General features: G+C 49.2%; 1 protein-coding gene and 2 long non-coding RNA genes across 7 annotated transcripts; all 3 read left to right on the top strand.

The window, feature by feature from the left end:
• The first annotated feature begins 43,306 nt into the window (after window positions 1-43,306).
• On the top strand, window positions 43,307-43,963 carry LOC134481339 (uncharacterized). Its single transcript, XR_010056832.1, has 2 exons — window positions 43,307-43,706; window positions 43,867-43,963. It is a non-coding gene; the product is annotated as an uncharacterized LOC134481339 (long non-coding RNA).
• A 4,685-nt stretch (window positions 43,964-48,648) lies between these two features.
• Galnt9 (polypeptide N-acetylgalactosaminyltransferase 9) lies at window positions 48,649-126,861 on the top strand. Of its 5 annotated transcripts, none has more exons than XM_008769333.4 (11): window positions 48,649-49,260; window positions 83,119-83,299; window positions 93,511-93,677; window positions 95,097-95,271; window positions 101,258-101,455; window positions 108,286-108,403; window positions 119,510-119,638; window positions 121,179-121,316; window positions 123,753-123,848; window positions 124,750-124,917; window positions 125,981-126,861. In XM_008769333.4, exons 1-11 carry the CDS (start codon window positions 49,020-49,022, stop codon window positions 126,125-126,127), a joined length of 1,758 nt encoding a protein of 585 aa, XP_008767555.1. In that variant the 5' UTR covers window positions 48,649-49,019; the 3' UTR covers window positions 126,128-126,861. The 5 variants fall into 5 exon arrangements, with proteins under 5 accessions (XP_008767555.1, NP_001116116.1, XP_063127463.1 ...); NM_001122644.1 differs by having other exon boundaries at window positions 48,707-49,260; window positions 119,510-119,695; window positions 125,981-126,857; XM_063271393.1 differs by lacking the exon at window positions 48,649-49,260 and adding an exon at window positions 66,537-66,972 and having other exon boundaries at window positions 119,510-119,695.
• Window positions 126,862-128,801: 1,940 nt separating this feature from the next.
• On the top strand, window positions 128,802-138,063 carry LOC134481216 (uncharacterized). The gene is made up of 2 exons (XR_010056625.1): window positions 128,802-134,128; window positions 136,070-138,063. It is a non-coding gene; the product is annotated as an uncharacterized LOC134481216 (long non-coding RNA).
• Window positions 138,064-143,107: the final 5,044 nt, after the last annotated feature.

Below are 143,107 nucleotides of genomic sequence, written 5' to 3'. Positions count from 1 at the left end.
TTATTTCTAACCTAGGAAAACTGTGGTAGGTAGGGCTGCTTTGGAGCTCAGATAAGCAGCAGTGTGGCTTGGAGGATCATGGTCTTGCACATATCTGTGTTACATTAACGTGAAGAACCTGTTTTGTGTGGTCTGAGGCCCTGTGAATGACCACTGGGCATGTGTTCCAGACACACTCTTCAGCCTTCCCAGTCAGCTCTTTCTTATTCCTTGTACAAGTGGAGTGAGTAGAGTTGAGAGAATAGCCAGGTACTGGTCCAGGCTCTACTATGTAGCTCTCAGGGTCCCATTATCCCTGTGGCTTGGCAGAAAGATGTGCTTAGGGTGGAAACCTGCATAGACTTCATAGTTCCAGAGCCAGCCTAGGGCTGTGGTCTCCAGTTCCCCAAAAACCTAGGCCTAACTAATGTGTATGAAGTCTTTCTGTTGTTCAGAGGTGAGGGCAAAAAATACAGTCTACACAGCTGGGGAAGACAGCCTACATCTTAGCACCTACTCCAGAACCCAGCTGATTCTATTGAGTTCACATTGACATAGAAGACCCCACCTAATACCCACTCTGACATCGCAGGCCCTTCCTAACAGCCCTGCACAGGAGGTCTACTCAGCAGAATTGGGAACCTCATCTCCTTGTAGCATCCTGTGTCACCAGCATCATAGGACCCGTGGCCCCATTTCTTCTCTAAGCTACTGCCAGTGGCTCAGGAGCAACACTCTAATTCTGTTTGCAATTAAAAGAAGGTGCCCTTTAAAAATTGCTCACCATTTCAGCATCTAGGCAGCAAATTATCTCAAAGTGGATTCTCTTTGTTCTGAGACTCTAATTGATGGGCTATGTGTATGCATAAGCACGTGCATGTGCGTGTATGTACATAGAATGTGCCTGGGGGTTTCAGTCCTAGTCACATGATGTAGACATTCAAGGGCTTTACAAAGACACAAAGTCCCGTGCCTGCCCCACAAATAGTAGTTCAGCTGGTTAGAGGAGCCTTGACTCCCAGGAAGCTGCAATGGGTATCTTAGGAAGACCTCAGTAGAAAGAATAAGGTCTCAGGTGTTTGGTGCATAAGGGCCAGGCCCTGATGCAGAGGTCTCTGCCCAACCTTGATGTTTGAGCTGCCTTGAAGTTCCCAGTAGGCTCATGATCGTTGCTTCCGAGGCTCCATTCTAACCCTGACCTGGGGAATGAAAATCATATTGTTTTCTCACTCAGACCCGGTGAAAAATTCCAACTCAGCCATCAGAGGTGTATGCCACCTCTGTCAGGGACTTATAGGACGTGTGAAGTCCCAGCCTCTATTTCAGAATGTGGCAGATGGACACGGGTCACTGCAGGTGGGATTTAGGGTGAAGTAGCATGTTCTAAGCCAGGACCTATGGAAATTTGCACCAACACAGACACAAAGAAGCCATTTAAGAAGGAGGCACATGGGGGCTGGAGAGATGGCTCAGTGGTTAAGAGCACCCAACTGTTCTTCCAGAGGTTATGAGTTCAATTCCCAGCAACCACATGGTGGCTCACAACCATCTGTAAAGAGATCTGATGTAAAGAGGCACCACCCTCTTCTGGTGTATCTGAAGACAGCTACAGGGTACTTATATATAATAAATAAATAAATCTTAAAAAAAAAAGAAGGAGGCACATTTGGGGGGAAGTGCTTCTACAAGTCAAGGAACTCCAAAGATTCCAGCCTCCCTCAGCAGTTCAGGACCTAGCCTGTGAGCTTAATCCTGTTGTGTAAACCATCCACAGAAGTGGATACTGTCTGGAGGAGGGGACAGGGTACAACTGTTAGAAAGGTCTTAAGCCTGAGTGAGGGAACCCAATCACAAAAAAACCCACACATGGTATGCACTCACTGATAAGTGGATATTAGCTTAAAAGCTCGGATTACCCAAGATACAATCCACAGACCACAGGAAGCTCAAGAAGAATGACCAAAGTGCAGATGCTTCAGTCCTTCTTAAAAGGGGGAACAAAAATATTCATAGGAGGAGATATGGGGACAAAGTTTGGAGCAGAGACTGAAGGAAAGGCCATCTAGAGCCTGACCCATCTGGGGATGCAGCCAATATACATACAGCCACAAAACCCAGACAATATTGCTGATGCCAAGAAGTGCATGCTGGCAGGAGCCTGATATAGCTGTCTCCTGAGAGGCTCTGCCAGAGCATGACAAATACAGAGGCGAGTGCTCACAGCCAACCATTGAACTGAGAATGGGGTCCCCATTGGAGTAGTTAGAGGAAGGATTGAAGGAACTGAAGGGGTTTTTGGCCCCATAAGAACAACGATACCAACCAACCAGAGCTCCCAGGGACTAACCACCATCCAAAGAGTACACATGGACAGAACCATGGCTCCACCTGCATATGTAGCAGAGGATGGCTTTTTGGGCACCAATGGGAGGAGAAGCCCTTGGTCCTGCCAAGGCTCAACTCCCCAGTGTAGGGGATTGTCAGGGTGGGGAGGCAGGAAGGGGTGGGTGGATGGGTTGGGGAGCACCTTTATAGAAGAAGGGGAGAGGGATGGGATGGGGGCTTACAGACGGGAAACTGGGAAAGGGGATAACATTTGAAATGTAAATAAAAAATATCCAATAAAAGGAAGGAAGGAAGGAAGGAAGGAAGGAAGGAAGGAAGAAAGGACGGAAGGCCTTAAGCAAGGGCAATGGGCCCAGTGGGTAGCAGTTGGCATTTCAACACTAAGGCTTGGCTACCTCTGTGTATTGTGGCAGAACGATAACTTCCTAAGGAAGGTGAACCTGCCCTCCAAACCCTGTCTGTTTTCTCAAGCTAGGTTGTCTTGTACTCTCTACAGAAGGAGGTTCTCTCCTTTGCTTTCCTCCTGCTCCTGGCAGTATGGTGAACTGTGAGGAAGTGGGTGTGGAAGGATGCTCTCTTCTTGAAGGACCAGTTTGTTCAACTCCGGCATTACTGTCCCTGCATCCCACCTGTTTATGTCCACTGTGTCACGCAGACATCCTCGGTGGTGGCTCAGCTCAGCCCAGGCCTCCTTCGGCCCACAAGAGGCTACCAAGACCTCAGGAATACAAGCAAAGCCTAGACATTGTATAGTTGAGGGTGTTTCTGCAGTCAGAGAAAGTAGTCCCTTGCCTTGGCATTCCTCCTACTCTGGAGTCATGGACATGTCCCCAGCATGCCCTCAGTCATAGTTTTATCTGAGGACAGGAAAGCTTCACAGGGATGTCTTTACCTAGGGTAGGTGCACTTTGACGTTGAGCTACTCAACTTTCAAATCTGCGTTGCTGGTCTTAGCCAGAACTGTCCGGGGCCTCTGACCCCTCATCCCAGCTGACCTATGCCCACCAGGGTCTGGAGAAGGAACTCCCAGGCACCCCACTTCCAACTTGGTTCCCTGCCTATGGTGAGAGTTTAGGGGCACAAGGTCCTAACGGTTTGGATCCTCCAAATCCAAGAGACACGCTAGTCCTGTGTCTAAGATTCATCATGTAGGGAGTGGAAAGAGTGGCCCTATGGTGGGTGCTGCCTCACATCCAGGAATCTTTTCAGGTGGGCATTATATGTGTCCATGTGTTCTAGGATGCTGATCACCCATCCCAGAGCAAGGATCTATAAAGCTAAGGGGGAGAGGGTGCTGTGGCTGGACTTCTCAGAAGCATTAGACATTGGCAGCCCTTGGATGGGGTCTGGATGGGGAGATCAGGGACCTTGGTGGCTTCGGTAACACAGAATGGGCCCTGACTTTCCTATCACAGGGTCAGACAGATAGTGGTTTACAGGAGCGAGGGGCATGGAACAACAGTTCAGGTCAGGGCACATCCTGAAGTTGTTAGAGTAGGCTGTAGATACGGAGCTATGAGCCAATGGATCACTCCTACAGTCTATCCCACTGAGCCCTGGCTTATCTCTGGTCCATTGGAAAGGCACTGGGGTGGAATGAAGGCCTTTTCTTAGCAAGCCTGGAGAATGAAGTTAATGGCTGAATCAGGGTTTAGACAAAGCCTGGGGCCTTGGCAGCTAAGATCTGGATATGAATGACTTCGTTGTTGGTGGCCTTCTCTTAACACTGGGAGTCTCTCCAGAAACTACCAGGCAGCACATGCCGACAGTGGGCAGGGAGGCTCCAGTGGTCTAGGTTTCAGCTGCGGTAGCTTTGAAAGCCATTGGCACTGCCTTGAGGGTCCCCCTGAAGCTCTTTAAATTCCAATCTGGGAACTGTTGTTCTCCTTGTCTTCCAGATTGCTCTGCACGTCCCCCCAAATAAAGCAGTGTACATGCTGCTCTGTCCTTGCGCTGCATTCTCGGATGGACGTCTGCCAGGCCTCCCATGGCTCTCAGCTTGTGGCATCCAGCCTGTGATATGTCCTAGTTTACAGACAGGCACTTGTACTGTCTCCAAAGTTGTACGGCAGATTCTTCTACTAACACCCTGGAGGCATCTGTCCCTGGGAGATTAAGTTCTCTACAGGCACCGGCCTTTGCTGTCATGCTTCCTCCCTCCCATCACCAGAGCTGCGTTGCCCACACCACTAGTTGGCATCAGCTGCCTTTTAATTAACCACTTTGCTCTTCCGAGGTGGCCTTGCCTGGTCTGCATTTCCCCTTCTTGTGAGTCTAGGATGACCCTTCCCTCCTCTCATCTCTGCTAACACGGGGACATTAATATCCAGCACTTCCCCCCAGATACCCAGCCAGGTTTTCTGCCTCGAGTCTGGTGGCTTCCTCTCCCTTCTGAGCCCCGCCCAGCTAGAACTAGATCCATCCATCACAGCTTGGCCTTTCTGCTCCAGTGCACTTCACCTCAGCAATGTGTCTTCATAAAGTCATGGTTCCTTTGCCATGATTCTTCCCTCTCCTCCTTAACACTAGTCCGTGGAGGTAGAGCCTTCATCATCCCCTTGACATTAGTGGCCCTGCAGAGGAAGGGGGAGATGGAATGTCCCCGACACCCGAGGACAAATGTGATTTCTACGACAGGGAGTGACTTTATTTCCCACAGGCATGGAACGCTGGAATGTGCAAGGCTGTGGTTGGGTCAGAGAGTGAGCAGTAGCCTGATGCTCGCAGACCCGTGCTGTGCTGGCCTCTGACCCGCAGATCTGCTCAGATGTGCTCCCCCACCCTCCAGCTTCCCTGAGCCCTGCTCCCAGGCCCTGAAGTATACAGTCCTGACTGTTATCCCTCCAGCGCCCCCGCTGGAATAGCACTGACATCTTTTGAGCTCAGACTGAGCAGGCTGGGACAGTCTTCCTTTTAGCAGATCCCATCTGGGTCCCCTTCCCGGTTCCATGCCCCGTACTCCCCTGGGTTCTGTACCCACCCACGGCTTGTCTTCCACCACCCGGGGTTCTGCCAGCTATTTCTTTGTTCCCCCTCCCTGGCTGTGAGTCCTTGAGGGCAAGGGGTATGCGAGGTCCCTCTTCAGGGAACAGCCCTCATTTGGTATTAGGTACAGATCATATGCTTTGAAGCCTCAAAACCATCCACATTTCTCATCTGTAGTGTCCACAGTCAGAGAGATGGAGCTTAATTGAATACTTTGCTAGGGAATCTACAGGCTGGATTAGGTCATGGCTGGGCTCTCGTCTTGACTTGAGGTCAGTTTCTAAGATCATGGAGTGGACAGAGCTCAGGGTCTTGCAGTTGCAGCACCAAGCTCTCTTCTCAGTCTGTCACCCAGACTCTTTCCAGTTCCCGAGTGTTGCCTCTGTAAGACCAGCAGGAGCATCTCCACGGAGTTTTAGGGAATGTGATATTTCGAATGGCTGTTCCACCATCCTGGTCATCATGAGTGAGCCTCATTGTCTTAGGGTTTCTATTCCTGCACAAACATCATGACCAAGAAACAAGTTGGGGAGGAAAGGGTTCATTCACCTTACACTTACATGTTACTATTCACTAAAGGAAGTCAGGACAGGAACTCAAGCAGGTCAGGAAGCAGGAGCTGATGCAGAGGCCATGGAGGGGTGTTACTTACTGGCTTGCTTACCCCGACTTGCTCAGCTTGCTTTCGTATAAAACCCAAGACCACCAACCCAGGGATGGCACTACCCAAATGGGCTGGGTCCTCCCCCACTTGATCACTAATTGAGAAAGTGCCTTGCAGCTGGGTCTCATGAAGGCATTTCCACAACTGAGGCTCCTTTTTCTGTGATAACTCCAGCTTGTGTCAAGTTGACACACAAAACCAGCCAGTACACTCATCAAAGGTACAAAGGCCCTACCATGTACCATGACAGACCCTACTCCCGGACTGTCACCTCAACCCCCACCACACTCCCGGGGAAGCCAGTGCCCTTGGTAAGAGGGGTGGTAGCTCTCCTCAGGGAGTTGGTTTAATGTTCTGTGGGATCAGAGGCTCAGATGGGATGTGGCAGGGCTACAGGGGAAGGGCGAGGGAAGCAGAACTTTCTACAGCTAATGGGGTGGACCACTTCACGATCAAAATCGAGGAAGTCCCCGAACTAGAATATTTTCTATGCTTCTTCATGTGTAAGCTATGCTTGTTGTGGAAAGTTTTGTCTTGTTCTGTTTAGAGTGAAGATAGGACTGTGGCTTAGAGCAGAGAGGGGGCAGTTTGGGTAGTATATCACCGGCCCTAAGGCTGGCCAAGAGGTTGTAGTTGCTTCATACTTCTATCCCAAACTCAGATTCCTTCTGACAGCACCCAGTCAGTCGGTCTTAGGAGGCTTCTGAGTGCAGGGGCACAACCCCATGGTCCTCAGTTACCTTCTTCTGGTATGGGTAAATCTCACAGTAATTCTCAGTGCACATCCATGTGGGTAGCCAGTGGCACAGCCTCTATCCTAAGAGTCTGAAGCCTGGGGCTTGAGCCCCACCCTGGTCGGCATCAAGTGTATCGCACACTACCGGTTTAAATGTTATCAAATATCCACCAATTTTAAATCTGATTTTTTTCCTCTGTTGTGTTTTGAAGCCAAGACGTTTAGTTTTCCTTCACTTTTAAGGCTCCCCATAGCTGGGAAGATCAGTGATTCTACTGATCGTAATAGTCTGCGGCTCAGCCCTAGGATGCCAACATGAGGCTTTCTAGCCACAGCTCTCTGAGGCTCAAGAACTCAGCAGAGTGCTGGTGACTTCCTTAGGAACTCTCTTGTCAGGATTCCTGCTTTCTGTCAGGCAGCTCTTCTCCAGAAGCTCCCTCGCTGCCACATCCCTCCCACATGGCTTGTTGCAAGCATTTGAACCCATTTGTGAGCCTGCCTGACTTTGAGTACATCAGAGATTAGATTTCAACACCCATCCACACACACCACAGTGTCCTTCTGCAGTTTTCCTGACCCACATCCTACCAGTGCTATGACTTCACAGGTATCCGTGACCTCTGTCCCTATCCTGGCTGGAGAGCTGCTACCCCAGTTGCAGAAAGGAGGCTCTGGCCTTGTTCTTGTGTAGGTAAAAGCAGGGCCTGCCGTGCACACATCTTGCTTCCAACAGGGTCAGAGCAAGCATTTCCTGCATTCGACAAGTGCATCCCAGTGTGCAGTACAGAGCTGTGAATCTTGTTTTAAAATTAATTACATTTTATCGACTGCTGGGCAAGAGATCAAACACAAACAAATCTCCCGTAATCCCCCTCAAATGCAGAGCAGGCCCCAGCGTGCTCAGCATGGGGGTCTCTGCAGCCGGTCACTGTTCTACCTGGCAGGGGGTGGTGCGGTTGTAGGACTCAGACCACACAGCACGGAATGGTGAGAAGGCACAGATAAGAAAATCTCTCGGTGGATTTCAGGTCCCACCTCAGCATCCGGGAGAGGAACTTTTTCTAGACTTTCTGTCTTCCCAGTGTGCCCTCTCCTGATGGGCAGAGTGCTCATTTATATTGTTTCTCTTCTGCTACTTACTTGCAAAAAGCAAGCTGGATGAGGTAACGCTAGTCTGCTTGGCAGAGCTCTGCAGTCAGGGGCTGGAGAACAGCAACACATGGCGTTCGTTGCCTGGAAAATGTCTGCCAGATGGACGGAGGGACAGAGGTGGATGGATGGACGGATGATTGACGGATGATTGACGGATGGAGGATAGATGATGGGTGGTAGATGGGAGAAGCCATATATGAGTGAAGGGATGGTGAATGGATGATGGATATAATGATACATAGTTAGCGGACAACCCAGCCTATCACGGGCTAGCTCTTCATCTTACCCCAGTGTGGGGAGGGATAGCTCTGCCCCTCACCCCAGTATGTTAAGAACCCTGTACCTCATGTCCACATATCATGGTTTATCTCTGCATCTCACCCCAGCAAGTCATGGACTAGCTCTTCATGCCACTCCAGTGTGGTATAGGCTAGCTCTTCACTTGCCAAGGTTGGGTAAGTGAACCCAACAGGGCTTGGTCCTTCTGTGACTTCTGAAGTCGCTCTCACTGTTCCTGAATATGGACCTGTTGCAATTATAACCTGGGCCATGTGGTAGTCTACTGCTCTGCCCCACAAGGTAATAAGGGGCCATCCCTACTTTGGGAAGGAATCACCCCAAGTGGGTGCATGAGTATATGTTGTCTGTTGATTTTGGAACTATTGCAGATGCCAGGAGCCTCTGCAGTCACACAATGCTGACCACAGTTGCTGGTCTGTTGGCTCTCAGGCCACTGCTGGTCCTGTTCAGAGTTTCCCAGAATGCACAGGGGTAATGTCATACTTTCCTCAACACTGAGTTGATCGCCCCATTTCCCATTTGTCCTTGGTAGTTGGCTTCCTTTTCTTTTCTTTTCTTTTTTTTTTTTTTTTGGTTCTTTTTTTCGGAGCTGGGGACTGAACCCAGGGCCTTGCGCTTCCTAGGCAAGCGCTCTACCACTGAGCTAAATCCCCAACCCCGGCTTCCTTTTCTAAAACCGAAAAAGGAACAAAAAACTGCAAAGACAAAACTCATCTCACAAGAACGGTTCACTTATCCAAGACAGAGAGACAGGTCCATAGCTTCTAGTCAGGGAAGGAGGTGGTAGGCCCTGAAGTAGGCTGTAGGCCCCAGTAGCAGTGAGGTATTGTCACTTGTGGGTAAAGTGTAAGCAGCCGGGCTGGAGAGACTGCTCTTCCAGAGGTCCTGAGTTCAAATCCCAGTAACCACATGGTGGCTCACAACCATCTGTAATGGGATCTGATGCCCTCTTCTGGTGTGTCTGAAGACAGTTACATTATACTCATCTTATAAATAAAATAAATTTTAAAAAAAGTGTAAAAGTGTAGTTTGAACAGACTAGTAAGAAGACTGGCTTATTTTATTTATTTATTGTCTCAGGTTTGCTGTGACAAAACACCATGACCAGAAAGCAGCTTGGGGAGAAAAGAGTTTATTGGTTTGCATTTCCATATTGTTGTTCATTATTGAAGGATTGGTACAGGAACTCAAACAGGGCAGGATGCTGGAGTCAGAAACCAATGCGGCAGCCGTGGGAGGTGCTGCTTATTGGTTTCTTCATCCTGGCTCGCTTAGCCTGGTTTCTTATTGAACCCAGGACCACCATCCCTGGGATGGCTCCACCCACAATGGGCTGCTCCCCTCCCCCACTGATTGTTAATCGAGAAAATGTCTTACAGCTGGATCTCGTGAAGCATTTCCTCAACTGAGGCTCCTTCCTCTCTGATGACTCTAGCTTCTGTCAAGTTGACACAAAACCAGCCAGTATACTTTTTTTCTGTGTGTGTGTGGTATGTATTCCTGTGCATGTGTGAGTGCATGTATGCAGGTATGTGTGTGTGTGCAGATATATGTGTGCAGGTGTGCATGTGTGTACAGGTGTGTATGTGCAGATGTGTGTATAGTATGTGTGCCCGTGCCTATGTGTATAGGTGTGTATGTGCAGGTAGGTGTGTGTGTGTGTGTGTGTGTGTGTGTGTGCAGGTGTGTGTATGTACAGGTGTGTATGTATAGGTGTGTATGTGCAGGTGTGTGTGTTTGCGTGTGTATGTGTGTGTGTGTGTGTGTGTGTGTGTGTGTGTATGCAGTTGTGTGTGTGTGCCAGAGGTCCACACTGGGCATCTTGATTGGTTGCTTTCCACCTTATTTATTTTTTAAAAAACTAATGCGTGTGAAAAATTTATTTCATGTGTGAGAGTGTTTTCGCTGCATGTGTACATATATATGTGCCTAGCTGCATGTGTACATACATGTACGTGCCTAGTGCCTGTGGAAATCTGAAGAAGCTATTGTATCCCTTGGAACTAGAGTTAAGAGTGGTTTTAAGCCCCCTGTGGGTGCTGAGAACCAAATCTGGGCCTTCTGCAAGAACAAATACTCTCAATCACTGAGTCATTTCTTCAGCCTCCTTATTTAAGAAGGATTATTGTTATTGTTGTTATTATTATTTTATTGTTTCGTGTGCATGGGTGTTTTTCCTCTATGTATGTCTGTATACTCTTTGCACAGGGGACACTCAGAGGCCGGAAGAGGACATCAGATCCTCTGGGACAGGAGTCACACAGACGGTTGTGAGCTGCCATGAGATTAAGAGCATCCAGTCACTAGTTTTTGAGACAGGATCTCTCACTGAACTGTGAGCTACTTGATTCTGCTAGAATGATTGGCCAAGAAGCTCCAGGCATCCTTCTGTCTCTGCCTCTCCAGTGTTAAAGATTCAGGCATGTATTGGGAATACATTTACCAGAATCTGAACTCAGGTCCTTGTGCTTTTGTGACAGGCAGGTTATAGACTTGATCATCTCCCCAGAATCAGGCTGATTTTTAGTTGGTTTATCATGTCCCCCTAGTTGTACGCACCTCAGGGAAGGCTACTTGTACTCTCACGGTGCTCTGAATAAAGGCTAATGCCATCATATAAGTCCTGGAGGTGACTGACTCCTCAGTTCTGAGTCTTTACCCTGACTCCCTTCCTGTGGTTAACGTATTGGTTTGTACCACCGCCACAGGACTGTAACACGGATACCGCCATCGTGAAGGTCACATTCTCCTGAAAGGATACTTAAGGCAGAAGGGGGCCAAGCAGGAAATATTTCCTTCTTCCAGGATAAATGTTTTCTCTAGAATTCTCTAGCCAAGTTTGCTTAGTGAAATAATAAATGCACACCAGCAGCAAAAGGAGCCTTCTTTGTTTTTTGTTTTTTTGTTTTTTTTTTTAAATTGGCTTAAACAAACCAATGTATTCCAAGCTAAGTGGAGAGTCCAGGTTCCATTTTCAAGGAAGGAAGCAGTAGTTACTGCTCCAGGAGACATGACTGGCTTGTCACTACAGAGGAAGAGAGTTGCCTGTCAGCAGTGCCTTCCTGGAAGTTGGTTCCCCTCTGCAGTTGTCTTCCTTCTCTTCCTAGTCACCCATATCCCTGTTGTGACCTGCAGCTCCAGAATTGCTGGAGGGCTGGATCCATTTCCTGTCTGTCTGTCTGTCGTCTGTCTGTCTGTCGTCTGTCTGTCTGTCTTCTGTGCTTGTCTCCAAGTTCTCTTTCCTTCGTTGCTCTGTTCTTGGGGACACGCAGGAAGCATTCCTCCCTAGCCTTCCCAGGGTCCCATTTCCAACACTGTTGTCTCATGGTTAACATTCCAACAGTCAGCCAGAGAGAACTATGTCCTGTGCCTGTAAAACCAGCACTTAGGTGACTGAGGAGGAAGATGATGGGTGCCAGGTAGGCCTGGGCTACTGGGTGAAACCCTGGCTTGGTAAAATGAAATCAAACCAAAGCAAAGCAAATCTGTAAACGTTGTTGTTGTTGTTGTTGTTGTTGTTGTTGGTGGTGGTGGTGGTGGTGGTGGTGGTGGTGGTGTATTTTTGAGACAGCGTTTCAAAATATGTATAATAACCCTGGCTATCCTGGAACTCACTTTGTAGACCAGGCTGGCCTTGGGCTCACAGAGATCCGCCTGCCTCTATCTCCTGCTGGGATTAAAGGCGTGTGCCACCATGCCCAGCCTATTCTTTTATTTTTTATTTTTTGTGAGTATTTGTTTTGCCTGGATGTATATGAATCATCTGTGTGCCTGGTGCACTGGCTCGTCTGGAACTGGAACTGCCTCTTCTTCCCTCTCCGAGGTTCTTTCCCCTTTCCAGGGTCTCCTGTTCCTGTCAGTTACCTGGGACAGGGACAGTCTGTGGTCTCCCTCTGTATCTCCTTGGATTTTCCTGCTGGAAGACTGTGGCTTCCTGCTGGATATCTCTGTCACCTACCTGGGCTTTGACTTTTGCCTGTTTGGTACCTCATGGACTCCTGTTCGGTCAGGCACATACTGATGCTGGGCTGTGAATAGATGTGAATAGATGTCACTCAAACCAGTGATCCTGAGTGATGGTCATGGCTTAGCTGTAGTGGATAGAAAGAGTGGATTCAAATAGAATCCAATGTTGAACTCAGACTCAGGGCTCCCAGCCTGGGAGAGCAGTCGAGTCTCAAAGCCAGCTCCTTACTTATAATTCAGCTTTAAAGAAGCTGTCAACAGCTGCAGATACTGAAGCCAGGATCAGATGATAGACATTTGGTCTCATAGGCCCTTCACACACTCACAGCAGGCCATTGGAGGTCGACAGACCCTGTGTTGTTTTTGACAGGATCTCGCCGTGTAGTCAGTCCTCTTGGCCTGGAACTCACTATGTAGATCAGGCTGGCCTTGAGATCTACTTGGATCCACCTTCCAAGTGCTGGGATTAAAGTTGAGCACTCGCACACCTAGCTGACCCTGTTCTTTGGGGATGAACTGTCTTCAGATGACCCACGGACAAGTGTTCAGCAATCTGTCCATCGTAGCTCTCCTTCATCCTGTCAGCCAACACAACATATAAATCTACCTGCTATGTCTGCAGGGAGCTCCTGGCCAGCTGGACTTGGGTTATACTTGAGGCCGTTCCGTTGACCTTCCAGTTTAGTTCGTCACAGGATATGCCTGAATGCTGGGGAGAGGGAGGCAGCCTGGTAGGGAGGATTGATGATGCACACAAAGCAAGACTGGAGCTTATCTGAGGGAGAAGGTAGGAGCCCTGCCTTGATCTGCGGGAAGCAGCTGAGCCCCCCTGGGATCCTCCCACACAGCATGGGAAGCTGGGTGTGTAGTGGCTTGGGAACAAGAACTGCCGTGGGTATGGAAGCCTCTGCTGTCTGCATCCAGCCCCTGGCCAGCTGCTTCTCTAACATCTGCCTATTTTTAGCACTCTGTACAGCTGCCTGGCTTCCTTGGCACCTCTGGCCCTGGACCCTACAAATTACAGACATGTTATCAGAGACTGAGCTGCAGGCAGAAGCTGCAGTCTATTAAGATTTGAAGAGATTTAATGTAACAAGACAAACAGGAGAAGGAATTTAATTTAGTGATAAAAAGAAGTAATCAAATCTCCACTGTGGACACAGGGCATTCGCCTGAATCGTTGATTGTTTCCATACATCAGCATGTAGTCCATTATGAAGCAATTAACATGGTGACTGGTTTTCCAGAATGACCAGCCTGGCAGGTCCCATCCCTCCAACACTCCGGAGCTGGGTGGACATTGTGAGGCCACGTGGGAGAGACGCCACCTTGAAAATAGTTTTGCGGGCAAGTCCCACCAGGAACAGGCTCTAGGTTTGGACTCTCTGTTGTCCTTTTTAGCAAAGGCAGACTTCCGGAAGGCTCATTTGCAGGCATTGTGTGGCATCAATGCCAGCACTGCCTGGTTTCTGCTGCTTCAGCAAACATATCCAAAGATTTCTTTCTCCTGTTTGGTCATCTGCTCTGAGGAGTGCCAGAAACTTCTGTCGCATTCGCGTCTTCTCAGGGGCGGCTGTGGTGGGATGTAAGAACTGGAGAAGTCCTGTAGCTGGCCTTTGCTACTTTGTGGGTTCTTCTTTTTCCCACCCTCTATCTCCCCCCAACTCCATTTCACCCCCTATCTCTAGAGAGGAGAGAAAGAAGGCTTGAGGGAACAGAGATAGAGATCCCTGAATCTAATTCTTTCCTTTTGTGTCTTCTTTGAGCACAACTACCATAACCAACTGCGATCAACCTCCCGGAAGGACCACCAACCTTCCTCTTGGGGCCCTCGCGTTTATCTACCCTCTGAGAAGTTCCCAGAATTTCTAACATCACACAGTCGCAGAGGCTATCTGCAGCTGGTAAAATCACACCCCTGGTAGAGGGGGGAGGCAAATCACAGTCAGCTGCTGCAGACGGCCGGAAGCAACCAGCCCTGCATCCCCACACCTGGGATTAAAAAACGAAAGCACATTCTTATAACATTTCTGTGTTGTTTTCTTTTAAAGAGACCAAAATTCCAGAATCCCCTCTACAGAGTCCCTTACTCATACCCCACCCACCAGAGCACCAAGGCTCTACGTTCTCTGCTGAAATTTCTCTAGCAGCTCCCTCAGCACGTGGAACTCAGCCCAGATCCTTGAGGACTTGGCCTGTTCTTCCTCCTCTATATCCAATTATCCCTAGGACTTCCTGCCTCATCACCCAAGCTGGTCTCTGCCCAAGACCTTTGTACACCTTGTTCTTCTGCCTAAAACTTATCTTAGGCCTCATATCGAGATGTTAAATGACCCAGCTCTTTGGTGTATTTGGCTAAGATCATAGAGCACGATTAAATACATCTGAAGCACTACTAATGTAAGGGAATTCTAGGCCTTCAATTGAAGTAGCCATTTCTAATGTTTATTTTTTTCCCTCTAAGTAAACAAAAATGTTGGAAACAGGGGCAGGTTGACTCCATAATTGTTAGTCCTGTCTCTGGTGTCCTGATGCCTCAGGACCAGTGTTTGGCTAGACGACCTTATGACCTTTATGAGACAAGCTGGCTAAGTCAGGCCTGGTGATGCTTATGCTCACACCTAAATCCCAGAACATTGCAAGTAGAGGCAGGTGGGTCTTTGTGAGTTCAAGGCCAGCCAGGACTATACAGTGACACTCTATCTCTCTCAGTTCACTCCCACCTCCTAAAAAGACAAGCAGACAGCCTTGAACATTACACACAAGCCTCAAGGAAGCTATACTTTGACCACAGGTGCTTGCTGCCAAAGTCCCATCCTAAAAGTCCCATCCAAGCCATGATTGCTCCAACAGCTTGTTTCAGGCATACCTGGTAAACATGAACAGTCACTTCCTCTCAGTGCAGAGCAAGGTACGAGAGCTGTAAAACTCGTCACCATGGACCCAAGGGTCCTGGAAACTGAGGCCTATGTATGAGGTGCAGTATCAGTAAATGCTGCCTGCTGCTGCGGTCTTCACTGCTGGAAGCTGAGGATTACAATAGCTGCCAAGATCCAGGGCTTCTGGTGGTTAAAGCTCAGAGCAATAGCCTCCAAGCTGAGAACAGAGAGCTTTTGGCTTCTGAAGCTGAAGCAATAGGTCCCTAGCTCCCAGGGCTTGGAGTTGTGAGCCACTAGGTCTGTCTGTCCAGCCCCTAGGCCATGGGCACCGAGGCCCAGAACTGTTAGCATTGGAGGAACATCTTGCTACCCATAATTCCTTTCTGGGTAGAGCAGAAGGACCCAGCCAGCTGCTGAGGAACAATGTGACAGTGGGGTTGGGGGACAGTTCCCTTACATTCACAAACAAGAACAAGGCATCAGGAATATGTCTTCTCTGCTGGAGGCCATTGGTCTCCTCTTGAGCCTCTTCATCTTGCAGGCCTTTCTCACCTCTTTGGTGCCAGGATTCAGCCTTCATTCTTGTTTTCACAGCTCCTGTGTATGTCTCTGAGCCTCAATTCTCTCTCTCTCTCTCTCTCTCTCTCTCTCTCTCTCTCTCTCTCTTTTCTCCTCCCCCCTCCCCCCTCTTCCTCCTCCTCCCCCTCCTCCTCCCCCCTCCTCCTCTTCCTCCTCCTCTTCCTCCTCCCCCCTCCTCCTCTTCCTCCTCCTCCTCCTCCTCCTCCTCCTCCTCCTCCTCCTCCTCCTCCTCCTCCTCCTCCTTCTTCTTCTTCTTCTTCTTCTTCTTCTTCTTCTTCTTCTTCTTTTGAGATATGGTTTCTTTCTATGTAGACCTGGCTGCCCTGGACCTCACAGAGATCCACCAGCCTCTACCTCTGGAGTGTATCAGTGTCATGCATAGCCACAAAACTCTCTTCCTTTCTTCATTCATATAAGGAGATGTTACTGGATCTGGGACCCCACCCTAAATTCAGGATGGCCTCACCTAGACACCCTTACTTAAATACAAAAATCTACCTCTCTCTCTCTCTTTCTCTCTCTCTCTCTCTCTCTCCCCCTCCCCCCTTTCCCTCTCCCTCCCCCTCCTCCCTCTCTTTCTCTCTGTTTCTTTGAGATGAGGTTTCTTGGTGTAGCCCTGGCTGTCCTGGAACTTGCTCTGTAGACCAGGGTGGCCTCGACCTTGGAGATCCACCTCCTTCTGCCTCCCAAGCACTGGGACTAAAGGTGTGAGTCACCACCTCTGGGTTCATATTTCCATATAAGGGCAGATCACAGGCCCTGAGGCTGAGGTCTTGGGCCTTCTGTTCAACCTTCATTTTTCTTGTACAGGGGGAAGCTTGCCTGACCTGGAGACTCACTGGTCACTCAGCTAAAGGAAAACCCTTTTCTGTGTCAGTCACCCTCATTACTTTGGTGGCAATATTTTGATATTCAGCAGTAGATAGCATTCGGGAGTCAAAGAATCAGAAAAAATATAATTCAGCAAACGCTAATTATGATTTTATGGCTTCAGCAAAGAATTACAAGCTTGTATCAAAACCTTGGTTGAAGGGCCGATGAGCGTATGGTGGAGGGGCTGTTGTTGGCTGTGAGCGTGGGTGATAGCTGGGATGGTAGAAGGTGGGTCATCACTTTCTAACAAGCATCATGGCTCTGCTCTACTGGTTGTCAGAAACCAGAGGCCATTTCTGAACTTGACACTAGGATTCCCAATCCAAGCCAAGTAGTATGAGTTTAAACTCTTCACTTGAAATCACCAAGTCCTTGATGAGTGTTCGGGTGTATGCCACAGAGTGTATACCCGCAGAGGCCAGACAAAGGCATCAAGTCCTCTGGAGCTGGAACTACAGACAGCTGTGAGTGGCCTGCCATTGATACCAGGACCCAAAGATGGATCCTCTGTAAGAACAGTACCCACTCTTAACTTCTGAGATGTTTCTCCAGACCCAATCATCAGATTCCCAAAAGGTGCCTGAGAGAGGGGAACAGACTGAACAGTACTCTAAAAATATAACCAGATAAGGCCAGGCACTGAGATTAATGTCCTAAGGAGTCATGCATACTGGCTGTGCAGAACCACAGTGTGATCCTCAGGGTCTCCCAGCAGACTGGAGCCCCAGGGAAGGGCCATTACTGCAGCTAGGATTCAAAGGACATTGGAAACTTCTCATGGGACACTGTGACCTCAGGGCTCTGGAGTGGAGCCTCAGAGAATGTGTGGCTGACAGGAACATGAGCTGCCTGGCTCTTCTGAGCTCTGTTCGTCAGGCAAGGAGGTCAGAGTATGTTCAAAATGTCTCACATTGGACACAATGAACTAGAAGACAAGGCTGTGCTACTGAGGCTTCTGGGCTACAGAGCTAGGGCTCACATCACCACGGCTACCCACGTTTGCTGTCACTGACATTGGAGGCCTCTTCTCCAGGGTGACACCTTCAGTGGGAGGTGGTTTTTCATCTTGGAGAGCAGCCTTCAGCAGGTTGCCTGGGAGCGTCTTCTGAACCAGTGGCTCCAGTTTTAATTGATTGTGGAAATGTATTCCACCGAAGAAGCACTGTTATTATTTGGTGTTTGAATTTTGAGTAAAATAAAAATTAAAATTCCCAGCACTGGCTTGACTGCAATCATGAATCTTACCCCTGTTCCCTACACAGCAAGTCGGGTATTCATGAACAGTCACACTAATGGATTCAGGGCTATGATTATATTGGTAATTGGACACATAGATTAGCTGTTTCTTTTGTAGGGCCGAGGGCTGGCTCAGCTGACAGAGTGTTTGCCTAGCACACATGAGGCTCTGGGTGGTTCATGTGATCTGGGCACTCTGAGTGTGGAGGAAGGAGGAACGGAAATTCAGGGTAGGGGCGGTGATTTGGCTCAGTGTGTAAAGGCACTTACTGTCAAGCCTGATGACTTGAGTTTGATTCCTGGGAAGAGAAGAGAACACCTAGTCATGCCCCGACTTCCACAGAAATACTGTGATGTGTATATTCCACTCCCTATCAAATAAATAAGTGTAGTAAATGTGAAAAAATGTTCATCATTATCAGCAAGTTCCGGGCCAGCCTATGCTACATGGGACCCTCTCTCAAAAAGAGAACAATAGGTGTCTTTAATTTCAGAAAAGCAGATGGCTATCCATGAGTCCAAGGTCAGTCTGGTATACACAGTGAGTTCCAGTACAGACAGGGCTCAATACTGTGACTCTGTCTCAGCAAACAAAAAAAACAAAGACAGACAAACAATCCCCCTCCAAAAAACAAGATCAAATTCACCTTCATCTGCATAGAGGCTTTGAGTTCAGCCTAGGTTTTATATATATATGTGCACCCCCCTCTCCCCTAAGGCTATATACCGCCCTGAGCGTGCCTGGTCTTATCTGATCTCAGAACCAAGCAGGGTAGTACTTGGATGGGAGATTCTATGGGAATACTCAGTGTTGTAGGCTTAAAGCAAACAAATGAACAAACAAACAAAACAACAGCACAAGGGCTTGAGAGATGGCTCAGGGATTGCTGCTCCTGATGAAGACCCCTGCTCAGTTCCCAATACCTACATTAGGTAGCTTACAACCACCTGTAACTTGAGCTCCAGGGGACCTGATGCCCTCTTCTGGTCTCCAGAGACACCCCATACACACGTGGCATTCACTCACGCCTGCATAAATAAAGGACACAGTAGGACATACCTTTGATATCAACACTTGAGGGACTGAGGCAGTTGGAGCTCTCAGAGTTCAAGACTAGCCAGGTCTACAAGTTGAGACTCTGTCTAAAATTGGATGAATGAATGAATGAATGAATGAATGAATGAATAAATAAATAAATAAAAATAAGGGTCAGAGAGATGGCTTTAGGACCTGGGTTTGATATTCAGCAAACACATGGCAGCTCACAAGAGATCCAATACTCCTTTTATGGCTTCCATCGGCACCAGGAACACATATGGTTCACATACATTTTGAAACAACTTTTATACACACACACACACACACACACACACACACACACACACCCTGACATAAAAGAAAGTAGGATAGTGTAAGAACTACATGTGCAAATGCATGCATAGGTGTGCAGATGTGTGTGGATAAATATGTATATGCACATACGTATAAAGCATTCTATGCATGTGTGTGTGAGCATGCATTTGTGCGTGCATATTCATGTGTGCACATGCGGTGCATGTTCACATATGTATCCATGTGTGCAGTCACTGACTGATGCTCCCTCTGCATCCCTGCTTGCTCAGGAGAGGGAGCACCCACAGCACTCTGCATGTTTATACGCTCTGGCTTGACTTCCTGTTACTGCAGAGGGTAGAATCTGGAGGTGGTTACAGTCACAGGTCAGGCATCCCAGTGGAGGGACTCAGTGATTCACATCCACTGGAAACCTGTTCAGCTTTGGACCTTTAGGGACAGCATGACCAGTCCAGTGTGGCTGGGTACACCAAGAGGCTTCCTGAGAGAATCATGGGTTACCATCCTCCTGGCTGGTGGCCTTCTGTGTCTTTCCCCCTTCCTCCTTCCCATCTATGGGCTGTGTCTGGCAGAACAGCTCAGGAGTTATGGAGATGGAGTGACTTGTTACTAAGGCAACCAGAGCTACTGGACTCCTTGACCTACCAAATAGCTCAACCAATCCTGGGGCTCCCTGGGTGGAACCTGCCAGGCATCCCCAGTGCAGGGATTCAGAAAGGGCAAGGCTACAGAAATGGTCCCAGAAATAGACACAGGTGGCCATAGGTGGTGATGTCAGTACTGGGGCATTAGATGCCGTCTCAAGAAGCATATTGCTGAACACATCCTGCCTCAGAAGTTGTGAGATCTCCCTGGAGAAGGGAGATAACCCACCCCTGTTGTTCTAGGATGGTCATTTTTTTTTTATCACAGCTGAGAGTGTACAGGGATATTTGGGATTTCATACCCAGTCTGAATCAAAGATTGTTATCCAATGAATAGAGTTTGTATCTGTCATCTGTCCAGCTGCTCTGTGGAGGTGATGCTGCCCCATGGCATGAGCTGGGGACATTTCCCTCTTCTTCTCTCTTCAGGAGTGACCAGTCTGAGCACTTTTAGTGCTTCTGGGCAATGCTTTGGGGATCCATGATGTCCCTGCCCAAAGCAGGGATTTCAAGTACTTGTGGCTTTTCCCACAGAGCCCCTCTGTCACTCTGTGGGCAGCAGCTCAGGATGTTCAGGCACCATTAAGGGCCAAGGCTCTGCTCATAGCCTCTGCTCACTAAGGAAGCTGTGTGGCTTGCCTGCTTTCATTGCCGGTCATTTTGGCAATGAGGGTTGCTCTACAGTGACTTTAAGAATGCCACAGAGGGCTGGAGAGATGGCTCAGCGATTAAGAGCACTGACTGCTCTTTCAAAGGTCCCAAGTTCAATTCCCAGCAACCACATGGTGGCTCACAACCATCTGTAATGAGATCTGATGCCCTCTTCTGGTGTGTCTGAAGACAGCCACAGTGTACTCACATACATAAAATAAATAACTAAATCTAAGAGAGAGAGAGAGAGAGAGAGAGAGAGAGAGAGAGAGAGAGAATGAGAGTGAGAATGAATATGATGAGAATGCCACAGACAGGGATGGAGAGATGGCTTAGTGGTTAAAAGCAGCCTTGGCCCAAGCTCTCTGAAATAGTGAGCCAACCCAGCAGTTAGCTCTTCCTCTTACATTGCTTCTCTCAGGCACTTACTTGGTCACAGTAAAAGAAAGTTAATCCATTGCACTCGTGAAGAGGAGAAGAGAATGTTCTCTGAGCCAAGTGCTTGGAGCTGTTAAGAAAGAATCTGGACAGCTGGCACCATCTTGTCACCAGAACAGGCAAGGAATCTGGAAAGAGCCATCTGTGAGGCATCAGCCAGGAGAGGGAGAGGCTTAATCTTGATTTTGATGTCCCTGAAGTTCACACTACCCCCTGAGCAGCAGTAGATCCTTTTCCTGATTTACGACATTCCTAGTTGGAGAGTCTATTGTCTGCAGCTACTGAATGAGCCCTGACTGGTGCTGGCACCATTATTTAAAAAAAATTTCCAAGTTATTTTTTCATGTTAAGTGCATACATGTTTTGCCTGTAGGCATCTATGTGCACTACGTGCATGCCCAGTACTCCTCAAGTTCAAAAAAGTGTGTCAGATCCTTCAGAACTGGTGTTATGAATGGTTGCAAGCCACTATACAGGTACTGGGACCTGAACCCATGGCCTCAGCTGAGCTATCTCTCAGCCCCTGCGAACACCATTCTAACAGAAGTAACTACATTCTGAGAGGAGGACGCAGAGGCTCAGGGTTTCGTGGTGAGTCAATGGTGGACTAGCAAGCAGAATCCTGGCTTTCTCACTGTGCCTTCTGTCCTATTGGCCTGGGGCGGGGGTGTTGAGGGTAGTACCATTCTGAGCTTTGGATGGCCTTTCCCCAAAGCTATGGCGTGGGTGAGGCCACCTGCCAGTAACCTTTTGAAGGAAATGGGAGGTTCTTCCTTCTCCAAGTAGCATCCTTACAGCCGGACAGTTTCCTGAGGTCACCTTTGCAGAACTGGCCTTCAACTGTTATGGTTAAGCACCCTTTGAGCTGCTCTAAAAAAAGGATTTGTTACCTGGAAGAAGCCAGAAAGTCTGAGCCAGAGACCCAGGGTATGTGCTGAGAGGCAAAATATCCTGGAAAACGTGAAATTCCTTTTTGTTTAAAGTAAGCAAATTAAGAGGAAGTCGGGCTGGCACCCATCTGCTGGTGCCGCTTGCACTAACTGGGTGCCTAGAGAGGAGATCAACCTACTGCATCCAGAGGAGAGCAGGTTTGGAGTCTAGGGACAGCCTTTCTCTGATTCTGCTTTTGATGATCAGAAACTTGGCATTTCCACACTGCTCAACTGAGGAACAGGCCTTAGACCAGGAGAGTAGGTGACTCTTTCCCTCATCATGAACTGACTGAGGTTCTCCTGAGACTCCCCATCCACAAACCTCCACCCTGTGCTCCATGGAGAGCTCCCACTGCCGGAAGCCAGGCTTTCTCTGTGGCTTTTGGATCATGTGGCTCTTCCAAGTGTTCTGGGTGCCTTGGCCGAGGCAAGACGTTAGAGCTATTTTCTATGAATCATGGTTGATGTATCTAAGGGGGGAGGTTGATCTCACTTGAAAGTAAATTGAGCCACACCAAACAGAAGCCTAAGTACAACAACTGAAGCAAATGTGGGGCAGACAGGCAACGCGAGGCTCAAAGAGTGGCTGGAGGATGTCAGGGAGAACTCAGACTTGCTTCCTGAGTTACTATCTTTTTTTTTTTTTTTTTTTTTTGGTTCTTTTTTTCGGAGCTGGGGACCGAACCCAGGGCCTTGCGCTTCCTAGGTAAGCGCTCTACCACTGAGCTAAATCCCCAGCCCCCTGAGTTACTATCTTTTGTGAGTACCCTTAGACTTCTTTGCTAAAAATTGGCCGACATTCCCTAACCATCACATCGACATTCAAAATGGAAAGAAAAAAAAGAAGACATTTCTTTATCACGGCAAAGCTTTCCCAGAAATCCTCCAGAGATGTTTCCTTTCATGCCTTTCAGACTCTGATGGGTAACCTCATTTCAGGGCACCAGAAAAATGTCGTTATTTGTGGTTGAATTCACAGAAGCACCAAACATCAGACTATGTTGGGTTGTGTGAGGAGACAGAGATGGATTAGGTCGACAGCTGATGGCTGCGGACTCTGACAGATCCAGGAGAAAGGTCTCTGTGGGCAGATCAGGGACCCTGCCACCTGTGGGAGGGAGCGGGTAGGCAGGAGACACAACCTGACAGGCTTGGGTGTGGAAACAGGCAACCTGTGTTGGCTTTAAAAAGCTCCACACTTTATAGAGAGGAAACAGAACAGAAAGAGGGTTGGCCCTGAGCATCATCCCCCACTATCAGCCAGCAGTGTGAGAGGGGGTGTTGCCCCTGGTGAACTCCTAGTGATGAGTTATGAGCCAGAGTCAACTTCTCACAGGGGTCACGGAAGGGTTGCTCTGCGTCACGAGGTGCGTGTGTTAGGAAGACGCGCGCGGGGCGCGGTGACGTGTATCTGCCATCGCGCACCCTCGGGCTAATTCTCAGCTCTAAGGTAAATGCTGCTTGCTTAGCCCTATGAAGCCTAAGATTTTCTGTGCCCATTTAATGCAACGAAGCCCTGAGGTGTTTTTACCCCAGTGCTACACAGCAATCAAGGAGCAAAGCCAGAGTGAAGTTCAGGTCTGATGATTCCCCAGCAGGATCTGAGGATCTGGATTCAGCAGCCTAGGTGTTTCCTGGAAGGGGTGATTGGAGAGGATTCTCTTTTGTAAGACTCCTGCCACCCCTGTAGGGCAGACTTACTGAGGAAGCATGAAGCCGTTGACGGCACCACGCGTGGTCCAGGTGTAATTACTCATGATCCGAGAAGGGAAGTAATCTTCCCTCTACCTCAGATGGATACTCTTAGACAGAAGCACTGTCTCTTGGTCACTGCAGACACTTCAAGCTCTTGGAGGATAGGTAGGCTCCCTTGTGTGAGGTATGCAGAGCTGGCAGCCAGTTGTCCCACCATCTGGGCTGCTCTCTAAAATTCCATTGAGGTGAGGAGTTCCAGATGGCAGTCCTGCTGGGCCCTGTCTCAAGGGCCACCTGACTGAACTTGCTACTGGTTCCTGATGCCATGTGATTGGTCCAAGAGGAGTGTCATGTTTTCAGAAGAAAAAAAAAAAAAAACAAGTTGCCCATCAGGTTACCAGTGAGCACCACCACTCCTGGTTTGTGCTATGCTGGGACCAAACTCAGTCTTTTATACATGTTAGGTGTGCTATCTAGACAGACACCTTGAAGCTGTCCACAGGCAGCTGGATGTCAGTCCAAGGGATCAAGTCTGTAATAGTTGATAAAGTCCAGACAGGTGACAGGAGCTGAAATCACAGCCTTATCGCTGCCAATCCAGGGATGTGAGCTGGCACTACTGGACAGTCCCAAGACAGTGTTTCACAATGTAGCTCAGGCAACAAACTCATGGTAATCCTCCTGCCTCAGCATGAGGCATGAGCTGCCATACTGGGCACTATCCTTTATTTATTAATTTTTTTTTCTATTTCGATTTTAATGGATAGGAATGCAATTTACACAGAACCTTCCAGAGAGGCCCTCTGTAACCGAAGACTCAAGAGCAGAAAGCTCTGGGCGTAACTGTACCAGGTGCCTTCCATCACACTTCAGGTCCCCCTTCTCCTTCCTTCACCTTTGTCCTGTTTCGCCTGTCTCATCTACACGCTAGACCTCTGTGAGCTGGCCTCCAGGGACCCCTCTTTCAATAGTTGGGTTAAAAACCTGGGACTTGAAAACCATGCTGCCTAGCTCCCTCCCGAGTCAGTGGAGCAGGATAGGCTGCTCGAGCTGGCCAGAAGGATGCCAGATGTTTGCTCGGGAAGCAGATAGATCAATTCACCAACAACTAGGCTCTGGAAGTTGCAGTGACTTCTAGAGGAGAGCTGGGGCCGCGGGGAGCACTGCATTCTGAGTACAAGCAAGTGTCTTAACAAAGCAACTAAATCCAGTGCCTGGCTAGCGGGCAAGAACCCAGTCTGCTCGAGGCTTCCATCCCTGTTTGCACCTCAGGGGAAGAAGAGCCTGCTCAGTCTCCTGCCTGTGCGGATCCTTCTGAGCCTGGGCCTCTGCTTCTGGAGCGCCAGCAGCACACAAGGGTGCCCTCCACACTTAGCTCCTTCCCCCTGATCTTTCCCATACCAACTACTGGATAAAAGGACAAGACATGGTTTCTCCTTCATGGCCAGCTGAGTCAAGCCCAGGAGCATGCTCAGTAGGAGCCAGGGCAGCATCCTCTGTCTTTGCAAAGGAAGGTTAACAGCACGAATAGTAGAGGGACAGGTGTCTGACATCCTTCCTTTTCTTCTGGGCCAGGCCACAGGGAGAGTCAGAAAGAGCTGTGATGAGGACAGAGAACGGTTTCAGAAGGACAGTGGCAGAGGTGGATGGGCTGAGCTGTGCAGGTTGAGTCCTCCCTCCCTCTCAGTATACCTGTGCTTCAGACAGGTCTGTCTGTCTGTCTGTCTCTCCCTCTCTTGGTTATTTTATTTACATTTCAAATGTTATCCCCCTTCCCGGTTTCCCCTCCACAATTCCCTTATTCCATTTCCCTCCCCTCTGCTTCTATGAGGGTGCCCCTCCACCCACTCACCCACTCCTGTCTCACTGCCCTGGCATTCCCCTACACTGGGGCATTGAGCCTCCACAGGACCGAGGGCCTCTCCTCCCATCGATGCCCGACAAGGCCATCCTCTGCTACACATGTGGCTGGAGCCATGGGTCCCTCCATGTGTACTCTTTGGTCGGTGGTTTAGTCCCTGGGAGCTCTGGGGGTCTGGTTGGTTGATGTTGTTGTTCTTCCTATGGGGTTGCAATCCCCTTTAGCTCCTTCAGTCTTCCACCTAAACTCCTCCATTGGGGTTCCTGTGCTCAGTCCAATGGTTGGCTGTGAGCATCCACCTCTGTATTGGTCAGAGCCTCTCAGGGGAAAAGGTGTCTCTTCACCAAGGCTTTTGACCACTGGGAAGATAGCAATCAAACAAGCACATCCATGTTGCTATGAATGTTGGTAAGCGCTACTTTGCGACTGTTAGAAGGACAAGAGTCCTGACGCCTTCTGGGAGTAAGAAAGGCTGACATGTAAAGGATGAGCAGCAGTTAGCCTGATGGAAGGGAACTTCACAGTGTGTGTGTGTGTGTGTGTGTGTGTGTGTGTGTGTGTGTGTGTGTGTGTTAGCACCATCTGCAAAGGCCCCAAACAAGAGAGGAGGCTAGAGGACAGGAATGGTGGTAAGAAGAGGACAGGAATGGTGGTAAGAAAAGAACAGAGGAATGAGTGAGGAAATGGAGGAAGCATCAGGCTGCATGGCTTTTGGAAACACCAGTCTGTTCTAAAAGCAGTCTGGGCTTCTAGATACTGACAGGTGTCCCATAGGACAGATCAACTTCTCCAAGCAAGGGTGGTGGGACTGGGTCAGTACACTGGGCCCGCTCCCATCCATGATATCTGGGTGAATAAACTGGGCCTGCTCCCATCCATGATATCTGGGTGAGTACACCGGGCCTGCTTCCATCCATAATAGCTAGGCCCATATCCATCCATGATATCTAGGACAGTATGCTGAGCCTGCTCCCATCCATGATAGCTGGTCTCATGGATAGTTTAGGAGATCCTGGACCCACAGAAGATCTGCTACCCAGCACTCACAGAGACAACTCCTGGGGGACGCATTAGCAAGATCCACTAATTGGAGAGATTTGAAGCTGATGAGAGACTGGCCAAGACCTGGAAGTGAACCATTCCCTGTGGCTGCACACCCGAGAGCCTCCTGCCCCATTGGTGCGCTCTGAAGACAGGGAAAAGTCCTGGTACCTTGACAAGAGACACGACCGCAGACAGCTTCAGTAGACTGTGGTGCTGAGAGTGAGAAGCTAGGACAGTGGCCCCACGGTGTGGAAAGAGGAGACCTATGTAGATCTGTGTGCTTTAAATAGGGCTCTGTGCAGGCCTGGGGGCTTAGTGTGACCTCTTTAATCAGAATAGTTTTCATCATTTGTGAGACAGGCTTGTTCTCCTGGCTCTGGCTGCTTGGAGGTGCCAAGTTCTCATGCAGCCCTGATTTCCTGACACCGGAAGAGATCTTTGATGGCCCTGACCCACAAGAGACCAGAACTTGATCTGAACTTGAGACCAGAGATCTGAAAGACAATATAGTCACACCCATAGCCACTGGTCTTAGTAGCCCCCATAGCCATTTAGTTGAGGGCATCAGCTGACTCATCATCCCTCTTCCATGTCCATTTCACTCATGGGTACCACATACTACATGTGCTCCTCCAGGGAGCTTATGCCCACTGCAAGAGAGCCTGACCAAGGTCCACATGGGGTCTACCACTCTCTGGGGTGGGTACAGAAAGTGAAAACATGGTTCAGAGTTCCTGCCTCATGGAGTATGGGTCTGGGAGCTTCCAGGAGCACATCAAGAAAGAGGCAGGTGAGGACAGGGCTGGTGGAAAGAGAGTAGCAAGATGGCTGATCTAGAGCAGAGCTTACAGGGCTCCCCTCCACCCCCGTTCTCAACTCCATTGCACCCCACCAACAGTGCAAATACTGGGGACAGAGGACCAACTAGTGCTCAGGCCTCCCACTGGCACATTCTTGAGGTTCCTGGGGCTCCTTACTGTACAACACAGGTGTCATGTCCCAGCACTCACCCAGCTCATCTGCAGATCCCAAAGAGCCAAGAGGCACAGAGAGTATCCTTAATGGGACAAGGCACCTGATGCTTTTTTTTTCCTTTACCTGATGATACCGTTCCATTACAACAGGCACCAGGTGACCCTCCTCCCTCCTTTCGGAGAGAGAGGGAGAGGGGGAGGGGGAGAGGGAGGAGGGGGAGAGGAAGAGGAAGGGGGGGAGGGAGGGAGGGAAAGAGAGAGAGAGAGAGAGAGAGAGAGAGAGAGAGAGAGAGAGAGAGAGGGGTGGGGGGTTCTTCACTATCTGGAGTCTCTAGGCTCCCTGCTTCGATGGGGAAAAGGGCTTGGCAAGCCCTTTACATTTTTCCTTTCTGGTTTGTTTTTAAAGTACGGAAAGCAAGCTGTTCTGTGCCACCAGAACATATGAAAGGAAGCGCAGTTTTCCACACACAGTCGCCTCCTGCCTCAGACCCCATGACTGCAGAGTTCCAGAAAGTAAACACTGCAGATTCAAGCAGAGTGCCAGATGGTGGGCTGAAATGTAGAACCGGCTCACAGAGGCTGGAACACACAGGGCTGGGAACTCCTCGCTCTCTTCTTCTGCCTCCAACCCTTCAGTGGTCCCTGGGGTTCGGGAATAGAAGGTGAGCAGTCTGGTCTTCGGGAACCTTTCCTGGAGCTCTGAGGGGAAGCTCAATAGAGTCCCCGCAGAGTCCTAACCATTAGCTCGCGAACAGGGTCCGGTGACTGCATACTGAGCAGCCATGTCCTGGAGCATGGCAGTCCCCCTCCGGGACCCAGATTGAAAAGTCAGTTCCTGCCAGCCTCATCTCATCTTCAAGCCCATCCTGTGGAGGAGGAGAGTATTCAAGAAGACCTGTCTTATTCATATATTCTGATTGCCTTCCTCCCCCGTGTTGGAAAGGCAGGGGAGGAAGCACTTGGACCAGCCTCCTGGAAAAGAGAAGCATGAAGTATTGGCAAGAAGAGAGGGGCTTTAAATCCATCCACTTGAGAAGCGAGTCTTTGAGAAGGAGCATATGGCTAGACCGGATTGAGGGCACCAACGCTTCCAGCATTTTCCAACTAGCAGCAGTGTCTTGAGCTGGGGTCTGGGGACAGCAGAGGGAGGGGAGCAAGGGCAGAAGGTCAAAGGTCCCACTATGATCTTGGTGTATTTGAAGCAGCAGTGGGCTCTGTGCTTGGGATGCTGACTCTTTTAGTTCTATTTCTAGCCATTCACAGGGTCTGTCCCTGGTGCCAGCAATTGCTCAGAAACTGCTATAATGCCTGCCCCACTCTGTTTGGGAGATCGTGGCACCATGGGAAGGCCGTGTGTGTTAAGTGCTCTTGAGGTGCACATGTGGTTCACAGGATTCTGTGTAGATTGAAAACATAGGAGGCAGATCCAGATAAAGACCGATGCATGATTGCAAAGACAATCTGATCCTCTGACCACAGCTGTGGGTTTGTAGGGAAAAGATGTCAGTGGCCAGCTGGGTGGGTGGGGGGGCTCAGAAGATGTTCATGTAGTGGCTAAGAGGCAGACTGTACTTGGAATTCCAAGGTGAGGAATGACACAGGCAGAACTGAACTGCAGATGAATCCTTCCATCAAAAGAAGCTCCAGCCCTTCTCCCTGGTGCTTAGAGATGCAGAAATTTAGAATGTTTCTCAGTTTGGGGCTACTATAGTGTCTGACATGTCCAGAAAGTATTCGTGAGAATAAGGAGCCGTGTGTGTGTGTGTGTGTGTGTGTGTGTGTGTGTGTGTGCTCGAGTGCATGCATTTGTGCGTGCATGTGTGCATGCATATGTGCATGTGTGCATGTGCATGCACATGTATGTACAAGCATGTGTATGCGTGTGTACATCACCTCTTCCCATACCCCACATACTTTCTTGTTCTAAGCTTTCATTGAAGAGACACCAGGCATCTAAGGATCACTTGACACAGTGGAACGCCAGGCTTCTCCCAGTGGGTTGCTAACAGATCAAGGGCAGAAACAGTAATGGGTAAGGGGATCCTGAAGTAGTGGGGTATATGACTAGCCTGGGTTGGACACCTCCTATTTCCTGAATACTTTTTCTATCAGATATTTTAACCACAAGCACCTTTAATTAGTTATGAAGCTATGCATCAAACCTGGGGGTTAGCCAAGTGCTCTACCACTGAGGCGCACCTGTAGATTCTCACCTTCAGATCATGTCTTCACAGACAAGAAAATTGAATGCTTGTTTGAGTCACTGGGCAGTGAGAAATGGATGTGCAGCTGTGAGGTAGCACACAGGGGGGGAAAGACTATCTTTTAACTATAACATAGTATCTGTATTTTCTGTTGCTGTAACAAAACACTGGAGACACAGCACTTAATGACAAAGCAGTTTACGTAGCTGAATGGTGCTGGCTCAATCACTCTCCATTAGATCTCCCTCTTAAAGTTCCTGCCACCTTAATACCTCCTTAGATTGGGGACTAAGCCTGCAGAACATGAAGTTTGGGGTGTCAGATCACGGTCCAAGAATGGAGTTGTCTGAGGAGATTCTGAGTGCTTGGGAGAAAACTCCAAGAAACCAAGACAAGAGACTTGTGGTTTCAGTTTCTTCAAAGCCACAAAATTGTTCTTGGATTATGCTTTCGTGCCCCACCCAAGTGTAGCAGATAGGAGTGAATTTACTTCAGATTATTCATTAAAACTGGCTATTGTTTATACACTCTATGGAAAAATCCACGTGCAACCTGCCTGCCATGCGTGACCTGTCCTTGTGATTGAATGCTTAACTCACGTGGCTCTGCTTAACCCTCAAAGTATAAATTGTCTAATTCTCTGAACAAAGTTTGAGGCTTTTACATGACACTTCAATCCACCTCGTTTATCAGACTCCATTCTCCCAGGTCTCACTGCATGTAGAGAGGCGACCACGATGGGGCTCACGGAAACCCTATCCGGACCCCACACTGTTGTAGGTTAGTGGGGTCCGGAGTCCGCTCGGCCACAGGGCTGGGGGAAGCAGGGCACGGGAAGTTGACTGTGCTTACCCCACTCCGCGCCACTGGATGGAGATCAGGTTGTGGGGAAGCACAGTCTGAGGTGTGGAACGCAGCTGGAACTGGCTCAGGGGTCCCTGGGCCTGCAAGGAGGCAGGGGCCATCTGGTTCTTAGGCTCTTGGGCTTCCAGGTACCTCTGGGATGCGAAGGAAGAGCTAAGAATGGAGTGGGGTCCACGGGGCTGGATCTAGCCCAGAGCCGAGGGGAAAGAGCTGGAGTTCCGGCTGGTCCCGCAGGAAGAATCCTTGGCTGGGTGGTGGGCTTGAGCTTAAAAGTCGCTGCTGGGAATGCAGGGAGGCAAAGGCCTTATCTGTGGCTCCCCATGGCAGATCTCGATGAAAAGAGACAGTCCGTGGATTCAAGGCGTTTATTGTCATGGCCTTTGGGTACCTCAGAGGGGATTGGAGCGTTGCCCTTACATGACTGATGGCCACAAATCTACGGAGGGCTTCGGGTAGTGACCAACCTGATTTCCTGAGAGTCAGGGGAAACACCTACCATCCCTTCAGGGTCTCTGGGGTTCAAGCCTCCTTAACCGGGAACCAGGGTGCCTTTCACTGTCCCACACCACACTTCTCATTATATGTTGAGGAAGAGTATCACGCAGGGCTCTTCGGCAGAGGGACAGGAGTTGAAACAAGACCACAAAAGATTTGTGAGCCCGGAGGACTTGCTTGCCCAGAGTAGACACAGGAGCCCAGAGCTTTCCAGAGGCATTCCTGAGCAGTAGCTCCAGGGGTGGAACAAGAAGTCTGAATAGGCCAGATGCTGTCAGGCCTGACCCTCAGGGACTAATGACTGTGCCCAGACCATCCTTAGGAGATGCTGCTGGATTATTTTTTAATCTCAAAGATTAAGTTTATTCGGGAGATCCCCGACAGGGAGAACATGGGTCATTCTATTTTCCAGTGTCCCCAACACAGGGCTAGGTTGATGAACAGGCAGAGCCCAGGCCTCTGAGTGTGCACATCCCGCTGATTCCAAAGAGGCTTATTTGGTCGACAAGGTCTGTGCCTTAGCCGATAGAGGTGGGGACGTTCATCCCACTTTAGGGAGCAAGAGACTGAAGCTGAGCAGATGTTCAAATGATGTTCAAGTGCTGCAGAAGTCAGCCTGGTGGGGACTTTCCCAGGAAAGTCCTTCACAGCAGATGAATGTGCCAAGGCTGTTTTGATTGTATGGGGTAGAACTCAGCCAAACACATCAGAGCAAGCGATTCCGGTTGTTGCAGCTGCCTCAGGCACAGCTGCCACAGGCTAGGAGGTCTCCTAAGAGCTCAGCTGTCTCCTGCTACCAGCTCCTCAGTCCAGCTTTCTGTTGCTAGGAAAGGTATACCCAGAAACTCCTTACCCATCTTCTACATGGCACACAAAACTGATGGGGAAAGGGTACATTTAGCATTTCTAAAAAAGGCCATGAAATAAGTCAGACTGGCCTAGTTTGGGCCATGGGCTTCCCTGAAGCCAATATGTGGGGAAGGGCTAATGGGGTGGGGGTGGGGGTGGGGGTGGGGGCTGTGATAGAAGCATGGATCATTCTTAGAGTTTGACGTTGGTTAGTGTTACCTCCACCAATGGGTTTAAAGGAAGTGGATCCTCAAAGAAATCTTACAGTTCAAGAAGAGGGAAGCTGGGAGATGGTGGCACACACCTTAAATCCCAGCACAAGGGAGACAGAGGCAGGTGGAGGATCTCTAAGAGTTCCAGGGTAGCCTGGTCTACCCAGAGAAACCCTGTCTCAAGAAGCAAAAAGCTAGACAAAACAAAACATACACAAGAAAATAGAAGAAGGGGAAATGGTTGCTGGTTAGCCAAACAATAGAGGTGACCAAATAATAAAATACAAGAAATGGAGTGGTCATCATCCTTTCTCAGCTAGAGGCACAGGCAAAGCTGGGCGCAGTGACTGACCCACGTTTTACCAACAGCTTCAGAGCTGTGCCAGCTGGACATTAAAACAATGGGTTCCAAACCTGCCTCCACTCCACCTGTTCGTGCCCCAGCTCTGACACAAATGTACTTATATGGACTGACAGCAGTAGGCCTAATATTGAGAGAACTCTCATGCAGCCAGAGGGACACAGATCAACCTGAAGAAGAGAGACTCCATTGTGCAGGTGTGATGATAATCATGACGGTGATGATGGTGACGATGTTGGTGATGATGATGATGGTGGTGATGTTGGTGATGATGATGGTGATATTGGTGATGATGATGATGGTGGTGACAATGTTGGTGATGATGGTGATGTTGGTGATGATGGTGATGATGGTGATGGTGGTGATGATGGTGATGGTGGTGACAATGTTGGTGATGATGGTGATGTTGGTGATGATGGTGATGTTGGTGATGATGGTGATGGTGGTGATGATGGTGACGATGTTGGTGACAACATTGGTGATGGTGATGATGCTTCTGTAGATTCTGATAATGGAGCCATCACATTGTTATCAGTCTAGGAGAGCTGAAGGTAAGAGACCTCTACAAACACTACCAAAAATTGGACCACATGGCAGGGAGGAAATACCAATGGCCAAAGTGGGCTGAACAGAGATTGTTGCAAACCGAATCTGCATAGAGCTCTTTTAGAAGCAGCATCTACAGTAGCTCAGACACACTTTGCTGCATCGCTGAACACCCACAGGGACACTGGAGGTATCACTAAGGGGTGGGGATCACTAAGGTATTGGGACTAGGGAGAAGCAAGCACAAAGGCACTAGGCAAGCACAAAGGCCTGAGGACCTGGGTTTCGATTCCCAGCAAGGCAGGGTAGCACAAATCTGTAACCTCAGTACAGGGGAAACATGTAGATTCCCAGGGCTTGCTGGTAAGCTGGTCTAGCCAGTTGGTAAGCACTGGGTACAATGAGAGACCCCATCTCAAAATATAAGGTAGAGGATAATAGGGCAAGCTACCTTATGTTGATTGAGGGCCTCTACCTGTATGCACACACATGCAAATGCACAAAATGCACACACAGCAAAAAGTTTATAGATATTGGCAATTTCTGACAACTCGAATATTTGAAGGAGTGTTGGCGAGCACAAGGTTTATCTACTGGGAACAACGGAAAGCTCTTTGGGTGACAAACGGGTAATGGACAGAAAGGACTGATAGCATGGGACCTTGCTACCCCTTCAGTGTGAATTCCTAGATGACTGGTCATGTCTTCAACCTCCAGCCCCTCTAAGCCCCCCAAATACATGTACCCATATTTCCTGGAGGAAACCAGGAAACCTTACGGAGACCCATACAGTCTGGAGAATTCTGGGTCTCGGGCACTTTCTTGGAGAAGGCAGGTGGGAGTTACTGAGATGGTAAGAAGGACCCCAGCGGAGGAGAAACCCAGAGGAGGTGGTGTAAACAGGACCAGGGTAGCTCTCCCTCTCAGGGCCTAGCTCTGTGGGGATCTCAGCAGCCCCACTGTGCAAAGTGTTTGATATTCAAATTCAAATCGTTCTTGTTTGGGAAAGCTGGGCTCCACGGAAGACTTTAATTGGCGCCCGTGGGAACATTTACACTTATGGAGAATTAATGAAAACTTTGTTGCTGCATTTAAGCAGAAATCTTGGGAATTTCACCGCCAGCGCACCAGGCACTCTGAGATCTCATTTCCATCTCTTCAAGGAGACAATGAAGGAGACAGAGCCACAGGTGGCTCTCCATTGCAAGGGGGTGGGGGCCTGTAGGGAGTCGATGCCCCTCTTTGGATCTTGGTCATGGAATTCTGATTCAGAAGGTGAATCCAAGGGAGGGCCTGGAGAGAGGAGGGTGGAGGAAGCACAGATAAACAGCTAAGCCTGTGGAGCTGGGCTTACACTCTGGTCAACAGTAGTTCCGTCCGTGTCTCCGGAAGCCACTGGTGGCAAGACACTGTTATTCTTCTTTGCCCAAGTTTATCCCAAAGCTCTCCTGTCAATCACTCATCATGTAAGAAAATGCCCATAGGCTAATCTGATGGGGGAAATTCTTCTACTGAGATTCCCTCCTCCCAAGTGACTCTGGTGTCAAGTTGACAAACACTAACCAACACAGATTATCTTCTGAAAAGAGCATTACTGAGCAATTTCACTGCTCTGTGAATCTATTAAGATGGTTGTGACATCATTTGGTGGTGTAATTATGTAATCATGGGTCCCCTGCTGTGTGTGTGATTTGCTGTTGACTGAAACATTTTTTTTGTACAGTGCATGACTGAACACCCACAGAGACATGTGCTTACTATATATGCATGACAAGTCACACACAGTCACATACACACATATATATGCAAAAGGACACCTCCCTGCACACACACAAGGAAATGTTCACATGTAGCATGCATGTATGAAGGAACACATAAACTGAGACACACACACGAAGATATATACACGCAGGAACACATAAGCAAATGAAGGTGCACACACATGCAAGCATACCTATGCAAACTCATCTATTCAGGCACACGATGTTGGAATGCACATGTAGACACACAGTAAATGCATGACCACAGATGCAAGCATGTATACACACGATGGCATGCTCATGCACATATACACACACTAAGTACACACATGAAAGAATATAACACAACCACTCAAGTGAAGGAATACATTCATGTATATATTCCTACTTCATATATATTACTAAATATTCACATATATAAATACATGTATTCATATACATACATACATATATACACACACATATATGCATATGTGCATACATACATTTATATACACATATATACATATATGCATATGTGCTACATACATTTATACACACATATATATACAGGGGCACACATACAGAGACACTCATGCAGGAACTTATATATGCAGGTATATATCTGTGTATACACACAAAACCACACATATAGGCATATACATGCAGACACATACATGTTGGCACAAAAATGCAGATACATACATATAAACACACATGCAAGCACATATGTATTCAGGCAAACATGGATGCACACACAGAGTCAGGGGTCAGGTTCACTTTTAGGACCTGCCCAGTTCCCATGGTGCCCTGGCTCACATGGGCTCTGCCTTTCTGCCTTCTCTTACCTGTTCTGATGCTGCTTCTGAGACGCCAGCCTTTGCATCTTTGACAGGGCCCTGCTTTGTGACCCCCCACTCCTGGCTCTTCTCCAGGGTTGCTTCACTCTCAGGGTAGGCTATCCTCCACACTTCTCTGACCCCAACCACTACACTAGTCAAGGCTCCAGTAGAGGCAGCAACAGAGCAGGAAGTAACATGCTGGCCCACAATCCCAGCTCCTGCTTATGATTGGTGGGACCAGATGCCTTAACTGTTAGTGGCTTAATCTTGCAGGGTCTAAGCCCCGGAGCCCTCCTCTGCTGGTCCTGCCTCCCAGAGTGGCTGCAATGCCACGAGAGGTCAAGATTCAGTAACAGAAGCCAGAGGTCATCCGCTCCTCCAAGGCTGCTCTTCTGGGTCTGTGGACGAGGTCCTCTCTGTACCTTCATGGTTTTCTTTGTGGGATTTTGTGCTCAGGTTTTCCTCCTTTATGAGGCTGCAGATTAGGGAACCCCACTCCAGCACAACATTGTCCCAACTGATGTAGCCAATGACTTTCACAACGAGGTTGCATTCCAAGGTAATGTGGAGGGCAGGACCTTACCATGCAAGTTTTGGGGGAACCTTTAACCTGTAACACCTGAGTAATGGGACCAGGGTGTTGACATCTTCCAGAGTCAGTGTGAGGGGGCAGGAACTGTCACACAGCAAGACAGGACAATGACATAAGAAAGCCCAGCACTGCAGAGCTGGGCAGGGAGGCCCAGTGCAGTCATGAAGCTGCCTTCTGTCCACTGTGGCTCTTGACTAGAGGAACAGTCGGCTGGGGCGATCTGCATAGGAGCTGAGCTGGCTATGGTGGGTGTTCCTCAGGGCTGCTGGTGCCACACGGCTGGACAGGAGGTGGCTGGTCCCTTTCTTGCCATCACATACTTTTTCTCTCAGAGCTCTCTGTTTCCTGCTCTGAGCGGACCTGGAGGAACCCTTTGGACGTAAGATGCCAAATAGAAGCTGACCGGACTGCAGGAACCTGCAGTGTAGCCAAGGCTCAGAAGGACCACACCCATTCCAGGCCTTTGACTTTCTGTCCCTGGGGCTGGCTTTTTCGGTTCACTTTCTGCATTTTCATGTTCGTTTCCTCTCAGACAATGCACTGTATCCATCCACCCATAAGCCGGTTGCTCAGGTCAGTTCCTGCTACCTGCAGCTGAAGACGTTGGGCTTGGTGAAGGCTCCTGTCCCCACTTCTCAACCCTCTGATCCGGATTTAACAGGTCCCTTCCTCTGGGTGCTGTGACTTCTTTTTTTTTTTTTTTTTTTTCCGGAGCTGGGGACCGAACCCAGGACCTTGCGCTTCCTAGGCAAGCGCTCTACCACTGAGCTAAATCCCCAATCCCGTGCTGTGACTTCTGTAGTGGCAGCGAGAATGTAAATAGATTTTAAGAGCACCTATGTTAAAATTTGGTCTTTAGCTTCTAGTACTATCAGGGAGAGAAAGAAACACTGGGACTCAGATCTCTGCTTTTTTCTCTTTCTTTTCCTCTCCTTTCCCTCCCTCTTTCCTTCCTTCCCTCCCTCCCTCCCTCCCTCCCTCCCTTTCTTCTTGGCTTCCTGCTTGCTATGAGGTGAACAATTTCTTCTGCCCCAGTCTTCCCAGTGATGTGCTGCCCCTTTACTGGTCCAAAGCAGCCATGAAATGAAATCTCTAAGATCCTGAACCAAACCAGCCTGTATCCCTTGAAAGCTATTTGTCTCAGGTGTTGCGTCACAGTGGCAGAAAGCTGATATTAGCACATGTGTTCTCTTGTCCGGGTACAGTGAGCCCAGCCAGCCTACGGAGGATACAGCATCTCCACTAAGGTTGGACATTCCCAGAGGGATCAACAGAGCCACTCACAGAACACAGAAGGACCCCAGGCAGTCACACAAGCAAAGGTAGATGTGTTCCCTGCATGCCTTTAATGTTTGAGTGTGGCAGCCTTTACCCAGGGCAAACCAAGAGCTGCAGTTTCTCATTTTTCACTGGACAAGAGAAATTTCACAATTTTCCTGTGGGGTCCCTTCTATCCTGGGATCCCGAGCTCCTAGACACCTAAGAAAGAGCGCTGGAGGCAACAATTTTCATGAGGCAGACGGCACAGCCTCACGAGCAATTTCCTTTGATAAAGTTGCTAAGAAAATTATATGTAGTACTGAAATTATATAACTGTTATTATGAGTTGTTTAAAAATTATTCGGATTTAATTGATCAATTAGATTAAATTATATAGTAGTGAAAGTTGGCAAAAGCCCAGGCCAGCACTGGTGGAATCTGAATGGCACACAGTCCTGGCGCTGAAACCTGATATCAAACACGATTTTTTTTTTTAGATTAAAAAAAATTTTTTTTAAAGCTCTGGTGGTGGTGACACTTGTCTTTAATCCCAGCACTCGGGGAAACAGAGGCAGGTGGATGTCTGTGAGTTCGGGGCCAGCCTGATCTACAGAGTGAGTTCCAGGACAGCTAAAACTACACAAAGAAAGTCTGTTTCGAAAAACAAACAAATTGTGTGTGTGTGTGTGTGTGTGTGTGTGTGTGTTGTGTATACACATGTGCATGTCTGTGTGTGCGTGTTTATGAATGCAGGTACCTATGGAGGCCAGAAGAGGGCACTGTAAGCCCTCCAGTTAAGGTTTGCAAAAGAGATACTGTGAACTACCCAGTCAGTTCTTGGAACTGAGCTCTGGATCTCTGCAAGAGCAGCAGGTACTCTTAACCACTGAGTAATCTCTTCATCCTTTGGGTTTTTTCTTTTTCTTTTTTCTTTTTAATGAAAGTGTGACAGGTTATTCTAATGGTTTGCAACAGTGAGCCAGGTGATGTGGCTGTGACATTGGCTCCATGAATACTGAAGGGGATATGTATCACTAGATCCATTCCGGTGTCAGCTCAAGATGCTGATTCTACATGCTGAGGTAAGGGTGTTCTCAACCTTGCCCACATTCTAACTCCATTCAGTCTCTATTTTCTACCTCATAGGTGACCAACCCATAAAATACCAGAAATCAGTGAAGGGTTAAGACCCAAAAGTCGGCTTCCTTGTGTTCTTATTTGTAAGAAAAACAGCTTTACATATGATGGCCCAGAAGGCTAGGGCACATCAGAAAATATCTGTAAGTCACCTCAACAGAGCTTCAGCATATGAAAACCTAGAATGGCTAGTTCTAATGACGAATGTGACAGGAGGGCTCATGTGTCTGCAAGGGTTTGTACTGTGTTCTTGTGTGTGGCTAAGTGTATATCAAGGCAAGGTGAGGTGAGACCCTGAATGAGTCTAGTCTTAACTCCAATGCACCAATTCGGACCCATCAAATCCTACTGGGTTGTTTTTTTGGAGCTGGAGAGATGGCTTGGGAGTTAAGAGCACTTGCTGCTCTTTTAGGAGATTTGAGTTCAGTTCCCAGCACCCATGACAGGCTGACTGTAACTCTACCTGTACAGGAGCCAATGCCCTTTCTGCCTTTTCTGGGTCCCATCCTGCCCCCCCATATATGCACTCATATACACACAAATAAGATGTATTTTTAAAAAATTTTTAGACAGGGTCTTACTATTATAGTTCTGGGTGGTCTAGAATTCAGTATGTAGACGAGACTAGCCTTGGACTCACAGAGATTTGTCTGTCTCTGCCTCTCCCATGTGCCAGGACTAAAGGCATGTGCTACCACACACAACATAGAAAATAAAGCTTAAAATATTTTTCTCTTGATACAAAAAACTAGAACTCCTCCTTTGAAAATTAATTCATAGAGTGAAGGTAGTTAGGAAGGTAGCATCCTCCATTGTATTTGTTTTATGGGTTGACATGACATAGTAAGCCTCCCCTCTCCTCCCTTCCTTCCCTGCCTCCCTCCCCTCTTTTCTTTATTCCTCCCCTCCTCCCTTCCTCCCTTTCCCTCCCTCCTCCTTTCTGTCCCTCCTTCCTTTCCCTCCCTCTCTCCTTCCTTCATTCCTTTCTCCCTCCCTCCCTTTCTCCTTCCTTCCTTCCTTCCTTCCTTCCTTCCTTCCTTCCTTCCTTCCAGACAGGGTCTCAAGTAACAAGCTCACTGTGTAGCCCATGTATGCACACAGCCTGGTGACCAAGCCAGGGAAGGCCCAGCATCCCTGGAACAATCCTCTGTTTCTACACGAATGCCAGAATCACTCTCAGGACACGGTTGGTCACCTGGTCCCCGGCCTGACCCTCTGTTCCTAACAAGGGGCGTGGTCCCTCTGGCCCCAGTGTGGAACACAGTCTCTTAAGTTCCTTCTCCCTCGGCTGTTCCTAGGAAGATATCCAGCCCTCTTTGAGAGCTACCAGAGACAATAAGTTCACCATGAAATTCAAAGACTTGCGCTTCAGTAGAAACAGGCATGGAACACACAGTGAGTGTGCCAGAGAACAGCCCTGGATGGCGAACAGTAGTATCTCGGATCCCTGAGTGCAGACAGAGATGCTGGCACACAGGGCTAGTCTCAATGAGCTTCAGGAAGCTACTGACTCCAGGACGCTGCCTCTCCGCCATGTGGACGCAGACAGTGAGAGAATCCTGGAACCCTTAGTGAAGATGTGAACCACAAATCCCTGTTCGCTGAAGCTCCTTTCCCCAGACACCCCCGATCACTGGTCCCCTGGTGTGCGGGCAAAGACAAGGTCTGAACTGCGCATGTTGTCCTGAGCACTCGCCACCCATTCAGAGAGCAGGCCAAGGACACCAAGCCAGGTGCGGCGGCTCCAAACCAGCTGATTTATGAAGAAAGCATAAATGTGATTCGGGACCAGCTTGCTCCCAGGTACTAAATAAAATGAAAAGACGGCACCGGGCTCAGGTCTGCGAGCGCCACGCGCACACGGCGCCGCCATGAATCTTCCTTACGACAGCCGTGCTTTGTGTCTTATCTTTGGGGAGTTCTTTGAAGAAACCTGGGTTGGAAAGATTGCCAGGAGGGGAAATGGAAGGAGACAATTGTGAATATCATTATGAAGAGAGAGAAAGATGGCCTTGGAGAGCCAGCTTGGCCTGTCGCTAGTCTGCTGTTCTCAGTCTACCCTGCGTGATCCGCTCTGTCCTGCATGCTGAGCCTGGCAACCTGACTGGGCAGTGGACGTGATAATCCTTTCCAAGTCCCTAAAAGTCCTTCTCTGTTGCCTGGGGAGATCTCAGGAGAAAGATCCTGCCTTCTACTCCCCACCCTTTGCTGCCTTAGACATTCTGGGTAAATTGGATTTGGAGTTAGTAAGGCAGATTTTATTGGTAAACAACAGAGAGACTGAGTCTAAACCAGTTTAATAAGAGGAGAAAAAATATATTGGGTTATACAACCAGTGGTTGTGCTATAAATGGCGAGCTCTAGGCATATGTGGGATCGGGTGATGTCACAGGTGTCCTTGGGTATGTGTCTGTATGCGGGGTTCCCAGTCTCCCCAGGAGACATCTTCACCATGTGAACCGATGGCTCTGGTGGAAACGGGCTCCTTCAAGCCTCTTAGTGTGACCTTTTCATCTGTCTGTTACCCTGGCTTATGTGTGTTTTTGTTGAAAGACATGATTTTGGTTCCTGTTAGCTATACTAACATGCTAATAATATACTAATGGGTATAGTATATTAGTATATTATTAGCTGACCTCAAGCCTGGTTAGCAGGAGGTGGCTGTAGGGCATAAGCTGTCTCAGCGTATGTGGCAGCCAACCTGATTAGAATCTGCAGCCACACACCACAGGTACAAAAACCTGACACGAGTGTCCCCAGCTGAGGTGGGCAAGGTCCCCTCTGCTTTTCTCTTTTCTTTTCTTTTCTTTTTTTTTTTTTTTTTGGTTCTTTTTTTCGGAGCTGGGGACCGAACCCAGGGCCTTGCGCTTCCTAGGTAAGTGCTCTACCACTGAGCTAAATCCCCAGCACCCCCCCCTTTTCAAACCTGCTCACAGACCCAGAACGCTGCTCCCCTGTGGCCACATAGGTGGGGCTGTAGGTGTGTTGATGTAATTCTCAGTGGAGTTAGTAGCTTTCTTTCCATCTCAGCCCCTCTTAGGAGAAAGGGCAGCATTTTGGGAGAAGATGGAGGGTGTCTCCGAATAGTGCTGAGCTATGACAGGGGATGTGGTGAATGGGGAGTCCAGTCTGGAGCTTCTGCCTCACCTGAGCTGCACACGCATTCTCCGTGACCCATGCGACATCTAGCCTGAGTCGTCGGGGGCCTCAATTCATGTTCCCACATCTGCTCCTGCCAAGCCTCAGTAAAAATACCACTGAGGTAAGCACAACTGCCATGGGAAGCTTGGTGGGAGTGGCTCCCCAGTATTGCTGACTTTCAAGCCTAGAGATATCCACATGGAATATAGGCTTTTAAACACCTGTGGAAGAGCCGACAGAAGTGGATTACATTCCCATGTTGACACAGCTTTCTGGAGATGAGGTATCTGGACGCATGCCTAACTTGCAGAAAATGTCATGTGAAGCCAGTGGCGTAGAAGAGAGATGCTTCTCCTGTGACTTCATTTCCCCTCATGGGCTCATGACTTCAGAACCCTGATATCTGGAATGGATGAATGAGGAGTTGTTTTTTTTGTTTTGTTTTGTTTTTTTTAATCCCTATTGACCACGGCTGCAATTGGGAGTTGGGTTTTATTTTAAAGGCTTCAAATGTTCTTTCAGGGGCTTGCAGTTAAAAAATAATTGATTTGGGCTGGGGATTTAGCTCAGTGGTAGAGCGCTTACCTAGGAAGCGCAAGGCCCTGGGTTCGGTCCCCAGCTCCGAAAAAAAAAAGAACCAAAAAAAAAAAAATAATTGATTTTGTTGTTCTCTCTGAGCGCAGAAGCCTGAAGGTGCAGGACCTAGGTTCCACAGCTTTCATGGCTGTGGGGTCTGCCGGGAGGCGAATGCCATTCTCAGTGTCTTGTGTCTCAGCTTGTCTCTAGGCCTCACTGCCACTGTAGAAATGAAAGGTTGTGTCTGCGCCCCTCCTGGCCTTCCGCTAGCCTCAGCTCTGCAAGGCTCCAAGTACTTAGGGACATTGGATTGGGTTTGTCACACGAGACTCTCTTGTCACCTGACAGGATCAGAGAGCAGCTTCTTACCAGAGCCCCAAGAAATAAAGTTATCAGGAGGCTCCAGTGTCCTTGGTGATCCAGGAGGGACCCAGTGTGTCTCAGTTCTCAGATTCATGCTGTGCTCAGTGTCCCATCCCAGAATGCATCACTGGAGTGGACAAGCAGCTGGCAGAGTTTCCGCACGGGTCCTGACCTGTGGATCCCACTAGAACCACCTCTGTTTGAGAAACAGGCCAATCAAGAGCGTCATGGCAAACATGGAGGGTCACAGAGGTCGGTGCAACCAAGGACTGGAAGGATGTTGGGGTAGCGTCCCCATAGGCTCCATCAATCTCTCTTACGTGGCCTGGGAAGAAGATGGGTGAACTCTGGGGGGGTGACAATGCAGTCCTGTACATTTAACCTCTGCTGACACCAATTACTCTTCCCAGCATACCCCACTCTGTGTAACCTCTGATTGGCAAGTAAGCCCTTCCTTCACCCTACCCATAAGACAGCCAGAAACAACCCATTTGGAGCCTCCTGGCCTTCCCTGTGGACAGATCTTCAACCCAGTCCTCCCTAGACATCCCAGGCACATGGTTTAACAGAATGGTGGAATGGCCCTTTAAAGATGTGCTTACTACACTAACTAGGTGACAATACCGTAGAGGGCAGGGGCAGGGTTCTTCAGAAGCCTGTATACCCTCTGAACTGTCCAGTATGTGTCACTGTTCTTCCTGCAGCCAGGACCTGAGAGTCCAGGGATCAGGAGAGGACATGGCAATTGTGTTCTCACAATCACCCCTCGTTGGGTCACAACAGCAACTCTTGTACTTCCTGTTCCCTAGCAGGGCCGCCTTGGTTCCCAGACAGGAAATGTTTCCCCAGGCCGTGTAATTCCACTGAACTGGAAAGGAAGGTGACGCCTGCCTGTGGCTCCCGTGCCTCTGTTTCAACAGGTGCAGACGCGGCATAATGATGGGTGGTTGATCCATCTCTGTGGAGGGAAACGATTGGCCCCAGATGACTGTGAAGAAAGAAGGTCTGGAGGGCAGGGAACCTGTCAAGATGTCTCATAGTGACCCATGATTAAGGTTAATGTGAACTACCACACTCGATCCAAGCAGGGTGACAGATGACCCAGAGCCTACAGGAGCATGCATGGGCCATCTCTCCAGGTGTACTGGCTGGTGTTGTGTGTGTCAATGTGACACAAGCTGGAGTTATCACAGAGAAAGGAGCCTCAGCTGTGGAAATGCCTCCATGAGACCCAGCTGTAAGGCATTTTCTCAACTAGTGACCAAGGGGGGAGGACCCAGCCCATTGTGGGTGGGGTCATCCCTGGGCTGGTGGTCCTGGGTTCTATAAGAAAGCAAGCTGAGCCACCCATGGGAAGCAAGCCAGTAAGAAACATCCCTCCATGGTCTCTGCATCAGCTCCTGCTTCCTGACCTACTTGAGTTCCAGTCCTGACTTCCTTTGGTGGTGAACAGCAAGGTGGAAGTGTGAGCTGAATAAACCCTCTCCTCCCCAACTTGCTTCTTGGTCATGACATTTGTGCAGGAATAGAAACCCTGACTGAGACACCAGGTTAAGAGCCCCCACCTTCTGAGACAGCTCTTGAGAGCAGAGGGACAGACTGCCTCATTCGAGGTGAGTGAGTCAGAGGCGGGACCAGGGAAGTCACGCTAGCGCTCAACAGCGCATTTGTGTAATTTTAACTTCATTTCATTGGTTTTCTGTGTGTGAGTGTTTTGACTGCAGTGCATGTCTGTGCACCACGTGTGTGCCTCATCCCTGCAGAGGCCAGAAGAGGGTGTCAGATCTCCTTTGCTAGGTGTGTGCTAGGGACTGAGCATGTGTTCTCCATGAGAACAGCGAATGCTCTTAACTGCTGAGCTATGTCTCCAGCTTGGCACTTGTGTTTTAAGGATCACTCCCCCTGAGCAGGCTAATCTACAACCACCCTGCACTGGATGGAGCCTGTCTACTGCTCTCAGCATTTCCCCACTCCCTGACCGCTGGCATTTCTATGAGGAAATTCTAGATTAGGCTAATTAAAGCAGGAAGACCCAGCTTGAGTGCAGGCAGCACCTTTTTACTCTGAAGAGTGAGGCAAGTAGATCTCTGTGAGTAGGCCAGCCTGGTCTACACAGCGAGTTCTGGGCTAGCCTGGTCTACACAGCAAGTGTTGGGCTAGCCTGGTCTAGTTCCAGGCTAGGTTAGTACCAGCATCCATCCCCATCTCTCTGCTTCCTGACTGTGGATGCGGTGTGAACAGCGGTCTTAACATCCCTGATGCCATGCCTCCCACTCTGATGGACTGCTTTGTGCCTTCAAACGGTGAATCAAAACAAACCGGTCCCTAAGTTTCTTTTGTAGGGTACTTTGGGGAAACGTAACCAATACAGCGAACCTGGAATAGAACCTGATGGAGTGTGCTCCACTGAGAGAGGGCATTCCCCTTATCCCTACATTTACAGCTTTCTGTTCCAACCTGGGCCAGATCCTTCTTCTTTTTCACGATACTGCAGCTCCAATGGCCTTTTTTTCTGGGCTGGGAATAACCAGTTTAGAGGTGATGCCCAGTGGCAGCACCATGGTCTCCCCTGCTCACCATGTCTCAGTATCTCCAGGCTGGCTACATTCTGAGTATTCAGTGCAAAGTTGTGGGAGAGGCCTGAGGCCAAGCACCCCATAGAGCCCCACCCCCTGAAGGATGACCCTAGTGTCCCTCCAGGTGCACCCTGATTTCCCACTGCCCTATCTTCCCGCAACCTGCACTCAAAGAGCGACTATGAGGCTCCCATGAGCTGTTGGGCCTCTCGAGGTGATATCTGTGTGCCATTGGCAGGGATACCAAGGACAGCATCATGGGAGCCAGTGGAAGGTGACTCTTAGGGACAAGGAGAGCATTCTCACGCTCTCTCACACTCTCTCACGCTCCAACAGAGCTGCCTTCTGTATGTCCTGGGACCCCACACTAAGCAGTCAGCATCTCTCCCAGGTCGGCTGGATGTTCCAGGGAGCCTCCTCTTGCTCACTCCTAGGTTCTGTCTGCTCACACCGCCCATGGAACTCAGCCAGATACTGACTCAGGACCTGCTGCTGGGTATTCACACGAACCACATTCACATCACTTTCCATAAACATATAATGAAAAGTTTCTGATTTTTTTTATTTGAGCATCAGTGGCTAATAAATTTGATTCTGGAGCCAAGTTGTCTGGGCTCAAATCCAGACCAAGACTTTGCTGCCAGCATGACCTTGGGTAGGGATACATTCTTCTTGGAGCCTCAGTTTTCTCTGGTGGAAAGTCAGGCTATACCCACTTCTGCTCCCCATCCAATTAGTGTTAGGAAAGTCATCCCAGCCCAAAAACAGTGCCTAACCCCAAAGCGGCATGAGCGAGTTCTGTTCTGTGATTTAAAGGCTGCCCTTGTATAAACATCTCGGACCCTGGTGTGTTACCCACAGAACAACACATTATATCAGGACACAGGGATGGCAGTTTTTGGAAACAGACCAGTGTCTGTGAGCCACACTGTTGTCCTAGACTCCTGAGGCGTGAGGTGTATCTATCAGGCTTCATCTTGGGAGGCATGATCTCTCTGGTGAGTGACTACAGAGCCCTGGCCTCAGTCCCAGTGGCTGGGGTCTTCCTGATAGTGTCCTCTAAGTCTCAGAGACATATTTTCTGGTGAAAACTATGCTTTGTCCTAGGGAGCAGTGTCTGAATGCTTCAAGGATGGCTCTCCTTGTAGGAAACGCCCAATGAACAACTCCCATAGCCCTGGCACAGACCAGAGTGACGGAATCTGCAACCTCGGCTGTTTTTCCTTGGACTGGATGAGGGGTGATCCCTTTCCCCTAGTATAACACTATATATACTCCTGGTAGCTTTTTCTACCATTCTGTCTGTACTCAGGTGAGGTAATTGCATAATAGAAATTCCTTAATGATTCTAAGGTGGATTTATTAAAAATAAACGATGGAATTGAAATAATGATTATTGAATCAACTAAAAACTTAGAGAAATATTTATGACAAATGGAATAGAAGTCGCGCAGCCTCCCTGGGGCACATAATTATTCTCGGAACACACTGACTGAGAAAGTAGCCCTCGCAAGAACGGATTAGGGAAGTTAATGAATACACATGAATATAAAGACATTAGTTCAGGAACTCATCTATGTAGATGCCAAAACCCAAAGTAGTTAGAAAATAAAAAAGGTTGGTCAAGATTCAGCCAGATTTAGTGCCAATGGAATAAATTTTCTTATTATGGCCATGGTTGTGCGGGACAGAAATAAAGATATTGCCCTTGTAGATCCAGATAAAAGCTTGTAGTAGCTGTTTAAGACATAGTGCCAACCACAATGATCACAGAGATGTGCTTAATTATGAGCCCATAAGGTTAAATATCTGCCTGGGGGGAAATAAAAGAATATGAGAAAGAAACATATAGAGAAAACTGCAGAGAATTTTGATCTGGTTTCTTGGAACCTGTTTGGGGAAATAAAATTGAAACTGTATGCTTTATGACTTTGAAATGAAATAAAGATAGAAGCTTGAGCTTTCTGGGGCTTTCTCCTGTACAACAAGCTTGTGGCCATCTTCATAGTGCTGACACCACATCTACATCCCAGGGGATTTGGAACCGGCAGGCGCTAGACTCCCGCAATTTCCTTTTCCTTTTCCCTTTTTAATTTGTAGAGACAGGGTTTCTCTGTGTAGCTCTGACTGTTCAGGAACTCACTCTGGAGACCTGGCTGGCTTTAAACTCATGAGATTCTCCTGCCCTGCCTTCTTCAGCAAATCCATACCGGCCACATTTTCTGTGACAGGAAGGAGAGGCTTAGTTAGAAAAGAAGCAGTGTGACTTTTACTCCTGCTGCTTCCAACCAGAAATCAAATGTCTCTAAGCCTCTACCCACTCCTCTGAATGTGATCAGATATGACATGGAACCATACACACAGAAACTGCACACACACATGTACATACAAACACACACATGCATCACATAAACATCACACACATGCATAATCACAAGGACACAGCACATGCATGCATATATATGCACACACATGCAGACACATCACACACTACTCATGTGCGTGTACATTATGAAGACATACCATATATAACCACAAACATATACAACATGTAGAGACATATACACCCTTTGTACATATGCATATTCACACACAGAGGAGACTTATGAACACAAAAACACATGTGTAACACAGACATAAGTACCTATCCATGAGTATAAACATATAATCATGCACAAATACAAATGTTAGCACATGTGCACATGCACACACAATGAACACATAGACATGCATGCTTACACATGATATATGCACACACAAGATACGTGCATGCACAAATATGCAGAACCAAGAGCTACAAAGTCCCACAGACCTTGTCCTTCTGCGAGACGGGCCCACCACAAAGTAAGCTTCTCATAAATGCTCCATCATTTATTCATTTCATCAATATTTGCTAAATACCAGCTACGTGTCAGAAACTGTTTTTCAGGCACTGAAGATTCACTGGTAACCAGGTAACAGGAGGAGCTCACAGCCCGTGACCCAGGCTCACAGACCAGGCTGTGTGACTTGTGCCATCTCTCCTCTGATCCCAGCAGTCTCATCTATAACTGTTTGGGGCTAAATTAGAGAGGGAGAGGCAAGTGTTTGTTGTTTGTCTTCTGGCTGAGCGTGCACCTGAGCGCTGAGAACTTGGGAAACCTGGTCAAGATTTGTTTTTCCTTTATTTGTTTGGCCGGATGCTACAATAGGATCGCTCAATCTCCAATCTACTCTACTCTCCTTTCTTATCCTTCGGACCCAGAGGAGGGCAACCAATCAGATTATGTTTGGCCAGGCGCGGTGGGCAGGCAAATCTAGGTGGCTCTGACTCATTACCACACAAAGGCACCCCACCACACCCCAGCGTGCACCCACAGCACAATCCTGACCGGCGTTCCCTAAGGCTTCGTGTCCACAGGGGTCAAGTGTGGATTTTGTCCCCTAAAATAAGCCCGGGCGTGGAGGGCGGTCCGAAGCGCTGAGTGGTGCCGCGCCCTGGGCCTCGCTCCACGCGGGCCTATCCTGGCCAGGGGTGGAGCGCGGGATCGGTTTGGGGCGGCGGGCGGGGCAGCGGGCGCCGCGTGCATGCTGATGAGCGCAGGCCGCGTCACTGCGCACCGGCGCCGTGGTTTCGGGGCGCGCAGGAGCGGGGCGCGCAGGAGCCGAGCGCACAGGAGCGGGGCGCGCAGGAACGGGACGCAGCAGCCAAGGCCTCGCGCTGCCTTCTGGCCCAGAAAGCTCCCGGCGGGCGGGCCCTGCTGACTATGCGGGCGGCGCCCTGTGCCCGCATCCCACGGCGGTTTCTGCGCGCTGGAGAAGAAGGGCGGGTCGCGGCGGCCTGGAGCGTGGAGCCCGCGCGGCGGTGCTGAAAGAACAGCTCCCGCCCTTGCCCGGCCCATGGTCCCCATCGCGGCCGGCCGCTCCCAGGCTCCTGCGGCCCCGGGGCCCCGGGGATGCCCGGCGGGTGAGGCGGCCCGGTCCGAGCCGCGCTCATGGCGGTGGCCAGGAAGATCAAAACTTTGCTGACGGTCAACATCCTGGTGTTCGTGGGCATCATTCTCTTCTCGGTGTACTGCCGCCTGCAGGACCGTTCTGAGGCGCTGGTGCAGGTCGTGCGAGGCGCTGATCGCCGGATGCGCAATCGGCTCTCCAAGGCGAGTGCTCTGACTGACCGTGAGGCCATCCTACAGCGCCTGGACCATTTGGAGGAGGTTGTCTACAACCAGCTGAATGGTGAGCCGCGGTATGGAGGGGAGGTAGGGTCCCATGCCAGGACATTACTGCCCAGGAGTGGCCGCCCACACCCAACCCACAATATCTTCCAGGGTCCCGGGTGGAAGCTACTCTGGGTCCTGCAGAGGGAGTGCTGGGAGGCCTTCACTGGCAGAGGACAGTGATGGGGTGACTGCACCATCCACTCATCCTGTGAACACTTGGGAACTGTCCCCTGCCTCTCCCACAATGCTTCCAAACTTACTACCCAAGAGAACTCGAACTTCTCAGGAAGAGCCTCTGAGGAGTTTCCAGGAGGATAGTGAGAGGCTCAGGCAATGCCTAGATCCACAGTGAGTCCAGACAGTGCCTAGGTTCACATCCAGGGACTAGAGATACTTTACAGAACTGTGAGGGTGGAGGTGACACCTAGGTCCACAGCAAGGACCCGGAGGGCCCTTCCAAGCTGTGGGTTTAGACTGGCCCCAGTCCCCTTCCTGGAGATACAGAAGGAGGGGTGACTGCTGCCCCTCTAAAATGATCCATCCCATCTTCCTCATTGCGTGGCACAGAGGGTGTTCTGTCCATTAAAGTCTGACCTCTGGCCTGGATAGCCACCTTTCAAGGATGCTCAGGGCTCCTGCAGAAAGTTCTGTTGTGGGAGAAATGTAAGACACAACACAAGGGCTGTGTGGGCAGATGGATTCAAATGTTTAGTAGAGCTGGGTAGGAGCCAAGTGCTCCCGTGGACTGAGGTCATGGTGCCTGGGAACCCCTGAGGCATGAAAGTTTCAGCTTCTGGTGGCCTCTTTGCTTTTCTGTGAGGAAAGGGGCACTCAGCATCTTTGTCACAGCAAGTCACGGTGGATGGTTGTAGCTGTTGGGAATAGACTATTTTACATTTTGGGTGTAGGATGAATGCACCATCTCTGTCCCCAAGGACAGCTTTGTTAGGCTTCAGGAGACAATTGGTGCATGCCTGCAGCTCCAGCAGAAACAGCCCCAGCAAACCACTTTCTGCAAGTGCTAGGAACTGGCTTCGCTAGGCAGTGACTAGGCTGGGTTGCCAGCTTCAGCAGGGTTCAGGTTCTAAGTTGCCTGCTTGCTGTGTAAGGGTCACTGGGGTCTCCTAAGCACTAAGCAAGTGCCATCTGAATTCCAAATGGCTCAGGTAGCCTCATACAACAAAACCCTCATCACCCACAGAGCTCTAGGAACCCACAGGAATCCTGACCAGCTTTGTGGCTTCTCCATCAGCCGTTCAGCTGAAGGCACAGAGGAAGAAAGTTGAGTTGGAGCGGTGGCTTGGCCTCGCTGCCAGTATGATTCATCTCCTGGAAGACGCTGGGTCCCGTAATAGCACGAAGCTTTATTGAAGTGTATTTGCCAGGGTGTTATGGTCTGTTTTATGGGGCGAACCAGAGGATTATATAAAAACATTGGCACCGTTTGCGCTTGTGTAACATCATGCTAGCCAGCCAGCCTCATGAGCTGTTTCCTTCCTTAGTTCCCCAAGGACGAGGGGGCCCAGTAGTTGGTGGAATAAAAAGCTGGGACCCTGGATCACCTTTCCTGACGTTGAGATGGACAGAATGAAGTTCTTCCCTCTGGCCCATCTCCTCCCTGCTCCTACGCTCCTGATGGCTTCCTGCTTTTCTTCTCCCATTCCTTCCCTATCTCCGCCTCTCCTTCAACTTTTCCTCCACCCCTCACTAAATCCCTTCCCTTTTCTGCTCCTTCTCTGTGCTGAAAGGGCTATGCCTTTCTCTCTGATTCATAAGCTTAGCAGAATCTAAGCTCAATTGTCATTCAGTATTTGTCCTAGGAAGGAAACAAGACACTGGTCTCAGGTGGGCTCCTCAGGGTAGAGTATAAAGTATCCAGGGGCTGTCTGTTTAAGTGAAGTTGTTTGAGATATCCTTACTCCACTCCAGGCTTGACTTAAGACCTCTGACTGAAGGCATGGAGGAAAGCCATGAGAGCTTCCTGGAGGAGGCTGGCTGCTCTCCCTGGCACGGCTTGTTCTACTTTAGATCCTAGAGATGCGGGCTTGGTCCCCAAGGGTTTCTACCTGATGCTTATCTCAGTCACATTAAAACAGTAAGAAGAAGCAATTGCTTACATCCCCTGGGCTGGGACCCTTCCTTTGAACTCTCTCCCAGCTGGGGAGAAGAGGAAGTCCTGGGGAGGCAGGAGACACTCAGGAGGGTGCTTTGGCGTGGGCGTTATGCCATTCTCTTTGGCCCTGTGATCTTGTGGCATGTCTTACCCTGGCAGAGACTCCCAATGTGGCACAGGTTCAGGCTCATAGGACGGGGGGGGGCACTGTGGGAAAGGGTGCGCGGTCCCTCTTATCTGCGCTTGAGAATTGCTTCTAAATTCAGTGCTCAAGGCAAGGAGAAAATGTTTATGGGAAGAACTCACCCTCTGAATACCTTAAATTGCACATAAAGCCTGGTGCCCATGGCTGTGTGAGCGGCTGGCCCAGGCTCTCAGGAGCAGTAAATTTGAAATCCTCCAAGCTGTTGGTGCTGTTTCCAGTCTGATGCTGGGAATTCAACCCTTTTCTCCTAATGACACAATGTGTGCAGGGACAATTGGGGCTTTTGTCCGTACCGGGTGCCCCATCTGTGTGACGGCTCAGCAGAACAGAGGCAGAGCCCTATGCTGAGGAAAACTTCGTATGGTGGAGGGGACCCCTTGGCCCAGGGTCTCACACCTGGTCACTCTTGAAGGGTCATTTCTAAAATCAGAGCATGTATGCATGCTGCCAGGGTTGTATAGGAAGCTGGTGGCGCAGCTGCTTGAAGGATACGCAGGACCTGCATTTCTGACATTATCACAAGCTCAAGTTAAAAACAAAAACAAAACAGAAGGTTTTAATGTGGGTCCCAGATGCCAGCCATAGAAGTCTTGGCACAGAGGGTGACTGTCTGCCTCATAAAGGCTTGCTCGCCCTCCTCTGGGATGCTGACCTGTTACTTCCACTGACCACAACACCTGTGCAGACTCCTGTCCTTTGGTCCTTTCCTATGTTTGCTGTTTCAGAGACAAGCTCTCTCTATTGTGTAGCCCTGGATGTCTTGTGTCTCTAGTGTAGACCAGGTTAGCCTCAAATTTACAGAGTTCTGCTTCCCCTGCCTCCTGAGTGCTGGGCTCAAAGGTGTGCTCTACCACGCCCAGTTCCTTTGGTCCCTTTTAAATACGTTTGTCTGTGGTTCCATCTCTAGCGCCCAACACTCAGGCAGAGTAGGACACCCATGAATATTTGAGTAAGTGGCTGTACATTGCTTTTGATAGATAAGTTCGTTCGTTTGTTTGTTTGTTTGTTTTAACAAAGTCTTTCTCTACACAGCACTGGCTGTCTTGGTCTCTGTATCCTAGGCCAAACTCAGAGAGATCCACTCACCTTTGCCTCACACACTGGGATCAAAGGCTCTCGGTGCCACATGGCTCGGGATAAGTTTATTTTGGGCCATCATATCCCACCGCCGTGCTTGTTGGCGGAAGTACCAAATGAAAGTGTTCTGGAAGACCGCACGCCGTTGCACTGCTGTCAAAAGATTCAAAAGAGCCAGCTCCAGTGAGGAGGATGTGGGATGTGGAGTGAGCCATGCTGCAGAGCCATGTTGCAGGAGCGCGATTGTCCTCATGCTGTGATCCTGGGTTACTCAGGCCTTTTCTGCTTCCTGCAGCTGAAGCTTGCCAGTGCACACAGCTTCAGAAGGCCCCCCCCCCCAGGGTTAAGATGGCGGGGCTGGAAGCCAGGTGGGAAAATTGAGGCAATTGTCATAGGGCATCGGGTTCTGAGTCACCTTCATTGCAACAACACCAGCAGTGACTGTTGGTAAGCACTGGTCCTCCCAGCCAGCTTGTGTTGGGCGAAATGAATTTCCATCTATCTAGAAAGGATTTTGAGAGCTGGAGCAGAGGCCGGAAGGAGGGAGGGGAAGGGTGGAGAAATGTCAGCAATGGTGTGACTTGGCTTTGTAATCATTGGCTTCAGAGTAGTGAGTACTGAGCCTAAGACAAGGTGTTGGAGGTGGGGGTGAATTGAGCCTATGGCTGGGGATGTGGCAGGTGCTGTGCCAGGTGTGACAAGACAAGACATGGCCTAGATCTCTCTCCTACCAAGAGCATTTGCTCAGAGTGCAGCTGTGTCCCTAGAACATAAGCTGAGCACAATGAGCCTCTCTTTTGGATGTCCTCACAAGGAGTGGCCCCCTTTTATCCACTTCTGTCAGGCAGGTGACCAGCCAGGTGGCAACACGCTTAGGAGCAAGAAGATAATGCAGTTGGAGGAATATGTGGGCCTGGGCCTGGGGACTGCTTCCTTCTCCATTGGTAGCTCCAGCATGCATCCCTCTTGAGACTCTGGATAGATCTGGGTATTAGCTTCTAGAAAGGCCCCTGTTTGGAGCATCTCTGCACACTTGAGAAGCAGAAAGGGCACCTCGATTGCAGGGAGCACAGTGGGCGGCAGGAGTGTTCTTGTTACCCTGCAAGTTTTACTTCGCAAGGTGATTCACTTTGGTTCCGGGCCTTCTCAGCTCAGGCCCATTGGTTTTCACCCTTCTCAGAGTATCTGTTACTGCACAGCCCATTTAAGTGGCAAGAGTCGTGGCAACTGGGAAAAGAGCTGCAATTTGTTGCGCTGGCTGACTTCCACCCACTCTTCCCAGAGGATCAGAGTTTAATTTTCAGCACCCATATGGTGGCTCCCAGCTGTCTGTAAGTCCAGTTCCAGGGCATCCATTGTTCCAGTGGCATCCACTGCTATAGGCACGTGGAGCACAGTGCAAACATACATGCAGGGAAAACACTCATACACATTAAAAAAATGGGGGTTGGGGATTTAGCTCAGTGGTAGAGCGCTTGCCTAGCAAGGCCCTGGGTTCGGTCCCCAGCTCCGAAAAAAAGAAAAAAAGAAAAGGAGAAAAAAATGGAGGAAGAGGAGGAGGGAAAAGAGAGGGGAAGGAAGAAGAAGGAGGAAGAGAGGAGGAGGAGAAGGAGGAGGGGGAAGAGGAAGAAGAGGAGGAGGGGAGGAGGAGGGGGAGGAGGAAGAGAGGAGGAAGAGAAGGAGGAGGAGGAAGAGGAAGAAGAGGAGGAGGAAGAGGAAGAAGAGGAAGAGAGGAGGAAGAGAGGAGGAGAAGGAGGAGGAGGAAGAGGAAGAAGAGGAGGAGGGGAGGAGGAGGGGGAGGAGGAAGAAGAGGAGGAAGAGGAAGAAGAAAGAGGAGGAGGGGAGGAGAAGAAGGAGGAGGAGAAAGAGAGGGAGGAGGAAGAGGAGGGGGAGGGGAGGAGGGGGAGGAGAAGAGGAGGAAGAAGAAGAAGAAGAAGAAGAAGAAGAAGAAGAAGAAGAAGAAGAAGAAGAAGAAGAAGAAGAAGAAGAAGTAGTAGTAGTAGTAGTCATCAAAGAAATGCAACTAGGCTCTGCGTGCGTCTCAAGACTAGCTCATCCTCCTCACCGTCTCAGAGAGGCAGAGATGCTTTGAGAGGGAAAACAGGTGTTGCTACCAACAGGAAGAAGCCGGAAGTGCTACCAGCCACTGAAGGACCACTGAGGCTGACAGACAGCAGCATCTTCCCACCTTCAAAAAGGTACTCCCCCACCCCCTGAAGAAGATGGCTTTGAAATCTAATACAGGACACAGTGGTTACCAGCACCTTCCCAGGCTCTCTGCTTCCTCCTCCTCTGTGGAGCATCCCAGGATTGCTCAGTGGCTCTTGTTCTACAGCCCTTGCTGACCAAGCAAACAGATCCCTGTTCCACGGGACGCTCACACTGGCGAAGGACGGGCAGCCTATATAGATGTGTGAGGGGAATATATGAGCACTTATTCTGGGATCCCTCCCCGGGTGGAGGCCTTGTAAACCCACCCCGTACTGCAGGGGCCTGGGGATGCTCAACTCTGCTGAACATAGGGACCTCCCTGAGGTGCCGGGTAGATACAGAGCCCAGGTAAAGCATTTTCAGCAGAGATGACATGGGAAAGGGGTAATTGACAGAGCAAGTAGGTAGATGAGGGACTTGAGAGTTATTTGACATGAATTGAACTGCGTCTTCCAAATTTTTCATCCCCCAAACCTTAGAATGTAGTCTTATATGGAGAAAAAGTCTGCACAGATATTGAAGATGAGCTTATGCCGTCTGGGGTGAGCCTAAATCTAATGACATCTGTCTCCGCGGGAAGAGGAGACAGGGGCTGGAGAGGTGGCTCAGCAGTTAAGAGCACTTGCTGTTCTTTCAGGGGACTGGGGTCTGGCTCCTACTGCCTACATCGGGTGCTTGACGGCTGTCTGTAATTCCAGCCCCAGGGGATCTGATTTCCGCACCAGGCCTCCGTGGGCACCTGCATGCACACGTGCACACACAGTGATAAAAATAGATCTTCTTTTTAAAAAATGGAGATACAGGAAGGGGCTTATAAGGTCAGAGGTAGAGACAGCCATGTGGCCACAGGCCAAGGGAGTCTGGGACCTTTCAGGAGCAGAGAAAGGCAGGGTGCCTTCCTTAGAACTTCCACAGGGACAGGTTTCTGTTCGCTATGCCTGAATCTTAGACTTCTGCACTCCCAACTGGAAAGACTCCAAGGAAACCATATGCCAGGCCCCCAGGTGCCGTGCTGCACAGCTGAGGACTCTCACAAAGGAACAGCCCGGGACTCTATCCAGTAAATGTTTGAACTGAGGTGTAAATGAAAGGCTTGTGTGACCTAGGAGCATCCTGGGAAACAGAGTGGGTGTCAGTGGAGGCAAAGGCTCCATCCACTCAGTGGATGGCAGTGGGTCTCAACCTTCCTAATGCCATGGCCCTTTAATACAGTTCCTCCTGTTGTGGTGACCCCCGGCTATAAAATTATTTTTGTTGCTACTTCATAACTATAATTTTGCTACCGATAGGAATCATGATGTAAGCATTTTTGGAGACAGAGGTTTGCCAAAGAGGTCACGACCACTGTCCTGTGTCATGAGGGTCCTAGTGAGTCGTGAGGGGAGGGGAGGCAGACAGAGCCTATCTTGGTCTCCTCAGTGGCTTGTTAGGTCAGCAGGCATCATCTGTGTTCCTTGGCCTCTGGGAGGGTCCTACAAAGAGAGCTCATAATGCAAGTGACCTGGAAGATGCGTGATTTTCTCTCTCTCTCTCTCTCTCTTGATTTATTTATTTATTTATTTATTTATTTATTTATTTATTTATTTATAGATAAGTACACTGTAGCTGTCTTCAGACACACCAGAAGAGGGCATCAGATCTCATTTCAGATGATCGTGAGCCACCATGTGATTGCTGAGATTAGAACTCAGGACCTCTGGAAGAGCATCAGTGCTCTTAACCACTGAGTCATCTCTTCAGCCCCGATTCTTTTTCTTAAACATTTTGTTTGATGTGTATGTGTGTGTGTGTGTGTGTGTGTGTGTGTGTGTGTGTGTGTGTGTGCGCGCGCATGCGTATGTGTGTGTGTTACTGACAGAGGCTAATGAGGACTTTGGATCCCCTAGACCTGGGGTCATAGGTGGCTTGTGAGTCGCCTGATATGGATGGTGGGAATTGAAGTTGGTTCGTCTGAAAGAGCAAAAAGTGCCCTTAACAATTGAGCCTTTCTTCAGGCCCGAGACCTGGACTTTAGCTAGGATGCTGCCTCTGCCTTGCTGGCTGGTTTTGAAAAGCATTGATGATTTCTCTTGGATGTTTCAGACCAGATGAGAGTGGCTGGGTTAATAATGCATTTGTCAATTATCAGAGTTGGGGAAAGGCAAGGTTCCCAGGCAACCCACGAGCCGGACCTTCCCTCTATCCATTCTTCAGGGTGTTGATCTGATCCACACTGCCTACGACCTGATCAAGTCCCAGTCAGGGCTTCTAAATTCAGTGCTTCAGTCACTGGGCTTTTTGTCCCAGGTGTCCTATGTGTCTAGTTTATTGATTTATGGATTATGAGATGTTGAATACTATCCCTGATCCCGCCATCTGCCAGAGGCAACCCCTTTATAGCTGCTACTCTAGCTATGTCCCCAGGGAAGCCCTGTCTGGCCAAGCTCCCCTGTTTTCATTAAGAGTGTGGCCATTGACCAGCTGGGTTCCTCTCTAACTTCACTCTTCCCCGTGGACATCATCTGCCTATCCGAGCTTTAATTTCTTCGCTTGTGAGGTGGGTATGGGAATCCGGTAGGGACTGAAGGAGTCATTATAGGCAGGAGCCTTACCACATGTTTTGTAGGGGAAGGGACTCTGTGACATATGCACCCCTCATCTATAAAGTGTGGGACCTGCCCCCTTGCCACTGTCTCCAGCTTCCCAGGCAGAGTCAACAACTGTATTGTCTAGCTGGTGGCCATTTCTGACCTAGTGACCTTCAAGAGGCCATCACACACACACACACACACACACACACACACACACACACACACACATGAAGCTACAACTGGCTGTCGATGCCATACATTTTCATCTTCTACTTACGCGCATTTTTGACAAATGGTGCAGGTGTCTTCTCTCATTGGTAGCAATACATTACTAACCTAAGAGGCATTGATCAAGGAGTGGGGGCCATAAATGGAGTTTGGCTGAGAATTTGATTGTTTACCGCTCTGGAGGATCTGGGAGAAGGGAGCTGATAAACGAGGTAGACTGAAGTCTCACGCAGTAGCCGACTTTCTTCAGGGCATCGGACAACTTAGACCCTGAGGGTTGAGAGGAGCCGTGTGAGTAGCGTGTACAGTCACAAGGGCAAACCGCATGTGAAGGGCAAGCCCCAGGAGGCAGACAAGCAGCCAGTGGCTCAAACATATTAAACACTGGCCAGGTGTTGAATAATATGAAGTAATTCCTAATAACTAATAACTAATAACTAATTCCTGTTTGCTACACCTGGGAGGGGCATGAGAACATCATCCAAGAAAAACGTTTTTTTGAAGAAACTGAGGTCATAAGACTCTGGTCTTAGTTTCTTGGAGTTTTCTCACAAGCACTCCACAATCTTACCGTGTGAGCTTGTCTACGTTTTCACGAAAAATCAGGTCATCGGAGCTGAAGCATGTGTGATTTTGCAAAGAAGTTGGTCATATTTCTAAAAAAGTATTTCACAAGAATGGGAGTAAACGAAACTCCTTGCCTGGCTACGCGTTTGAATTTTAAAGGAGAGAGAGACTAATTTACTTAATTCAAAAGATGAGTCAGTTTCAGGGAATCTGCGGAATGATATAAACTTGACCAGTTTGCAAAGACGGTGCAGAGGGAAGGGAGGAAGCTGGAGTATGGTGATCCTTGGGGCTCCAGCCTGACTGGCCTCCCTGAGGCCATCAGAGTGACCAGAGTTGGTAGCGGGAGACACCTAACTCCCCATCCCGGGTCCTGGCCAGAGCATCCTATGCTCTCGATCTGATGAGAACAGATGACAGGCTGGGTATGTGGATGCTTGTCGGGGAAGGCAGACCAGGTCAGGGTGTCACCTTGTCATGTTTAACAGTGTTGGTGTAGGGAGGATGATTGAGCAGCCTCCCTGCTTGCTGGGTGGTCTCAGAGTCTGCATTTCGGTAGGATCCCTGTGGCTCCCACACTAAGCACAACATGCTCTCCATCCTGCCATGTGCTGACTGGGTGTTATATTGTCAGCCCCATTGGTATGAATGCCTGGTGTTAGGGGCTGGACACTTGACCCAACCTGGTGTCCTTGGTCCAAGGTCCCCCTGGATCCTTGGTCCAAGGGGAAATCAGGTGGCTCTCATCTTTTTGCGAGACCGTGAAAGGAAGGCATAGCAAGTATGAGGCCCCACAGCACCTCACTTTCTGGGTCAGGTCTCCCTGGAGCCTACAGCGTGGATCCTGGAAGCTCTGACTGACTAAAGCAGGCCACAGCCCTGGGTCTAGGCCACACAACCCCTTGGATGCCTCAGCAGCTCAGTAGGCTGAAGTAGGAGTTTAAATACACATTCTAAGTACAAATGTTCTTCATGGTGTTTTCCCAGGCCTTGCTGTTGTGCCCAGGAAATAAAGGGACCTTTGTCCCAGGACCTCCCAGGTACCCTGCCAGACCCCCTGCTCCACAGTTCATGTAGCTCAGTTATAGCTCCTTCCTTCTGGGTTTTCCCGCCCTCCTTAGGAAGAGTCCTAGCTGCCTTGTGAAGGGTGGGGATAAGACAGAACCTAAGAGGACTAGATACCCTTCAGGGTCTGGCTGGCTATGGGCCTTGGGGCCATTTTGGTTTTTGGAAACAGGGTTTCTTTGTGTAGCTTTGGCTGTCCCGGAACTTGCTCTGTAGACCAGGCTGGCCTCAAGCTCAGAGATCTGCCTTCCTTCACCTCCCGAGCGCTGAGGTTAAAGGTTCGTGCCACTACCACCCAACTGAAAGGAAGAAACTTTAATTCAAGTTTAGCCAACCACCAGATTTGTGATACAGCATGGATCCTATGCACTTAGCTAATGCTTTTGGCAGATGCATGGGACATGGTTCACTCAGCTCTTTACCACATGGTAATGGAGCCCGTGATGTCACCATCGCCAGCTGTGGAAGGCCTGAGGGCATACATGAATGCAATGTTGTATGTTGAGACACCTGCTGTGTCCATTGGTGCCTCTTAGACTCTACTCACCACGAAGCTTATCTCCGAGGGCCTCCTGCTGTCCCTCTGTGAGCTCTTTTGGGGAGGGCCCCAGCATCAGTTCTGTAGCCCAGTGTTAGCCCTGAGGTAGCTCACCCCTGAGAGAGATGATTGGGAGGGCCACTCTGCCCATGTGCTGATGCTTATGTGCAGAGCTGAGAGAAGAAGGCAGGCTGGGCTCAGAGCAGAGACTGGCCCAGCTGTCTGCATGACTAGCTGAGTCCATTTTCTTTCTTTCATGTAAACCCAATAAATTTTCACTCGAATTTTTATTCAACCAACCAGATTAAATCCCAAGAAGATATATATATATATATATATGTATATATATATATGTATGTATTTTGTTCCAAATATGCAAACTCAGTTATAGTGTGGGCTCTGAGTGTCCTCTTGGGGATACACACGCAGCAGGTCAGCCATCGTCTCTTCTGCCACCTCCTTGCCTCCATCCTGCCTCTGGGTGGCCCTGCCCTGATGTGTTCCACATTGAAGTGGTATACCAAGTCTCGTTAAACTTTTTATAACATCCACTGTCCAATGTGCTCCTGGCCATGCTCTGGGTACAAGGTACTGCCCAGAGGAAGGTGTGCCGAGAGCTCTGTGGTCCCCATGTCTTGGTGAAGAACAGAGGAGCAGAGACAGAGAGTTAATTTCTAGAGTCCAGTGAAGGCTCAGACCCAGGCTGGTCACTGTCCTGGGCCCTAGAGGTGCCACCTGCAGCCCCCAATTGTCTTTGCACTGGCAGCCTGCTGTCTCCACATCCCCCAAGGTTTGGGGTGAAATGCCCAGATTTGAGGAGAGGCTGCTACGTTGCTGTCAGTAATCGACATATGCACACTTCTCAGCAGTGTTCAGTGTTCAGGAGAAAGCAGATGAAAGTAGGGGTTGACGGTCTTGGCATTTTCAAAGGTGCCCAGAGAGGGCCTTGTGTAGCAGTGACTTCTCAGTGTCATGGCTGTTCCTGTTTGTCAACTTGACTGTATCTGGGATGAACTACAATCCGGAATTGGAGGGCTCACCTGTGATCCAGATCTTGAGGCTGGAAGACACAGGTTTCTGACCCAGATCTTGGCATGGAGATCTTGACACATAGTAGCCATGAAAAGCTTAGGCCCAGGCAAGGTAATACGCGCCTTTGACACCAGGAGACTGAGGCAAGGAGATCTTTGAGTTCAAGGTCAACCTAGGACAAAGCAAGTCCCAGATCCAGGCTGGTGGTACACACCTTTACTCTGGGCCACATCTCCTACTAGAGGCTTACATAAGGACATTGGTAGAAGGAAGACCAACTCTTCTTCAACTGCTTCCGCTTACTTGCCAGCACACCTGTTGGAACCTGCTTCTACAGGAGACCAGCATAAACAATTAGCCTCATGGGACTGAGCAACGACTAGATTCTTGGACTTCCCATTCACATCTGCCCATTGTTGGGTTAGTTGGACTACAGATTAAGTCATCACAATAAGTCATCAATATAGAGAGACGTTCTACAAGTTCTGTGACTCTAGAGAACCCCGACTAACACATCAGGAAAGCCTGAAGTGAAAAGAAGGATGAATAATAGTGTCTAAGGCTCAACCAGTGCAAATGTCTTGGGGCAGCAGTGCCAAGGAGTGTCCAGAAAAGGCCATGGGGACTGGATCATGGGGACAATGAGTCTGTATTTTCTATCAAATGCTGTTAGAGTCAGGGAACACGTGGGCCAGAGCAGAATGTAGAATATAGTGCATGATGTTTGTGTGGTGGTGATTGTCTGGGTGGGCTGCATCCCTGGTCCCTACTCAGTAGGTTCATGTTATCTCTTGGTTGTAAAAACCAAAATGATCTTCCTGAGGACAGACACTCCTGAGAGCCAGTTCATTACAGGTTAAAGTATTCAGTGGCTAACGGGCGTATACCTTTAAAATGGAAGGAGGCACTATGCATTGAATATTGGCTCGGACTGCTAAGAAAGACTTGGCATTTGAAAAGACAAGAGGGCCAGGATTGATGGCCCCTGTCCTTGAGTGGGAACAGGGGCAAGGGGAAGGCTGGGCTCACTGACACCATGGACAGCTCCCCAGTGGCTCTTTGTCAGGCGAGAGGCACGGGCTGGCTTTTCTCCAGGGATTTTCCATTTTCCTAGGGAGGCAAGAAACAGGTCATGGGGCTGAAGTTTAACTGCAAATTATCTTCCTGTCCTCTCTCTTTCCTTCTCCTCCTCCTCCTCCTCCTCCTCCTCCTCCTCTTCTTCCTCCTCCATCTCCTCTCTCCTCTGCTCTCTCCTTCTCCCCGCTTCTCCTCCTCTCCTCTTTGTCTCTCTGAGTCCCCCTTTCTTCCTCCTTCTCCCTCTCTGTCTCTCTCACTTCTTTCTTTCTTTCTTTTTTTTTTTTTTTGGTTCTTTTTTTCGGAGCTGGGGACCGAACCCAGGGTCTTGCGCTTCCTAGGCAAGCGCTCTACCACTGAGCTAAATCCCCAACCCCTCTCCCTTCTTTCTTACCTCCTCACCCCCCTCTGGTACCTCTATGGCACTAGACAGTTTGCCTTTTAACTTTTTGTTTGCATGTATGTGTGTGTGTGTGTGTGTGTATGTATGTATGTATGTATGTATGTATGTATTTGGTTGAGACAGAGTCTCTCTGTGTAGCCTCAGTGTATCGGAACTCTGTAGACCAGGTTGGCCTTGAACTCAGAAATCTGCCTGCCTCTGTCTACTGAGTGCTAAGATTAACAATGCTTCCCACCATTCCCAACTAGACAGTGTTTTCAAGTACCTGTGAGAATGCATGTTTCCTCTTGTGTAGGGTTATAGAGTGTGCCTTACACTCAGGTGAGAACATTGGGTATAATTGTGCTGAGACCACCAGTCTACAAGGTGGAGAAGAAGTTTGGTCTCTCTCTTTTTTTAATTTAATTTTTATTTGTATGGGTGCTTTTCCTGTATGAATGTCCATGTATCTTCTTCATGCTTGGTGCCTGCGGGTGACAAAAGATAACATTAGCTTCCCAGGAAGTAGCGTTATAGATGGTTCTGAGCTGCCACGTTGCTGGGAACAGAACCAGGGTCCTTTGGTCTTCTGGAAGAGCAGTCTGTATCCTTAACCAATGAGTCATTTCTCCAGCCACACGGTGTGTGCTTTTATACCTGCAATCCCAAAGTGTTTTTGCATGGCCCACAGTGCTCAGCTCTGACACTTCTAGACATTTTTCTGAGATGCAGAGAGACGGGGAGACAATGGAACCAAGGACTCACTCAGCAGATCTCAAGGGTAAGGGTGGCTGGGGTAGGTGGCTGCCTGGACCTTCCTTGGCACTATTCCCATCGTCCTCACTGGTGAGTGCTGACCTCTCTGGAGAAAGCCTTAGGGTCAGACCAGCCTACTTCACATGTCCCAAGTCCTCTCAGTTCTGAGTGAGGCCTCAGGGTTAAGGTTAATAACAGAGGGGCACACACAAAATAAAACCAAACTACTGTAAACACAGAGACACGTGTCTTCACTCCTGGTCCCACAGACACCTGTGATGACACAGTTTCTTTAAATGGTTTTGCCCAAAGGAGGCCAGGACCCAAGAAACCTCACAGTTCAGTGATGGGATTCGAACCCAGGCATGACCTCCGTACCTCACTGAGTTTGGCCAAGGAGACATGACTTAGTTGGATCAGAGCTGGGTGTCTTATCTTCCACTTCTCATGGTAAGAAGTAAGTTTTACATTTTTATTATCTTATAAACTATATTTATTTTATATATGTGTATACAGGCACATGCACATGGTCACTCCTGTGCTCACATGGAGGTCAGAGGACAACCTGAGGGTATAAGTCTCTCCTTTCACCATCCGGGTTCTGGGGATCAAACTCAGGTTGGGCTTAGCAGCAAAGCCCTTTACCCACCGAGCTGTCTTGCCATTTTGGAACTGGTTTTGTTTAAGCATACGGTTCAGCCAGTTACTCTGTGTATGTCTCAGTCTAAAACTGAGCAGGGCTTGATTTTGTTCTTAAGTAGGAGGATCATAGGCAGGGCCCGGGTTATGTAAGGAGAATTATCACACTTTCTGAGAAGGCTGTGGGAACGCCTGTTAGCACACCAATGCTCAAGCACTTGACAGTTGCTGGGAACACAGAGATGAGCTTGATTGGCAGGAACGGAGTGCATAATTCAAGCAGGTTGAAATGCTAGGCTGGCCCCAACCCTGTGCTTATGCAGCCTCGGTCTCACGTGTGATGTCCTTGTTCCTCAGTGTCTTCCTCTGTAAATGAGAGTGTAGGTGTTCACTCTGGAGAATGTGAAACTTTAGGACCAATGGCTGGCATGAGTTGTCTCCCGTTGGGGAAAGGCATGTCTCATGGGTTCTGGTTACCATTTCCTCATTACAGCCATTTCTGCCCTTCACCGTCCACTTGACCCTCTCACCCAACTCCATAGGGATCAGCTGTTGTTGCTTAGATATTTTTTTAAAGATTCATTTATTTTTATCTTATGTGTATGTGTACCAAATGTGTGCAGTGCCAATAGAGGCCAGAAGAGGGCGCCAAATCCCTGTCAGAATTGGTGTTACAGAGAGCTGTGAGCTAGAAACCATATTGGTGCTAAAAACCAAATCCAGGTCCTCTGCAAGAGCAACCAGCGCACTTAGCCGCTGAGTCATCTCTCCAGCCCGGTGTAGTTCTTCTCTGATGCATGTAACTAAAAGTCATGGGTTTTGTGCTTCCTCAGGGAGTTGGGGAGAAGGTGGTGGGTGTAAGCCCTGTGTGTGCTCTAAGCCCAAGAGCAATGCTGAACTCTGCATCCTGGATTTCTCTGAGAGCCTCCAGTATGGGAAGCAGTAGGCAGTGTCACTACTCTTGGGGATGGTATGCTATCGGGGGTGTGAAAACCCACAGGGGCACAGGGAGGGGATGGTTTAATGACAAGTCAGATGCTTTCATGGAAGGGGAGGTGTTCAAGCTGATCACTTGGTGTTGGACGGGTCTGTCTGGGCACAAACTCTAACTGGATGACCTTGGGGAAGTCTCTTTGACCTTTGGTTTCCACATCTATGAGATGGGAGTTATCAGTCCCTGTTACCAGGATCACTGAGATTACATGTCTACAGAGGACTTGGTGAAGACAACTGATTCCCAGAAATGTTATTGAAGATGTAGAAGAAACAGTTAAAATGAGGGAGGATGTGGATAAATGGGTAGGATAATGCCAATCGTGCAGTAGAAAAATATTATTTGGTGAGATAGTTGGATGACTGCGTAGGTGATGATAGAATGGACGGGCAGATGGGCAGATGGACAGATGGGCAAGCAAGTAGGTAGGTGGGCAGACAGATGGATGGATGGACATGTGGATGGATGAATAGATGGGTGGATCTCAGGTGTGTCATTGTTGAGGTCACCCTAGACCATCCTGTCCTTGCAGTCAATGATCCTTAGATGCAACCTGGGTTTTGGGCACTGGTTGCTATGCATAGAAGCTGTTTAGCAACTGTGGGCTTACCGTGTAGGGAAGAGCTGTGAAGCCCCATGTTCTGGGAACTCCGATTCACCCCTTCTTCCCTGCTGTGTTCTCAGCTAAGTGTAGGAACTCCATGGGAGGACGTATTAGACCCAGCCTCCAAAGGCACCTCCCAGTTACTGCCACACCCTGCAAACTGTTAGTGACCTCATCGTTTAAGGATATTGGTCGGTGCTATTGTTAACCTGTTATTAGTTCGGGTCCCTGGGGAATCTTAAAAGACCTAACTGATCACAATAAAAGGAGCTGTTGTATTTGAGGGTGGATGGAATTGAAGCAGTGAGAGAGAAGTCATCCACAGAGGCAAACCAGGGCCTGTCATTATTATCCATATTTTGTGATCATCCAAAATGAATATCCAGGCACATTAAATCAGTTTGCATTTTTAGGGGGATGGTGGTGAGAGAGAGGAGCAAGGAGAGCCGGAGGGATGTTCTGTCTGTCCCCAGTCTTCTTGTTCCCGCCCACACACTCCACAAAATTGGCAGCCAACATCTCGGAATCAAGAGGGAAGCTTGGATAGACCCTGGCAGGTAACAGTGGTCATTTCCTCCTGCAGAGGGCGAGGCTCTGCTTGTAAGACAATGGTGGAGCCACTGGTTCTTTGGGGACCAAAGGGAACATGAGGACTGGTGTCTGAAGCCAGCCTCCACTGCTCTGTGACATGCACTCATGGTATTTTGTCTGTCTGGGTGGCTTTTTGTACGGGCTGTGGCCGTTGTGATGAAGTCTGATCTGCAAGCATATTTTGCAGTGTGAGAATGGAGAGATTCCCTTGGAGAGGACCAAGGGCTCCTGAGGACCTCCTGGAGGTCCTTTAATCTACCCTCAAGATCATTCAGGCCCAAACTGTGTCCACATGTGGCAGGACACACAGGTTTCACGCTCACCCTCTTTAGAGAGATAAAATGACCCTGCTGATTTCTTCCACTTGCGACGTCAGACTCATAGCATTCGGAGCCCCCAGGACAAAGTACAAGTGCTCCCCAGCTCTCCTGTTCCACACTCCTGCTCGGCTCCCTTCTCTCTGGGCCACATACTTCTTATGACTTTCATCAGGTGTTTATTATGTACTATGTGTGTGCCTGGGCCCACAGTGTCCAGAAGATGGTGTCAGATCCTTTAGTACTGGAGTTATAAGTGGTTTTGAGCTGCCGTGTAGGTTCAGGGAATCAAACATGGAAGAGTGGTTAATGCTTCTAACCATTGAGCAATCTCTCTAGCCTTGTTTATTGCATTTTAGACGTTGGTTCTGTTGGTTATTACGTTCTTAGTTGTTTTCAGTGAACACAGTTTATTCTGACCTACTGCCACTATGGCATCCTGGGTAACATGAGTCTGTTCTCTGGGCTATTGGGAACCCTAGGTGTCAGGCTAGGCTGAGACTCCAGCTAGGGGAAGCTGTTTTTAGGACCTGGTTGTTATATCCAGCACCTTCACCTTCAAGGCCAACCACCCTTCTTCCCAGAGGCCTTTTCCTCTGCGATGGACTTGTGGCTGGCAGCCTGGGTACTGAAGGCTGTTTCCTCTCTCAGAACGCTGGCTGATGCTGCGGTAACAGATGGAAACCAGTGACTCAAAGAGAAGCAGGGAGCTCCAGAGCCACACTGCTTTCCAAGTCGAAAAATCACAGCCACCCACGAGCCCAGGTACTCTGTGCGGAAGAGGTGGGCTGCCTGGGGGCAGAGAAGTTTGGTGGGAGCTGGCAGCACTTCCGTTCCTGCGGGGGCTCTTGCCTGGCCAGGAGACACTAGCTGAGTTCTTCTTGGCAGGGCCATCAATAAGTTGGCAGCGGGGATTTTCCTGTGCTGAGATCTTGTCTTTCTTGCATGGGAGAGAATTCCGTCTGACTATCAGAGACTTGAGTTCTTTGTCTCCGCATGCTTCAAAACCACGGCCGAGAAACAGCATCCCTACATTGTGGGCTCTCTGTGGCACACGGAATCCAGAAGGATGGTGGAGATCTTCCAGGACCGACCCCCTCCGAATCCCTGCCATGTAGCATTGCACTTGATGCTTACATCATGGCTACTCCTGCCCCCAAAACTGAGTCCTAGTTCCAAGCAGGAAAAGGACACAGGACTGAGGATAAAAAGCAAAGCTCGAGTGATATGGTGATGGGTATACCCTTCAGATATGTCTCTCAGAATGGCATTCATTGGGTCCCATGTGAATACTGATGACTCCCCATGATCAGACTCCTGCCTGCAGGCCCCTCGTGGAGGTAAGTGGCCCACCAGAGCCATTCAAACTGTCCTCTCTGAAGCCAACAGTGGCTCTGCAGGGAGCAGCGGCTGCCAGACCTCACCACTGGCCCTCTACTTGTTACTTCCTTCTGTAATTTCTTACTTCCTTGGGCTGGCATGACAGATAGCAGGTCTGCAGGCTCCGAGATAAGGTACCGGTAGCTTCCTTCCCTTGACCTCTCTCTCTTGATGGTTCTTAGTCTTAGTCTTGCCATCACTCTCTACCTACTGGCTGTGCCTGTCATGGGGACACTGTCTCCTGGATTTAGGGCTTCTCAATGCAGAACCCTTTCATCTCCACACTCACACTTAGCGATGCCAACAACAACCCCTTTTGCAGACAAGGCCACATTTGCTGTCTTTGAGGGATGCATCCACTGTCTAAGGTACAATTTAGGTCCTCAGGCAGCTGCTGGGAGCTGCTTACTGTGGGCTCAGGCAGCCCTCCTAAGAGCCCATCCCTGCCCTGCTGGAAACAGATCCATGCTTTCAGGTTTGTGTCCCCCTAAAGTGGCTGGATGTCCATACTTAAACTGAGAACCTACAGGCCTCGAATGTGGCAGCAGCCAGATTTCTTTTCTTTTTTTTCGGAGCTGGGGATCGAACCCAGGGCCTTGCGCTTGCTAGGCAAGCGCTCTACCACTGAGCTAAATCCCCAACCCCAGCAGCCAGATTTCTAAGCAGCCTCTGCAGCCAAAATATACATGGGTCTGGTGGTTAGGCCTGAAACACTACTTTCTGTCCTCATTACCCCCTCCAGAGTTGGGCGCTACTCTGGCACAGTGCTCTCATGCACAGACCGACTTGACAGGAACAAAGGCAACGTGTTGTAGCATATCCTTGGCTACCACACAGCCTGCAGCCACTATCCCTCTACAGGGAGCGCTCAGAGTCCAAGGGTCCCCTGGGAAGGACTGCAGACATTAGCATCTGGGGTCTAAACACTTCCTGAGCTTTTGCTTGACTCTGTCCTTGGGCCTATGGGAACAAGTCACCACAAAGGATGGCCTGGATTGTAGAAGTCTAAAGTGGGTTTCACCAAACCAAAACCTAGGTGTCTGGAAGCTATCTGTGTAGACACTAGGGCTGGTCTCTCCCTGCCACTTGCATTTTTGAGGAATCCACCACCATCCCAGTATCCATGCCTCATGGCCACGGTGCTGTAGAGACGGCCTGGTTAGAACACCGATTTTGTGCTACCTATGGCTGCATTCAGCCCCCATTCCATTCCTCATGAAACAGATGTCCCACCTCAACCTGCTGGACTTAGTCATACTCACAGACTGGGTACAGCCCCACTGTCTTCCCAGTGTCCAGTACTTAGCCAACCAAAACCCAGCCTGGCACACAGACTTCCATGTTTGCCTCTTAACCACTTCTTCCAAACCATGTCATAAGAGGAACCTATCTATCGATGGTTCTCTGGAAATCTTAGATCACCTGGAACTCTTGGTCCCAATTCTGGCTGACAGTGATTGGTTCGATCTCAGTGGTCCTGTGTAGCCATCAACCCCAGTCCTCACCACCACTTGTAGTTCCCAGCATGACAGTGAATGGCATATTTATCCTGGGACTTCTGCCATAATTTTTCTCAGAGTGCAGTTTCGAAGGGATGTGTGGAAACTGATCCAAATCACACCGCAGCGCCTGAGTCACCCGTGCCTGCCACCCTGCTTCCAAACTGAGTCAACTCCTTGTGTAAACAATCTCACACCCACCCTTTAGCAACGGCTCTACCCACCTCGATCCTGTAATCAGAGGTGTGCGGAGTTCCCTGCCCCAGGGCACAGGACAAGAACTTGGAGTGATTATTCTATAAAGGTGGGATTACTGCTAGCTTTGCACGTCACTGAGTCATTGCCTTCAGTGGCTCTGTTACCGTTGAATTGGATGGGGAAGTAGCTTGCCTGAGTCTTACACTAAGGCCACTCGCTTGCCCCTTGTAAGTCAGACCACTGCCTCTGAACCAGAGGAGGACCTGGACCCTGAGCTAGAGCAGTGGCATGGAGTAGCCTGCCCCTGCTGTCATGTGACCTGACTCCATGGGGATGAGTAGAGGTACAAATGGGTGGTTCCTCCAGCTCTTGGCCTATGCTCTGGACACGGGGTACCCACAGGCAGGACAGCTGATACCTAGTTGTACCCAGACACTGAGATGTTTCCCAGCCCCAGGAGTCCTGGTTCACTTCTGTGCCAAGCTGGTCCAGCTCTAATCCACCTGCTAGGAGGTGACACCTGAGATTCAATGATACCTGAAGGCCAGAACCAGAGCACCCATTCACTCATGAGAATGATCTGGGGGTTGTGTTTTTTTTTTTTTTTTTTTTTTTGTTTTTTTTGGTTCTTTTTTTTCCGGAGCTGGGGACCGAACCCAGGGCCTTGCGCTTCCTAGGCAAGCGCTCTACCACTGAGCTAAATCCCCAACCCCTGATCTGGGGGTTGTTAAGGATTCCAAAAACCACCTGGTATGGTGGTAGGCAACTGTAATCCCAACATCTGGAAGCTGAGGCAGGAGAATCAGGAAGTTGAGGATTCTGCCCCCCACCTCCTCCCATGCCCCACCAATTTCGTTCAGTGACACAGTCAAGTCCTGCTCTGGGGTGGGGCTGAGTGCTGGTTTTTAGATTTTTTTTTTAAAAGATTTATTTATGTTCTCTCTATGAGTACACGGTAGCTGTCTTCAGACACACCAGAAGAGGACATCAGATTACATTATAGGTGTCTGTGAGCCACCATGTGGTTGCTGGGATTTGAACTCAGGACCCCTGGTAGAGCAGTCAGTGCTCTTAACCGCTGAGCCATCTGTCCAACCCCTGGTTTTTAGGTTCTAACTCGTGCTTTCCAGACTCCTGGATGAGGTCAGTGGTTCAGGGACCTAGAGCAGCAATCTGCAGTCTCAGCTGTGTGTAAACCCTGCTTTTTGTTTTGCTGTGCTTTCTAGATTTTTTTCTCATGAGTGATGACTGTGTGTACATATGTGCACCATATGTATAACTTGTGCCCGCAGAGGCCAGAAGAAGGCAATGGATTCCCTGGAACTGGAATTATAGGCAATTATGAGTTGTTGTATGGGTGCTGTAAACAGAACCTGGGTCTTCTTTAAGAGCAGCATATTCTCTTAGCTGCTGAGCCGTGTCTCCCGACTCGATGTGCTGGGCTGGAGCACTTGGGCCTTCCTGTCACAACCCCAGGTGACTGTGGCTATCTCTACCCTCCTCCTTTTGTACCAGAACCTTCCTCATGGCTCTTTGTTACAATGGGAGGAACTTGTGGAGAAACGCCCTACCTCAAAGCCACACCTGTGATGCTTCCGTCTTCCCTTATAGCTCTTTGCTCGCCTCTCCCCGGGACCTGAGCCTCAGACAGACATCCTTTACCTGGAGCCCAGAGGCCAGCCAGGTGAGCCTGGTTTCTGCTCCCCTCATTGCTTCCCAACACTTATTTTAAAAACCTGTGCCTCCTGTCAACATTTGGCCAAAGCCACAGAGACGTCTTGATGCCCAACAAGGGAACTGGTTTCGTATACAGTGATCTGACAAGACTCCAGTCGGGCTCAAGATGAGCCCCTGCCTCAGTGGCAGGGTGATTCCAGATCATCCTGAAAAAGCAGCCTTCTGAGGAAGCACGTGACTCATATGCATGGGAATGGCCCCCACAGGACCTCAGCTGACTGGTTACTCAAAGAAGGGGAGGGCCAGCTCTGTCCTGGTGCTCCCTAGCCAGTGTGGACGTGCTCAGGACATTTCCCTCTGCATTGTGGGCCATCAGAATCCTCCCAGATCGAAAGACCCCCTCTGAGGATTATTTCATGTGGAAATTGACAAAATACATAGTGAGTGAGGAGCCAGCCACTGCTGAGAGCTGATGGGTGTGGCCAAGGGACACACACAGGACAGGATGATAGATGTAGATGTTTTAAGAGACCCTCAAATGTTCTCTATGAAGTGCTTAAAAGAGAAAATGGATAAAAATTACAAGGAGATTATATTTTGAAACAAGAAAGCATAAGTTAGAAAAATACATAGTAACACTGGTGTGGTGGTAAGTGGGTTGCCAATTTGAGGTCAGCACAGACTACAGAGTCTTGTCTCAACAATTAAAAAAAAAAAGGAAAAGGCAGATATATACAGACTTCCAAAATTGAAGTACATTGTTGCCATTAAAACAAAAGATTCAATGGGTAGAGTACAAAGTTACAAAGGAATCAGACACTGCTAAAGAAAAGATGTAGTACCTGGAAGATGGTCTTGAGAGCATAGCCTGGGCCACTTATATGGAGGAAGAGGAAAGGCACTGTATAGATTTGGAGGGCGGGCACCTGGAGAGGTAGCAGCTTCCTACTCTGTTCCGGGGGTAGAAAGAGGCAGACCCCTGAAGAAGAAAAGACTGGGAGATGGGGCTTGGAAAATAAACCAGCCAAGCTTGGAACAAATTACCCATCAAACTACAAACTGGCAGCTACCCCACCCCACCCCACCCCAGGAAGCTCCTGTTAAGCATGTAGAGCCGGTTCTACAGAATATGTGTCTGGAGGCACCTGGGCAGCTGTGCGGATTGATAAGGAAGTAACAGCCCCTGACTACTACTTCTACTTCCTCCTCTCCTTCTCCTTCTTCCCAATTAACTGCAAAAGTTCAGTCATTTAATAAGAAGAACTCCACACCCTTACTCTACAACATCATCCTGAGAATTGTGGGCTTAGCCATCTATGGGAGGCTGTGGAGAGCCAAGGAAAATGAGGACTTAAGTCAGACTCCTGGGACTATGAACTGGTTGCATAGACAATTGGCATGAACAGAATGGGAGGCTAGAGCAACCCTGACTTCTACACATGACCTCAGCCGAGAGGCCAAGACCTTATCAGACTCAATAGTTAAATCAGCAGATTGTAACCCAAGAGGCCTGTCTGTGACTTAAAGGTAGAGGGGGCAGGGAAAGAGAGGTGTCCTACACAGATGTCACTAATGGGTCACTGCACCTTGGGAAGAAAAAGTGTTGGATTTGGAGGCCAGGACTGAGAAGTCTCTGAACAGAAGTCTTGTTCAAGACTCTGCACCCCCTGGCTGTGTTCAAGCCACATTTAAGACAAGGGCCACTCAAGGAACACAAAGTCATCATTGCATAGGCCCTGAGGTACTGAGGAGAGCAGAGGTAGTGATCGTTGGCTGTAAGAGGCAAATGTGCCTGCAGAAAACTCAGAAGCTATCGTTAAAAGCAGCATGTCAGAGGAGTAGGACACAGGTGCTTCTAACAATAAAAACCAAGGTGGCAAACGACTCACCAGGGAAGTGCTTCAGTGTCCCCCGCCCACGTCCCCAGAAATGAAAACATCGAAAGAACTAAGACAAAATGGAGCATCTTGGGAAGCTGAGCAAGGGGAGGCCTCTCAACTCTGTCAGATCAAACATGAAGAACTCAGCAACAAGACCTGCCTTCTTAGGAGATACACAGAAAGTTCTCAAGACCTTCAGTCTGCAGGGCCAGTGAGATGATGGCTCAGGGGGCGAGATAATGGCCGTCAAGCCTAAAACTTGAGTTTGGTACCCAGAACCCACATGGTGGAAGGAGAGAAAGTTATCCTGAAAATTATCATGTCTTCCTCACATGTGCTGTGATATGTACATGTTGGCACGTGTGCAATAGTGTAAAAAAATTTTTTTAACCAGAGTGAGCCTAAGTCACACTCCTTTCCCCAACATTTGGGAGGCAGAGGCAGGTGGATTTCTGTGGATTCGAGGCTAACCTGGTCTACATAGTAAGTTCCAGGACAGCCAAGGGTATGCAGAGAGACATGATCTCAAAACAAAACAAAAAACTCGAGCCTGCACCAGACCACAGGCAAGCCCCAACTGCAGCCCTCCGTGCAGATCATGTTCTCTGCTGGGCACACAGATGGTAGACTCTGGAAGCGAGAAGCTGGTACTCTACATAGGCTCACATAAAGCTGTAACCTTGTGTTTCCTATGAGCTGGAAGGGGTATGTTATATTGAACATCATAAAAGGCTCAGAAACCAAATGATTTAAAAATTGTTAGGTTCAGCCTGATCTGTATTTAACTTTATGGTTTTACATTAATACATTGGAAAACAACTAAGGTCAAAACTGTATTAACCAAGGTCTTAGGGGAAGCACACAGTCGTTAAATAAATTGGAAAGAGGGAGACAATAAACAGAAATTAATGAAATAGAAATTAAAATGAGAAAACACAGAAGGGCCCATAAAAGCTGAGGCTTTTCTACCCTGGCAGCCTGGAGAGTTGGGTAGTTCCTGGGTATTGTCTCTGTGTCTCCCAACCCTCCAAATGGATCCTGTGTTTGCTGCAGTCAATTTTAAGGTGGCTCTGAATGTCCTGAGCAGAACTGCCCCTCCCTGCAGTCAGGTCTCTAGGTTAAGCTAAACTGTAACCTCATTTATCAAAGTCCCTTTGCCTTCCAGCTGCTGCCTCCCAGGGGTTTGGAAAAAAACCCTCTTTTCTTCATGTCTAGCTCTCCCCTGCTGCAACTCTCTCCCTACAACAAAAAGCCTACTTTCCTCACCTGCCCCCTGCACAGTCTGTGAGTCCCCACCATGCTCACCTCAGTGATTTCCCCATGCGTAAGACTGGACAGTCACCCATGCCAATGCCAGGCACAGACCCATTTGTAGCTTTGGATTAGACTGAGGATTAAGCTCCCCACCCCCACTGTCCTCCCATACCAACCTTTCAAGGTTTCAAGAACACCCTTCTCTAGCCCACCATGTCCCAACCTCTTCCCAGAATGCCTTGCCCCACCCTACTCTTCTTCTCCCTGTACTGACCCCAGGCATGGAGCAGCCAATCACAGCTGGACCCCACTGCTGGTGGTCACAGCTGCACCACACTTGCTTCCCTGCCCCTGCCAAGTTTCCTGATGATAGCATGTGCCTGCCGGTTGGTATGGGATGGCTCTTGTCAAAGGCTCTGCACATAATTCATATGTGAGTGCATGCATCAGATCTCCTGGAACTGCAGTTACAGGCGTTTGTGAGCCATCATAAGTATTGGGAACCAAACTCTGTTCCCCTAGAAAGCAAATGCTTTTGGTCACCAAGCCATATCTCTATCCCTTCTCTGGGGCCATTTTGACAAATGGACGAAGAAATAAAAGACACTTTCACACTGGCTTTTTATGCTTATGGCTATTCAAGTGATGTTTTTAAAAGAACCTTCAGTAGCAGGAAAGTGTTGAGGCAGAGAGAGGAGGGCAAATGTGCACTTGTTCTGTCCCCTATGTCCCCCCGTGGTCATAGTCTAATAGAAATAATGTGGGGCACTAGGCTGTGAATATTGAGTTTTGGCTCTGTGATGAGACCCTTGGATGATTCCGGGTGTGCGTTCATGGTCTCCCTGCCAATGTGAAGGAGATGGGTGATATTCTCCTGAGAGTGTTCACCGAAAAGCTGACCTTTTCCTGTTATCTCTCCTTGACTGGCCTGGTGGGATTAGACACTGCTTTTTAGTTGATAATTTGACTACTGACCGTCTGTCTTCTCTTGAGGGCATTTGTGCCCGAGTGGCTGGTTGGGCTTGTTATATGATGATCCTGGGCTCCACCTTTTCTGCAGGGCACCAGATCCTGGGAGGGTGACCCTGGAATGAGCTGTTAGACTGCCTCATATGGGTATATGAGCTGTCATATGCATAGGATGCTGGTTTCCGTTTTCTAGGAACAATGTGAGAAGATGTTTTAAACTGAGCTGAGGAATGTGCATTTCTCGTTCTTAGAGTCACATGACATTAAGGATACAGCACACACTACAGCATCATTCAGCTAGGGCCGATTTCTGGACCAGAAACTAGAAAACACTTCATCCTGGTTCTCCAGGAACTGCAGTGCTATCAGAAACCATGTCGCCACCTTCTCACAGCTCAGCTCCCTGGGATGGACACACACTGTGTCACCACTGGGTCACTCTATGTGAGGAACAGTTCACACATATCAGAATCTCCTGCCCCAGATACCAACAGAGCTTGGTCAGGTCCAAGTATGTGGTGCAGGCCGTGGCTGTGCGGCAAACACCACAGACCAGCTACAACAACAGGCTCTGAAGTCAAGGAGTCTGCAGTCATGGTTCTAGGGAAAGCCTTTCAACCCCGTCCAGCTGCTGGGAGTTCCAGGTGTCCCTAGGGGACACCTGCACCTTCTACACAGGTGGTCTGTGGGTAGACATCCAAATTCCCCAGTTCTGAGGACACCAGCCATGCTAGACTTGGGGCCCAGGCCCAGCCAGTGTGACTTCATTTTACTGTGATCACATCTGTTTCCAAACCGGGCTCCATTCATGAGACTTTAAGCACACTGACCTTAAAGATATTTGGAGGATGCGGTTCAGCCCACAGTAGTGTCTGTAGTCTGGTCTTGTGTGCTTACATTATACTCGTTGTTGCTCATTGGAGCTGGAGATCCTGAGAACCAGGAAGGCATGAAGCAGCAGAATTCCCTACCCCTTACCAGAACCCACATGGCCCCTTCTACCCAGTCTGTACTGTGTCTGGAGCTTGGCCTGCAGTGAAGAAGGAAACCCCACAGCTGCAGCCCAGAAGTCCTGAAGTCCAAGCAGAAGGGTCTGCCCAGCTCAGCATGGATTTTAGCAGAGCCTCAGAGTGTGAGCGACTCTATAGACAGTTAACTTTGTAAAACAGGCCTCATGACTTTTCTGTCACCGAGAGGCCATCTCGGTGTCCTTCCAGGTTTTCCCTCGTTTCCTGGTGAGGTCAAGCACTCCCATCTCCTTACAAGAAATCTTTGTCAAGTAGAATCTGAGCTGACGCAGGGGGAGCGAAGGAAGGTGAGAGGCCAGGATCCGATGGCAGAGTGATCCTTCCCTAAAGGCAAATCCAATTTCGAGTTTTCAGTCAGTGTCACTGGTACGGATTCCTACTCCAGAGAACTGGGATAGGAGCCGAGGCCCATGCGGGAGGCTCCGATTTCAGGCCCCACTCCCAGGCTGGTTTTGAAGTTTTGCTCTGCCCATGCTAACCCCTCTCCAGTGGCAGCCCCTGACCAGTGCTCTTCAGAAGCGAGTCTGTGTGGAACCCGCTTGTGAATCTCCCCAGAAACAGCATTCCTGTCCCACATCCTCTGTTGGGACTCCACAGAATGGCAAGAAACAGGTGTCCTTAAGGACTGATTGAACCTGTACCACCTTGAATTCTTCCTGAGGCCCTTGGAGCACACTTTGAAAACAAGGTGTGATAGTTAGGGCTGGTTGTGAACTCAGGCAGATCTAGAGTTATCTAGGAGACAAAAGCTCGGCGCTTAGAAGAGTTTCTAGGTTGGGTTATTTGAGATGGGAAGACTCACCCTGAATAGGTGACAACGTTTCATGGGTTGGGGTCCCACTGAACACAAAGGGAAGCCTAGCAGAGCACCACCATGCATTCATCTCCCCACTTCTTGACTATGCATACAGAATGTCCAGCTGCCACCATGATAGACTGTACCCCAATCTCTCCGTCCTTCCTTATGTTGCCTTGTTAGGTATTTTGTCCCAGCAATGATAAAGATATTGATATACAAGACTTCCCAGATGCATAGCATGTCCACTGGGGTCCTGTGTAGGAAGGATGGTGGGGGCCAGGCCTGGACCAGCAGAACCACCAGGATTCCACCTTGACTCTTCACAGTGGAGGTTCCTAGCCTGGACCCCCAGTCCGCCACCTTCTGGGAACAGCTTGAGGGAGACCTTGTCTGGGCTATTTTGTACCTCCATGTCTGTTTCCTCACCTGTTCCCCAAGGGTTGGGGAGGTCATGCCCTGGGGCTGTGTGTGTACAGACAGATCTCCAGGGGCAAGAGTTGGCTTGCAGGGTTGGGGATTTAGCTCAGTGGTAGAGCACTTGCCTAGCAAGCGCAAGGCCCTGGGTTCGGTCCCCAGCTCCGAAAAAAAGAAAAAAGAGAAAAAAGGAAAGAAAGAAAGAAAGAGTTGGCTTGCTCAGTGGTGTGTGTGTGTGTGTGTGTGTGTGTGTGTGTGTGTGTGTGTGTGTGTGTGTAGCCAGCATGCCAGCCATAGAAGGCAGAGAATAAGAACCAGTGTTTTGGGATTCAAAATACTGTAACAAAGAATACCACAGGTGGACTAGTTAGCCACCAAGATTTGCACATTTGCACAAGGGATCAAGCTGGGAGTCTGAAAGTGTCAGAGAATGAAAACAAAGAAGGGATGTTAGCAGGAGGAAGAGGTGTCAAGAGGAGAAGCCTCTATTTAAGGGGAGTCCCAGGGCTCAGGCTCAGCTGTAAAGAGTACTGCTGCTCAATCAGAAGACCCAAGCTCCATTCACCCAAGACCCATGTCCAGTGAGTGGCTCACAACCACCTCTAACTCCATCTGCAGAGGATCTGATGCCTGCCTCCGAGGGCACCTCTACACACATGGTCCACATTCACACAAGCACAACCTGCATATACAAATAAAATATAAAAGATAAAAAGAAATTAAAGGAAGTTGCAGAAGAACAATTTAGAAGGCAGACAGAAGTATATAATCTTACAGTTAACAGAACACATCTTCCAGGAGGAAATGTCTCTTGAAGGCCAAACATGACTTTTATGGTTTGTATATGCTTGGCCCAGGGAGTGGCACTATTAAAAGATGTGGCCCTGTTGGAGTAGGTGTGTCACTGTGGGAGGTGGGCTTTAAGACCCTCATCCTAGCTGCCTGGAAGCCAGTATTCTGCTAGCAGCCTTCAGATGAAAATGTAGAACTCTCAACTCCTTCTGCACCATGCCTGCCTGGATGTTGCCATGCTCCTGCCTTGATGATAATGGACTGAATCTCTGAACCTGTAAGCCAGCCCCAATTAAATGTCCTTATAAGAGTTGCCTTGGTCATGGTGTCTGTTCACAGCGGTAAAACCCTAACTAAGTCAATGACCATAATAACCCAGATGGGAGAAACAGAAATGGCACAGGGATAGAAACAGACAGAGACACAGAGACAGGGTTAGTATGAAGGACAATACCTATAGAAGGAAAAGGGGGGCTGGAGAGATGGCTCAGTGGTTAAGAGTACCAACTGCTCTTCCTGAGGTCCTGAGTTCAAATCCCAGCAACCACATGGCGGCTCACAACCATCTGTAATGAGATCTGATGCCCTCTTCTGGTGTGTCTGAAGACAGTTACAGTGTACTCATATATAATAAAATAAAATCTTAAAAAAAATAAATTTAGAAGGAAAAGGGTCTTCAGTCAATGTTGGAATTCAATCCTGGGACTGGGTGAGGAGAAAAGCTTAGTAGGAATTCTATACCCAACCAAATTATCTGCCACTCAGAAGGAGGAAAAAACAAATTTCCCAACTGTCTCATAGCTTAGAAAATTCTCTTTCCATAAAATCCTTCTGAAGTATAATTTGGTAATATTCTTCTGTCAAATGAAAGACAATTCCTAGACATAAGGAAATGTGGAATTCGCAAAATCGGAGAGCCTACCCAGGCTGAGCATAGGAAACCAAGGGTGGTGTCCAAGCAAGATTATACAAATGATTTAGGAGGTAAAAGGTCCCAGATGCGGGTGCTGAGCACTGCCCATGGTCCCCGCTCTCCAGTGACACAGGCTGGAATCTACCCCACAATCCCCTTGTTAAGAAGCCTGGGATACAGCATGGAGACCAGCTGTTTCTAGCCATGCTGCCTGAGTGTGGTCATGTGCTCCCTAACACCACAACCTCACTTGTTGTTTGACTCTGTGCCTCAGTTTCCTCTTCTGCAGATTGAAGTGCCCCAAATGACCTCCTAGAGGTGCTGTTGATAATGAGGGAGTGGACATGTCTGTAGAGCAGGTGCCTACAAACACTGTCACTACCACACACGCCCATGCCAGAGCAAGATGGCTGGTCATGACCTAACACAAAACAATCAGAGTGCATGTGGCTCTGGGAATTCAGAACATTAGCAATAGAAATCAATATTGCCGGCCAAGCAGTGGTGGCCCATGCCTTTAATCCCAGCACATGGAAAGCAAAGGCAGGTGGATCTCTGTGAATTTGAGGCTAGCCTGGTCTACAGGGCAGATTCCAGGACAGCCAACACTTCACAGTGAGACCCTGTCTCCAAGGGAAAACAAAAACGACATCAACGTTGCCTTGGTATTTGAAAATTCATTATGTGGCCTGAGATTGGTGAGTGGTGGAATTATTACATTTTGATCCAGGTAGATTCTGGAGCGAGTTCTGTTCAGGTAACTTTGCAGGAAAGATACTTATCCATTTCTTGTTTTAAAATCTCGTGGGATCTTGCCTGCTTTTGCACAGCATGTTCCAGACAACCTTGTGGGACACTGTGGCTGCTGTGGGCAAGAAACCCGTATGTCCTTCATCTTACATGCTAGGTATCGAGGGACATGGTAAGGTTGACGTTCCCGGAGACAGAGCATTCGGCATTCCTCTGGAAGTCACGAGGGTAACTGCCAGAATCACTAAAAATAAAACAGAGCTGAGAAAAATCGGGGGAAGGCGGCGCAGGGGAGGGGATGTGGGCGGAGGCTGAAACAGACTCCACTCATTTTTCACTTAGGAGCCCTGGGACTTGCCTCTGGCTCACAAAGTGGGAACCAGATCCATCCAGCTATCAGGGCTCCAGTCCTCAGACCCTGGCGTTGAAGGATGCAGCAGGCCACCAACGGCCAAGTACTTCCAAGGGTGGGGTTGCAGGCAAGGGAGCACAAGTGGTGTATTCTGGATTCACCAGACAGTTCAAGCAGATATTTTGTTTTTACAAGTAAAACCCCAAAGCTGGCTACTAGCACCACCTGAACAGCCCCCACTCCCCCAGCCACCCTGCAGCCAGGCAGCAGGGCCTGGGGACAAGTGCTCAGAGGCTATCAGGGCTGCTCTCCTGCCAGCTTGGAAGCTACTGTGTGTCTGCTCTGTGGGAACCCTGTCTTTAATGAAAGTCACAAAGTGTAATATGTTTAAAGATAGGATTTTGTCATATGTAGTGGTAAGGCGGGAAGGGCTATGCAGGGACTATGTAGTGAACTCCAGGCCAGCCTGGGCTACAGGAGGAGACCATGTCTACAGCATGGTTTTTAGATATGTTGCAGTACTAAGATTTAAAAGAAAAAAAAATAAGCAAGGGAATAAGAAAATAAAAGCAGGTGAAGTGATGTGTCATAATTTTTCGGTCTTTATATCTGACGCATGTCCTTCAATCCTATACAAACATCAATTCTGTGTTTGAACAATTAAAATGGGATGTTACAGAACACACAGAGGTCCAGGAACCTGGACTGAGAGGGGACCCCGCCTCCCCCACTGGCTATTTGGAGGTTGATGCCTCCCGTTACCCAGCTGGACCTCCACCAAGGAGAGCAAAGGGTCTCTCATGTGTTTGTAGCCCTGGCTTATAACTCCTCTAGGATAGATGCTCTGAGTTGTGTCCACTGTCACGACTGTCAAGAGCCTCCCTAGCTGGGGTTCCCAGGTCCTGTAGCCACTGCCTCATCTAAGACTTGGAGCAGAACAGGCTTCTGTCCTAGCTTTCTGCAGAGTCCCTGGCTTCTCCTCTCCAATGCCTTATTTCCCGAGTTATCATCCGTGTCCTTGGGTTGGAACTGTGTGTGGCAGTCATTTGCAATTGGTCTCAAACACAAACACTACCCATGCCCAGGGTACAGACGATTTTGTATTTAAAAGTTTAATATTTTAATTCTTTACAATGTGTGTACTTTTTACCTATTTTTACCTTTTTTAGTTTTTGAGACAGGGTTCTCTGTGTTGTATCCCTAGGTGTCCTGGAACTCACTCTGTAGACCAGGTTGGCCTTGAACTCAGATCTGCCTGCCTCCCAAGTGCTGGGATTAAGGGTGTGTGACACCACTGCCCAGCCACCAATTAAAATTTTATATATCAGTTAACTTTACTCTTCCTTCTTTTTTTTTTTTTCCCGGAGCTGGGGACCGAACCCAGGGCCTTGCGCTTGCTAGGCAAGTGCTCTACCACTGAGCTAAATCCCCAACGCCAACTTTACTCTTTATTGTAGATTTTATTACATTTATTTTTTACATTTATTGATTTACTTACTGTGTGTGTGTGTGTGTGTATGTGTGTGTGTGTGTGTGTGTGTGTGTGTTTTTTTACATGCTCAGGAGTCATTTCTCTCCTTGTCCCATGTGGTTTCTAGGGACTGAACTCCACACAGCAGCACCCTTACCCTCTGAGCCATTTCACTGGCTCTGACTTTTCCTTCCTTCCTTCCTTTCTTCCTTCCTTCCTTCCTTCCTTCCTTCCTTCCTTCCTTCCTTCCTATCTATCATCTATCTATCTATCTATCTATCTATCTATCTATCTATCTATCTATTTTTTACATACATTATATCCTGACTGTTTCCCCTACCTCCACTCCTCCCAGCCCAGTCCCCTCTCCCTACGTCTCCTCTCCCTTAGATCCAGATCCACTCCTCTTCTGTTGAGAGAGAGAGAGAGAGAGAGAGAGAGAGAGAGAGAGAGAGAGAGAGCGCTCTTAGGGATATCGACCAAACATGGCATAACAAATTATAGTAAGACTAGGCACAAACCCTCATATCAAGGATGGATGAGGCGTCCCAGTGGAAGGGTCCCAAGTGCATGCAAAAAGGGCCAGGGCTACCTCCCACTCTTGCTATTGGGGATTGCAAAGGGACGCCAAGCTATGCAACCACAGTGTATGTGCAGAGGACCTGGCTCGGACCCATAAAGGGCCATGAGTGTGGCTTCAGTCTCTGTGATCCCCTATGAGCCCTGCTTAGTTGATTCTGTGGGTCCTGTTCTCATGGTATCCTCAACCCCTCTGGCTCCTAGAATCCTTTCTCCCCCTCTGCTTTCCCTGGCTTTGTGCAGTGTTTGTTGGGGTTCTCTGCATCTGCTCCTCTCGGGTGCTGGACAATGCCTCTGTGATGACTATTGGGCTAGGCACCGGTCTATGGGTATAGCAGAGAATCATTAGAAAACATTCCATTGACCTTTTTGGTTCTATTCTGGGTCTCTGGGCTGACAAGCCTCTAGTTCTAGGTCATCCACACAGTGTCAGGTGTAGGCTCCTTCTTGTGGTGTGGGCCTCAACTTAAGTCAATCATTGGTTGGCCACTCCCACAAGTTCTACACTTCCATTACTCCAGCACATCTTGCAGACAGGACATATTCTAGGTCAAAGGTTTGTGGCTGGGTTGATGTCCTTGTGCCACTGCTAGGAGCCTTGCCTGGTTATAGAAGATGGACAATTCAGGCTCCATAACCCCCATTACTGGGAGTCTTTTGATAAGGTTACTTGTAGATTCCAGGAGCTTACCACTGCACTAGGTTTCTACATCGCTTCCCAAACGCCCCCCAGACTTTACTGCTTACTTTACAGACTTGCTCTTGACATCATGATGAAGTGTTGAGTAACACCACTACCTTGGCTCATGCTTCCTCTGTCCACCCTCCTACAACCTTGTCAGCCTGCATCTTCTGATCTCACAGACAGGCTCATTCCAGAACACACTGTGCAGGGAGTGGGTACACTGGAAGCAACTCCAAGGATCCCCTGACCTGTCTTTTCTTGTCTTCTACAGGCCTTGCAAAGCCCATTGGGCTGGTGGAGGGGCCAGGTGGCCTGGGCCAGGGAGGAGTGGCTGCCACTCTGCAAGATGACAGCCAAGAGACCGAGGGCAAGTTCGAGGACTTTGGGTACAATGCACAGCTCAGTGACCGCATCTCCCTGGATAGGACCATCCCTGACTACAGGCCCAAGAGGTGAGCAGCCTGGCCTTAGCCCCTGAGAACTGGAGGTGGGATTGTGCTACACAGGGGCATGGGGCTGCAGAATATCCCTCAGTCTCTTTGTGGCTCTGTCTCCCTTGATCCCTCTGTCTCTATATCTCTCTGTGTCTCTTTTCTGTCTCCCTCAATCTTCCTTTCTGTCTTTCTTTCTCTCTGTCTCTCTCTCTATCTCTGTCTCCCTGTCTCTATCTCTTGCTGTCTCTCTCTCCCTGTTTCTGTCTCCCTGTCACTCCCTCCCTGTCTCTGACTCTTTCTGTCTCTGTCTATCCATCTCTTTCTGTCTCTGTCTCTGTTTTTCTCTCTGACTCTGGTCTCTCTTCCTGTCTCTCTCTCCCTGTCTCTGTCTCTCTCTCCCTGTCTCTCTTCCTCTCTCTCTCTCTCTCTCCCTCTCTCTCTCTCTCTCTCCCTCCCTCCCTCCCTCCCTCCTTCCCTTCCTGTCTCTTTCTTTCTCTCTTTCTCTGTCTCACTTGCCCCTCTGCTGTCTGCTCTGTTCCTCTCTTTTGAGCCCCATCCACACGCAGGATCAGTCCCCTTTCCCTTTGGTCTCAGAGGCTGGAAGGCTGGAGGTGGCTGGGCTATCTCTGTGAGCCCATGTGTATATACACGTGCACATAGGTTTGCAGATGGACTTGAACACCTGAGCTTTGGTTCCTGCTGAGTATGTTCTTCTCGCTGGCTTTTGCAGCTATTGCTGGTGTGTGTATGCTGTGACTGCTCAGTGAGCCTTCAGTGTCCTGAAAAGGTTTCAGCAGTCCTTCAGAGGGTGTGGCCATCTTGTTCCTCACCACAAAGGTGCTCATTGCTATGGCCTTGCTTGTGTCTCAGGACTGAGTTCTTGCCCCTGATTATTATCTCAGTCCAAAAGCACACAAGGGGGCTGACCAGAGCTGAGCTTGAACAAATACCTTGATAGGAAGACTGGCTAGGTCCAGCACCTACAGTGCCAAGACTCAGAGTTGCCAGCAGCAAGATGGCTGCTCTTGTGCTCTATCATAGACCACCAGGACAGGAGGCCTAGACAGAGAAACTCTCAGCAGCTCTGGATAACTAAGCTCAGGGCTCAGCACCTGCCAGAGTGCTCTTGGGGCCTGGTAAAGGTCGATGAGTGGTAGTAGGTCTGTTTGCAGCTCTCCTACTGCCTGGTGGACCTAAGGACTAGAACTCCAGCAAGGAGCTTGCTGAGGAGGGTGGAGCGGGGAAGAAGGTGAAAAAAGAAGCTTGGAGAGGTGCCTCACCAGAGCAGTGGGTGCAGTGAGGGAGAAAAAAGGAGGGGTCACCCCACCACCATCCACCGAGTTCCTGAGTCTCAATCTTTGAGCTGCTTTTGAGGACTTTCGTTCCTCACCCCCAGTTTGCTCTGTGCATGAGCCGAGGTATTAAGATGGCCAAAACCCAGAGTCCCAGCTGGCTGTGAATGCCTAGAATCTGGAACAGTTCTCTGGGGCTGTGCTTGAACCGCTCCCAGGAGGTGCCTGGGCTGGGGTGATCCTCCCAGCAATGGAATGGAGACTGTACCTCTGGGATTATTTTGGTAGCTGTGCTATTTTTTAACTCCCAAAATAACCTGTATTTTTCATGCCTGATTCTTTTATTTTTGGGTATCTTCTGAAATTCAGAAGTTGAATTATTTACATCCTGAGACAGACCCAGGAAGCTAGCTGCTGCCTTCAAATTTGAGGTTACGCAAAGGTTTATGACCTGCTTTGGTAGAACCCTGTTAAGTTCTTTCTCCAAGCCTGCCGGCCTGGGTTGGGAAGGTGAGAAAGGACTATGGAGAGTGTGGAGGTAATTCCCTGACCTGGGCAGTCCACCTGTATCAGAATGTCACCCACTTGTCTTGTCAAGGAACAATGAGCTCTCCCAGCCTGATGTTCCCACAGTAGGCTCTCCCCGGTGAACCCTCCCACTATGGGCTCTCCCTGATGGACATTCCCCTTCCCAGAGAGTGAACCAAGGACAAGTGTACTCAGAACTTCATCACTCAGCTCTCGAACCTCCCTTTCCCATGTCCAGTTTCATGAAATATGTCAGAAGGCCTAATCCAGGTGAGTGAGATATGTGTACCAGGCCTGGCCAATCAGAGCAAAGGCATGATGGGAACCAGCCCGGAGAGACACTGGGGCAATCGCATTATGGAGCTGCTGAGAAATAAAACAGAAGCAAGTGGGATGTCTGAGCATGCAGGTGGACGGTCAAAGTGTGGTGGGCAGGCTCTGAGATGATGCTTGAAGAGGCACCCACCCCTCCCGGGGGCTCAACCCCTTCTTGTCCACTTTAACCCTCATGTGACTGTACCACGTGACAGTCCCCAACCTAGAATCTTTGAAGAGGTCTCCAAATCCCTGCTCTCCCCGTGACCCCAGAGCCATGACAAGAAATGGCTGTTGTATGAGTTATAACCTTAGGCTGTTGTGTGCAGCCTGTGATGGACATCCTGTGAAGAGCAAGGTGAATACAAGGTCAGCGTCTGTGAGCATTGCCCTCCTCAGCAAAGGTGTTAGGGACAGGCGTCTGAGGGTGGCTAAGTGGGAAAAGCAATCATTGCAAGCTCAGTCCAGGCTCCCCCTAAACTTTCTGTCTATGATCTCCTCAAGGGCTTCACCCTCCCAGCATGGCCAGAACATGCCTCCAGGACCAGCAGGCTTGGTCATCAGAAACTGGGCTGCAGGCATGCATGCGTGTGTATGCACACATGTGAGTGTGTTCCAGCACCCACGGGCGGACACCACCCACTCAGATGATTTCTCACACTTTCTAGTCGGTGTCATCCTTGGATGCCTTTTGTCTGGGGGTGGACAGTTTTTCTAATTAAGCAGCAGCTTTAATTATGGCACAAAACGCATCACATAGATGTTGATTACTAAGCCTGCCCCTGGGATGACGAAAGGAGGCCAGTAAATCCAAATTAAACAGTGTCATCAAAGCGAACAGCGTTCCCCCAGAAGCCTCCGCCGTGATGTCCCCTGCCTCGTGTTTGTGGTCTCCATGCATATTCATCGTCTGAGCCAGGAACAGCTTGGCTGTCAGCTCCAATAAGTGCAGATTGAGTGTGTGGCAAGCAGAAGGCTGAGCTAGCTCCTTGGGTTCAGGCTGTACAGTCTACTGGACGAACCCCACCCCCTCCCCAACACACAACCCTTGTGCTCTTGGTCCTTGAGAGAAAGGAAGGAACTTTGGACACTGCGCATCTCAGGGCCACTGAGGTTCCCTGAAGACATGACCCTTGACCTGCGTTTTTGTGGTGCAATAGTTTTTTTGTCGGTTTGGTTTCGTTTGGTGGTGGTTTTCTGGAGGGGTCTCCTCATGTAGTCCAGGCTAGGCTGAAATTCACAGTCCTCCTGCCTCAGCCTTCTGAGTACTGGAATGACAGTTCTGTGTCCCGATACCTGGTCCTGGTTTTTACTAGGCGTGGAGCTGTGGACAGCAAGTCCTTGTCCTGAATGCAAGCTAATTCTTACCAGTTTTCTCCGCCTAGGTCTACAGTCAGGTAGTGTTGTGAAGGACAGCTGGAAGGCCTTGAGTCCAGGAGGATCCAGCCCAGCAACTGTCTCTGGTGTTCCAAACCTGTCCCTGGCAACATAGATTGGAGTTATGAAACCTAATTTGACAATGAAAGCCACCATCCTTGCATCCTTCAATGGAGTTAGAGCACAGGGCCTCCTCTCAGGGGGCAGAGCTGGACACAGAGTTCATTGGCTGTGGTATGAACTTCAACCTTAGGCCTACAGGGCTGCCGTCCCCGTCTCCTGCTGTGTGAGTTCTGACCAGGGCCCACTGAGCATCCAGAGGGGCCTGTAGAGGGGCCTGGGCTAAGGCAGCAAGGAGCTTAACACAGCTCTGAAAGTCAACAGAGAACATCAAGGGCTGAACTGGCCCAGAACATAGTGTGTCACCCGGACCAAGGAGATCTGCCAGCACCAGTGACCCACAAACAGTTTGAGGGTTGTCACTACCTGAAGAACAGGGGACATACCCATACCCCTGTGGGGCCAAGGGAGGCTGTCTGTCTCCAAGTGGCTGGTTCACTCAGGTAGTGACCCTATAACCAGTTTGAGGTCCCTTTGAGAGAGGGTGGTATGAGAATGTTCTGCGTGTGTCTTGCTTCTGACACATGATTGAAGTATGTCTGTCTCCAAAGGGAGTTTGAACCTGTGAGGAGAGGGCTGGTGGGTGGAGCATGTGGGCTTGCTTTCAGCATTTTGGTTCCTGTGGCTTTCAGTCTTTGAACATGGACATGTGTCTGTGACCATGTGTCCATAACTGTAGGGGCAGGCACTGTGTAAATGTACATGCTCCACATGCCATCAACATGCCAACTAGAGAGGTCTTGGTGGGATGTGTCTGGGTCTTCAGACAAAATGCCAGGTGTACATGTGTGAATGTGGACATACATGTGTGGAAATGTGTGCTCATATGTGCAAATTGTGTGTGTGTGTGTGTGTGTGTGTGTGTGTGTGCATAGGTGTGGGTATATTGTAGGGCAGGCTTGTCTCTAGCAACATGGATGGATAGGGGGATGGATGGATGGATGGATGGATGGATGGATGGATGGATGGATGGATGGACGGATGGACGGACTCAGTCTGTGAAAGACAATTTGATACAGGAGGGACCCCTAGTTTCTGGGTCCTTACTCTCTTTTTTCCTCTGGCCATGGGAGGCATTCCTCCCCTGCTTCTTAGATGGCAGTGAGAAGGCAGTAGCACAGGTGGCTACCTAGTTCAGGGTTTTGAACTGCGTGAGCTCTACTTGGATGAACATGTTTCTCACACGTGTGCTCTGCTTGTGTGAGCATGTGTTTCCCAGCAAGGCAGGACTCTGCCGTGAAGCACGGCAGCACCACAGTCCCCAAGGACCTGCCTTCCAAGAATCTTCTCCCCATACAATATTCCCAGAAGTGAGGGCACAGTTTCCAAATGAGAAACTTTCTGTCTGCTGAGGCCCAGCCGGGCATGAGACACCGGTGGCGTTGCTTCGCAACCAGTGGCTCTCGGGGACATGCCGCCACTTTGCTTCTTGACATTCCCTCCGTCATTTTCCCAGGGCGCAAGGGGCAGCCTCGTGCATTTCCATTAGCACCGCTGATCTGGGCGTCTGGGGAGAGATGCTCAGGTGCTTGGCAAGTGCACGGCGCCTGCCATCTCTCAGGCAGGATTCTCCCATCTCCCTGTTGAGTCTCCTTGGCACAGGGTCCCTTTAGTCTACTTCCCAGCCTTGCCCTCGCCCTCCGCATGCCTAACCATGGGTTTGCAGAAGCCCTACTCTGTGCCAGCAATGAGAGGGGACAATGTCCACAGAAAAGCCATGGTGGGCAAACTAGTTGGTTGATTGCTCACGGTTGAGCACACTGCTTGATTTTGCTTGGGGACACTGAGCCCAGGAATGGGAACAAAACAGAGCCACCACATCCTGGTGCATGGCAAGCCAGAAAGACGTTGTGGCTGACCATGAGAAGACCTAAGCTCTGGTTTATTTCCCGTCTGACAGACAGGATGCTGAAGCTGGGAGGGGCCTCTGGCTCCTGTGCACCCTGGGGCTGTGGAGTCATGGTTCATTCTTTTCTTCTCTGAGTCCTGGAGTCTCGAATGGTCCTGAACGTTATCTCAGCACACACATTACTCCAGGGACCCCAAGGTTAGGAGGGGACACAGGGCGATTGAGGCATTACCTCCTGAACAATTTTCACACATGCAGCCCAGATTACCACACCGAGTCTGTATTGTAAGCCATGATTTGTCTGAAGAGGAACAAGGTACCTCCAGGGCACACAAGACATAGCTCTCTGTAATATGCAGTAGTGAGGACATTGTCAGACCCACATCAGTGCCCATAAGGAGAGGGCCAAACTGGGGTGGAATGGGTTCAGCTCTGTGTCATATCTGAGCTTTCAGAATGGGACATAGAAGCTGAGAGATGAGATGGACAGCGAGAGCTCGGGGGTGTGTGAGACAGTGTGAGGCATGAGCCAGCAACTACTCATTTCTGTATTTGTTCAAAGGACTGCATGACACTATCTGTTGTCCCTGTCTGTCTGTCCTTATCTCTGTATTTCCCTCTGTCTCTGTCTTTCTCTCCTTTTGACTCTCTGTTACCTTGTCTTTATCTCTGTGTCTGTGTCTTGTGCCCACATCCCAGCCCAGTGGGATGGTGAATGTAAGAAGAGTCCAGCCTTCCTCAGTGGAGGCAGTAAGCCAAGGCTGGCCCCCATAGACGGAGAGATAGGATCTCTCCCTCTCAACAACCCTTGACGGGCTGAGGGCCAGAGACAGGACATGCCCTCATGATCCAGTCCTTGCCAGTGGAAGGGTCTATGAGGCAAGTGCATGTATCTGTGGACAACTCCATGGGCTTCCAGACAACTAACCCAGAAACAGAAGGAGAATTGGTACAGTCCATCCCGGTCCAGCCAGCTACTGCCTCCTGATAGCACATGGCAGGATGATCAGATAGTATTTGTCCTGAATGTCCACCACCAACCTCTCGTGAAGGAGTAGGAAAGAAGACCCTGACAGAGGACATGGATGAGGAAAACAACCATGAGGTCTGTGTGCTGGGTGAGTGTTGTATATATTTGTCCTCAGAGCAAACCAACCACCATCCCATGTGCAGAAGATCATCTCAGCTGGGCTTCTTGACTGTTTACATCTGCTCATAGAGAGGTAGGAGTGATTACAAGATGGCCACCTGAGTATCTAGTGTCTCCCTACCACCTGTTGGTATGCAGAGATTCCATGTGGCCCCAGGAAGAGGCTAGAGTCTATAGGCCAGAGAAGACTGAGAGAGGCTTCTTCTGAGGCTGTGGGGAAATCAACATCCCTGCTGATGACTTTCCGGTGTGGCCTTTTGAGAGTAGGGATCACAGCCCTGTAGATAAGCTGTGCTCTGTAAGGAAACCCAGCTGGTTCCCCAGGGTGAACTTCCGTGGAATTGTGCCTGTTTGTTGTTGGGACCTGAGGAGGAGAAATAGACTTTATTTACATCCTGCATCTTCTCTTTGGGAAGGGGCTTCAGCAGCAATAAGAGTAAATGATGGGCAAGGACTCTAACGATGGACCCAGCGACAGCTACACAATTTCTTGGTGCAGGAAACATTTAAACTCCTCCCGCATGGGGTCCCTTCTGGGTGGCTGCAAGTCCGCTAATGTTTTCTCCATTTTACATGCTTTGCAAGTTCATGGAAATCATGCATTCAACTTTCTCCTTCCACGAATAAATGGACCCAGGTCGTCTTGTCAGGAAGCGTTTGTCTGAGTGATGAAATCTGCATAGCTAAGCGCACGCAGCCCATATCAATGTGGCGCTGCTGCAAGGTATTTGTCCCTTGAAAGTCACACAGGCGGCTGGGGATGTATGCAGCCTGGCCATGAGGGCGGTGACTACTCTGGGGAGGCTGGGTCCTTAACCATGCTGTGTACGGGGTGTCCCTTCCCTGCTCTGCTCCTGACCCAGATGGTTTGGGTTTGAATCCCCGCAGCTGAGAGAATGCGTCCTCGTCTCCAACAGGGGAAGACTGAGCCTGTAAAGAGTAACAGTGAGCAAATGCGGTCCCTGTTCTCAAATGACACAAGAGCCCCTTGACTCTAACTCTCGGTCTGAATGTGGAATGAACATTGCTGCTCTTGGTGTCACAGGCTGAGCTGCGTTCCCTGAATTCGCTTTGAAACATTAACCTACAGGACTTCATATGCTCACCTGGAGGCAGAGTTACTATGATCGTGATTAGTGAAGGACAGACCCCTGACCCCCCCAAAAAAAATCCCATTTAAAGAGAAGGAAGCAGGGGCTGGAGAGACGGCTCAGTCGTTAAGAGCACTGACTGCTCTTCCAGAGGTCCTGAGTTCAAAGCCCCAGCAACCACATGGTGGCTCACAACCATCGGTTATGGGATCTGGCGCCCTCTTCTGGTGTGTCTGAAGATAGCAACAGTGTACTCACACATAATAAATAAATTAATTCTTTTTTTAAAAAAGAGGAGGCAGAGGTCGGGTAGGAGACTGCCTGTTGTGCACCCCTGTGATTTTTCTCATATATAATAAACATTATTAATGTATTAATATATAAATATATTATTTATTTGTGGATTGACTCACATGCCACAGCACATGTCTGGGAGTCAGAGGACAACTTGTAAAAACCATTTCTTCCCTTTCGCTCTGTGGGTCTTAGGGACTGAAGTCAGGTGGTCAGATTTGGCGAGCACCTCTAGATGCTGAGCTTTGGAACACATGGGAACGTGCCCTGGAGGCACTAGGGAGATGTTGTGTGATTCCTGTCATCTCCTATCTCCCTAGCTAGGGAGAACCTAGGGGAACCCCTAGCTCCCCTCCAGTCTTCCCCCCACCCCTTGGTGACAGTTTTGTCTCCCACAGTATTATCTACCCTTATGTTCCGTATTGTCATGCCATGCCCCCCACACACACTCCTGCTTCCAAAGGGGTTGGGTGGTACCCACCCAGCACATCTCTCCTGTAGCATCCTGTATCACACAAAGGTAGGTGTGTTTAAGTTTAAACGGCTTTCCCGTTAGGAAGGAAACCTTGTTTACTTCTGTGAAGAGTCTTAACAGCTTTCCGTGGGTTCTGTCCCTTGCTTCACCTAATTTCCTGATTTTTCTTTCTTCTTTCATCCGTTGCTGTTTTGAGATAGGATCTCGGTCTAGCCCGGATTGGTTTGGCTAGCCTCAAACTCACAGCGATCCTCCTGCCTCATCCTCCTGAGAACTGGGATTACCAGTGTAAACCGCCTGACTTCCCTCGCTCCTTCACTTTCTTATTTGGATTTTATTTCATGTTTATGGGTGATCTACCTGTATAAATGCATTTATGTCTGTGTGCCACATGCATTTCTCATGTTGGCCAGAAGGGGGCATCAGATCCCCTGGAACTGGAGTTAGGGGAAGGTAGTGAGCCACCATGTGGGTGTTGGGAATCAAACCTGGGTCCTCCGGAAAAGCAGATAGTGCTCTTAACAACCCTCTCTGTAGCCCCTGAGTTGGGTTTTTGTTTGTTTGTTTGTTTGTTTGTTTTTTGTTTTTATTGTTGTTATTCTGAGGCAGAATATTAAGCATACCAGTATCTTAGGGTGTGATAAACCACCAAGACCAAAAGTAACTTGGGGAAAGGTTTATTTCATTTTAAGTTTCCAGGTAATGGCTCAGTGGAAGACTGAGGCAGGAACTCAAGCAGGACAGAGACCTGGAGGTACAAACTGATGCAGAGGCCACAGAGGGGTGCTGCTTACTGGCTTGCGCCTCATGGCTTCTCGACTTGCTTTGCTATACAGTCCAGGACCACCAGTCCAGGGACGGCCCCACCCATAGTGATCTGGGTCCTCTCACATCAATAATTAATCAGGTCAATATCCCATGGCCTTGCCTAGAGGCCAGGCTCATGGAGATCTGTTCACCATTATGGTTCTCTAGCTGGTGTCAAGTTAACATAAAACTAGCCTGCACGCTCAGGTTGGGTAGACCTTGAATTCCCGATCCTTCTGCCTCTGCCCTTGGGTCTTGTTTGTCACACCCTTGTGTATTTGTCAGCTGTGTTTGCTTCTGTTTGAAACATGACTTCCCCCGCTCAACCACAGAGTCAAGGTTCTCCCAGTTTTGCCCTTTCCTCTCACTCCCATAGGCTTCCTCCCTGTGTCTTTCATGCTGGACTCTTGCTACCCCAGCACATTTGTTCACAACAACCAGGTGGTTTCTGCATACTTCCCCCAGTTCAGGGGAACTTGATAGACAGTGCACCGAGCTCACTGTTCATGGCCTGAACAGTGATATTGTCTGCCTGGCTGGATCTCAGATAGTAGGTGCTCAGGATATCTAGAGACTACAACCTGTTCTTCCTGCTCTGAGACTATGAACAACCCTGGAACTGTACTGAGAGTGGGCAGCACAGCTCCCTCAAATAGACCTCATGAACCTCCATCCTCTAACCCTAACCCTAACCCTAACCCATTAAGCATCCTGTGATATAAAAGGCTTAAAGTGGGTGGGCACAGGCTGTGTGAGAAGCTACAGCTTCCAAAGGTTGGCTCCTTATAGCATTTCTTGGTTTCCAGTGACTGCCTTGTCTTTGCCCTTCTGCTGGCTTCAGGGTCTAGAACCTGCCAGGTTGACCTCCCACAATGACCACCGCAGTCCCAGCTTCCCACTGCACCCCTGGTGACCACCATGCCTCCCACAGGTGCCGACAGATAACGTATTCTGAAGACCTGCCCCAGATCTCTGTGGTCTTCATCTTTGTCAACGAGGCACTTTCAGTCATCCTGCGTTCTGTACACAGTGTGGTCAACCACACACCGTCCCAGCTCCTGAAGGAAATCATCCTGGTGGATGACAATAGCGACAATGGTGAGTGGCTGTCCATTGATATTGAGGGTATCCATGCTGGGCAAGCACGTGGCTTTGATGCCTTAAGAGTAGTGCTGTCAAGCTCTGCATCTGTGGGCCAGCTCTCGGTGGCTTGAAACCATAGAGTTGAGTCGCTAAGTTGACAGGCAACAGCTTGGAGGTGCAGCCCGGGAAAGCACCTTGCCCAGTGACATCCCATCTTCAGCTGCTGCACCAATACACTGGGCTCTGGGCCTGTGACCCTTTCCTCTCTTGTGTTATTGTCACACAGTCCTCTATGCTCCTTCCTCTCGAGGCTCCTACCAATGGTTACTTTACAGATTGCCAGGAGGAAGTGTCTAACAAAATCAACGTAAGGAAGAGCCTGTTTTGGTTCAGTTTGAGGGTGTGGTGCATCCTGATGGGGCTGGCATGGCAGAAGGCAGAGAGGGCAGCTAGCCACATCCACATTCAGAAGACAGAGAAGATTGATGCCAGCGCTCAGTTAATCTCTCCTGTTTTTAGTCTAGGACTCCATGGGTGGTGCCGTCCATGGTTAGAATGGGCCTCCCACCTCTATTAACCCAATCTAGAAACTTCCTTATTTACCATTTTAACCATTTTCAGGCTTGTGGTTCAATGATATCGAGGACATCCATGTTGGGCAACTGCCATCTCTACCTCAGAACTGTCGGTGTGGGGGGGTGTCTTTTGAGCCTCATTCTGTAACCCAGGCTAGCTTGGGGCTCATTACATAGCCTAGGACGATCCCAGACTTACAGAGATCCTCCTGCCTCACCTGCTTGAGTTCTGGGATCACAGGCATAGGCCACCATGCTGTGACCACAGAATTCTTTCGTCATCCCAAACTGGACATGCTCTCATGGAAACCAGTTGTTCAACTGCCCCAGTGGCCAGCACCTTCCTACTGCCCCTCCATGGATTCGACACCTAAAGACGTGTCAAAAAGACAACCAAACCACACTGTCTGTTAGTGTCTGGTATGTGTCACTTTATACTGTGTCACAGTCCCTCCATATTGCAAAGAGAGTGTCCTATCTCATCATCACCAAGTGACTCCCTTGTGTGGAGGGACCTTGCTGGCTGCTTCCTCATCTGCACAGGAGTTCATTCCTGTGTGTAAAGATCTGGCTGACCATACCCTCTTCTGCACAAGGTCTTCATTCTTGCTTGTAGCTCAACTGCGGGTCCTGCTGCCTATGCTGCGTTTATCACTTTGACCTGAGTTGTTCTTATTTTTGTCACCTTTGTTACTTTGTCCATATTCACAGGACGGGGGGGGCCCTGTGTAGTATTTTGGATATCACCCAACCCAGTACTTTTTGAAACTCCAGTTTGGGAGCAGGGCTCAAACATCCCAGACACAGCTCAGGCTCTTGCCAGCGCAGCATGCTAACAAACTGTATCTTTCCCATTCAGTGGAACTCAAGTTCAATCTGGACCAGTATGTTCACAAAAGGTACCCAGGCCTCGTGAAGGTTGTGCGTAACAGCCGTCGGGAAGGCCTGATCCGTGCCCGGCTGCAGGGGTGGAAGGTGGCCACGGCTCCCATCGTTGGCTTCTTTGATGCCCACGTGGAGTTCAACACTGGCTGGTAAGGGCTGGGGTGTGTGAGCATCCTGTGTGGATTCAGATCAGACGGCATATAAGGCTGGGTGGGGGCTGTGGCTCTGGAGGTTTCTAGAGATGGTCTAGGCTGTTAACTGTTTGGCATAAGAGGAAGTATTTTCTTGACCTTGTGGGAAATTCTAGATCTAGGAACTACTTTTTAATTCAGGGAAAGGATTGGTTTCAAATGAGAAACCAATGGGAGGGCCCTGTGGCCAGGAGGTGAAGAAGCATCCCCATCTCGTGGTCATAAGCCAGCAGGTATGCACAATATCCATTACAGGAGCAATCCATCTGTCCTTCTGGTGTGGATTGGGATCCTGTGGTCTGTGGAGGCAGGAACCTTAGACCAGAGCAGGCCTTTATAAGACCAAGACATCCACAAGGGCTGAGTGGTCCAGCATCTCTGTCCTGGGATTTCTCATATTCATTCAGCAAAGAATGCTTTAAGAACAGTGTCTTTTGTCCAGCAAGTGACATATCCCAAAGAAGCAATGTTGGAGGCTTTGGGCCAGAGTTGGTTCCTTGACCCATGCTGCTATGAAAGAGCTTGTTCCTCCTCCTGACCCTGGGCAGCTTTGCTTCAGTGATGCCTTCCTCTGGTGGCCAGGGTCCCTGGCTATTAATCTATGTGGGCTGTGCTGTACCTGTGGGTATGGCTGGCAGAGGTCTCCTATGGTCTTTGTTTCTCATATGGAGAAAGGGCATTCGAATCCCTACTTGTGGCTCTGCTCTGGGACTCAGTCTCTGTGCTCGTCAAGATCACAGAGTGGTATCTGCCATTGCATATATGCACGTCACATGAGCATCTGGGACCATAAGCCAAGTTGCCAAGACCACTTTAGGGCAAGGTGTTGTGAGAAGTGAGAGTGGGTACCAGAGGGTTCAGAGAATGAGGGGGGGGGGTTGCAGAGGGAAGGTGGCCTGGAATAGTACTGCCCTGGGGCCACCACCACCAAAGCTCCTCGCTAGCTGCTGAAGATAGTCCTCTGCCAACTCAGGCACTCTGATCAAGGTGCTTTGGGACTGGTCCCTCTGAGGGTCTAGAGAGGGTCTTGCCCTCTCTCAGCTCCTGGTGGCCAGATGTCCCTTGATGTGTGGCTGCATTACTCTGCTGGCTTCCACATGGCATTCTGTCCCTTGTTAGAACCCTCGTCAGTGGCTCTACCAGGAAGTCCCTGTGCCAAACCTGAGCCTTAGAGCTTCTCAGGGTCCACAGTTGTGATGGTTTGTATATGCTTGGCCCAGAGACTGGCACCATTAGGAGGTGTGGCCTTATTGGAGTAGATGTGTCATTGTGGGTGTGAGCTTCCCTTGTCCTAGCTGCCTGGAAGTCAGTATTCTGCTAGCAGCCTTTATTCAGATGAAGATGTAGAACTCTGTTCCTCCTGCACCATGCCTGCCTGGATGCTTCCCTGCTCCTGCCTTGATGATAATGGGCTGAAGCTCTGAACCTGTAAGCCAGCCCCAATTACATGTCATCCTTATAAGAGTTCCTTGGGGGGTTGGGGATTTAGCTCAGTAGTAGAGCGCTTGCCTAGGAAGCACAAGACCCTGGGTTCGGTCCCCAGCTCCGAAAAAAAAGAACCAAAAAAAAAAAAAAAGAGTTGCCTTGGTCATGGTGTCTGTTCACAGCAGTAAAACCCTAACTAAGACATAAGTTGGTACCAGGAGTTGGGTATTTCTGTGATATGCCTGACCATGCTTCTGTTTGGAAGAATGTAGATTTGGAGGCTTCAGATTTGGAAGGCAGTGGAAAGCTTTAATGTGGAAGACTTTGTTACTGAGAGTGATTCGAATTGTGTGGACCTGGCCCAAGAGGTTTTAGAGAATTTTAGTGTCTGAAGTGGTTGGTTTTTTTTTTTTTTTTTTTTTTTTTTTTTTGTGCTTCAGTGAAGAATGTGGCTGCTTTTTGCCATTATCTGAGGAGTTTGCCTAAGGCTAAGGTGAAGAGACTCAGATTAATTGCATTGACAAAGGAAGTCTCAGAAACACTCATCCTAGACTTAGTTCTCTGGTTAAGTTTCATGAAGAGAATTTTAAACAAGCACAGCAAGCTGAGAAAGGAAAAATATAAAATATATGGTTCAAGTATTAAAGGAGCACCAGGAAATGAAATGGAGCAGAATCCTGTGTTCAAGGACATTAAATTGAATTAAGGGAGTAGTGACCTTGGGCAAGTTCCAACCCAGCTAAGTGTAGTTCCAGGCATAGTAATATAGGCCTTTAATCCCAGGAGGCAAAGGCAAGCAGTTTTCTGAGTTCAAGGCCAGCCTAAGACAGAGCAGGTTCTAGGTGAAGAAAAGCTTAATTCCCAGTGTGGCGGTACACACCTTTAATCCCAGCATTCAGGAGATAGTCATGCAGCTCTCTGAGTCCAAGGTCAATCTACAGAGCAAGTTCTAGGTCAGTCAAGCTTAGGCAGTGAAGGAGTTGAAAAACAGAAAGTGATAATGTAACAGAAAAAGGGGGCCATGTACCAGCCCCAGCAAGCAGCAGAAATTGGCAGCTTCAGCCATTTGAGTCTGGTTTTAGAGTCAAGAATAGAAGGGACTACTGGAACAATTGACGCTGGTGAGATGGAGCTAAGAAATTAACAGTGATTAAGAAGAGGCCCACATCACTAAGGTGAAATCTTCTAGGAAGTGTTTTCTGAGAGCACAGAGAAGCTGTGTTTCAGAGATAGCAAGGTTGTACCTCATGTTGTGGCTGGACTTGGATAGTGTGTAAGAGTCACCCAGGTGGTACTGGTTTTGAAGGCATGAAGGGGTCATGAAGAGCAGCTGAGGCTGGGCACTGTGAGAGGCCATGGAAGGCCATTGGTGAAAGTACAGCCTCAGTTGTAGTTGGCAATCCAGAACTGAAGGGGTCATGCAAAGGATTTGAGGCTTGGCGCCATGAAGAGAGCCTATGAGAGACTATTGGTGAAGCCCAGTTGCAGCAGAAGACCCTGTTGTATTGGAGATGCCAGTACCATGGGATGATGACCAAGAACAGCAGCAGCAGTGGAGTGGATCAACCTGAGCTTAGAGTGCTACAGAGGACAGAGCTGGAGAAGTGAGGCCAGCCCTTGGAGGAGCCCAGAATATCATGTGTGTATCCCAGACATTGAAACAAGAAGCTGTAACACTGAAGTTGCCTTGGAGACCCCAAGATGTTCAAGATGCCAGAGGAAACTGCTAACAGGGAGTAGAACCAGCCCAGGAGAAAGACATTTGTTGCAGTCAACAGAGATGAAAAAGGAGTTGTAGATCTGAAGAACGCTTTGACATCAGACGTGGAGATGGCGGAGTTTGGAGTTTGCCCAGCTGGTTCCCTGTCTTTGCTTTGGGGATTACAGTTCAGTGATCTTTGAACTTTGGATTTTTAACATTGTTGAGACTGTTATAGACTACGGGGGCTTTGTAAATTGAACTAAATGTATTTTTCATTATGCTATGTTTAGGTATGGCCCCCATAGCATTAGGAGGTGTGGCCTTGTTGGAGTAGGCGTGTCACTGTGGGCGTGGGCCTTGAGACCCTCATCCTAGCTGCCTGGAAGACAGTCTTCTGCTAGAGCAGCCTTCCCATGAAGATGTAGAAGTCTCAGTTGCACCAGGCCTGCCTGGATGCTGCCCTGCTCACACCTTGATGATAATGGACTGAACCTCTAAACCTCTAAGCCAACCTCAATTAAACGTCATCAGCAGTAAAACCCTAAGTCCACCCAGGCCAGGTCACCATGGAACATCCAGTCGTCCCATTTTCAAGAGAAATGAAAACTCAGAATTTTGTACCACTTCTTAAAAATATTTTAAAAAAATATTAGGCCACCCTTTTTAAAAATATTTATTTTATGTATATGAGTGCTTTACCTGCATGTACACCTGCAGACGAGAAGAGAGCATCAGATCCCATTATAAATGATTGTGAGCCACCATTTGATTGTTGGGAACTGACCTCAAGACCTTTGGAAGAACAGACAGTGCTCTTAACCACTGATCCGTCTCTCCAGCCCTTCTCCCACCTGTTAAAAGGAAATTTAAGTTGTTTTTCATTTATTGTGAGCATATACACACTAGCATGACATAGTGTATGTGTGGAGATCGGAACACAACTTAGAGGGATCAATTCTACCTTGTGGGTCCCAGGAATCGAATCCAGGCTTGGCAGCAAGCTCCTCTCCCCTCTGAGCCATCTCGCTAGCCCACCAACTCATTTTTTAAGTAGAGACGTTTGTTATGGTGTCAACCTGGGAGTTGGGGGCCTGAGAGCTACAGAGGGGCTCACTGCACAAATGTGTGGAACTATCCACCCGTGTGTGGTCCCAGAATCCCTGAGGGTCCCCAGGTACTGAGGGTTTCAGGATATCTCTTAGCTCTTGGTGGTGGAGCAGCATTTCCTGATTCACCCCGGTTTGGCCTGTCTGACAGGCATGGCATGGAAGCAGCTTCTCTTGTTTGGCTACCATGATGCCCCAACTCTCTCACCTACTCTACAACTACAACTTGGTTGGTTATGTTCAGCAGGCATTTGGCAGACCCACCTCCTTCTGCTCACCACACTCCCATGCCTCCCTCCTCTGCCGCAGTGGCGCAGCTCTTCTTTTTTTCACCTTTCCATCACCTCCTCAAATCCTATACCATCAATCCTGTGTCACCAGCTACCCTCCCACTAGAGTCACCTTGTACTGTGGTGTGCGTCGTGCACTGTACAACAGCCAACAATGTCCACCATCAGCTCCCTGAGTATGGTAGGCGCTTGGGAGAGCTGAATTTATCAGTCAGATGCAATTTTTTTAACCTACACAATTCTTATTTTCATAATTGGAAACCCTGCTTTCTGGAGAAGGCATGGCCTTTATTGCAGATCCTGTGCGTTGGCAGGAACGGCACTTGCAATGTCTCCGGTGGGCTTTGTTTATTCATTGATGAGGAGTTAGGTCAATAGAGGCTCCTGACAGGATAAGGGGATGGGCCCATATTGCCCTCACTCCTCATCCTTCTGTTGCTGTAGCACGACATCCTTGACCCAGAAGTCACCTAACTCTCAGATCTTAGGTGAACCCCAGTTTGGATACAGCCCTCTACCTTGTGGGTAGGTAACATGTCTTTGACCTTGTCCTTGTGGTAGATAATGTCTTTAAAGGTTAGGGCTGTCCCTGTTACCTCCAAGATACTGCACAGGCAACAGCCCAGCTGCTGTCATGGAATGAATACCTGCTACTATGGCCGTTTGCCTCTGCCTTTAGAGGCTCTCTTGCCCTTCTCTCCTATGGCCTCCTGACATGCTCCATCCCCATGCACACTGGGCATGTGTGGCCAGCTGGTAAAGCTGCTCTGTCCCTGTGGACTGTCCGTCCACACTGCCTGGCATCCTCCCACTCAGTACCCAGAGCACTCCACACTGGATATCATCTAGAATGCAGAGCTCACCCCACTCACAGCTTCCTGTTTTTCACAGTACCTTTCCCCTCCCACGCATCCTCTACCCAAGCCTCATCATCTTCCTTCCCTCTAACCACGGTCTGTTGTGTAGGCTGTGCATTGCACACAGTATATGTAAGCGCCACAAGGCATGGATATTTTTTCTTTTTAATTTTATGAATGCAATCTGTTACAATAAGTGTGGCCTACAACAGATCTTCCGTTGACACTTGAAAATGGACATATTTACCACAGATACAGGAATAGAGGGAAGGGTAGGGTTAGGCTAAGAAGTCTCTCTGTATAGCCCCAGGGCCCTACCTGACCCATGGAGAACCTTCAGATGTCCCTGTGCCTAGCACTGACCAGTCAACAGGTTGCAGGCTTGGATCAGGGCAATATTGTGGGTTAGCCATTCCTAGTAGTCCAAGTCTGCCATGACTGGGTCCTGTGCTCAGCTAGATATCAGGCCCAACTGCAGGGTTTGAACTCACGGCCAGTGGGGCTCCTTCCTTGGGTTGTTGATGGTTCGGGAAGGCTCTTGTTCATTGCCAGTTCCTTTCCCAGGGCTGAGCCCGCCCTTGCACGGATCCAGGAGGACCGCCGACGCATCATCCTGCCAGCCATCGACAACATCAAGTACAGCACATTTGAGGTGCAGCAGTACGCCAGCGCTGCCCACGGCTACAACTGGGGCCTGTGGTGCATGTACATCATCCCTCCGCAGGACTGGCTGGACCGAGGTGACGAGTCAGCACCCATCAGGTAAGCCAGGATCAGTGTGAGGGTTGGGAAGTTCCACCAAAGATGGCTCAGGACCCGAGGGAGGATCGTTTGCTTGAAGAAGCCCCAGTCTGCCCCAGACTTAAAAACAAAACAAAACAAAAAAATGTGTCCCTACCCCACAGGAGCAGGGAGTGCCAGGACTACAGAATAGCTCTGGTCAGGGAACATGGACAAGGCTGGCTCAGATCCAACTCTAGAATGACGACCAGGTCGATTAGATTGTGGTCTGGCTGTGTGATCTTGGAAAAAGGAGAGGAGGGAAAAGAGGGAGGCGGGGGGAGGGAGGGAGAAGAAGAGAAGGAGGGAGGGAGGGAGGGAGAAGAAGAGAAGGAGGGAGGGAGGGAGAGAGAGAGAGAGAGAGAGAGAGAGAGAGAGAGAGAGAGACTCTGACTGAGAGACTGAGAGACTAGAATAGCAGCAATGGAAAGGCAGGGTCAGAGACAGACAGACAGATAGTCTGAGTGAGTGACAGACACTGAGACAGAAACAGAAAAGCAAGACAGAGACGGCAACAGAGGGAGACAAAGACTGAAAGGAAAGAGTGAAGGTCAGAGACAAAGACACAGATGGAAACAGAGAGAGACAGAGACAGCGAGGAACGAGACCGAGAGAGACAGAGAGGTGGGAGAGATAAAGACACAGAGACACAGAAAAGCAGATGGCAGCGGAGAGCAGAGGAGGCAGCCACAGTGGAGCCCTGAGTATGGGCGGAGAGGACAGCCCATGGCTGTGAACTGTGTTCAGGAAGGGTAATACCCTGACCTCACATTACCCGGCAGAGCATTTTCTTTCTGTTTGAATTGGTTCATTAAACTCAAGGAGAGGAAGTTCAACCATTTCATAAGATCTGGGAGCCCCACTCATCCAAAAGAATTATGGGCTCTGCCTAACGGGGGTCATGGGAGAGTGTTTTGTGGGAAACCCTGCTGCTACCTGTCATCCTACTGGTTTTGGTGTCACCCCCCACTCAATCAGATTTCTTTCACCTGCCTGCTCCCAGCAGGACAGTCTCTGTAGTTGTCAGGCTCTTCCTCTGGTAAGTCCCATCTCCCACCACACCACCTGATGAGCCCCTGGGAAATCTGCACCCTTACATCTGGTGGCTTGCTCCACTTTCTCCTGGGGACCCGCCTGGGTTCCGGAACTGTCTTTGGAGTAAATGAACACCTCCAGGTCCTACTGGGCCCAGGGTTCTGTTGTGCACCTCGCCCTATCTCCCTGCAGTGTTGTGGGACTTGGTGAGATAACCACCTTGTTATAAAAGTGGCACCTTCTGGCTAGAATACTGCAAGCATCTGTGATCCCTTGGACCAATGGCTCCTGTGGGAGGGTCTCCTGAGGCCTCCTAGGAACTGGTGCACAGCTCGACCCTGTAGACTGAAGAACTAGTTCATTGAAATGCCTTGCTCATCTCCTCTCCACTGGCAAAGAACTATTAGTAGTAAATCCAGAACTCAGCATCGTGAGACGAAATCATTTGGCGAGGAACTGGGGGCGGGGGAGGGGGGACCAAAGGAAAAAAAAAAGCAAACAAAATCATCATCTCAGAGGAAATGGCTTTACAATGCCAAGAATAAGGAGCTTTCAGAGCTGGCAAAGCGCCATCTCCCCAAACCTCTTAGCTCCTCAAGGTTGCTTTCTCGGAGATGGACCAGGGATCTTGGAGTTGCTTGAGCTGCAGTGATTTCCTGGGCAGGGCTCTGGGCTCTGGGCTTTGCAGCGAAACCAGTGCAAGGGAGCCTCTCAAAGCACAAGGCCCACGGATGGGCCCCCAGGGGCTCATTGAAGCAGAGAGTGACAGTCTGAAGGTTATTTTTCTTCATTTGAGATTCATTTCATGATCCCAATTAGTAGCAAGATAAATGCTTCGCGTGTGACATTTTAGAAATCAGAAGAAGTCCGAGGCCCAATGGGAGGCATCTCCCACGGTTTGTGCCAGGCTCTGGATATGCAAGAGACAGAGGGAACAAGCTCGATGGCCTGATTGAGTCTTGAGGGACGTCGATTCCCAAACTCCTTTATTAGAATCGTCCTAGAGCTGTTAACCCTGCTGCCAAAACCCAGCTAACTAATGGGACTGACTCAACAGATATCACATTACAAAAAAAAAAAAAAAAAAAAAAAAAAAGGAAGACTAGTAATACTTTAAGGAGACGGGACACACAGAAGCTTGTGCCTGTCTGGTGGAAGCCGCTTTGGAGAACTGCCTCCTGTAAAGACGTAGGAACTTCCTGTACCATCCGGACGTTCTATTCCTGGCAAGTTTTTTTTTTTTTTTTCAAAATGAATGAACACACAGCCCACAAAAAGGCTTATATACAAGTGTTTGCAATGATAATTTTTAAAATGCTCACTGTAGGAACAAGCCAAGTGTTTTGACCCGGTGAGTCCTGGAAGACATGGCCTCCCTTATTCTGGAGGACGGGGATTCATGGAGGAGAGGATCCTGACAGACATCCTCTCCCTCGTGGATTTGCCATTGGGGGTGGTTTGATACGTCTGGTGTGCCTCACTGTCTTGATATTATTGTCTCTCCTGCCTGAGAGTCCAGGGAGAATCCACCTAGGCTTCATTTCCCTAAACTCTGGAGTAAGAGGAGGAAGGAGTATGGGGGGATTCACCATTGCTTCCCTTCCCCTGACACACGAGAAGAGACAGAGAATCCAGTCAGACACTGCCTCCCTCACTCTAGAATACGAGGAAGTGTGGGAGAGAATCCTGTCAGAGGTTTCCTCCCTCACAGTGTTGCAGGAGCAACAGGGGAGAATCCTGTCAGCCTTCACCTCCCTCACTCTGGGATGGGGGCAGATCTCACCTTCCACACAGCGCTGCCGCAGGAGCAACAGAGGAGGAAGAACCTTCGCTTGTCACCTCACCCACTCAGTCTCAGGAGTAACAGGGAGGAATCCGGCTCACTTTGGAGGGTGAGAAATCTAAGAGCCGGATCAGACAGCGTTTACTCTGTGTTGTTAGGAGCCATGCCTTCTGGTCAAGTGTGGCTTCTCACAGCTGAGGATCTGGAGTGATTATTATTCCTGACCAAGACTGATTTCTCTCACATGAGAAGATCTATGCTGGTTCCTCAAAAGTGTGACCTGCAAAAGACTGGACTCTGCCTGTGGATGGAAACGCGGTATCATATCCTTCCTTAATTAATCCAGTCAATGACCTGGCTAAAGGGACCACCCTTCAGGAAGGCAGATTCACCTAACACCACACTAAAGAGAGGGGAGGAATAATTAACCCTTAATGAGATAATGTATTTCCCCTTCTTGGAAAGCCTGACCCTGGTGTGGTTACAACAGAACTACAGAGAGGCTCTATCAGGTCTGCCCGTTTTCTTTTCTGTCTCTCTCTTTCTGATACTGGCCTAAGCCTAAGTGTGTCCTCCCTCTCTTCTGGCTTTTTAGATCTTCCCCTAAGCCTTCCCTACCAGTGGCTGCTTCTCTGTCATGCTGTCTTGACTCAAATGGCAAAGGGACATGGCTTTTCCCTTTCTCCCCTCCCTCCTCCTTTTCTTTCCCCTCTCCCTCCTCTCCTCCTCTCCCTCCTCCCCTCCCTTCTCCCCTCCTCTCCCTCCTCTCCTCCCCCTCTTCTCTCCTTCCCTTTCCTGCTCCTCTGCTCCTCCTCCCCTCCCCCTTCCTCCTCCCCTCCCCCTCCCTTTCCCTCTCTCCCTCCTCTCCTTCCCCTTCCTGCTCCTCTGCTTTTCCTCTTCCTCCTCCCCTTTCTCCTTCTTTCCCCCTCCCTTCCCCCTCCTCCCCTCTTCTCGCTCCTGCCCTTCCCTCCTCCTCTCCTTCCCCCTTCCTACTCCTTTGCTCTTCCTCCTCCCCTCCTCCCCCTCCTCTGCCCCTCCCCTCCCTCCTCCCCTCCCCCCTCCCTTCCCCTCCCCCTCCTCTCCTTCCCTTTCCTGCTCCTCCTCCTCCCCTCCCCCTCCCCCTCCCCCTCCTCCTCTCCTTCCCTTTCCTGCTCCTCCTCCTCCCCTCCTCCCCCTCCTCTGCCCCTCCCCTCCCTCCTCCCATTCCCCTCCCTTCCCCCTCCCCCTCCCCCTCTCCTTCCCTTTCCTGGTCCTCCTCCTCCCCTCCTCCCCCTCCTCTGGTCCTCCCTTTCCCCTCCCTTTCCCCCTCCCCTTCCTCCTCTCCTTCCCCTTCCTGCTCCTCTGCTCCTCCTGCTCTTCCTCTTCCTCTCTCTCCTCCTTTTCCTCCTCCACAGCACCCTTTTGAGACAGAGTCACACTCTGCAGCTCTGACTGGCCTGGAACTTGACGAGTAGATCAGGATGGCCTTGTTCCACAGAGCTCCACCTGTTTATGCTTCCTCAGTGCTGGGATTAAGGGCATTTGTCTGCCCTGAGATTTATCTTGTAAAACTCTAATAAAATTATCTTCAAGCTCAAGAAACCAAAAAACCTGGCCAGTTCCTAGGGAAAAAGCACCTTCCCCACAGTCAAACACTACCATGCCCATCCTCTATAGCCTTCCATGGAAAACTGGAGTTCATGTAACAGGCTGGGTTGGGGATGAGAAATAACAGAAATTCCCCAATTTTGAACACTGATTCTGAACTGACTGCTTGTGACCACCACACAGAGCCACAGCTTCTGCAAGTCAGGTGCCCATGGAATACACTTCCGATTCATCAACACACCATGGCTACAGTCGGTCTTCAGAATCAACCCCGGCACTCTCCAAATATATAACCAGAACAGGATACTGGCGTCAAGTTTCACACAAATAATAAAGCTACCAGAAACGAGAGAGAAGTATGGAGGAGAGAAGTCAGGAAAGGTGAGGGAGCCTGAGAACCAGGGCCCAAATATGCCCACCAAAAGCCAGTTTCTCCCTAGCCATTCCTTGATGTGGCCTGAACGTTGGTGGCCATATATACTCCTGTAATAGCCAAATAGTATTCTGCTGTGCACAAGCCATTGTTTATCAATCGGCTACAGAGGCCATTAGGGTTGATCCACTTTTTATGCTACAACAGAAACATCTGGGTTCTTCCAGAGCTTGCAGGCCTAGAAGACAGGGTTAGAGGCAAATGACCTGGTATTGGGATGAACAGATCTCCTGGCCCCCTCGGGGACCTATTGCTGTGTCTGTGTCCTCTGAATGCTGCAGAAACGGGGGTCACCCCGGAAATGATCGGGACACACCCCCAACCTGAGAAGACCTCATTCAGGCATTGCTTGGTTCTGCTTTTCTGTAATCACAGCAAGAATTCCTCATGCGAGTAAAAATCAGCTCACCTGGCTCGAGCACCATGGCCTCCTAAGTTCCTGTTTATTTTGGAGCTGAACAATAAAAAAAAGTCATTACCGGCTATAATAGCCTTGGTGGGGAATTTGGCACCTCTCTTCATCAGAAACCATCCTGGAATTGTTATCATTGTTAAGACGATGAGAGACATACCTGTTGGACATTGGGATCATACCTTAACCAATCAAGTACTTGCTGTTAAACTGAATACCTGCTATTAAGATTCAAAGGTGCTATTAAAATCTTGTTATTGTTAGCTTTGCAAACAACGAAATATATCTTAGCGCAAACAAAAGGACAACCGTTCTTTCATACTACCGTGTTCACCGCTGCCCTTCAGTCAGCAAGAGCAGAACGTTTCTGTTAAAATTGATGCACACCAACGTCTTTTCATTCTTTGTGTTGGAAAGATCTGGGCCTGGAGAAGGCATGAGCAGCCTCTGCTGGTTTCAGCATCAGGCACTGTGCCCTGGGTGAGACTAAGCTCGGATGCTGAGGGATGCCTTTGTTCTAAGGTGAAGCCTTTCATGCAAAGCCTAGAAGCCCAGAGTGTGTTCTGTGGCTCACAGTCCTCGTGTACCCTGTGGCCACAGGGTGTGTGTGACTCACAGTCCCTGTGGTCTACGTCTTCTCAGTTTTTTCATCCTACCTGGCAGGGTCAGCACACTCCACCCTTTACCAATAAATACATCCACACACACAAAGTGCCATCAAGATGGTGGCCGCTACTCTCCACCCTTACCTGGTCCTTTATCGATCTTGCTTCTCCATGTACTCTTTCCTTGGGTATGCACATTGATGGGTTGTGTTGTTTTGTTTTGTTGTTTTTTGTAACAGGGTTACTCCGTGTAAACCCAGGCTGGCCTTGAACTCAGAGATCCACCTGCCTCTGGCCCCCAAGTGCTTCTGGGATTAAAGGTGTGTCTCGCCATTGCCTGGCAGACATTGAAGGATTTTTGCTACCTAGATGATGAGTGTATCCATTCATGATTTCAACAAAAGGCTGAAAGGCCTTTTGCTGCCATCTTTAAGAGTGTGTGTGTGTGTGTGTGTGTGTGTGTGTGTGTGTGTGTTTACACTGAAATATTACATGGCAGCTGGCAGTCTGTTCTCTGCAGCTGCATAGCTGCATACTCCGGAACTTCAGAGCTTGTCATTCAGCCTGACATCAGAAAAGGTTCACGGAGCCGAGTAGTGTACAACTCACACAACTGAACTGTCCCATGTAGCCCTGAATCCACACACACCAACAAGACATGACCCTGAAGGAGGGTGACTAGGTGTGACCTGTGGAAAGCATTGTCTGTTGGAGTCACACAGCCCAAGCCAAGTTCTTAGACTCTGGTCTGAACTGCTCTGCCAGAGCCTAAGGCTTGCAAGGACAGGTCCAGGGCAGCTGGAGAAATGGCTTCTCACTATACCCAAGGCACAGTGATGTCAGTAGGAACAAGAAGCATGGGGAGACTGAAGGGGCGAGAGGTTGTGGTCTCACAGGCAGTTAGGGCTCTGGGCCAGACCCTGGTGACAGCCTCATTCCGCATCTCTCCTTCCCCAGGACACCCGCCATGATTGGCTGTTCATTTGTGGTGGACCGGGAGTACTTCGGGGACATTGGCCTCCTGGACCCAGGCATGGAGGTGTATGGTGCAGAGAACATCGAACTGGGGATGCGGGTGAGTAGACTGGCATGCTCTGGGGAGCCAAGACTGTCTACAAGGGTGGGCCTGAGGACTCAAGCTGCTTGGAAGACTATGTTAGCCCAGCCAAGACAAAGGCCCAGTGGGAGTCCTTGCTAGCATTTTTAAAGCAAAGCTCTGCCTACAGCTGATCAAAGCAGATGGAGCGCTGTGTCTGTGCTCCAAACTGTCATTTTCCATGTCATGCACATTGGCTAGTGAGGTTGCCTGGGAAAGTCTCATCCTTAGAGCCCAGGTGGACGCGGTGGGGAGAATTGGTCCTCCAGCTAACTGGAAACAGCTCACACACCCTTTACAGGGAAAGGCAGAACATCCACAGAACATCCACAGAAGACACGGGCGCCCCTGTGAGGGGAGCATGGGAACAGCCTCCCAGTGGAGGTGACAGGCAGAACTGGGCACAGGGACCTCGCACAGGGTAGACTGTGAGAGGTTGTAAGAATGGAGATCAAGCAGCCATGATCCCTTACACCACCCTTGTGAGCCAGATGTAGAGACAGGCTTGCCCTGAGCTTTTGCTTCTGTATTCCCTAGGACACCGGACCTCTCAGAGCCATCAGTGACAGATGTGCTGATCACCTCATAGCTAGGTTCTATGGGAAAAGGAAAGGATGGCCTGCCTTTCTGTACCCTGGCTTCTAGAAAAGGTGATGATTAGAGAAAAGGAAGCCTGTCCTTCAAAGGGGAAGATGGGGTAGGAAATGAAGCAGAAGGGTCCAGGGCAGGAGCATTAATCACAACAAAGACATTTAGGGAAACACTCCAGTGAGCCACAGGAGCCTGGACAGCAAGGCAAGATGTGATGGGCAAAGGACTGACCAGTGCAAGACTCTGGGGCAGCTTGAGATGCTCCCAAGGTTTGTGGGGCCGTACCTCAGAGATGGGAAGGTACTTACCCAGTCAGTGGAGCAGGACATAGAGCGCCAGACTCCAAGGCTCCTGATACCTTCTTCCGGGATGCCTCTGACTTGTGGGATGGGAGAGGCTACACAGAGAGGACAAGACATAGCTGAGGGAAGAGTTGAGGAGGTAGTGGTGGGGAGTGGACCTGCTCCTCAGACTCTGAGCTATCCTGAAAGAGGCCAGCCATGTTTGGTGGTAGGCAGTGGAAAGGGAGAGGGCATACAGCTTCCCCTCCATATCGGTTTTGAGCATCTGGAAGGACAGAGATGCCTCGGGGGTGTGGGGCTGACTGTGGATGCATGCCACAGATCCCGAAGTCCCTTCGAAGTTCGGCATCCATGTAGCCCTGTTACTGTGATACACCTCACTGCAGCCTTCCCCAAGTCTTAGTTTCACCATCCACGTTCCCATTACTTCGTGCTTTGTTTTGTTCGCAAAAAGAGAAAAAAAATCAGACTGCATTTAGAAGCTGGTGGTCAGGGCTCTACTTGTGCTAGTAAGAGAGGCTGTGTGTAGCAGGCCTGTGCTAGTCTCTGACTTCCTAGAGGACAAAGAGCAGGCTCAGAAGAAAGCTTTGGGTAGCTTTAGAGTCTACAGGAAAAAGCAAGGACAGGTAAGTTGTGAACTTCACAATCAGTAGAAGGAGGAGAAGTTAAACGTGCACAGAGGTCAGCAGTACGGTGACAGGCGGGCAGCCAGACGGTGGGAAGAAAGCCCTGAGACTGCATTAAGGAGTCGAAATGCATAGTTAGTCTCTGACCAGCATCCCAGATAAAAAGAAGAAAGGGAATCTTTGAATCTTCCTGAACCAGAACGCACAAAGGCAGGCAGAACTCATGGACGGTTCGACCAGCAGAACCCATGGTTCATAGGGGTTGTGCTAAGGGGTTGGAATTCCAGGAAGGGATGTTATAGAAATAATAGCCCCATCCATTGGGAGATCTCTCTGCATACTTAGAGATGAAAGAAAGGCTTTTCACCCAAAAGCACATGGCCAACTGGAGCTAACGGCCAATTACAAGTTGGCCACTAATAGATTTTACTAAGTTTGTAAAATAAAACTTCAGCTCATGTACGTTACAGTCATCCTTAAGTTTCTTTTAGGTCCTGGCCCCAGGTTACACTTGGAACAATTTAAACAGAGACAGGAAACCGCAAGTCTGGCCACTTGGGCAAATGCGAGGTTCTCCATAGCAAAGATGTCGCCAGAATAATGTTTTTAAAACCATTTATTTACTTATTTTATGTCCGTGACTATGAGTGTCACTGTCTTTAGGCAACCAGAAGAGGGCATCAGATCCCATTACAGATGGTTGTGAGCCAGCATGTGGTTGCTGGGAATTGAACTCAGGACCTCTGGAAGAGCAGCCACTACTCTTTTTTTTTTCTTTTTTTTTCGGAGCTGGGGACCGAACCCAGGGCCTTGAGCTTGCTAGGCAAGCGCTCCACCACTGAGCTAAGTCCCCAACCCCACAGCCACTACTCTTAACCGGTGAGCCACCTCTTCAGCCCCAGAATAATTTCTTAAGTAAACCAGTGTTGTTCTTTTCAAATATTGTTATCTGGGCTTATCTTTCCCATCTGGCAGAATTGTGCTTTTCCTCAAGAAGGGAGCTGGGAGCTTTATGTCAGATCAGGACTTAACACTGGCCGTGTCACTGCATGAGGAGATGTGTTCTTTGGGAATGAGTCGAATGGCTGGTCAACCTTGATGAGCAGACATTTACATTCTAGCATTGTAAGTTTGTTTATCTCTAACAGGCCTAGTTGGCATGCTACATATCTTTAGGGTATTTGGAGAGCATCGCCCCTTAACTAAAATTCTACTTTTTTGGTGATTTTTACGTCTACAAGGCCACTCTATTAACAATAAATCCTTCGTAATATCAATTCTGCCACTTTGAGCTTTTTCTACATCAGGGAAGTTATCTTTAAGGTGAACCCACCTTCCTAGGGGTGGTTCTGACCTGCCCTGCCGGATTAACCAGTCAGGGAAGAGACAAGAGTGTGGCTCCACCTAGAGGTAAATTTTATTCTTTACGGAATCTGCACACGGGATTGAAGAGGGTGCAAATCACAGCCTCCAGTGCTGCAGACTGAGTGTCGCTCACACCAGTCATGTGTAAAGCACACAAGTGAGCCTCACGTGTATATCACGTTTTTATTTCTGACTGCATTTAGGGGAGCTTGCATGGAAACCAACAGTTTCAGCAAGATAAAATAAATCAGAGAAGGAGGAAGGGAGGGAGGTGGGACGGGCTGACACAGCAATGCTCACACAACCCTGCAGAGCTGGGCAGGAGGAAAGCCAGCACTCCTCTGAGCCAGGCCACTGCCAAGAAGCTCTGCTGAGGCTTGGAAGGCTGAGCCTGGGACCCTCTGTTTTCATTGTTAAAGATTCCAAAGGGCTCTGCAGGGAGGGACTCTACTTCCCCAGGGACCCAGAGTCCTGGGAGGAATCCCCAACAGGGTAGAGGGTGTGGGAGCCAGGCCTGGCCCATGGAGAGGAAGCAAGGTGAGCTGCCCTCCCCTCAAGGTTCCCAATTTGCGTCCATCTGACACCCGTGTGGCTCCAGGACCCTTTAACCGTGGGGCAGCCCCCTGCTGAGGTACCTCATCTTAGAGAATCCACTAGTCCACTTCGAGAATCTCCAGTCTTCCCGAATGTGAGTGCTCTCTAAACAGGCCTCTAGAATTAAAGAATAGATGATGGAAAATGGCTCCTACATGGGGGGCAGTTCTAGAAATCGCCAGAGAACAGGCATCTCTGCAGTCAGTAGCAATCATGGAAGCTGTTTTGCTCAGATCATAGCCTTCAGGCTATGTTCCTGCTCCCCACAGTGACCCTGAGATGACCACCGGGTCCAGCACATGTGTGTGGACGAAGAGGACTTTCCAGCAGAGAGATCCAGGGCGCACTGAAATTTGGGCAGCCCTCACCCATAGTGCCCAGATGGTCTGGAAGAAAACAAGGAGTCAGGACAGACCCCAGCTAGAGATGGCAAGACAGTGGGTATGACTGGTAGCAAGCCATCACTGCTGGCTGGCCCATCACAGGATGCCTGTGGCTTAGACTGGAAAGGGGCAGACAGGACAGGGATGGTTAGTGGCGGTTGGGAACTGCCTGTGGGGTGAGGGTCAGGGTCAAATGTGACCTTTTTTTTTTTTTCATTCCTAAAGTAGGTGGGCGTAAAGTAGCTTTTTAAAGAGAGAAAGCTGCTCCTGGGTACTTGGAAAAAAAGACTAAGGAAGTCAGGAGTGAGCGAAGGTAACCAGGTATGGAGCCCATCTCCCTGATGGCTCAGGAGAGCTGGGTCTTTGGCATGTTCAGTGACAGCAGCTGCTGTGCCCAGGTCTTGGTGGACTCCTGTGCTGTGTCCCTGGACTCTGCACTCACCTCCTGTCTCAGTCACTCTTCTTATTGCTATGACAACAAAAACAACTTATGGGAGGAAGGAAGGAAAGGCTTGTTTTGGCTTGTCGCTTGGAAGTGCAGTCTGTGAGCATGGTGGGGGGTGGTGTCATGGTGTCAGGGGTGTGAGACAGCAGATGACACTGTGTCCCCGGTCAGGATGCAAAGGTGGACGTTAGCTCTCAGTTGCTTTCTCTTCTATTCAGTGATGGTGCTGCCTTCTCTCCTCAGTTAACCCAACCGAGAAACTTCCTCACAGACAGGCTCAGGGGTGATTCTAAGTCTTAGCAAGTCAACAATCCAGATTAGCCATCCACCTCCCAAGTCTAAAAAACCCAGTGCCCACCCCACTGGATGATTGATGCCTCTGCCTGTCCAGGGCCCATTGCCGCCACCCACTGTGTGAAGTTGGATATGGCTGCGGTGTCTCCAAGGGCCTATTGTTCTGTCACAATAGCTAACATATTCATGGGCTCTGGCATGATTGATCACCGAGGCTGAGATCCATGCTGGGGAGGACTATGACACCTCATAATCGAAATGCTCATCTAACCGTATGCGGCCCCATCCTGAGAGGAACCAGGAGAACATGCATGAATGCACACAGAGGGGAAAGTCACCAACAGCTGGCCCCGTCCTTCTGCTCTATCCAGATGGGAATCCTGAGTAGAAAGGAGATGCTCTTCCAGGGCATTCTGGGCCCTATATTTCCTGAGGCCTGGGTACTGGAGTGGCAGACCCAGATGCCTATGGCTCTGGGCCCTTCAGAAGGTAGAAATGCATTTCTCTGGACACTCAGAGGCTTATAGCCCTGGGCCTTAACCACCAGCAGCCCAAGTACTTGGCAGCTTCTGTGACCCTCAGCTTCAAGCCACAGTAAATAAATGGTGGCAGCAGACAGCTCAGAGCAGCTGGAATGCCAACTGCTGGTGACATAGCTCTCAAGTAAGCCTTAGGTGCTGGGATCCTTTGACCCGGAATGACAGGAGTTACAGCTCTCAGGCTTTGGAGGTCAGGAATTTAGCCCTTAAAGCTTTGCAGCTTTGTGTAATTCTTCCAACAGCCAGGACCCATACTTCCTTGTCTAGGGCTCTCTTCTTTTTTCCAGTCTCTACTCTCCACCTGCCCTGACTTGCTCACTACTTCCCCCCAACCCCCACCTCGCCATATTGTTTCTGCTCCTTGTCTCTTTACCCTTGTCCCTGCCTCTTGTCACTGCTGCTGCTGCTACCCCTGCTGTCCCACTACCATAGCCTTTTCTTCTTGTTACCAGTTCAACCTGTTGCTGTCACACCTGGCAGGAGGTGGGGGTTGGGGTTTTGCAGTGCAGGAGGGAGTCTCCCAGAGACTCATAAACCAAGATGAACAGTTTCCTTACATAGACAGAAAGTGGGTGTGGCCAAGGCATTTGCACCAATTACTGCTCAATCTTTGGTATAAATTGATGGACTGTGTTTCCCCAGTCACGGCAAAGCTCCTCTTGAACCCATCAGCTGTCTACGGGTCTTCGCTCCAATCACGTCTTCATGCCTGTGCAATGCTCTTAACCACTGAGTTGTTATCCTTCCAGCCCCTAGAACACAATTCCTCAAAGTGGCTCTTCAGAATAAGAACAGGGTTTCATCTGGATGGCCATGGTGCACACATTTGATCCCAGCTCAGGTGAAGCAGAAACAGGTGAATCTCTGTGAATTTGAGACCAGCCTGGTCTATAGAGTGAGTTCCAGGACAGCCAAGGGTACAAAGAGAAAACCCAAACCAAACCAACAAACAAAAAGAAGAGGGTCTCACACTCTTCTTCTTTGCAAAAATCAGCTCCAAGGTTAAAGCCAGCCTCTGTGGGCTGGAGTCCTGGGCTAGTGGTGATTCTCAGTACCTGACAGAGCATATATCCTGCTCCTCAAACGCAGGCAGTTTACAGCACAGGAGCAAGTGTCTGAGCTCCCGCTCTGCAGCTGCCTTTCCAAAGCAGTCTTCGTTAGATTTTTGTCCTGACCTTTATTAAACCTAATGGACGCAGCAGAATCATTTCCCCCCTAATTGGCTCCAGGACTTTCCTCATTAGGGGACGTGCAGCTGGTATTTCTACAATCACAGGGATGAAAATTGACCTGGAGACTTCGGAGTCCCTCTAATTGGATTGAGTCAATTAGAAAGGCTGTGTGGGCCATCATATTAATCACAGGTCAGAGACGTGAGAACAGGGAGCAGAGTATAGACCCGTGGCTGCAAACCATCATCCCGAACAGGTACACACACCGCGCTCTCCCTCTGAGCCGCTCTTTCTCCACCATGGCCACTTTACCCTGCTGGCCGCACAGCTTGCCTGGCTCCCACCGAACGACGAACGGGAGCCTTTGTGTCTCTGTTCAGGTGTCAGTCTTAGAGCCCTCCCACCTTCCCAGCCTTCCTCATGGAAATCCCTCAGCCCATCCATGCTTCTGTTTGGCCAAAGCACATGCAGACTGCTTGGGGGAGAATTCTGTCTGTCTGGTAGGGGAGCTCCTCAAGGACATACATTTCCCTGGCATGATTCTCTGCTAGATCATGGTATCTGCAACCCCGAGAACAGACTGTAAGAGTCTGCAACTAGCTCCCCTCTCCTTACCCTTCCCAGCCAGTACTGCAGCCCACTTTAGATGGATCCTGCATCATCCCTGAGCTACAGTCACTGGCCGTATGCACCATAGTAACATCAAGGGCTTTTAGACTTGGGAAACGCAAATGTTCCGCACTGAGCTATATCCTCAGGCCTCATGAGAGCAAAATTCTAGGGAGGAGAGGAGACAGGAGGTTATAACTGAACAAGGTGTGTGTCTGAGGCAGGTAGTGGGCTATTCCCCAGGATATTTGAATCCCAAGAGGGTATCAGACCTCAATCCAAGGTGACTGAGGCTAAGAGAGCAACTTAGATTTGTGTCGGATCTGAGATCATTACCACACGGTCACTATTTATATTGGGGTGTCTCAGGTGCTCCCCTGCAAGTGGGTGGCCTACAAGGAGCCTGCTTCCAACAGCTCTGACGTTAACGGCTGCTGCCAAGAGTTTTCCAGGGGCACTGGCTACGTGGCAACTCTACCATGCAAAGAGAAGGGCTAGCCTGGACCCATCCCAGGGACCACATTGTGGCTGCCACACAGCTTCAACCCTCACCTAAGAATGCCTGTGTGAGACAGGGCAGAGGGGCCCTTTGCTATCTGGGTGTTGGGCAAGAGCAGCCACAAACTGAGCATCCTTACCTGCCAGCTATCCACACATCCACAAGCTCCATCTGTAGGGGGCAGGCGTTGCCTGGGGGCAGGGGGAGAGGATGAAGGGTATCTGCTGCCTCGTGGGTAGAAGCATCACAGACACAGTATCTTCCAAGATCCTCTGAGACTTGCATTCATGCTGGACTCTGTTCATTCACCCACACTAACATCTATCTCAGCCTGTTTGCCAATCCATTGTAGAGGAGCCCGTGAGAACTGTTTAAGGACTAAACGCCGTGGGTGGTGTTCATGGTGGCTCTGAAAGACGCTGCTTAAACACTGTTTTACTTAAGTCAGCCTGATGTGGTGGGGGCTGGGATGAGGCACACTGGCTCAGACAGAATTGGAATTGCCCAGTTGTCAGCAGGAGGTGTGCCCCTGCTTGGAACCTGCTTGTGGATATGCGTGTGTGCGCTTGCGTGCGGTAGGTCGTGTGTGATGAGCGTTGTCCTGTGTTATTTACGTCTGTGTCTTTGGTGTGGGTCTACAGATATCCTTGGGGTGACTGGCTGCAACAGCAGGTCTGCTGTGGATGTGTATCCATAGTTCCTTTTCCACTCATGGTACCGGCCTGGCAGGCACTTGTGGCTTCTCTATGTCACCAGCCTGGAAGGGACAGCTTGGTCTGACTGCTGTCACGGCTCAGTCACCCTTTGTAATATGTCTCTGGAAATGGAGTTACCCAGTCAGATGAGTCTTGTATTTGCACAGCTTTTGATACAAATGTTAGTCCCTTTTTCTGCCCCCAGAAGGATATTTGTATGTTTATGTGTATGTTATATTTCAATGTGCACATATATGTGTGTGTGCCTGTGGTATATGTATGTACATTATATATAGATTGTACATCTATATGTATATATGAGTGTGATAGGTATATATGTGCAATGAGTGTGGTATCTGTATATGTATGTGTGTAGTTTGTATACACATATGTAATATGTATACATGTGTGATATGTCTGCATGCATGTGATATATATGTTCATGTGTATGATGTACAATGTGGTCTTTGTGCATATATGTATTTGTGTGGTGTGTGTATGTGTATACATATGTATGTGTGTGGTATGTGCATATGTGTATGGTATATACATGTTGTGGTATTTGTGTACATGCATGATATGTGTTGTATATGTTTGTGTGGTGTATGTGTGTGTGTGTATGTGTGTGGTGTGTGGAATATTTTCTTTGGTGGTGATGCCTGAGGGAAGCCATTTTCCAAGCCTTGTGATATGTGGGGGCTGATCAGCTGTCATTTTTTTATTTTCTGCAACTATGACAGACACTGAGGACCTAGCTTTGTGGTTTTGAATGAGTCTGAACACTGTGTGCAAGTGTTCACCATATGTTTTTCCCTCCCTGGCTGGCTTTGCTTGCTTGCCCCTCCTTCTCTGGCTGGTTGAAGAGCCGTTCTGCCCTCAGGGATATGAGCTCCCTGTGTGGTTGGGAAACCCGTTCCTGTTGCTTTTGGCTTGCATTCTGGGCACTGGGCTTTTCCTGGTGTTTTCTGAAGGGATAACATGAAGCCATCAGTCCTTTAAATACCTTCCTGTTGGCACCACAGAGTTCCCACTCTGAGAGCTTGGTCAGTGTGCAGTGCGTGCTTGCACAGAAGTGAGGTCCTAATTGCCTTTCCACTGTTTTAAAATAGAGGCTCCTCCCTCCTTTGCCACAAGAACAACAACCTCTGCCACATACTCTGCATGTGTGTATGTCTGTATTATTGTATGTGGTATGTATGCATATGTGTCAGTTTGTGGTGTGCATTTGGTGTGTAGTATATATGCTTGTCTGTGTTGGTGTGTGAGTAGTATATATATGTGTGTGTGTGTGCATGTCTATGTGTGTTTGTGTGTAAACTTGTGCACATGTGGTTTTGTGTATATGAGTGTCTATAAATATGTGTGTACGTGTCTCTATGTGTGTGTGTATGTGTATGCATATGAGTGTATATTTGTGTATATACATATGTGGTTCTGTGTATATATGTGTGTCTCTATGTGTGTGTCTGTCTATATATATGTGTATGTATATGTATATATATGTATATGTATGTATATTTGTGTAAATATATGTGTGGTTTTATGTATATATGTGTGTCTCTATATATGTCTGTGTATGTGTGTGTATGTGATATGTGTGTTTATGTATATGTATGGGTGTGTATATGTATGTATATATATGTGTGTATGTGTGTATGTGTGTATGTGTGTTTATGTGTATATATGTTTGGGTCTATACATGTATGTGTCTATATATGTGTGTGTATGTGTATATGTGTATGTGTGTGTATTGTGTCTGTTTTGAACTTTCTACTTTTAGCCATTACCTCATTGTTTTATAAAAGACTATGTCTAACTGCTGAATATGTCCTCATTATCTGCCTAGAATTTTCTCGGCTATTCTCTTGTTTTTATTACTGTGTCTCAGTTTGAAAATAAAAATGTCCCCTATAGCTAGTGGGAAATGATGGTAGGTTTAAGGAGGTGGGACCACACAAGAAGAAGTAGATCCAAAGAACACCTGTGTAACCATCCTATTCCTGGGTGGACAGAAAGCAACACGAATGAGCCACGTGCTAGCCCAGCTCGAGATGACCATGGAGGTTAGCTGGGGAGAGCCAAGCTGAGTAGAAATGAGTGGGGCAGGCCTGTGCTTGGTCCCAGAGTGTGAAACCCATTTCTACCACAGAGCAGCAGATGGATTCAGTGTCTGTCCTCTGAGAGAGCAAACTACTCCACCTTCTATTGCATATGTGTGTTTGCTTAGGGTACCAGAGGCCGCGTGTGATCTTCAGTTCACTGTGACTAAAACGCCCAATAGCAACAGCTTAAGTAAGGTAACTTTTACTTGGGTGCACAGGTTCACAGGCTCCGTCCCTCATGGTGGAGAAGGCTTGGCAATGGAAGTAGGTGTGCCTTTGGTGTCAAGAACACGATGTAGGCACTCACATCATGGTTGACTAGGATGTAGAGTATGACAGGAAGCAGGTTTCACGCCTGGTGACTTACTTCCTGCATCCCAGTCCCTCCTCTTGGTATTTCCACAGGCTGCCCAAAACAGCACCACATACTGGGAAGAAAGCATCTAAAATTGCTTAGGGTGGCAGGAGTGGGGGATGGGATGGGGTGGGGTGGGGGTGGCGGTTTCCAATTGAGTTGCTGTTAGGCAACTGGTAACTCTTTTTATTCAACTCAAACTAGCTTTAGGCTGACTGGCAAACTGGACTGGGAAGGTAGTTATTGATAGAGTCCCTACTCAGAGCGCTGAGTGAGGTGGATGGCTACAAATCCATGGTCATACAACATGGAAGATAAATAAGGCATGACAGGAAATCCCAAAGGGGAGGTAGTCTCACGCTCAAGCCCTGGTGGATACAGTCTACAGTCCATGGCTTCTCCTTAGATACCTTTCTCTAACAAATCCAGCGTGTCTGGATTCCAGTGGCTCAGGGACCCTCTCATTGTATGTCAGGTGGCCGCCTAGGTCTCTAACCATTCCTCTCTTCCCCAGGTGTGGCAGTGTGGTGGCAGCATGGAGGTACTCCCCTGCTCCCGTGTGGCCCACATTGAGCGTACCAAAAAGCCATATAACAATGACATCGACTACTACGCCAAGCGTAACGCGCTGAGGGCCGCCGAGGTGTGGATGGATGATTTTAAGTCCCACGTCTACATGGCATGGAATATCCCCATGACAGTAAGGCGGGTATGGGTGGGGTGGACAGAAACAGGGAAGCCTGTAGACCCTAGGGAAGGAATTGGAGTGAGGGATTCTGGAATACTGAGCCACATCCAGGCAGCCTCCCCCACATGGTAGCTCAACTAGGAAATGACTTCTCATCGCGTTGGCTCAGCCATAGTGGCCACAACCTTCTCCTTCCTATAGGTAACCATTCCAAGCTACAAGTAGCCACCAAAGGTTGTAAGTAAAGGTCATCCAAGAGCCTCACTCCAGTGTTCCCATATCAGTCTTCTCCAGCTGATCCAGTCTCTTGGAAACAACCTCTTTTTATCTCCTTGTCCTATAATCAGAACCAGTCCTTGTATGCTGATTCAGGGAATGTGTGTGCTTTCTTGAATTTGTTTTAAATGGGGTCTCACTCTGCAATAGTCTGCTATTGGCCTTCACTCACCATAGTCTTGCTTCTTTCCCTCTTGGGCTGGGGTCACGGAGGCCACACCATGTCTGGCCAACTTAACCTTTTGAAATGTCTCTCTTAGCCCTCCTATGTTGGTTCACCTCCACTAAGGCAGCACAGCTGGCATTTGGATAATCATGTGGAGGGTCTGCAGTGGACCACCCTGCATCCCTTGCAACCCTGCCAAGATGCAGGAGACTGACCACCTTAACCCAGGACCTTCAAGGTCTGCTTTTGGGTTTCCCTCCAGCCTCAAGCATCAGGACCCCATTAGAACATATGGCCTTCGTATAGTAGAGGCAAAACCCAAAGATCCTGCTGTCTATAACGCAAGCTGAATACACAACCCTATCTCTGTTCACATTGGAAGGGAACATAGGACATCATGGCCAATCATGGGGGCCACACATATACGGTTTATTACCCCAGCTCCACCCAGTCAAGCTAGAGGGAAGTTCATGATGGCTCAGGGCCCAGAAAGGGTACTGGGCCCCACAACAACTCAGGGTCCACAGTTCACTTGAAGGACCACAAACTCAGCAGAGCTGCTGGGTAGGCATAGCTAGGAAGGAGATGCATGGATTTGCAGGACCCATGAATCCCCTGTGTAGCCTTCCCAGTACTAATAAGCGTACGTCCCCTTTAGTTCCATGAGCTTCTGTGTCTGGGGCTCAGTTGTGGTGACAACCCCACCCCCCAGAAATCAAACGGAGTCCAGCTGATAAGTTGTGGTCCAAGGCCCCACCATGAGTATCACTGAATCACAGGCAAACCCAACATAGATTAGGCAGGAAGAAAAAAATATCTCATGTCTCTTCCCCAAAGCAGAGCATTGTGGACAGGCCAAGTCTGTACACACAGCCAGAAGCCTCTGTGAGTTCCAGGTTAGGAGACCAAGATGAGGCCCTGGTGGTCCAAGGCTACAACTGCAGCTACTCATAGGGTGGGAAGCCCAAGAGTCCCTGACACAGGGAAAGATCTAACCATAGGGTAGCATAGATCTGTAACACTTACCCTGTCTTGCATGCTTGTGTCCCGTAGAACCCAGGAGTGGACTTTGGGGATGTGTCTGAGAGGCTGGCCCTGCGTCAGAAGTTAAAATGCCGTAGCTTCAAATGGTACCTGGAGAACGTGTACCCCGAGATGAGGATCTACAACAACACCCTCACGTACGGAGAGGTACCGCCTCTGCACACGGCCCTGCTGGGGTGTGGGCTTTCTGCCCAGCACCTCAGACCTACCCCAAGATCTCGTGCTCCAGCATCCTATGCCCTGACACCAGAAACCCACCAGCATAAATGTGTATATTCCTGTGCACATTCTGGGATATTGGGGTATACCCAAATGACACGGTTACGCCCGTGTTTGTGAGTATAATCACTATTGAGTCCATGCAGAAGCATACTTACACATTTGCATGCAAAAATATATGCAAATAAATGGGCCAGTGCGATGGCTCAGCAGGTGAAGGTGATTGCTGCCAAGCCTGATGACTTGAGTTTGATCCCTGGGACCTATAAGGTAGAAGCAGAAAACCAACTCCCTCAAGTTGCCCTCTGACCGCCATATGCATACACGACAGGTATGCGCCCACACATGAAATGAATATTAATTAATTAATTGGGTTTTTTAAAAACAGGGTCTCTCAATATAGCCCTGGACGTTCTAGAACTTTCAATGTAGACCATGCTGGTATCAAACTCACCAAGATCTTCCTGCCGAGATTAAAGATGTGCGCGGCAGTGCCTGACAAAAATCAACTTCTATGGGGTTGGGGATTTAGCTCAGTGGTAGAGCGCTTGCCTAGGAAGTGCAAGGCCCTGGGTCCGGTCCCCAGCTCCGAAAAAAAAGAACCAAAAAAAAAAAATCAACTTCTATAAGAAATCTACCCAAATCGATAGGCCTGTGTATATGCACTCATGCATAAACAGACATTCACACATGCATACTGCACATATGTATGTAGACATGCAATCACACACATGCCAACAAATGCATAAAATCACATGCATGCCTAGCGTGCATCATCTGCACATATCTGTGTATATATTCACATCCATTCATATCAAGATACATGTTTGCATGAGTGCATTATTACACAAGACAGTGCATTCATACATGTGTGAATATGTGAACTTATGTATTTACATGTGTGAAGCCTGTAGTCATTCACTCGCATGTGTATATTATACATAAGTTCATAGCATGTGTACACATACTGATGCATGTCTGTACATGAGTACAGGTGCACATACACAGGTGCATATTGTTCCTGTTCATGTACATGGAGCTCCCCAAATACTTTCATCCATGTGCCACCCCTCCCACGAAACATGGAAGGGTACACATTTGTGCACTGGTACCACATAGCTACATTCACACCACAGCACATGCACTATGTGCATATACAGAAACACATACGTATACATGTACACTTGAGTGCTGGCACACCAGCTGTACCAAGACCCATGTGTCACCCTGAGCTCCCAAGTGCACAACTGTGTACAGGGATCTCTCTAGAGCTGGGGAGAAGGCACTGTGCTCTTACCATGACCCAGGTCTGGAATCTAAGGTCTCTCACTACAGAACTGTCAGGGAGAAAGGAAGGCATTCCACAGACAGCAGCAACCCCCTGCTCCTAACTCCTCAACTTCATGAGGGCAGCCTAGCCTCCCTACAGACAGGCTAGCCCTGGAACAACACTCAGGGTTGAGGGGCCTGGTGGGTAGTCCTTGCAGAACCATCACCCTTTGGTAACCCCTTAGTCAGATCCAGCTTATGGGCATGAAGGTTTTCTGGACATTCAAGTGGAGATGAAGGGAGAATTCTCTGCTCTCCTGTGCTGTCCTTCCCACTGTGCCAACTGTGGGATCCATTCCCAACCTGAATGCTGTGACCACAGGACTTTCTCCCATCCTAGGGCCAGGCCCATGGGCTGACTTATTGCAAACTCCACAACCTGAATCCCAGTGGGGTGAAACAGAACACCGCTCTCCTGGGTCAGAGTCCAAGGTCACCACTGTTCTGATGGGCAGGAGCTGCAGTGGGTGCCCCCCTGTGCTTGTTACATAGACTAGAGATTAGCTGGCTGTTGGCTGGGTCCTGTGAGCATTCCAAGTGGGTTCTCTGAGGAACCTACAACTGTCTCCTGGGTTCACAGCTATACACAGTTGTTTTACTGTAGACCTTAGCCAAAGTGTCTTGGAGGCAGAGTAGCCTCTGCAGCTAGCTGCACAGGAGAAGGTGTTAGCACAGGGATGTCCCTGAGCCATTCTATTGACCAAATCCAGCTTCATCTAATGGGGGCCAGCTAGCTGTCCATATACTCACAGAGCGCATGTTTATGTGACAGTCATCTCTTTCCAGGCTGCCTATGGAGCCAGAGTTGCCACCCCCTTTTTTTTCCTGCCTCCTCCCTAGGGACCATACCTCTTGCCTACCCCAGGCAAATGCCAAGTCCCAGGGTCTTATCCCAAGGGAGGATGTAAAGTTCATACCTGTCTCATCGCAGCCAGCTACAAAGTGGGAGACAGGGTGGGGGAGCTCCTGGCTGTCTTTCCTCAGCCCCGGGACCCTCCTCAGTGACCTGCCATTTCTCTGTTACTTCGGATATAGGTGAGAAACAGCAAAGCCAGCGGCTACTGCTTGGACCAGGGGGCAGAAGACGATGACCGAGCCATTCTTTACCCTTGCCATGGCATGTCCTCACAGGTGGGCAGCGTCTAGACCTCACGGGGAAGGCGGGTAGGTAGGCACAGAATAGGTCACAGCAAGTCCCCGTGCTCTTGGAGCCAAGCTCAGAAGAGGCTGGAGCATCTTGGGACTCTGGAGGCAGTGGGTGCCATAAGTTTAAAAATGCACCCCTTGGGTCAAATGGGCCTTGGCAAGTCATGGACAGTCCTATGCCTCCATTTCTCCACCATTTGAATGGGACAGGCAGCACCTACTTTCTCTGATGGTCTTGTAGATTAAATGGGAGTCACAAGGAGGAGTTAAATGAGGTTTCATGGGGGAAAACAGTTGTTTCTATTCTGTTCTTGTTAGGGGAGCCCCAAAGCTTGCCAGACTTGACTAAGAGTCGTGTGCAGTTCAAAGCTGGGGTTGCATACCTCGAGCCTCATTCATGAACACCCATGTGGGTAAACCTGGATTTTTGTGAGCCTCTGGTTTTGCTGCCTCCAACAGGGATAGAGACAGTCAGTCTCTGGGTGCTTCTTAATTTCAGACTGCAAGATGCCTGCTCTGAGACAATGGCCCCAGTGAGTGGGAGAGGGAATGGTCTCTGCTTGAGGGCAAAATGGGGCTTTTAGTGGAGATGTAAATGCTGTCTCTCCAGTCTCTTGTCAACATCTGGGTGTCAGTCCCCTGACTGGCATCATTTTCCCAGGTCCAAGTTGAGGAAGCTTGTGCTGCCGGGACATGAGCACCTGAGAAGGTACCTCATGCTGTGATCAGGGAAGACATGGCCACACCAAGATCATGTCCTCCTGCTAGAGAGGAAAGTTGTGACCTTGGGTATTGATGAAGGCCTGTGCATAGACAGATACATTTAGGCTCAGGGTACCTTGAGCCTGAATCCAAGTTCCACTCACAGCTCCCACTGTCTCCCCAGCTGGTGCGCTACAGTGCTGATGGCCTCCTGCAGCTGGGCCCCCTGGGCTCTACCGCCTTTCTGCCAGACTCCAAGTGCCTGGTAGATGACGGCCGGGGACGCATGCCCACCCTAAAGAAGTGTGAGGATGTAGCCAGGCCTACGCAGAGACTGTGGGACTTCACCCAGGTCAGTGGATGGGGCTGACAGTCCCGGAAAGTCAGACCTCATGGCTGTGGCAAATAGTGAAACAGCTGAAGGGAGAGATTTGTTTTGGCTCATGGTTTCAAAGGCCTCACCACAGTGGCAGAGCAGAACAGCTCACATCGTGGCGGTTAACACCTCTGCAAAGACCCTCACAGACACGTGCAGAGGTGTGCTTTGCCACTGTAGACACTTATCAATCAAATCAGGGCGATAGTCAAGACTGATCACCTCATTCCCTGTCAGAAACTTTATAAAACTGGCCCTGAGTCACACAGGAAGAGAGGGGCACAGTCTTGCCTGCCCCAGCACCTGGACTCAGACACAGAGGGAGAGGATGGGTTTAAGACTAGCCCTGGCCACTAGAACTCTTCAGGGCTCTGATGCATTGGGTTCTGAATCTAACCTTTTCCCCACTGCCCTTCAATTATGTCAAGCCCTGCTCCTCTGGGTCTCTGGGCCCCGATCCAGGTCCAGCCCCCTCACTATCTCTTCCTGTGCATCCTGACCCACTCAGCACCAGCCTCTATGGGTCACGTGTCCTCTGATCTTCTGGCCCTGAGCCTCTAGGGATCCCACACAGAGGATCCCTTGGGTGTTGTTCTGCCAGCATGAGCAATTTGTAGGAGCAGAAAGGCGGGGTCTAGCTACTCTGGCTGTAGGGATGGGCTGCCACTGTTGCTTGATGAGCAACTGAGGCTCTAAGGTTCCCAGGAGGCTGGCTGGATAGACAGTGAAAGCCAACACAGCGAATCTGCAGAAGAGGGTTCCAAAGTCACCAGACTTAAGGGTCATGGAGATACCAATAATTAAAAGGACCAAAGGGCACTCAGGAAGAGGACAGTCTTGGGTGACCCTAGATGTGTTCTTGGAAGATCTTTGAACCTCGGAGAACTGAAGAGAGCGGCTAGCTGAAGGGGAGAGGAGGAAGTGCAGGTATTCCAAAGAAACAGGTTCCCTACATCTTTACGGTGGTAGTGCTAGGATCACCCCTCATCAGCAACACATCCCGGACTCCCAAGCTGACTCTGTTTCTCCTGTCCTACAGAGTGGCCCCATTGTGAGCCGAGACACAGGTCGGTGTCTGGAGGTAGAGATGTCTAAAGATGCCAACTTTGGGCTGAGGTTGGTGGTGCAGCGCTGCTCAGGGCAGAAGTGGATGATCCGAAACTGGATCAAACACGCCAAGCCCTGACTTCTGCACCCCTCCTGGACCACCTCCACACATTCAGGCCCTTGGACTCTTGAATGTTCCAGGACTCAGAAGGTCCTGGGGTGGAGCCAGGATGGGAACGTCTTGCCCACCCCCACAGACCCAAGAGCAATGTGGGCCCTGCACACCTCAGGGCTGGGCCCTGTCACCAGGGATATCCAAGACAGCTCCGGCCTGTATTAGGAACCAAACTTTTGTGGAACAGGCAGCTCTGCCTGAGGGAGGACATCTGAGGACAGCGCACACTCATGCCAAATCACGTGCCTTTTCTACAGTGTTCCCCAACCGGCTTCGAGGATAGCCACCACGCATGTGCTAAGTCCCTGTACATAACCCATATGGAAACAGACTCAGCTATTCAGTGCTGAGGGCAGGGGGTGCATCCTCACAACAAGCACCCTGTCCTAGCAGGTTAGGGCCTCTCAGCTCAGCTGCTCTCGCTCACCTGCTCAACCTCACCATAACACAGGGCAAACTTTGAGGGTGGCCGCTTGTGTTCTGGTAACAAGGCAATGGGAAGTGATCACAGGGATGAGACCCAGCTCACCTTTCTTCCCAAGGGTCAGCTTGGCAGTCACTGGGTGGGAGTGGGGGGGGAGTCTCAGCCTGGGAAGTGAGTCTCCTGTTGTTCTGCCATTTCTACAGCAGGCATCCGTCAAATGATCCCCCCAACCCCACACTTGTTTTATAAATAAAGTTTTACTGGCACACAGCCATACCTGTTGTCTGAGATGATGTGTGGCCGCAGCGTTTGAACTGTAGCACAGGGCGAAGACCGTGCTGCATGGCTCTTAATGTCTTGAGTTGTATGGAACACTTCCAGATGTCTTTGCTAGGATGTGTCTGCCCTCGTGGTCCAGGAGAGCTGGCCTCGCTGTGTTGTTGACCAGATGTTGAAGGGGAAGATAGACATGGAGGCGCCAGCTGTCACCATCCCTGCTGGGCAGAACTGGAAAATGTGGCCTAACACTGGGCAGCTGTACCTGCATCTGAAAGCCAGAGTTTCTAAGATAAAGAGCAGGAGAGTTGTATGAACATAGCCAATGTCCTCACAGACAGCCATCCCAGGACACAGTGGCCTGTCTCGTTCTATTTGCCATCATGGACACTGGCAAGGGGCCATGCTGGCTAAGCTGCTGGAGATAGGATGCTGGTGATGGGCTTATGGTTATGGCCACTACCCTAAAACCCTGGCCCTTCCAGGGCTGCCAAACTGGTCTGAGCAGCAAGACTTCCTAACAAAGGGCAGCGAGGGCACCTTGTCCCTTGATAGGAGGAACTACACTGAAGACCGGCTGTGACTGAAGACTTAGCACCCACCAGACATCAGAACTCACTACTCGATGGTGGCTGCTGAAATCCAGCCAGCTCTGCCCACACAGAAGCCTCCTGACCCCTCTGATGGTCTCACGGAGGCAGAACTACGGGCCAGTTGCTGGCTTCCTATGCCTCTCCATAGAGTCAGCAGGGTAGTTTCTATACACCAGAACCTCCATCTGCCACAGGTCTGTCCTATACCTGTATTACCAGAGCAGCCTAGACTTTTAGAGGGTCATGAGCCTGACAGTCCCTCTTCTAGCTTGTTCTTTCCAGGAAAGGAAGTGTCACCACCTCGTCCTGCTCAGGATACCAGACTCAGGAAGGAAACTGCTGCAAGGGTGAGCAACCGACAGGATACCCACCCACCCCCAGCTGCCCAGATGTGGACCAAGTTCCACAGTTCAGGCTCCTGACCTCTTGGAGGAATGTACAGAACTGTTTCCAGAGGTGTTCCGTGGTGCTCTCTTACTATGGGGGAGACACAGAACACATGTCTCCATTGCCCTTCCAAAGCTCCTGTGGGACCCCAGCACATCGCCCCTGAGTACCTCTCCTTGTGCAGATCTTCCCAGAGTTCTCCTGAGGAAACGGGAATCAGTTCACAGGCCTGATGTCCACATAGTGAGACAGTGAAACTGGCGTCTAATTAGTGGGTAAACACAGCCCCCTAGATGTTAGGGGACAGTTCAGGCCAAAGATGAAGAAGATGTGTGTGTGTGTGTGTGTGTGTGTGTGTGTGTGTGTGTGTGTGTGTGTGTGTGTTGGGGAGTGGGGGCTCTGATTTAGCTTAGTGCTTTTTATGTTTTCTGTGGTCAGTATTGCCCATGGCCAACAGGATGTTCTTGCTGCCCTAGACCCTGTCTGTCTAGGCCCAGAGATGTTCTGTGCTGGGATCAGCCTGCAAGTTGAATTCATGGTGGCGTGTGACTTACACGTGTTGGTTCTTCAACCATAAATCTTGAGTTCGGAATAACATCTAATGCCATTGTGGGCTGTGCTAAAGCCAGTGAGGGAGAGGGGAAGAAGGGAGAGAAGGAGAAAGAGGAGAACTAAAGAAAAGAAAGGAAGGAAGCCAAAGTTTATATTGACGTGAGGCTCAGTTCTCTATCTACATTTAGGTAGCACTGGGAAGACGTGACCACACTTCATGGCTGGCCAGACAGAGGAAGAAAGTGACTTCGTATAAGATATCCACAGTCACAGGGTTAATTGGGTACACCTCTCTGTGCCCAAACTGGGTTCCTTCTATCTTGCCTGCCTGCCTGTTTTCCTTCCTTCCTTCCTTCCTTCCTTCCTTCCTTCCTTCCTCCTTCCCTCCCTCCCTCCCTCCCTCTCTTTTTCCCTCCCTTCTTCCCTCCTTCCTTCTTTTCTTTCTGTCCTTCTTTTTGCACAACAGTCATATTATGAACGGCAATGATCAAACAAATAGAATGTAATAAGACTGAACATGTCCGTTTCTTTCATTAATTCAATTGTAAATTGGCCTCATAGCCAATGTAGAAGAATCCGTGTGGTTTGGGAAGAAAACAGCTCATTTGTAGCCAGAGCTCTGGCTGCCCTGGGAAACAGGACTCGGAGGACTCCCTGGGGAGGCCCCTTACACTAGGGTGCTGCTTGTTTTCTTCTGCTCTCGGTAGACACAGTGCCTCAGAATCTAATTCTGCCTAATAAAAGTGTTCAACTTGCCAGCAAGGCTTCCCAGATGGCTCCAGCTGTGCTTGGGAGTGGGCCCCGTGGGAAGCGACTAGACTCAGGGTGAGCACAAGGGAATTGCAATGAGAAGTCCCACTGGTGCCTGGCACCCAGGTGGCACCCAGGTGGCATAAGGTTTTCCAGGAGGAATCTCTTCTGCCCTTCGATCTGTATCCCATACCACACCCTTCCTCTCCCGCTGGGAATCAGCTCAAAAGCCTCCATGTCTCCTTGCACTGGTATCCTGGGCTACCACAGAAAGGGCCACCCATTGTGGACTCAAAGCAACAGGAATGTGGCCTTTCCCTGTTGCGGAGGCTGGAGAAGCTAGCAAGGAATGGGAAAGGAAAAGCACCAGTGGGGGTGCCCAGCAGGAGCCTTCCACCTCTCCCTCCTTCAGAGATCATGGGTCTTGGCTTGTGGCACTCTACCTCCATCATCCTATGCCCTCTCCTGTCACAGGGATAGCAGCCCCTGGTATCTTGCTCCAGTTTGAACTCCATCCATACTGCATTTGCAAAGATCCTGTTCCTAAGGGAGGTTCTGTCCCGAGGTGCTAGGAATTTGGGAAAGACACCATTTTATGTTCTTGTTTCGGAACAAACTCAGAAACTTCCCTGATCCCTCAGAGGAACCAAATGATGTCTGAGCCATGAGCTGAGGGGAGGGCCTGCATGCTCTGGCCCTGGTGTCCCAAGCCTGTCCCCCAACTCCCAAGGAGGCGCAGGCAGAATGATAAAAAGCTCAAGGCCATCTTGGGCAACTTAGTGAACAAGACCGTCTTAAAAGGAGGGCTGTGAGTGTGACTCAGTGGCAGAGAGCTTGCCTGCTGCACACGGGTCGTAAAAGGACCAGGAGCCGGTAACACGGCTCATTGGGTAAGGTACTTGCTGCCAAAACTTGATGACCTAAATTTAATCCCAGACCCCCACATAGTGGAAAGAGATAACCAAATCCTGCAAATTGTCCTCTAACTTCCATATATGGGCTGGTTCTCCCTCTCTCTCTCTCTCTCTCTCTCTCTCTCTCTCTCTCTCTCTCCACTCATATTTAAATAAATGCAACAAAACTGCCTTTAAAACCAAATAAACATCCAGGTGCGATGGCTGGCACATGCCTTTAATCCCAACACTCAGGAAGTGGACACAGGCAGGTCTCTGTGAGTTCAAGGCCAGCCTGGCCTACCTAGTGAGTTCCCTGTCTCAAAAAATAACTAATAAAAAGACCAGCATCCATGACTCTGTGACCTCTGCGGTGACCACAGGCTTGCAGGGACCTGTGTGTCACGGAGAACATTCCTATCACCACTGCGGTGTTCACAGTGACTCTAAGGTGTGCCATCACTGCTGACAATAAGGAACCCAGAGCATCGTTTCGAGGTCAGTGAAACAATGCATCCGTCCAGCTGCAGCAGGCCAGCCTGCGGCACTGTCACTGCCCAGCTCCGGAAGCCAGATGGCTGTTTGGTGAATGGAGGCTGAAGAGGCCACTAGAACCGGGACCCTGGACAGCAAGAGGAGGTTCCCGGACAGAGCTGAGCTATGTTTCCCCATGCAGAGGACTGGGTCTTGCCAGTTAAGAGTTTAGAGGGACGCCGTGGCATTTCCCAAGTACCTGGTGTGCAGGAAGCCTTAAGGTTGAGGCCTGACACCGGTGCCTTTGGGTTTCACAGCAGGAGGCAGAGCCAGAGGTCAGGAACCTGAGTGGAGCTGGGGCTGTACCTGGAGCAGGGCTCTCCAAAGCTCAAAATATCCCGAGAGAGAAGACACCTGTGCAGGAATCTCAGGACTTGGCACCTGCGCGGTGGTGCGGCCTCCCCGTGCTGATGAGGACAGCTTCCACACGGTCAGAGTTAATTAAGTTGACAATCTCGCTAAGTCGCTCAGTTAACTGCCTGGGGAGAAATAAGATGAGGTGGCTTGTTGGCTATTTCTTCTTGCTCTTTTAAGTACCCGATAGTCATTTTTTTAAAACAAGATTTATTCATTTATTATATATAAGTACACTGTAGCTATCTTCAGACACACCAGAAGAGGGCATCAGATCCCATTACAGATGGTTGTGAGCCACCATGTGGTTGCTGGGAATTGAACTCATGACCTCTGGAAGAGCAATTGGGTGCTCTTAACCACTGAGCCATCTCTCCAGCCCCCCCGATAGTCATTTTTAAAATTAAATTAAATGGCTTATCTGTGCTAACACAAATCGACACGCCATCTTTCTTCAGCGGCTGAGTGGTACTGAACGGCCGTGACTGACTGCCAGCATTCCTCGTGGAGGCATGACTTGGCCGGACTAGGGTTACCCGCCCTGAGTGTTAAATTCCAGATTTCTCCCCTCAAAGTCACAGTCTGTGGGATGGCATTTTCTTTCATTTTCTTCCATGGGATGTCTGTGGGTCCACAACAGGGCAGCATGTCTGCTCTATGGAGACATTGTCCGCATAAAGGCAAAGTGACACCGCGATGGTTTGAGTGTTGTTGTTGTTTGTTTGTTTGTTTGTTTGTTTGATTTTGCTTTTGGTTTTGTTGTTGTTGCTGTGTTTTCAAGCTTAGTAATATTTTAGGACAAAGGCAACCAAGTCCAAACTATTTGTAACAGAGAACAGGGACTGAAGAAAACACAGTCTAGCACATCGCAATGACTGATCTGATGAACAGCTAAAGTAGGCCTAATTGAATATGTGAGGCTTCTTTCCAAAGACTGACAAAATTCTCCCTAGCAGAAAGGTTTTTTGGAGTTTTTACAAACTTTGGCAATAGGACTTCTCATACATCCTTTCACCGCTGAGAATAGCCCCCTTTGAAGCAAGGTGGAGCGACACCCAGGAGCATACAGGGCTTCCCCGGCTAACCATAAGTCTGTCCTGGGAGTTGCTCTCGCTTTCCAGCGGGGGCGAGCACTGGGCTCAGGTAGAGCTTGCTGCCTCAGCCTCTGGCTCATTCCCGGGTCCCTGCAGGATTGGCGCTGGCACAGAAATCTAGAGGGACTGCGGGGAGCATGCTTGGGGGCTACAGTCTGAAGTCAGATGTCTCAGGGACCCAGGACCAGCTCCAGCGCCCCTCCCGTAGGGCCATGGTAGCCGGAAGATGTAGGACAACAGGGGGCTCCTGCACCAGGGACCTCCCTGGGAGCCAGGAAAGCGAGGGAGCAGCGCAGACCCTTTATGTGGGCGCTATTTGCAGTAGCCCCACTGAAATGCTAGGACTGCACAGGGCTGGGCTGGGGTGGGACATATTTCACCAAAGGTTTTACTATCCCACGATGGTGATTTGAATTCTCTTCAGCAAAGAAAAGCAGGAGAGGAGAGATGGCAGAAAGAGAGTTGAACCCTGGTCGGGAGTGAGGGTAATCAGTGCTGCTGACCAGAGGAAGAACCATGCCGGAGGGAAACGCGTCCCACAGAAGCGAAGAAATTCTCCAGGAGAATTTGTATGGGTAGACTTCTGAAAAAATGATGCAGAGAACGAAATAAAAACAAAATGCAGGTTAAAGAAGTGGGTCTCAAACTGTCATAGAAACCTACAACACAAGGCTGAAGAGATGGCTTCATCAATATAGAGCTGGCCTGAGGACTCCGGTTGAAGACTTAGTATCACATAAGAAAGCCAGGCACAGTAGCTGTGCTGGCTAATTTTATGTCAACTTGACATCTGAGGATCATCTAGAACCCTCTGAGAGGAGGGAATCCTGACTGAGAAAAATGCCTCCATAAGATTGGGCTGTAGATAAGCCTGAAGGAATTGCCTTAATTAGTGATCCGTGGGAGAGAGCACAGCCCGTTGTGGGTGGGGCCGTCCCTGGGCTGGTGCTCCTGGGTTTTATAAGGAAGCAGGCTGAGCAAGCCATAAGGGGCAAGCCAGTGAACGGTACCTCTCTACAGCGTCTGTCCCAGCTCCTGCCTCCAGGTTCCTGCCCTGTTGAATTCCTGTCCTGACTTCCTTCAGTGATCTGAACAGTGCTGTGGACCTGTAAGCCAAATAAACCCTTTCCTCCCCAGCTTGCTTTTGGTCATGATGTTTCCAGAGCAATAGAAACCCCCGACTAAGGGCTGGAGAGATGGCTCAGTGGTTAAGAGCACTGACTGCTCTTCCAGAGGTCCCGAGTTCAAATCCCAGCAACCACATAGTTCACAACCCTCTGTAATGAGATCTGATGATACCCTCTTCTGGTGTCTCTGAAGACAGCTATAATGTACTCATATATAATAAATAAATATTAAAAAAAAGAACTAAGACAAATTGTTACCAGGACAGTGAAGTATTGCTGTAGGAGACCTGAACATGATGATGCTTTGGGGAAGAATATGGAAGAAATTTAGAACTTGGAACCACTGAGAGCTCAGTGAGCTGTTCTGTAGGAGCTTGGCAGACAAGAACGTTGAGGGTAGATGATTGGACACCCGGCTTGTGAGGCTTCAGAGGGAAGCAAAGACTCTACTGGGCCTTTTGTGTGAAGAATCTGTGATGCTGCTCAGCTGTGATTAAAAAAGAAACCAGAACTACTGAAGGAAAACCTTTGTTTTTCTGGGACAATGGACGGCGGTCAGCTGGGGCTGAGAATCAGCTGTGATTAGGAAAGGCCAGGATTACTGAAGCCTTCTGGGAAGTTTTTCCTCGGAGTCAGCACACAGAAGCTGTGTTCAAGGGTTCCGAGGTCGTGCCTTGTTGTGGCAGCCAAATGTGGTTGTGTGTAAGGTCTCCCAGGTGCTTCTGGTTTTGAAGGCACGAAGGAGTCATGGAGAAAGCCCGAGACTTTGCATCATGCAGAGAGCCCAGGAGAGGCTGTTGGTGAACATCCAGCCCAGTTTTAGTAGAAGACCCCAGCAGTTTGGAGATTCCAGTACCCTGGGATGACCACCAAGAACAGCAGCAGCAGTAGTAGAGCAGACTGGAGCTTAGACAAGCTGTGAGTGCTGGACAGGTGGAGCTGGAGAAGCAACCCAAGCCCCTTGGAGGAGCCCAGAAGATGGTGAGTGTAATACGTCTCGAATATTGTACATTGGTCTATTTATACAGTCGGAGTCTGGTGTTGTTTTGTTCGGATTGGTACTGTGCCCTGGTTCTTCCCTCTTGAAATGTGAAAGTATTTAAATATTAGTGATGATTTTTGTAGGATTCCCACAGTTGAGAGACTTTGGATTTTATTTGTTTTGATTTGTTTTGATTTGTTTTGTTTTTTTGAGACACTCACTCTGTAGACCAGGCTGGCCTCAAACCCAGAGAGATCCTCACCTGCCTCTGTCTCCTGAGTGCTGGGATTAAAGGCATGTGCCACTCTGCCCAGTTGAGACTTTGGATTTTTACAGAGACCGGACTTTTAAAGTGTTTGAATTAGTAAAGACTGTGGAACTTACAAGTTTATAATGTTTTATATTTGTGATATGTAAATCTGAGACCTTGAGGATGACTTCCTTCCCCTCTGCCCCCAGGAAAGGAAAAGTTATGGATTTTTTGTTTGTTTGCTTGGTTTGAGCTTTTGTTTTTCAAAACAGTTTCTCTGTGTAGCCAAGACTGTCCTGGAATTCTCCCTGTAGACCAGGCTGGCCTGAAACTTAAGAGATCCACCTGTCTTTGCCTCATGACTGGTGGTATTAAAGGCGTGAGCCTTCACTGCACAGCTGAAAGGGATGTTTTAAAAGGTGTTGGGTATAAAGTTGACAAGGGGCCAATTGTGCTGGCTAATTTTATGTCAGCTTTACACAGGCTAAGATCATCTGAGAGAACCCCAGTTGAAAAGAATGCCTCTGTAAGATTGGGTTGTAGACAAACCTGTAGGGCATTTTCTTTCTTTTTTTTTTTTTTTAAAGATTTATTTATTTATTTTATGTACAGCATTCTGCCTGCATATGTGACTGCAGGCCAGAAGAGGGCACCAGATCTCATTACAGATGGTTGTGAGCCACCATGTGGTTGCTGGGAATTGAACTCATGACCTCTGGAAGAGCAGTCAGTGCTCTTAACCGCCGAGCCATCTCTCCAGTGTAGGGCATTTTCTTAATGATTGATGGGAAAGTCCCGCCCACTGGAGTGGAGATGTTGCTGAACTGAGGGCCCTGCATTCTATAACAAAGCAGACTTAGCAAGCCATGATGGGAAGCAAACAGCACCCCTCCATGGCCTCAGCTCCTGCCTCTAGGTTCCTGCCTTTTGAGTTCCTGTCCTGACTTTTTTCAGTGATGGCCTATATCTTAGAAGTGTCAGCCAAGGGGTTGGGGATTTAGCTCAGTGGTAGAGCACTTGCCTAACAAGTGCAAGGCCCTGGGTTCGGTCCCCAGCTCTGAAAAAAAAAGAAAAAAGAACAAAAAGAATGTCAGCCAAACAAATCCTTTCCTTACCAGCTCGCTTTTGGTCACGATGTTTCACCACGCCTAGAAACCTTGACTAAGACAGTAACTTAAACATGTAGTCCCAGCACTGGGGAAACGGAGACAGGAGGATCCCTGAAGCTCACTGGTTGGCTGGACTTCAGTGAGCTTCAGGTCAGTGAGAGAGCCGGTCTCAGAAACCAAGATGAATGGCCCTCAAGTCTGTCCTCTGGCTTCTACACAAGGATGCATGTGCACATCCGCACACAACCACCATCAAGGATAGCACGAGCGCTTAAAGGGCTGTATCAGAACTGATACGATGAATAGATATAGCTGGGTTGGGGGTGTCTGTGGCCCCACGCTTCTTTGACCCCAGCACTTAGTAAGCAGAGGCAGGCAGATCCCTGAGTTTGAGGCCAGCCTGGTTTACAGAGTGAGTTCCAGGACAGTCAGGGATATGCAAAGAGACTCTGTCTCAAAGAAAATAAAGCAAAAACAACCCCCCCAATATTATCTCTAGATATCTATCCAATAAACCTTTAGCTAGATATTTGTAAGGATATGTATGCATTAAATGGGGTTTATTATTACTTCGACTTAAGGACTGTGATTCTGGTAGCCCAATGATGTCTGTCTCTGGAACGAAAAGCTAAGAATCCAATAGTTGGCTCAGTTCGCAGAAATGCATGTCTCGGCAGTCCAGTACTGGAGTCCCAGAGGATTCAAGAGCTGCTGCTCTTCAGGCTACGTTGGAATTCGGAAGAGGTGGGTCCTAATGTCAGTGAAGGAGTACCTCAGCAACAACGATAGATACTCCTGCCAGCGAATGAAGGCAACCAGACAATAAGTTCATCTTTCATCCCAGAAACTGCAACCCAGACTTTCCCAGAGATTTCTCACAGCTTCATTTTGCTCCTGGGATTTCTGTAATAAAGAATCAGTATTCCATCGTCTTCCCACAATTAGGATTGTCGTTATGATTAATAACCAAGGGGCTGGAGAAATGGCTCAGTGATTAAGAGCACTGATTGCTCTTCCAGAGGCCCTGAGTTCAATTCCCAGCAACCACATGGTGGCTCACAACCATCTGTAAGGAGACCCGATGCCCTCTTCTGGTGTGTCTGAAGACAGCTACAGTGTACTTATATATAATAAATGAATAAATAAATCTTAAAAAAAGATTGCTTTAAAAAAAAAAAAGAAACAACAGCAACACACACACACACGAATGACAGTAGGGGGAGTTATAAGTTGGTCTTCTTCCCTGGCTGAAGGAGTCCTAGAAAGCACCTGGACTCCATCCTGCACAGGGCTCTGGGTGCAGGACCCCTCCCCTCAAATCCTACAGAAGCTCACCTGGGTTTCTAATACACACTCATCTTATATCAGGAAAGCTCAGACTTTGGGGATAAGCCACCTGCTCAGAGGCCCAGAAGGCAGAGCTAGGTTCTGACAGTAGCACCCTGTTGGGACAGAAAAGATGGGCATTTGTTCTTGGAGGGGACCTGGTTTCTATACCTGGCAACCACTCACAACTGTCCATAACTCCAGTTCCAGTGGAGAAAACACTTTTAGCTTCCACATACACACAAGCCAAATAATCATACGCATGAAGAATAAATCTAAAAGGGAACCATTGTCCACCCCTACCCATAATCCCCCTCCTCTAGTCAGGGGCTGTGCAGACCAGTCACTGGCCCTGAGAAGCTATGAACCATGGTCCCTAGAGTGAGCTCTCTGCAGCCTAGCAACGTGTTCCCTTCCTCCCTGCTCTGACCAGCCTCTTCCCGCCATGCTCTGATTCAATTCCCTGTCCACCTCGGAACATGGGGTAATTGTGTTAAGAAATTCTACACTTACTGTAAGGATGAGCTTCAGCGTCTGCCGACACCTGGTTCCAGGCAAAGGCTTCTATCCAACCCTTTCTGCCAGGGCATGGAGGCAGGGTTGGAGGTCACAGGGAGAAAGTAGAATGTTCTGAGTCATGCCCTGCAAGGCCAGGCGGAGACATACAAAGGGGCTTTGTGGGTAAAAGTCCTGGGTTGTGGCTGAGCCCAGAGCTTATTCCTAAGAACCTGTCCTAGCTAGGTTTGGCAATTTGACACAAGCTACAGTCATTTCGCTAGAAGGAACCTTGACTGGGCAAATGTTTCCACTAGAGTGGCCTGTGGACAAATCTGTGGTGCATTTTCTTGATTGGTGATTGATATGGGAGGGCCCAGCACAGTCCTATCCCTGGGCTGGTGGTTCTGAGTTCATTAAAAAGAAAAAAAAGCAGGCTGAGCAAGCCATGGGAACCAAGCCAGTAAGCAGCACCCCTTCACAGACTCTCCATCAGCTTCTACCTCGGGGTCCCTGCCCTGCTTGAGTTCTAACCCTGAGTTCTTTCCATGACAAACAATGATACGGAAATACAAACTGAAATAAATCCTTTCTGCCCCAAGTTGCTCTGGTCATGGTGTTTCGACACAGAAATAGAGACCTAAAACAGAGACTTTATCAGTGGCAGCAGGGAGTTGGGGATGCGGCTCAACCAATAGAACACTTGCCAAGTATGTTTGAGGTCCCGCGTTGCATCCTGTGGACCGTGGAAAAAGAAGATTAAAATTAAGATACTGGGGCCTGGACAGAAGGAGGTAGCCTGGCAGAAGAGACATTAGACTCTGGAAGGTAAAATGCTAACAGCTCTGAGAATGGAAGATGGACGCAGACCCAGGAATGTTGCACCCCTTGATCTGGAAAAAAAAGGGGGGTGGGGATTGTTCTCTGGATCTCCACAAGGAACTGCTGTGACTCTGGAGAATCCAGAGTCCAAGGTGGATGGCTGACCAACCTACAGACTAGAGGAGCACCAACTGAACTTTTTAAAAAATTATTTGAATTATTTTCATGGGTGTTGAGAGACCAGAAGAGGTCGTCAGATGCCCGGGAACTGGAGTTACCTCACAAGATTGCTGGGGACCTAACTCTGGTCCTCTGCAAGAGCAGCAAATACTCTTAACGACTGAGCTATGCAGTCCCAAGTGTGACGTTTTAAGTAGTGAAGGGACTGGCCTCTGAGGGTTGGCTGGAGCCCCAGATTGAGAAGACCTGGCCACTAGATCAGGAGAAGCATGCACTGGGGATGAAATGGGCCAGATCCATGTCTGTGGCTCTCCTCCTGGGAGGGCAGATCTCCGTGTGTAGTTAGGGGAAATTGGCCAAGGGATTGATCTCCTGCATGGCTGAGTTATTTACTTGCCTTCTCATTAGGTCAGTAATTTGCATTTTGTGTAATTCTATTCACTGATTGTGGAGCTCTGTGGTATTGGAGCTGGGAGTGTGGAGCAGAGAAAGGAAGGGAATAGATGGTCGGTTAAACAGTCCTGTAACAATCAAGAAGGCCAATTAATGACACCTAGGGATTATGGGAAGGGGTGAGCCCTGGAGACCGGAGTGGCAGAAGGCAGTCTTAGCTATTTTTGATTTTTGTCTGACTGGAACTTGTTCCCACCTTTCGATCTAGATGAAAGGAATGGTTTAATCTGAAATCAATTTATAGCAAGGCCTGAATAAGATGCCCATCACCACTTATGTTGAAAGATGATAATCCCACTGCCTGAGTTCTCCATCAGCTGGGGTTCTTCTGTCACGGTGGCTGAAGTCAGTTGTCGGGCTCCTATATCTCAGAAATGGCAGGCATAGACAGGTCTGGAGAGCCGGACCTTCCCACCCACTCTTGGCAAGTCAGGTCTCACCATTCCCCCCAATACCCCAGAGGCAGCAAACCAGTGAGCATCAGTCCTGGGATAAAATGGTGACATCAAAGGTATTTCAGGCTGCATGCTGCCTCTGGGCCGCTGCCTCTGGGCCACTGCCTAACCCCTCTCTCCCATATGGTATCAACTCTAGGATGGCATGATCCCAACTAGTGCCCAGAAGCAGGATCAGGGATGCTCAACAGATCTAAGAGTCTCAGCACCATCCACTCATCACATCCGTAAAGAGCAGGTCCTATGTGCGACCTAAGAGAACAGCTCCAACCCCTGACCCCACTTTTCTGCCCTGTCCCATAGAAAGCACTTAAAAGTAGCACCACGATTCAGTGTTGCTGATAAATGAATATTCTCTCTCTTTTCTGAGTGGAGGTAACACGGTATCTTACTATGTAGCCCAGCCTGGCCTCAAACTTGGAGCAATCCTCCTACTTCAGTCTCTCAAGTGCAAGATTCAGACAAGAGTTTCAACCAGGTCCAGAGGAGGCAGGTCCAAGGCAAAGAGCTGTGCTGCCTGTCATTCCTTTTTAAAAATATTAGGGGTTGGGGATTTAGCTCAGTGGTAGAGCGCTTGCCTAGCAAGCACAAGGCCCTGGGTTCGGTCCTCCGCTCTGGGAAAAAAAAAAGAACTAAAAATATTATATATTAATGCACAATGTACATGTTTGTTTTTATCGGGGAGTATATTAGGATTCTCCGGAGTCACAGCATGTTTGGATTGTCTTTCTATATTATGGGAATTTATTGTGATGACTTACAGTCTGTAGTCCAACTCTCCAACAAGGGTCAGCTATGAATGGGAAGTCCAAGAATCTAGTCGTTGCTCAATCCCACAAGGCTGGTTGTTTCCGTGGTCTTCTGTAGAAGCAGGTTCCAACAGATGTGCTGGCAAGTAAGTGCAAGCAGGCGAAGTCTCCTGGGATTAAAGGCTTGAACTACCTTACATAGGCCTAAGGTTTTCATGGCTACTCTGCCTCAAGATCTCCATGCCAAGATCCAGGTCAGAAACTTGTGTTTTCCAGGCTCAAGATCTGAATCACAGGTGAGCCCTGCAATTCTGGATTGTAGTTCATTCCAGATACAGTCAAGTTGACAATCAGGAATAGCCATTACAGGAGGATAGATATAGGCATCACAGCTTGTCTGAAGAGGTCAGGGGACACATATCTTGTGTTATTATATGCTCTCTTTCCATTATATAAGTTCTGGGCAATCCAACTCAGGTCACCAGGTTCTGTCCACGACATATGCACATGTACACACACATATATACACACATACTACCTAAGTGCATGCATACCCACACACATCACACACATGCACCCTCCTGCACATGCTCATACCTCATACATGTCCAGGTGTAGCCACACACATATTCACACACCACGCATGTACACATATCTCTATCTGTGTAATATTCATGTACATATGTACTGCAAACATGTCGCAAATGTACTACGGGTTCTACGATCACACGCAGATGTGGCTCCTGCCGTACCTTTTTTTGTTCCCTGAGAGGCTTCCCACGTCTTTGTGAAGGATAGCTTGTCAGATCAAAGAAAACTGACTGCCACCCCTTCCTTTCCACACCCCTCACTCCCTCTGCTGTTACCCAGCCTTGAGTAAACATGTCCTTGAACCAGGGCAGATGTGCTAGCGGGACCCCATATACCAGCTTGGCAGATGGGTGGGTGACCATGACTGTTGTAGAAATAATTTAATCCCAGCTTGGGGTTTCTACCCCGCCTTTGGTTATTGAATTCCCAGAAACACACACACACACACACACACACACACACACACACACACACACACACAGCCTTTATATTTTACAATGAGCCCTAAACAGCACAATAGCTGGGAAGCTGCCTACTACCCCCTCCCCCATGCTGTTGGAATCTACTTTCCTATTGATAACCCTGAGTTATTACTTAACTATTACCATGTCCCCTCTGGGCTGCTCTTAACACCAATTGGGCAGCCTGCAGGACCACACTCTCTTGACCATTAACCATTCATGGTGGCCTCTCCTTCCTTCTCTCCTTCGTGTTCTTCTTCCTCATGGTGGTCCTCACCCCCATGCCCACAAAACCTAAACCCCACCTATCTCTCTTCTGTCTAGCGACTGGCTGTTAACACATTTATTATACCAATTAGAAATAACTTGGGTGGGGGATTCTCTTGTTTCTGGGACAGCCAGTCTCGGGGCCCCCAAATTAGCATTAGGCCAACCCGCTGTAGATGACTGCCAGGATGCAGGTGAGCCATTAGGACATGGCTAGCCGAGGTTCAGTGCAGGCACAATTACCAAAAGAGGTTATATCTGTAGCAAGTTAGTCAAGCACATTCTCCTGGTCCTAAGGTCTCGTGAAGAGAGGCAGGCAGGGCTAGGCTTGACTCTGACTGTCTAGTAGTCAAGGACCTGTGACCAGCAGAGTCCTTGTTTGTTGGTCAACTTTCCAGGTCGACAGAAATTCCTTGAGCTGATTGCGCCGTCAGAAACCGACTCAAGCCCAGCTTGGCAAATTGAGTGAGTTTAACAGGGTGACGGACAGATACCCACTGCCGCACTCCGCCCCCCCCCCCCAAGTCACCAGCCACTCTCATGCATCAAATTCGTGTTTTGTCCTGTTTATTTTTACTTTTTTTTTTTTTTCCAGTTATAAAGGTCCTAAGGCCGCTCAAAATTGAGGCAGACCCGGTTTTAGAGCGCCACCTAGTGTTCATAAATCAAAATGACTCAGTGTAAGTAAAACTAGGAGCCACTAAATGGCAGCTTGTTGTGAGGTAGAGTTTCTCTAGCTACTATAGTACTGAAAGGATCACTCTCAATGTGTCCAGGAGTCCCTCTCTCCTGCCATTCTGCCGGCTCAGGATCTGAAGGACCTGAGCCAGTCACGTTAGATACATTCCGGGTCTTTGTTGGAGCCCTTGAGGATAAGGCTGTCACTGTGGTGTTTAGGAGGGTGGAGTCCGAGCTCCCTTCAGTCTCCCTGACACCAAGAGAGCATTGGAAAGTAACGCTTTGGAAAGTCCTCATCCCTGTCTGGCCAGCTACAGAAGCCAACAAGGCATGACTTGGACACAAGTAGGTCTCAGAATAAGGATCATTTTCAGAAACTTCAGATTCAAAAGATATTACCTTTCTTAGCCAAGTGCTTCCTGCACACCAGGAAGGCAGGTTTGTCACTGCACCCACCCAACAAAGCAGGCACAATGGCTGCTCATATGGATACAGGCTACCTCACAGCCTACCTCCCTTCAGCCTACAGAGAGCACAGTGCCCAGATCTGGAACTAATGATTCTGAGCCTATTCTAGAGGTCCAGTGGTTTTTATCCATCTAAAGAGGAGGCTCATGTGTGATTAGATCTGTTTGTCTCAGGCTGTTCACACTGAGCCAATGCTGGCCAACAGGATATTGTGGCTTGTGCCACTGTGTAGAACAGACGCTGTTCTACAGGTAGAATGGGGCAAATAAATTAGGCAGACTAACGTCCCATGCAAGTTGGTCGACTTTATTCAGATCCTCAGATATTTATACCCCGAGGGTGGGCCTCTGACAGGCATGTACATCTGCCATCTGCCTGTCTCCCAATGACTGTCACTTCTTTATTGATTCCACCTTGGTTCTATGTGCAAACATTTGCTTCATTTCCTGATGGCTTGGTTGATCCTTTCTGGTTTATTGGAAACAAGAATCTTGGACATCGATCGGAAGTTAAAGATGTCGCAGAGGTGTGCGCCTGCAGCCACCAGATGGACTCCCGTTCTTCATCTTCACGTTCCATGGCCTACAGGAGCTGGCACAGGTCTGCACAGGCCGGGAATGAAGTCGTGGGAGGAGAACTCTGAGTGCTTATGGGAATGCTCCAAGAAGAGCCCT

Source organism: Rattus norvegicus, chromosome 12 (assembly GCF_036323735.1).
Source record: "Rattus norvegicus strain BN/NHsdMcwi chromosome 12, GRCr8, whole genome shotgun sequence".
Classification (NCBI taxonomy): Eukaryota; Metazoa; Chordata; class Mammalia; order Rodentia; family Muridae; genus Rattus; species Rattus norvegicus.
This window is presented reverse-complemented; position numbering and strand designations above follow the sequence as displayed.

Bases quoted from the DNA above. Each gene is read 5' to 3' on its own strand.
- Galnt9 (NM_001122644.1), top strand. From the start codon at position 49,020: ATGGCGGTGGCCAGGAAGATCAAAACTTTGCTGACGGTCAACATCCTG. The intron at 83,300-93,510 runs GTGAGCAGCCTG...TGCCTCCCACAG, and splicing joins CCTGACTACAGGCCCAAGAG to GTGCCGACAGATAACGTATT. The intron at 123,849-124,749 runs GTGGGCAGCGTC...CTGTCTCCCCAG, and splicing joins GCCATGGCATGTCCTCACAG to CTGGTGCGCTACAGTGCTGA.